This window comes from Taudactylus pleione, unplaced genomic scaffold, assembly GCF_031769625.1.
Source record: "Taudactylus pleione unplaced genomic scaffold, aTauple2 ptg000573l, whole genome shotgun sequence".
Classification (NCBI taxonomy): domain Eukaryota; kingdom Metazoa; phylum Chordata; class Amphibia; order Anura; family Myobatrachidae; genus Taudactylus; species Taudactylus pleione.
Genome location: NW_028284975.1, coordinates 8,415,836 through 8,560,014, shown reverse-complemented (window position 1 = coordinate 8,560,014; position 144,179 = coordinate 8,415,836). Strand labels below are relative to the sequence as shown.

Genomic DNA, 144,179 nt, shown 5'->3' with positions numbered 1-144,179 from the left:
CACATCGAGGATAGATGTATGTGGACGCATCTGTATCTAATTATTTATTATTATTTATTACCAGTTTTTTATATAGCGCACATATATTCTGCAGCGCTTTACAGATAATATTTGGCCATTCACTTAAGTCCCTGCCCCAGTGGAGCTTACAGTCTACATTCCCTACCACCTGCTCACACAACTAACAACACATGAGAATATTTGGCAATTCACTTTAAACCCTGCCCCAGTGGAGCTTACAGTCTACATTCCCTACCACATGCTCACACAACTTACAACACATGAGAATATTTGGCCATTCACTTTAGTCCCTGCCCCAGTGGAGCTTACAGTTCTACATTCCCTACCACATGCTCACACAACTAACAACACATGAGAATATTTGGCCATTCACTTTAATCCCTGCCCCAGTAGAGCTTACAGTCTACATTCCCTAACACATGCTCACACAACTTACAACACATGAGAATATTTGACCATTCACTTTAGTCCCTGCCCCAGTGAAGCTTACAGTCTACATTCCCTACCACATGCTCACACAACTTACAAAACATGAGAATATTTGGCCATTCACTTTAGTCCCTGCCCCAGTGGAGCTTACAGTCTACATTCCCTACCACATGCTCACACAACTAACAACATATGCAATGCAAGGCATGATAATTAGAAACACAGCAAAAGACGAGTCATAAGTACCAAAGAACTAGAGTCTGCCTATCTATCTATCTATCTATCTATCTATCTATCTATCTATCTATCTATCTATCTATCTATCTATCTATCTAACAATCTATATATGGGTAATCTAAAGACGTGTTCACATACACCTAGCTTCCCTGTGCATTAAAAAGCCCTTCTAGTAGAGTTATACCGTGGCACGACACGACAGAACTGAGCATCTTTTCATGCAGCTTTCCCCTTAAAATGTGTCTTATTTGCAAAGCGATACAAAATAGGATGTACAAGCAGCTTATTAAAATATGTGGCATGCCTATGTTCTGTGTGCGACTGGATATATCTACATGCAAAATGCTACGTCACAGTGTCAGTGGCTGTGACACTATAAAGTTGCATTTTGCATGCAGATACAGCCACAGTCACCCACACAGAATAAAGCCATGCCAAACATCATTTTGATCAGGATAAGCTGCTTTTGCGACCTATACGCATCACTTTGCAAATAAAGGCACATTTTAAGGGCAAAAGTCGCATGGAAAGATGCTCTGTGATACTGAGTCGCATGGCGCTCACGCGTTATTTATATCACGTCTAATAGCGCAAGTGTCAGGATCCTGCCTGGGATCGGCTGTTATTTACCGTAGCGCCGGCTTCCCCTCATTAGCGAGAGTAGTGAGACGTCAGGTGCAGCGGTAGGTGACTTGCTGAGTATTCTCCCCGGGGCCCAGGTGACTGTCACACAATCCTCCATATTGAAGTTCCTGCGGCGATGGTCATGGGCGCAGCCATCTTGGCTGAATCACCTGATGGATCCTTATCCAGTGGTAGCTGTGTCAGTTCTCAGCTGACTTGCTTATCCAATGGACAGCTGCCTGGGGGTATAAACAGGACTCCAGGTGAACAGGAAATTGCCTGAGCAACTTTGTTATTCCCAGATGGTTGCTGTTTGCTTCGTCCAGGCTTCACATGCAATCTTCCAGAGACTCTTCCCAGTGGTATTTCCAGTATATGCTCTGTACATCTCCTATGTACTGAGTGCTAGTGATTATTTACAAAGTGCCATATCCTTGTGCAGCAGTGTGATAGTACATCCTTGCCCGTTTGCTATTTACCAGTGTCATATCCTCGAGCATCAGTGTGCAGACATCACGTCATCCAAACTGGTGCTATCACCACTCTCCTTCAGTGACTGCAGCATATCCTCACTTCCTTGCAGTACTAGCTGCACAACCTACTCCTCAGTGGATTCTCTCCCTCTGCTCTGCCTCAGCACCTCTTCAGGAAACATCTCTATTGTGCTTCTCTGTACTAGTGGTACAGAGATTATATTTCCAGTGGGCTAAAGCGGTGTGTCTTTCTCTATTCCCACTCGCATCAGATCCCTGATCTGGGGGCCGCGACCTGCTTGCCGGCTGCAGCTGAAACCCATATCCTTCTTGGAGGGGTCACTGGTTAACACCTCCCGGCAGGTAGTACTCCGCACCCTCGGTCAGGTCTCGCCAACATCCGATGCTTGAGGACGAGAAGACTGAACATCCAGGCCCCTCGCTCCTGACTCCATCATTGACCTGGGACCACAACTTCCAGCCCCTCAGTAGGGGAGTCCAGGACGCTAAACGTGACAGCATGGAGGACAGATATATGTGGACACATCTGTATCTAACGAGCGTCTATCTATCAATGATCGAGCTACCTATCTATCTATGATCTATCTTGAAATATTAGACATTGGAGGCAAGCCTTCTAATCAAAAAATTCACATTTTCCCAACATTAAGCCCAGGTGTTTGAAAAACCACCCCAAAGATTCTTGGTTGGGAAAGGTGAGTGTAATGCTGTTTGGGATTTTGACTAAAAAGCATGATTTATGGAGTAAAACAGGGAGAGTGAACAGCTGAGATATACTGCACCCTGAGATAAACAGAATTACGGTGTATCTGACACTACCAATTCACAGTGTCGCATAAGTAGAAGAGTCCATAGCAAAAAGACATTTTTGTAAGTATCAATGTATAGCAGGAACATATCATCGTACCTCTGCAGGACTAGAAACAGTCTAGCCTGAGAATTATCGGTAATTAATAATCATTAATTACCTGTCATGGGTCTCCTCTTCCGTTGGTTCATCTTTGATCGTTGCCATGAGTAGAAATCTGGAATCAAGGAGACCTCGCAAAAGTCCAGCGATGTAGTTTGCTTAGATGTTGACCTCACATTTTGATTCATGGAAAAGGCCCACCTAGAAAACAAAGATTGAGAGGCGCGATAACATGTTCTTGCTATACACTATACATGCAAATATATCTAAGTTGGGCCTGTCCTTGTTGGCAAGGTGAATTTGCACTATACCTAGCTACCTAACTTTCTATTTCTACACCTATCTATATATGGGCAATCTACAAATGTGTTCACATACACCCAGCCTCCCTGCGCGTTAAACAGCTCTTGTAGATGCGTTACACCGTGGCACGAATCGGTAAAGCAGAGCATCTTTTTGTGAAAACGTTTTCCCATAAACTGCATTTTATACGTAAAGTGATGCAAATAGGACGGACAAGCAGCTTATGCTGATTAAAATGATATGCGGCAAGCCTACAGTATGTTCTGTGTGCGACTGTGGCTATATCTGTATGCAAAATGCTACGTTACAGTGTCAGCGGCTGTGACACTGTAAAGTTGCATATCTCATGCAGATACAGCTCAGTCGCACACAGATTATACAGTAGGCATGCCGTATATCATTTTATTCAATATAACCTGCATTTGCGTCCTATTCGCATCGCTTTGCAAATAAGACACATTTTAATGGAAAAAGTAATCTGGAAAGATGCTCTGTGCTACAGAGTCACATTGTACTCACCCATTATCTTTAACACATCTCAAAGCACATCGAGGATAGATGTATGTGGACGCATCTGTATCTAATTATTTATTATTATTTATTACCAGTTTTTTATATAGCGCACATATATTCTGCAGCGCTTTACAGATAATATTTGGCCATTCACTTAAGTCCCTGCCCCAGTGGAGCTTACAGTCTACATTCCCTACCACCTGCTCACACAACTAACAACACATGAGAATATTTGGCAATTCACTTTAAACCCTGCCCCAGTGGAGCTTACAGTCTACATTCCCTACCACATGCTCACACAACTTACAACACATGAGAATATTTGGCCATTCACTTTAGTCCCTGCCCCAGTGGAGCTTACAGTTCTACATTCCCTACCACATGCTCACACAACTAACAACACATGAGAATATTTGGCCATTCACTTTAATCCCTGCCCCAGTAGAGCTTACAGTCTACATTCCCTAACACATGCTCACACAACTTACAACACATGAGAATATTTGACCATTCACTTTAGTCCCTGCCCCAGTGAAGCTTACAGTCTACATTCCCTACCACATGCTCACACAACTTACAAAACATGAGAATATTTGGCCATTCACTTTAGTCCCTGCCCCAGTGGAGCTTACAGTCTACATTCCCTACCACATGCTCACACAACTAACAACATATGCAATGCAAGGCATGATAATTAGAAACACAGCAAAAGACGAGTCATAAGTACCAAAGAACTAGAGTCTGCCTATCTATCTATCTATCTATCTATCTATCTATCTATCTATCTATCTATCTATCTATCTAACAATCTATATATGGGTAATCTAAAGACGTGTTCACATACACCTAGCTTCCCTGTGCATTAAAAAGCCCTTCTAGTAGAGTTATACCGTGGCACGACACGACAGAACTGAGCATCTTTTCATGCAGCTTTCCCCTTAAAATGTGTCTTATTTGCAAAGCGATACAAAATAGGATGTACAAGCAGCTTATTAAAATATGTGGCATGCCTATGTTCTGTGTGCGACTGGATATATCTACATGCAAAATGCTACGTCACAGTGTCAGTGGCTGTGACACTATAAAGTTGCATTTTGCATGCAGATACAGCCACAGTCACCCACACAGAATAAAGCCATGCCAAACATCATTTTGATCAGGATAAGCTGCTTTTGCGACCTATACGCATCACTTTGCAAATAAAGGCACATTTTAAGGGCAAAAGTCGCATGGAAAGATGCTCTGTGATACTGAGTCGCATGGCGCTCACGCGTTATTTATATCACGTCTAATAGCGCAAGTGTCAGGATCCTGCCTGGGATCGGCTGTTATTTACCGTAGCGCCGGCTTCCCCTCATTAGCGAGAGTAGTGAGACGTCAGGTGCAGCGGTAGGTGACTTGCTGAGTATTCTCCCCGGGGCCCAGGTGACTGTCACACAATCCTCCATATTGAAGTTCCTGCGGCGATGGTCATGGGCGCAGCCATCTTGGCTGAATCACCTGATGGATCCTTATCCAGTGGTAGCTGTGTCAGTTCTCAGCTGACTTGCTTATCCAATGGACAGCTGCCTGGGGGTATAAACAGGACTCCAGGTGAACAGGAAATTGCCTGAGCAACTTTGTTATTCCCAGATGGTTGCTGTTTGCTTCGTCCAGGCTTCACATGCAATCTTCCAGAGACTCTTCCCAGTGGTATTTCCAGTATATGCTCTGTACATCTCCTATGTACTGAGTCCTAGTGATTATTTACAAAGTGCCATATCCTTGTGCAGCAGTGTGATAGTACATCCTTGCCCGTTTGCTATTTACCAGTGTCATATCCTCGAGCATCAGTGTGCAGACATCACGTCATCCAAACTGGTGCTATCACCACTCTCCTTCAGTGACTGCAGCATATCCTCACTTCCTTGCAGTACTAGCTGCACAACCTACTCCTCAGTGGATTCTCTCCCTCTGCTCTGCCTCAGCACCTCTTCAGGAAACATCTCTATTGTGCTTCTCTGTACTAGTGGTACAGAGATTATATTTCCAGTGGGCTAAAGCGGTGTGTCTTTCTCTATTCCCACTCGCATCAGATCCCTGATCTGGGGGCCGCGACCTGCTTGCCGGCTGCAGCTGAAACCCATATCCTTCTTGGAGGGGTCACTGGTTAACACCTCCCGGCAGGTAGTACTCCGCACCCTCGGTCAGGTCTCGCCAACATCCGATGCTTGAGGACGAGAAGACTGAACATCCAGGCCCCTCGCTCCTGACTCCATCATTGACCTGGGACCACAACTTCCAGCCCCTCAGTAGGGGAGTCCAGGACGCTAAACGTGACAGCATGGAGGACAGATATATGTGGACACATCTGTATCTAACGAGCGTCTATCTATCAATGATCGAGCTACCTATCTATCTATGATCTATCTTGAAATATTAGACATTGGAGGCAAACCTTCTAATCAAAAGATTCACATTTTCCCAACATTAAGCCCAGGTGTTTGAAAAACCACCCCAAAGATTCTTGGTTGGGAAAGGTGAGTGTAATGCTGTTTGGGATTTTGACTAAAAAGCATGATTTATGGAGTAAAACAGGGAGAGTGAACAGCTGAGATATACTGCACCCTGAGATAAACAGAATTACAGTGTATCTGACACTACCAAATCACAGTGTTGCATAAGTAGAAGAGTCCATAGCAAATAGACATTTTTGTAAGTATCAATGTATAGCAGGAACATATCATCGTGCCTCTGCAGGACTAGAAACAGTCTAGCCTGAGAATTATCGGTAATTAATAATCATTAATTACCTGTCATGGGTCTCCTCTTCCGTTGGTTCATCTTTGATCGTTGCCATGAGTAGAAATCTGGAATCAAGGAGACCTCGCAAAAGTCCAGCGATGTAGTTTGCTTAGATGTTGACCTCACATTTTGATTCATGGAAAAGGCCCACCTAGAAAACAAAGATTGAGAGGCGCGATAACATGTTCTTGCTATACACTATACATGCAAATATATCTAAGTTGGGCCTGTCCTTGATGGCAAGGATAATTTGCACTATACCTAGCTACCTAACTATCTATTTCTATACCTATCTATATATGGGCAATCTACAGATGTGTTCACATACACCCAGCCTCCCTGCGCGTTAAACAGCCCTTGTAGATGCGTTACACCGTGGCACGAATCGGTACAGCAGAGCATCTTTTTGTGAAAACGTTATCCCATAAACTGCATTTTATACGCAAAGTGATGCAAATAGGACGGACAAGCAGCTTATGCTGAATAAAATGATATGCGGCAAGCCTACAGTATGTTCTATGTGCGACTGTGGCTATATCTGTATGCAAAATGCTACGTTACACTGTCAGCGGCTGTGATACTGTAAAGTTGCATATCGCATGCAGATACAGCTCAGTCGCACACAGATTATACAGTAGGCATTCCGTATATCATTTTATTCAGTATAAGCTGCATTTGCGTCCTATTCGCATCGCTTTGCAAATAAGACACATTTTAATGGAAAAAGTCATCTGGAAAGATGCTCTGTGCTACAGAGTCACAATGTACTCACCCATTATTTTTAACACATCTCAAAGCACATGGAGGATAGATGTATGTGGACGCATCTGTATCTAATTAATTATTATTTATTACCAGTTTTTTATATAGCGCACATAAATTCTGCAGCGCTTTACAGAGAATATTTAGCCATTCACTTTAGTCCCTGCCCCAGTGGAGCTTACAGTCTACATTCCCTACCACATGCTCACACAACTAACAACACATGAGTATATTTGGCCATTCACTTTAGTCCCTGCCCCAGTGGAGCTTACAGTCTACATTCCCTACCACATGCTCACACAACTTACAACACATGAGAATATTAGGCCATTCACTTTAGTCCCTGCCCCAGTGAAGCTTACAGTCTACATTCCCTACCACATGCTCACACAACTAACACACATGAGAATATTTGGCCATTCACTTTAGTCCCTGCCCCAGTGGAGCTTACAGTCTACATTCCCTACCACATGCTCACACAACTTACAAAACATGAGAATATTTGGCCATTCACTTTAGTCCCTGCCCCAGTGGAGCTTACAGTCTACATTCCCTACCACATGCTCACACAACTAACAACACATGCAACGCAAGGCATGGTAATTAGAAACACAGGAAAAGACGAGTCATAAGTACCAAAGAACTAGAGTATGCTTATCTATCTATCTATCTACCTATCTATCTATCTATCTATCTATCTATCTATCTATCTATCTATCTATATAACAATCTATATATATGGGTAATCTAAAGATGTGTTCACATACACCTAGCTTCCCTGTGCATTAAAAAGCCCTTCTAATAGAGTTATACCGTGGCACGACACGACAGAACTGAGCATCTTTTCGTGCAGCTTTCCCCTTAAAATGTGTCTTATTTGCAAAGCGATGCAAAATAGGATGTAGAAGCAGCTTATTAAAATGACATGTGGCATGCCTATGTTCTGTGTGCGACTGGATATATCTACATGCAAAATGCTACGTCACAGTGTCAGTGGCTGTGACACTATAAAGTTGCATTTGGCATGCAGATACAGCCGCAGTCACCCACACAGAATAAAGACATGCCAAACATCATTTTGATCAGGATAAGCTGCTTTTGCGACCTATTCGCATCGCTTTGCAAATAAAGGCACATTTTAAGGGCAAAAGTCGCATGGAAAGATGCTCTGTGATACTGAGTCACATGTCACTCACGCTTTATTTATAACACGTCTAATAGCGCATGTGTCAGGATCCTGCCTGGGATCGGCTGTTACTTACCGCAGCGCCGGCTTCCCCTCATTAGCGAGAGCAGTGAGATGTCAGGTGCAGCGGTAGGTGACTTGCTGAGTATTCTCCCCGGGGCCAAGGTGACTGTCACACAATCCTTCATATTGGAGTTCCTGCGGCGATGGTCATGGGCACAATGTATCTTATTTGCAAACCGATGCAAAATAGGATGTACAAGCAGCTTATTAAAATATGTGGCATGCCTATGTTCTGTGTGCGACTGGATATATCTACATGCAAAATGCTACGTCACAGTGTCAGTGGCTGTGACACTATAAAGTTGCATTTGGCATGCAGATACAGCCGCAGTCACCCACACAGAATAAAGCCATGCCAAACATCATTTTGATCAGGATAAGCTGCTTTTGCGACCTATACGCATCGCTTTGCAAATAAAGGCACATTTTAAGGGCAAAAGTCGCATGGAAAGATGCTCTGTGATACTGAGTCACATGGCGCTCACGCGTTATTTATAACACGTCTAATAGCGCATGTGTCAGGATCCTGCCTGGGATCGGCTGTTATTTACCGTAGCGCCGGCTTCCCTTCATTAGCGAGAGCAGTGAGACGTCAGGTGCAGCGGTAATGACTTGCTGAGTATTCTCCCCGGGGCCCAGGTGACTGTCTCACAATCCTCCATATTGAAGTTCCTGCGGCGATGGTGATGGGCGCAGCCATCTTGGCTGAATCACCTGATGGATCCTTATCCAGTGGTAGCTGTCAGTTCTCAGCTGACTTGCTTATCCAATGGACAGCTGCCTGGGGTTATAAACAGGACTCCAGGTGAACAGGAAATTGCCTGAGCAACTTCGTTATTCCCAGATGGTTGCTGTTTGCTTCGTCCCGGCTTCACATGCAATCTTCCAGAGACTCTTCCCAGTGGTATTTCCAGTATATGCTCTGTACATCTCCTATGTACTGAGTCCTAGTGATTATTTACAAAGTGCCATATCCTTGTGCAGCAGTGTGATAGTACATCCTTGCCCGTTTGCTATTTACCAGTGTCATATCCTCGGGCATCAGTGTACAGACATCACGTCATCCAAACTGGTGCTATCACCACTCTCCTTCAGTGACTGCAGCATATCCTCACTTCCTTCCAGTACTAGCTGCACAACCTACTCCTCAGTGGATTCTCTCCCTCTGCTCTGCCTCAGCACCTCTTCAGGAAACATCTCTATTGTGCTTCTCTGTACTAGTGGTACAGAGATTATATTTCCAGTGGGCCAAAGTGGTGTGTCTTTCTCTATTCCCACTTGCATCAGATCCCTGACCTGGGGGCCGCAACCTGCTTGCTGGGTGCAGCTGAAACCCATATCCTGCTTGGAGGGGTCACTGGTGAACACCTCCAGGGATGTAGGACTCCGCACCCTCGGTCAGGTCTCGCCAACATCCGATGCTTGTGGACGAGAAGACTGAACATCCAGGCCCTTCGCTCCTGACTCCATCATTGACCCGGGACCACAACTTCCAGCCCCTCAGTAGGGGAGTCCAGGACGCTAAACGTGACAGCATGGAGGATAGATATATGTGGACACATCTGTATCTAACTAGCGTCTATCTATCAATGATCGAGCTACCTATCTATCTATGATCTATCTTGAAATATTAGACATTGGAGGCAAACCTTCTAATCAAAAGATTCACATTTTCCCAACATTAAGCCCAGGTGTTTGAAAAACCACCCCAAAGATTCTTGGTTGGGAAATGTGAGTGTAATGCTGTTTGGGATTTTGACTAAAAAGCATGATTTATGGAGTAAAACAGGGAGAGTGAACAGCTGAGATATACTGCACCCTGAGATAAACAGAATTACGGTGTATCTGACACTACCAAATCACAGTGTCGCATAAGTAGAAGAGTCCATAGCAAAAAGACATTTTTGTAAGTATCAATGTATAGCAGGAACATATCATCGTACCTCTGCAGGACTAGAAACAGTCTAGCCTGAGAATTATTGGTAATTAATAATCATTAATTACCTGTCATGGGTCTCCTCTTCCGTTGGTTCATCTTTGATCGTTGCCATGAGTAGAAATCTGGAATCAAGGAGACCTCGCAATAGTCCAGTGATGTAGTTTGCTTAGATGTTGACCTCACATTTTGATTCATGGAAAAGGCCCACCTAGAAAACAAAGATTGAGAGGCGCGATAACATGTTCTTGCTATACACTATACATGCAAATATATCTAAGTTGGGCCTGTCCTTGTTGGCAAGGTGAATTTGCACTATACCTAGCTACCTAACTTTCTATTTCTATACCTATCTATATATGGGCAATCTACAGATGTGTTCACATACACCCAGCCTCCCTGCGCGTTAAACAGCTCTTGTAGATGCGTTACACCGTTGCACAAATCGGTAAAGCAGAGCAACTTTTTGTGAAAACGTTTTCCCATAAACTGCATTTTATACGTAAAGTGATGCAAATAGGACGGACAAGCATCTTATGCTGATTAAAATGATATGCGGCAAGCCTACAGTATGTTCTGTGTGCGACTGTGGCTATATCTGTATGTAAAATGCTACGTTACAGTGTCAGCGGCTGTGACACTGTAAAGTTGCATATCTCATGCAGATACAGCTCAGTCGCACACAGATTATACAGTAGGCATGCCGTATATCATTTTATTCAATATAAACTGCATTTGCGTCCTATTCGCATCGCTTTGCAAATAAGACACATTTTAACGGAAAAAGTAATCTGGAAAGATGCTCTGTGCTACAGAGTCACATTGTACTCACCCATTATCTTTAACACATCTCAAAGCACATGGAGGATAGATGTATGTGGACACATCTGTATCTAATTATTTATTATTATTTATTACCAGTTTTTTATATAGCGCACATATATTCTGCAGCGCTTTACAGATAATATTTGGCCATTCACTTTAGTCCCTGCCTCAGTGGAGCTTACAGTCTACATTCCCTACCACATGCTCACACAACTAACAACACATGAGGATATTTGGCCATTCACTTTAGTCCCTGCCCCAGTGGAGCTTACAGTCTACATTCCCTACCACATGCTCACACAACTTACAACACATGAGAATATTAGGCCATTCACTTTAGTCCCTGCCCCAGTGAAGCTTACAGTCTACATTCCCTACCACATGCTCACACAACTAACACACATGAGAATATTTGGCCATTCACTTTAGTCCCTGCCCCAGTGGAGCTTACAGTCTACATTCCCTACCACATGCTCACACAACTTACAAAACATGAGAATATTTGGCCATTCACTTTAGTCCCTGCCCCAGTGGAGCTTACAGTCTACATTCCCTACCACATGCTCACACAACTAACAACACATGCAACGCAAGGCATGATAATTAGAAACACAGGAAAAGAAGAGTCATAAGTACCAAAGAACTAGAGTCTGCCTATCTATCTATCTACCTATCTATCTATCTATCTATCTATCTATCTATCTATCTATCTATCTATCTATCTATCTATATAACAATCTATATATGGGTAATCTAAAGATGTGTTCACATACACCTAGCTTCCCTGTGCATTAAAAAGCCCTTCTAATAGAGTTATACCGTGGCACGACACGACAGAACTGAGCATCTTTTCGTGCAGCTTTCCCCTTAAAATGTGTCTTATTTGCAAAGCGATGCAAAATAGGATGTAGAAGCAGCTTATTAAAATGACATGTGGCATGCCTATGTTCTGTGTGCGACTGGATATATCTACATGCAAAATGCTACGTCACAGTGTCAGTGGCTGTGACACTATAAAGTTGCATTTGGCATGCAGATACAGCCGCAGTCACCCACACAGAATAAAGACATGCCAAACATCATTTTGATCAGGATAAGCTGCTTTTGCGACCTATTCGCATCGCTTTGCAAATAAAGGCACATTTTAAGGGCAAAAGTCGCATGGAAAGATGCTCTGTGATACTGAGTCACATGTCACTCACGCTTTATTTATAACACGTCTAATAGCGCATGTGTCAGGATCCTGCCTGGGATCGGCTGTTACTTACCGCAGCGCCGGCTTCCCCTCATTAGCGAGAGCAGTGAGATGTCAGGTGCAGCGGTAGGTGACTTGCTGAGTATTCTCCCCGGGGCCAAGGTGACTGTCACACAATCCTTCATATTGGAGTTCCTGCGGCGATGGTCATGGGCACAATGTATCTTATTTGCAAACCGATGCAAAATAGGATGTACAAGCAGCTTATTAAAATATGTGGCATGCCTATGTTCTGTGTGCGACTGGATATATCTACATGCAAAATGCTACGTCACAGTGTCAGTGGCTGTGACACTATAAAGTTGCATTTTGCATGCAGATACAGCCGCAGTCACCCACACAGAATAAAGCCATGCCAAACATCATTTTGATCAGGATAAGCTGCTTTTGCGACCTATACGCATCGCTTTGCAAATAAAGGCACATTTTAAGGGCAAAAGTCGCATGGAAAGATGCTCTGTGATACTGAGTCACATGGCGCTCACGCGTTATTTATAACACGTCTAATAGCGCATGTGTCAGGATCCTGCCTGGGATCGGCTGTTATTTACCGTAGCGCCGGCTTCCCTTCATTAGCGAGAGCAGTGAGACGTCAGGTGCAGCGGTAATGACTTGCTGAGTATTCTCCCCGGGGCCCAGGTGACTGTCACACAATCCTCCATATTGAAGTTCCTGCGGCGATGGTGATGGGCGCAGCCATCTTGGCTGAATCACCTGATGGATCCTTATCCAGTGGTAGCTGTCAGTTCTCAGCTGACTTGCTTATCCAATGGACAGCTGCCTGGGGTTATAAACAGGACTCCAGGTGAACAGGAAATTGCCTGAGCAACTTCGTTATTCCCAGATGGTTGCTGTTTGCTTCGTCCCGGCTTCACATGCAATCTTCCAGAGACTCTTCCCAGTGGTATTTCCAGTATATGCTCTGTACATCTCCTATGTACTGAGTCCTAGTGATTATTTACAAAGTGCCATATCCTTGTGCAGCAGTGTGATAGTACATCCTTGCCCGTTTGCTATTTACCAGTGTCATATCCTCGGGCATCAGTGTACAGACATCACGTCATCCAAACTGGTGCTATCACCACTCTCCTTCAGTGACTGCAGCATATCCTCACTTCCTTCCAGTACTAGCTGCACAACCTACTCCTCAGTGGATTCTCTCCCTCTGCTCTGCCTCAGCACCTCTTCAGGAAACATCTCTATTGTGCTTCTCTGTACTAGTGGTACAGAGATTATATTTCCAGTGGGCCAAAGTGGTGTGTCTTTCTCTATTCCCACTTGCATCAGATCCCTGACCTGGGGGCCGCGACCTGCTTGCTGGGTGCAGCTGAAACCCATATCCTGCTTGGAGGGGTCACTGGTGAACACCTCCAGGGAGGTAGGACTCCGCACCCTCGGTCAGGTCTCGCCAACATTCGATGCTTGTGGACGAGAAGACTGAACATCCAGGCCCCTCGCTCCTGACTCCATCATTGACCCGGGACCACAACTTCCAGCCCCTCAGTAGGGGAGTCCAGGACGCTAAACGTGACAGCATGGAGGATAGATATATGTGGACACATCTGTATCTAACTAGCGTCTATCTATCAATGATCGAGCTACCTATCTATCTATGATCTATCTTGAAATATTAGACATTGGAGGCAAACCTTCTAATCAAAAGATTCACATTTTCCCAACATTAAGCCCAGGTGTTTGAAAAACCACCCCAAAGATTCTTGGTTGGGAAATGTGAGTGTAATGCTGTTTGGGATTTTGACTAAAAAGCATGATTTATGGAGTAAAACAGGGAGAGTGAACATCTGAGATATACTGCACCCTGAGATAAACAGAATTACGGTGTATCTGACACTACCAAATCACAGTGTCGCATAAGTAGAAGAGTCCATAGCAAAAAGACATTTTTGTAAGTATCAATGTATAGCAGGAACATATCATCGTACCTCTGCAGGACTAGAAACAGTCTAGCCTGAGAATTATGGGTAATTAATAATCATTAATTACCTGTCATGGGTCTCCTCTTCCGTTGGTTCATCTTTGATCGTTGCCATGAGTAGAAATCTGGAATCAAGGAGACCTCGCAATAGTCCAGTGATGTAGTTTGCTTAGATGTTGACCTCACATTTTGATTCATGGAAAAGGCCCACCTAGAAAACAAAGATTGAGAGGCGCGATAACATGTTCTTGCTATACACTATACATGCAAATATATCTAAGTTGGGCCTGTCCTTGTTGGCAAGGTGAATTTGCACTATACCTAGCTACCTAACTTTCTATTTCTATACCTATCTATATATGGGCAATCTACAGATGTGTTCACATACACCCAGCCTCCCTGCGCGTTAAACAGCTCTTGTAGATGCGTTACACCGTTGCACGAATCGGTAAAGCAGAGCAACTTTTTGTGAAAACGTTTTCCCATAAACTGCATTTTATACGTAAAGTGATGCAAATAGGATGGACAAGCATCTTATGCTGATTAAAATGATATGCGGCAAGCCTACAGTATGTTCTGTGTGCGACTGTGGCTATATCTGTATGCAAAATGCTACGTTACAGTGTCAGCGGCTGTGACACTGTAAAGTTGCATATCTCATGCAGATACAGCTCAGTCGCACACAGATTATACAGTAGGCATGCCGTATATCATTTTATTCAATATAAACTGCATTTGCGTCCTATTCGCATCGCTTTGCAAATAAGACACATTTTAACGGAAAAAGTAATCTGGAAAGATGCTCTGTGCTACAGAGTCACATTGTACTCACCCATTATCTTTAACACATCTCAAAGCACATGGAGGATAGATGTATGTGGACACATCTGTATCTAATTATTTATTATTATTTATTACCAGTTTTTTATATAGCGCACATATATTCTGCAGCGCTTTACAGATAATATTTGGCCATTCACTTTAGTCCCTGCCCCAGTGGAGCTTACAGTCTACATTCCCTACCACCTGCTCACACAACTAACAACACATGAGAATATTTGGCAATTCACTTTAGTCCCTGCCCCAGTGGAGCTTACAGTCTACATTCCCTACCACATGCTCACACAACTAAAAACACATGAGAATATTTGGCCATTCACTTTAGTCCCTGCCCCAGTGGAGCTTACACTCTACATTCCCTACCACATGCTCACACAACTAGCAACACATGAAAATATTTGGCCATTCACTTTAGTCCCTGCACAGTGGAGCTTACAGTCTACATTCCCTACCACATGCTCACACAACTAACAACACATGAGAATATTTGGCCATTCATTTTAGTCCCTGCACCAGTGGAGCTTACAGTCTACATTCCCTACCACATGCTCACACAACTAACAACACATGCAACGCATCTGTATCTAATTATTTATTATTATTTTTTACCAGTTTTTTATATAGCGCACATATATTCTGCAGCGCTTTACAGAGAATATTTGGCCATTCACTTTAGTCCCTGCCCCACTGGAGCTTACAGTCTACATTCCCTACCACATGCTCACACAACTTACAACACATGAGAATATTTGGCCATTCACTTTAATCCCTGCCACAGTGGAGCTTACAGTCTACATTCTCTACCACATGCTCACACAACTAACCACATATGAGAATATTTGGCCATTCACTTTAGTCCCTGCCCCAGTGGAGCTTACAGTCTACATTCCCTACCACATGCTCACACAACTAACAACACATGAGAATGTTTGGCCTTTCACTTTAGTCCCTGCCCCAGTGGAGCTTACACTCTACATTCCCTACCACATGCTCACACAACTAACAACACATGAAAATATTTGGCCTTTCACTTTAGTCCCTGCACAGTGGAGCTTACAGTCTACATTCCCTACCACATGCTCACACAACTAACAACACATGAGAATATTTGGCCATTCATTTTAGTCCCTGCACCAGTGGAGCTTACAGTCTACATTCCCTACCACATGCTCACACAACTAACAACACATGCAACGCATCTGTATCTAATTATTTATTATTATTTTTTACCAGTTTTTTATATAGCGCACATATATTCTGCAGCGCTTTACAGAGAATATTTGGCCATTCACTTTAGTCCCTGCCCCAGTGGAGCTTACAGTCTACATTCCCTACCACATGCTCACACAACTTACAACACATGAGAATATTTGGCCATTCACTTTAATCCCTGCCCCAGTGGAGTTTACAGTCTACATTCTCTACCACATGCTCACACAACTAACCACATATGAGAATATTTGGCCATTCACTTTAGTCCCTGCCCCAGTGGAGCTTACAGTCTACATTCCCTACCACATGCTCACACAACTAACACATGAGAATGTTTGGCCTTTCACTTTAGTCCCTGCCCCAGTGGAGCTTACAGTCTACATTCCCTACCACATGCTCACACAACTAACAACACATTAGAATATTTGGCCATTCGCTTTAGTCCCTGCCCCAGTGGAGCTTACAGTCTACATTCCCTACCACATGCTCACACAACTAGCAACACATGCAACGCAAGGCATGATAATTAGAAACACAGCAAAAGACGAGTTATAAGTACCAAAGAACTGGAGTCTGCCTATCTATGTATCTATGTATCTATGTATCTATGTATCTATCTATCTATCTATCTATCTATCTATCTATCTATCTATCTCTATAACTATCTATATATGGGTAATCTAAAGATGTGTTCACATACACCTAGCTTCCCTGTGCATTAAAAAGCCCTTCTAATAGAGTTATACCGTTGCACGACACAACAGAACTGAGCATCTTTTCGTGCAGCTTTCCCCTTAAAATGTGTCTTATTTGCAAAGCGATGCAAAATAGGATGTAGAAGCAGCTTATTAAAATGATATGTGGCATGCCTATGTTCTGTGTGCGACTGGATATATCTACATGCAAAATGCTACGTCACAGTGTCAGTGGCTGTGACACTATAAAGTTGCATTTGGCATGCAGATACAGCCGCAGTCACCCACACAGAATAAAGACATGCCAAACATCATTTTGATCAGGATAAGATGCTTTTGCGACCTATTCGCATCGCTTTGCAAATAAAGGCACATTTTAAGGGCAAAAGTCGCATGGAAAGATGCTCTGTGATACTGAGTCACATGGCGCTCACGCGTTATTTATAACACGTCTAATAGCGCATGTGTCAGGATCCTGCCTGGGATCGGCTGTTATTTACCGTAGCGCCGGCTTCCCTTCATTAGCGAGAGCAGTGAGACGTCAGGTGCAGCGGTAATGACTTGCTGAGTATTCTCCCCGGGGCCCAGGTGACTGTCTCACAATCCTCCATATTGAAGTTCCTGCGGCGATGGTGATGGGCGCAGCCATCTTGGCTGAATCACCTGATGGATCCTTATCCAGTGGTAGCTGTCAGTTCTCAGCTGACTTGCTTATCCAATGGACAGCTGCCTGGGGTTATAAACAGGACTCCAGGTGAACAGGAAATTGCCTGAGCAACTTCGTTATTCCCAGATGGTTGCTGTTTGCTTCGTCCCGGCTTCACATGCAATCTTCCAGAGACTCTTCCCAGTGGTATTTCCAGTATATGCTCTGTACATCTCCTATGTACTGAGTCCTAGTGATTATTTACAAAGTGCCATATCCTTGTGCAGCAGTGTGATAGTACATCCTTGCCCGTTTGCTATTTACCAGTGTCATATCCTCGGGCATCAGTGTACAGACATCACGTCATCCAAACTGGTGCTATCACCACTCTCCTTCAGTGACTGCAGCATATCCTCACTTCCTTCCAGTACTAGCTGCACAACCTACTCCTCAGTGGATTCTCTCCCTCTGCTCTGCCTCAGCACCTCTTCAGGAAACATCTCTATTGTGCTTCTCTGTACTAGTGGTACAGAGATTATATTTCCAGTGGGCCAAAGTGGTGTGTCTTTCTCTATTCCCACTTGCATCAGATCCCTGACCTGGGGGCCGCGACCTGCTTGCTGGGTGCAGCTGAAACCCATATCCTGCTTGGAGGGGTCACTGGTGAACACCTCCAGGGAGGTAGGACTCCGCACCCTCGGTCAGGTCTCGCCAACATCCGATGCTTGTGGACGAGAAGACTGAACATCCAGGCCCCTCGCTCCTGACTCCATCATTGACCCGGGACCACAACTTCCAGCCCCTCAGTAGGGGAGTCCAGGACGCTAAACGTGACAGCATGGAGGATAGATATATGTGGACACATCTGTATCTAACGAGCGTCTATCTATCAATGATCGAGCTACCTATCTATCTATGATCTATCTTGAAATATTAGACATTGGAGGCAAACCTTCTAATCAAAAGATTCACATTTTCCCAACATTAAGCCCAGGTGTTTGAAAAACCACCCCAAAGATTCTTGGTTGGGAAATGTGAGTGTAATGCTGTTTGGGATTTTGACTAAAAAGCATGATTTATGGAGTAAAACAGGGAGAGTGAACAGCTGAGATATACTGCACCCTGAGATAAACAGAATTACGGTGTATCTGACACTACCAAATCACAGTGTCGCATAAGTAGAAGAGTCCATAGCAAAAAGACATTTTTGTAAGTATCAATGTATAGCAGGAACATATCATCGTACCTCTGCAGGACTAGAAACAGTCTAGCCTGAGAATTATTGGTAATTAATAATCATTAATTACCTGTCATGGGTCTCCTCTTCCGTTGGTTCATCTTTGATCGTTGCCATGAGTAGAAATCTGGAATCAAGGAGACCTCGCAATAGTCCAGTGATGTAGTTTGCTTAGATGTTGACCTCACATTTTGATTCATGGAAAAGGCCCACCTAGAAAACAAAGATTGAGAGGCGCGATAACATGTTCTTGCTATACACTATACATGCAAATATATCTAAGTTGGGCCTGTCCTTGTTGGCAAGGTGAATTTGCACTATACCTAGCTACCTAACTTTCTATTTCTATACCTATCTATATATGGGCAATCTACAGATGTGTTCACATACACCCAGCCTCCCTGCGCGTTAAACAGCTCTTGTAGATGCGTCACACCGTTGCACAAATCGGTAAAGCAGAGCAACTTTTTGTGAAAACTTTTTCCCATAAACTGCATTTTATACGTAAAGTGATGCAAATAGGACGGACAAGCATCTTATGCTGATTAAAATGATATGCGGCAAGCCTACAGTATGTTCTGTGTGCGACTGTGGCTATATCTGTATGCAAAATGCTACGTTACAGTGTCAGCGGCTGTGACACTGTAAAGTTGCATATCTCATGCAGATACAGCTCAGTCGCACACAGATTATACAGTAGGCATGCCGTATATCATTTTATTCAATATAAACTGCATTTGCGTCCTATTCGCATCGCTTTGCAAATAAGACACATTTTAACGGAAAAAGTAATCTGGAAAGATGCTCTGTGCTACTGAGTCACATTGTACTCACCCATTATCTTTAACACATCTCAAAGCACATGGAGGATAGATGTATGTGGACACATCTGTATCTAATTATTTATTATTATTTATTACCAGTTTTTTATATAGCGCACATATATTCTGCAGCGCTTTACAGATAATATTTGGCCATTCACTTTAGTCCCTGCCCCAGTGGAGCTTACAGTCTACATTCCCTACCACATGCTCACACAACTAACAACACATGAGTATATTTGGCCATTCACTTTAGTCCCTGCCCCAGTGGAGCTTACAGTCTACATTCCCTACCACATGCTCACACAACTTACCACACATGAGAATATTAGGCCATTCACTTTAGTCCCTGCCCCAGTGAAGCTTACAGTCTACATTCCCTACCACATGCTCACACAACTAACACACATGAGAATATTTGGCCATTCACTTTAGTCCCTGCCCCAGTGGAGCTTACAGTCTACATTCCCTACCACATGCTCACACAACTTACAAAACATGAGAATATTTGGCCATTCACTTTAGTCCCTGCCCCAGTGGAGCTTACAGTCTACATTCCCTACCACATGCTCACACAACTAACAACACATGCAACGCAAGGCATGATAATTAGAAACACAGGAAAAGAAGAGTCATAAGTACCAAAGAACTAGAGTCTGCCTATCTATCTATCTATCTATCTATCTATCTATCTACCTATCTATCTATCTATCTATCTATCTATCTATCTATCTATCTATCTATATAACAATCTATATATGGGTAATCTAAAGATGTGTTCACATACACCTAGCTTCCCTGTGCATTAAAAAGCCCTTCTAATAGAGTTATACCGTGGCACAACACGACAGAACTGAGCATCTTTTCGTGCAGCTTTCCCCTTAAAATGTGTCTTATTTGCAAAGCGATGCAAAATAGGATGTAGAAGCAGCTTATTAAAATGACATGTGGCATGCCTATGTTCTGTGTGCGACTGGATATATCTACATGCAAAATGCTACGTCACAGTGTCAGTGGCTGTGACACTATAAAGTTGCATTTGGCATGCAGATACAGCCGCAGTCACCCACACAGAATAAAGACATGCCAAACATCATTTTGATCAGGATAAGCTGCTTTTGCGACCTATTCGCATCGCTTTGCAAATAAAGGCACATTTTAAGGGCAAAAGTCGCATGGAAAGATGTTCTGTGATACTGAGTCACATGTCACTCACGCTTTATTTATAACACGTCTAATAGCGCATGTGTCAGGATCCTGCCTGGGATCGGCTGTTACTTACCGCAGCGCCGGCTTCCCCTCATTAGCGAGAGCAGTGAGATGTCAGGTGCAGCGGTAGGTGACTTGCTGAGTATTCTCCCCGGGGCCAAGGTGACTGTCACACAATCCTTCATATTGGAGTTCCTGCGGCGATGGTCATGGGCACAATGTATCTTATTTGCAAACCGATGCAAAATAGGATGTACAAGCAGCTTATTAAAATATGTGGCATGCCTATGTTCTGTGTGCGACTGGATATATCTACATGCAAAATGCTACGTCACAGTGTCAGTGGCTGTGACACTATAAAGTTGCATTTTGCATGCAGATACAGCCGCAGTCACCCACACAGAATAAAGACATGCCAAACATCATTTTGATCAGGATAAGCTGCTTTTGCGACCTATACGCATCGCTTTGCAAATAAAGGCACATTTTAAGGGCAAAAGTCGCATGGAAAGATGCTCTGTGATACTGAGTCACATGGCGCTCACGCGTTATTTATAACACGTCTAATAGCGCATGTGTCAGGATCCTGCCTGGGATCGGCTGTTATTTACCGTAGCGCCGGCTTCCCTTCATTAGCGAGAGCAGTGAGACGTCAGGTGCAGCGGTAATGACTTGCTGAGTATTCTCCCCGGGGCCCAGGTGACTGTCACACAATCCTCCATATTGAAGTTCCTGCGGCGATGGTGATGGGCGCAGCCATCTTGGCTGAATCACCTGATGGATCCTTATCCAGTGGTAGCTGTCAGTTCTCAGCTGACTTGCTTATCCAATGGACAGCTGCCTGGGGTTATAAACAGGACTCCAGGTGAACAGGAAATTGCCTGAGCAACTTCGTTATTCCCAGATGGTTGCTGTTTGCTTCGTCCCGGCTTCACATGCAATCTTCCAGAGACTCTTCCCAGTGGTATTTCCAGTATATGCTCTGTACATCTCCTATGTACTGAGTCCTAGTGATTATTTACAAAGTGCCATATCCTTGTGCAGCAGTGTGATAGTACATCCTTGCCCGTTTGCTATTTACCAGTGTCATATCCTCGGGCATCAGTGTACAGACATCACGTCATCCAAACTGGTGCTATCACCACTCTCCTTCAGTGACTGCAGCATATCCTCACTTCCTTCCAGTACTAGATGCACAACCTACTCCTCAGTGGATTCTCTCCCTCTGCTCTGCCTCAGCACCTCTTCAGGAAACATCTCTATTGTGCTTCTCTGTACTAGTGGTACAGAGATTATATTTCCAGTGGGCCAAAGTGGTGTGTCTTTCTCTATTCCCACTTGCATCAGATCCCTGACCTGGGGGCCGCGACCTGCTTGCTGGGTGCAGCTGAAACCCATATCCTGCTTGGAGGGGTCACTGGTGAACACCTCCAGGGAGGTAGGACTCCGCACCCTCGGTCAGGTCTCGCCAACATCCGATGCTTGTGGACGAGAAGACTGAACATCCAGGCCCCTCGCTCCTGACTCCATCATTGACCCGGGACCACAACTTCCAGCCCCTCAGTAGGGGAGTCCAGGACGCTAAACGTGACAGCATGGAGGATAGATATATGTGGACACATCTGTATCTAACTAGCGTCTATCTATCAATGATCGAGCTACCTATCTATCTATGATCTATCTTGAAATATTAGACATTGGAGGCAAACCTTCTAATCAAAAGATTCACATTTTCCCAACATTAAGCCCAGGTGTTTGAAAAACCACCCCAAAGATTCTTGGTTGGGAAATGTGAGTGTAATGCTGTTTGGGATTTTGACTAAAAAGCATGATTTATGGAGTAAAACAGGGAGAGTGAACATCTGAGATATACTGCACCCTGAGATAAACAGAATTACGGTGTATCTGACACTACCAAATCACAGTGTCGCATAAGTAGAAGAGTCCATAGCAAAAAGACATTTTTGTAAGTATCAATGTATAGCAGGAACATATCATCGTACCTCTGCAGGACTAGAAACAGTCTAGCCTGAGAATTATGGGTAATTCATAATCATTAATTACCTGTCATGGGTCTCCTCTTCCGTTGGTTCATCTTTGATCGTTGCCATGAGTAGAAATCTGGAATCAAGGAGACCTCGCAATAGTCCAGTGATGTAGTTTGCATAGATGTTGACCTCACATTTTGATTCATGGAAAAGGCCCACCTAGAAAACAAAGATTGAGAGGCGCGATAACATGTTCTTGCTATACACTATACATGCAAATATATCTAAGTTGGGCCTGTCCTTGTTGGCAAGGTGAATTTGCACTATACCTAGCTACCTAACTTTCTATTTCTATACCTATCTATATATGGGCAATCTACAGATGTGTTCACATACACCCAGCCTCCCTGCGCGTTAAACAGCTCTTGTAGATGCGTTACACCGTTGCACGAATCGGTAAAGCAGAGCAACTTTTTGTGAAAACGTTTTCCCATAAACTGCATTTTATACGTAAAGTGATGCAAATAGGATGGACAAGCATCTTATGCTGATTAAAATGATATGCGGCAAGCCTACAGTATGTTCTGTGTGCGACTGTGGCTATATCTGTATGCAAAATGCTACGTTACAGTGTCAGCGGCTGTGACACTGTAAAGTTGCATATCTCATGCAGATACAGCTCAGTCGCACACAGATTATACAGTAGGCATGCCGTATATCATTTTATTCAATATAAACTGCATTTGCGTCCTATTCGCATCGCTTTGCAAATAAGACACATTTTAACGGAAAAAGTAATCTGGAAAGATGCTCTGTGCTACAGAGTCACATTGTACTCACCCATTATCTTTAACACATCTCAAAGCACATGGAGGATAGATGTATGTGGACACATCTGTATCTAATTATTTATTATTATTTATTACCAGTTTTTTATATAGCGCACATATATTCTGCAGCGCTTTACAGATAATATTTGGCCATTCACTTTAGTCCCTGCCCCAGTGGAGCTTACACTCTACATTCCCTACCACATGCTCACACAACTAGCAACACATGAAAATATTTGGCCATTCACTTTAGTCCCTGCACAGTGGAGCTTACAGTCTACATTCCCTACCACATGCTCACACAACTAACAACACATGAGAATATTTGGCCATTCATTTTAGTCCCTGCACCAGTGGAGCTTACAGTCTACATTCCCTACCACATGCTCACACAACTAACAACACATGCAACGCATCTGTATCTAATTATTTATTATTATTTTTTACCAGTTTTTTATATAGCGCACATATATTCTGCAGCGCTTTACAGAGAATATTTGGCCATTCACTTTAGTCCCTGCCCCACTGGAGCTTACAGTCTACATTCCCTACCACATGCTCACACAACTTACAACACATGAGAATATTTGCCCATTCACTTTAATCCCTGCCCCAGTGGAGCTTACAGTCTACATTCTCTACCACATGCTCACACAACTAACCACATATGAGAATATTTGGCCATTCACTTTAGTCCCTGCCCCAGTGGAGCTTACAGTCTACATTCCCTACCACATGCTCACACAACTAACAACACATGAGAATGTTTGGCCTTTCACTTTAGTCCCTGCCCCAGTGGAGCTTACACTCTACATTCCCTACCACATGCTCACACAACTAACAACACATGAAAATATTTGGCCTTTCACTTTAGTCCCTGCACAGTGGAGCTTACAGTCTACATTCCCTACCACATGCTCACACAACTAACAACACATGAGAATATTTGGCCATTCATTTTAGTCCCTGCACCAGTGGAGCTTACAGTCTACATTCCCTACCACATGCTCACACAACTAACAACACATGCAACGCATCTGTATCTAATTATTTATTATTATTTTTTACCAGTTTTTTATATAGCGCACATATATTCTGCAGCGCTTTACAGAGAATATTTGGCCATTCACTTTAGTCCCTGCCCCAGTGGAGCTTACAGTCTACATTCCCTACCACATGCTCACACAACTTACAACACATGAGAATATTTGGCCATTCACTTTAATCCCTGCCCCAGTGGAGTTTACAGTCTACATTCTCTACCACATGCTCACACAACTAACCACATATGAGAATATTTGGCCATTCACTTTAGTCCCTGCCCCAGTGGAGCTTACAGTCTACATTCCCTACCACATGCTCACACAACTAACACATGAGAATGTTTGGCCTTTCACTTTAGTCCCTGCCCCAGTGGAGCTTACACTCTACATTCCCTACCACATGCTCACACAACTAACAACACATTAGAATATTTGGCCATTCGCTTTAGTCCCTGCCCCAGTGGAGCTTACAGTCTACATTCCCTACCACATGCTCACACAACTAGCAACACATGCAACGCAAGGCATGATAATTAGAAACACAGCAAAAGACGAGTTATAAGTACCAAAGAACTGGAGTCTGCCTATCTATGTATCTATGTATCTATGTATCTATCTATCTATCTATCTATCTATCTATCTATCTATCTATCTATCTATCTATCTATCTATCTATCTCTATAACTATCTATATATGGGTAATCTAAAGATGTGTTCACATACACCTAGCTTCCCTGTGCATTAAAAAGCCCTTCTAATAGAGTTATACCGTTGCACGACACAACAGAACTGAGCATCTTTTCGTGCAGCTTTCCCCTTAAAATGTGTCTTATTTGCAAAGCGATGCAAAATAGGATGTAGAAGCAGCTTATTAAAATGATATGTGGCATGCCTATGTTCTGTGTGCGACTGGATATATCTACATGCAAAATGCTACGTCACAGTGTCAGTGGCTGTGACACTATAAAGTTGCATTTGGCATGCAGATACAGCCGCAGTCACCCACACAGAATAAAGACATGCCAAACATCATTTTGATCAGGATAAGATGCTTTTGCGACCTATTCGCATCGCTTTGCAAATAAAGGCACATTTTAAGGGCAAAAGTCGCATGGAAAGATGCTCTGTGATACTGAGTCACATGGCACTCACGTGTTATTTATAACACGTCTAATAGCGCATGTGTCAGGATCCTGCCTGGGATCGGCTGTTACTTACCGCAGCGCAGGCTTCCCCTCATTAGCGAGAGCAGTGAGATGTCAGGTGCAGCGGTAGGTGACTTGCTGAGTATTCTCCCCGGGGCCAAGGTGACTGTCACACAATCCTTCATATTGGAGTTCCTGCGGCGATGGTCATGGGCACAACCATCTTGGCTGAATCACCTGATGGATCCTTATCCAGTGGTAGCTGTGTCAGTTCTCATCTGACTTGCTTATCCAATGGACAGCTGCCTGGGGGTATAAACAGGACTCCAGGTGAACAGGAAATTGCCTGAGCAACTTCGTTATTCCCAGATGGTTGCTGTTTGCTTCGTTCAGGCTTCACATGCAATCTTCCAGAGACTCTTCCCAGTGGTATTTCCAGTATATGCTCTGTACATCTCCTATGTACTGAGTCCTAGTGATTATTTACAAAGTGCCATATCCTTGTACAGCAGTGTGATAGTACATCCTTGCCCGTCTGCTATTTACCAGTGTCATATCCTCGGGCATCAGTGTACAGACATCACGTCATCCAAACTGGTGCTATCACCACTCTCCTTCAGTGACTGCAGCATATCCTCACTTCCTTCCAGTATTAGCTGCACAACCTACTCCTCAGTGGATTCTCTCCCTCTGCTCTGCCTCAGCACCTCTTCAGGAAACATCTCTATTGTGCTTCTCTGTACTAGTGGTACAGAGATTATATTTCCAGTGGGCCAAAGTGGTGTGTCTTTCTCTATTCCCACTCGCATCAGATCCCTGACCTGGGGGCCGCGACCTGCTTGCCGGGTGCAGCTGAAACCAATATCCTGCTTGGAGGGGTCACTGGTGAACACCTCCCGGCAGGTAGGACTCCGCACCCTCGGTCATGTCTCGCCAACATCCGATGCTTGTGGACGAGAAGACTGAACATCCAGGCCCCTCGCTCCTGACTCCATCATTGACCCAGGACCACAACTTCCAGCCCCTCAGTAGGGGAGTCCAGGACGCTAAACGTGACAGCATGGAGGATAGATATATGTGGACACATCTGTATCTAACTAGCGTCTATCTATCAATGATCGAGCTACCTATCTATCTATGATCTATCTTGAAATATTAGACATTGGAGGCAAACCTTCTAATCAAAAGATTCACATTTTCCCAACATTAAGCCCAGGTGTTTGAAAAACCACCCCAAAGATTCTTGGTTGGGAAAGGTGAGTGTAATGCTGTTTGGGATTTTGACTAAAAAGCTGGATTTATGGAGTAAAACAGGGAGAGTGAACAGCTGAGATATACTGCACCCTGAGATAAACAGAATTACGGTGTATCTGATACTACCAAATCACAGTGTCGCATAAGTAGAAGAGTCCATAGCAAATAGACATTTTTGTAAGTATCAATGTATAGCAGGAACATATCATCGTGCCTCTGCAGGTCTAGAAACAGTCTAGCCTGAGAATTATCGGTAATTAATAATCATTAATTACCTGTCATGGGTCTCCTCTTCCGTTGGTTCATCTTTGATCGTTGCCATGGGTAGAAATCTGGAATCAAGGAGACCTCACAAAAGTCCAGCGATGTAGTTTGCTTAGATGTTGACCTCACATTTTGATTCATGGAAAAGGCCCACCTAGAAAACAAAGATTGAGAGGCGCGATAACATGTTCTTACTATACACTATCCATGCAAATATATCTAAGTTGGGCCTGTCCTTGTTGGCAAGGTGAATTTGCACTATACCTAGCTACCTAACTATCTATTTCTATACCTATCTATATATGGGCAATCTACAGATGTGTTCACATACACCCAGCCTTCCTGCGCGTTAAACAGCCCTTGTAGATGCGTTACACCGTGGCACGAATTGGTACAGCAGAGCATCTTTTTGTGAAAACGTTTTCCCATAAACTGCATTTTATATGCAAAGTGATGCAAATAGGACGGACAAGCAGCTTATGCTGATTAAAATTATATGCGGCAAGCCTACAGTATGTTCTGTGTGCGGCTGTGGCTATATCTGTATGCAAAATGCTACGTTACATTGTCAGCGGCTGTGCACTGTAAAGTTGCATATCGCATGCAGATACAGCTCAGTCGCACACAGATTATACAGTAGGCATGCCGTATATCATTTTATTCAGTATAAGCTGCATTTGGGTCCTATGCAAATAAGACACATTTTAATGGAACACATTTTAATGGAAAAAGTAATCTGGAAAGATGCTCTGTGCTACAGTCACATTGTACTCACCCATTATTTTTAACACATCTCAAAGCACATGGAGGATAGATGTATGTGGACACATCTGTATCTAATTATTTATTATTATTTATTACCAGTTTTTCATATAGCGCACATATATTCCGCAGCGCTTTACAGAGAATATTTGGCCATTCACGTTAGTTCCTGCCCCAGTGGAGCTTACAGTCTATATCCCGTGGCTGAGGTACATTGGTTGGCGGGGCCCGATCTGTGGGTATCAGGGTGCAGCTGTTATGGAACCACAAGTATCAGCATAACCTCGAGGCTCACAGTATCTTCTGTAGTGTTACAGGCCCCAGCATACTCCCCAGGTCTATCCGAATTCTATAGGTCTACAAGCCCCAGCATACTCTCCAAATGTTATAGGACTACAATTTCCAGCATGCACTCTAAATGATCTAGTACTACAAGTCCCAGCATGCTCTTCAAATGATATAGGACTACAATTCCCAGCATTCCCCCCAATGAAATAGAACGTCCTAGTCAGCATACTCTCCTCCTCTTTTCCCTCCAGGTGACTCAGAAGCAGCGGGTTTCCAAGGACACGGCCCAGTTGCCCTGCACACATCACTAACAGCTCTGCTGTCATTCAAATAGGCATCAGTCATGAGCCAATCAGAGATCACATGCCAGCAGCCAGTCAGCAGTGGCTTCCGGTCCGAGAGCTCCAATTGGCTCTTGCGCGGCGCCGTATTTGTATGACAGCAATGCTATTTTCAAGCAAGGGCTGCACTGAGTGCAGGGCTGGTGCAGCTGCCTGCTGATGCGGGCGTGGGGGGTCAGGCAGCAGGTGAGGGCTGCTAAAGTGACACAGTTAGATGAGAGGCTGCTGGGGTACTGTGTGGCATAACATCTAAAGGACATGCATCACTGTGTGGCATAAATTGTAAGGGGTATTACTGCATGGCATAATGTGTAAGGGCCAGGCATTGAGGTGTGGCATGTGTTAAGGGCATTAATGAGCGGCACAATGTATAAAAACTGGGCATTGCAGTGTAGCATAATGTGCAAGGGGTATTACTGCATGGCATAATGTGTAAGGGCATTAATGTGTGGCATAATGTGTAAAGGCTTGGCAATAATGTGTGGCATAATGTGTAAGGGGTATTACTGAATGACATAATGTATAATGGCCAGGCATTGCTGTGTGGCATATGTTAAGGGCATTAATGTACAGCACAATGAGTAAAGACTGGGCATTGCAGTGTAGCATAATGTGCAAGGGGTATTACTGCATGGCATAATGTGTAAGGGCATTAATGTGTGGCATAATGTGTAAAGGCTGGGCATTAATGTGTGGCATAAAGTGTAAGGGGTATTACTACGTTGCAAAATGTGTAAAGTCCGGGCATTGCTGTGTGGTATAATGTGTAAAGGGCATTAATGTATGGCATAATGTGGAAAGGACGAGCATTACTGTGTGGCATAATGTGTAAACGGCACTGTGGCATACATGTGTAAATATGGGGCATAATTGTGTGGCATTTGGTGTAAAGGGCATTACTTCATTGCATAAATGTGTAAAAGACATTACTGCGTGGCATAAATGTGTTATAAGGGGCACTACTGTGTGACATAATGTGAATAAAGCCTACTATACAGTGAAAAGCTAAAACAGCCATCCCCACCTGTGAGACGCAGGGACCAGCATGGCATGTATTTACACTGCAGGGATAGCTTGAGGGCATTCCAGCATCTGAGTGAGTGCTACAGTGGTGAAAAGGGGACGCATCTCAAGGACACCCCTTTTTCTAAATTATCACACCTCTTTTTTGGACGTGCGTCAAAGGCCTAACATGAAGACTAGGGCATTGCAGCAGATATCTGGAATATCTGCTGTGGGCTCCTATACATACATCCCAGTAGTTTTTAATATTTACATACCACCTCCAAAAATGGTTGCCTTTTAGGATATTCCACATATATCATTTGATAAATATGTTTCTTATTACCTAATGCCTTATTCATAGGCTAACCATACGATCCCTTTAAAACGCGACACTCATGAATTACAAAGGTTATGTGACTGGCTGACTGCAAGCCTGGATTTCATCTGATTGTAATCAGCCACAGAATGTAATCCATGAGTGTATCGTTTTAAAGGGATGGTATGGTAAGCCTACATATTCACTTTGGGTTATGTGTACAGACAAGTCATATCACCTGTAAGATCATGGAGGCATTAAACATGCATTTAAGGGGCATGTGGGAATATCTGATGCTGTTAGGGGTATCAGTTGGGCATCCTAGGGATATGTGGGGATGTGTGGTGGCATGTGGGTAGGTCTGAGCGGCATATGGGGAGCTCTAAAGCATAAATTATGATGGGACCCAGAAATGGTCAGGTAGTACCCTATTTTATTTAAGTGGTGGGTCCCTGCGTCGTGATTTAGAAAAGTTCGGGAACCACTGATATAGGGTATGCAGTGTGGGGGAGTATTTGCAATAAAGTAAGTTAATTAAAACATTGAAAATAAAAGGAAATGTGATACGATGGGCGTTGTAGTTCTCCAAGATCCGATGAGGCATTATTGCTATATTATGCTGGAAATATTTATAAATGCTGGCAACACCATGAGACTGACTCAGAGATGGTTGGTAATGCAGCCGTGATCGCAGTTACTCTCTTAATAGCGGTTGCAGAAATATGCAAATGTTAATCCCAGCCTTCCCCTTTTTCTCCACAGCATACTCTCCTACCCTCCCGCTTTCCGCGGGAGCCTCCCGACATAAGGTGGGAGCTCACGCTACCCCCAGAAAGCAAAAAGAATCCCCTGGTTTCCCTTCTGCCCTGTAGAAAATCCAGACTGTGCATGTGCAAGTCTGGATGTGAGGGGGGTGGGGCCCGGCTTGGGTACCTCAAACCGCATGACATCATTACAGTATATAGTAATAGGCCACCGCGAGATAGTGGGTAGTGGTGGTCACCTAGCTCAGCACGCAGTTAGCTCCCTGCCAGATCTCAGTGCCAGTGACAAGCGGCAGCAGCAGCGTCTCCTCACACGGAGGCCAGCCCAAGTACTAGCTCTAGTAAAAAATAAATGTAAGTACTGTAGGGACCTCGGAGGATGAGGGCTGGCTAGTCATTGCTGTTCTCTACTGGGTGGCTCTTCCCTCTTACCGTATAGTCTTATTTATGTGGTATTAAAATAGCCAATTACATACACAAGAAACGCCTGTTGTATTGTTAATTGTCTTCAATAACAATCAGCTCAGCAATGACTCTTCTGCTGCAAGAAGGTGTAAAAGAGAGGTCTGTGACAAGGTCATAATGTATCCCATAATATATCCCATTAGGACCTTGTCACAGACCCTCTCTTTTCCACCTTCTTGCAGCAGATGGGCCCTTGGAGGAAGTTACTGTGATATCCTACCTATTTTTTATATATACATATATATATATATATATATATATATATTACCATTTTATTATATTGTACATGCAGCCGTTCCCAACACATACTTGCCGAATTTTACTGAACCTTTTCCAGGAGCAGCCCGGTCATCTCGGCTTCGGGGGCGGGGCCAGGCTACAGCTGCCATTAGGCCCCGCCCCCTTTGCTGGGAAAGCCCGCAATTTGTAGGTCCGCAAGGAGGGGGTGGAGCTAAATGACATGATTCGCATCATTTAGCTTCGCCCCTCCTCGCGGACCCTCAAATCTGTCCTAAAATCTCCCCATCCTGCCCACTAGGAAGTGATCGGAATGCGGGAGATATGACTACTCTTTCAGGGTTGCAGGGGGGTTACCCGAAAAATCGAGAGCCCCCTGTGACTCCCGGGAGAGCAGGCATGTATAGCCCAACAATAACTTCATGCTTATCATGCCCATTGCAATGTGCTCAGCAGTGACTATATTGTTACCAGAATATTCAGCCCCCAGACATTCTCACATACACACTAAGCCCAGCAGGACCCACAACATACAAATTGTGACCAGCAGTAGCTACACATTGTGACCAGCAAGGACACATTTAAACATATAAATACACAAATCTATCACAAAATTGCTCAAATGCAGGACATCAACAGTGTGTCTATCTCAGAATCAGATCCTTTAACACACAGCAGGGATAACCAGAAATGGTTTTCTGTTGATGAGTTCATGCCATCGGTGGTAACCCCTTGATGACCATCCCTATATACTGTGGTATATACTAGTGATTATCTCTTACACTATGACTGTGGTATTTACCACTGACTAAGGGCCTGATTCAGAGATGGCTACAATACCAATGTTTACGCAGCTGAGCGATTATCGGTAATCTGCAAATGCATTTGAGTCGGATTGTTTATGTGTGGTTTCATTTTTGTAGTCGCTTGCGGTGAGGGTTTATACGCAAAGATGGCGGCAACGGAGGGTGGCGACTCAAACGCAGGTGTGTTGTGACTATTTCCAGGACGTGTCTCAGTCTGCGACTGCAATCACATGTGCAGTGAAAATGGCTCCGGCGTCTCAGTTCCCGCGGCCATTCTGCGCGACCAGAAGTCTAATAATCAACTGACCTGTGACTGATGCTGCTACTTTGTACACAGTCACTTGGATTTGCAAAACCGCCAGTGAGTGTCTCAATACAAATCCTGGCGGCTGCAACATTTTCATACTGTCACACAGACTTATGGGCCTGATTAAGAGTTGCACGTAAACCTGATGATTTAATGATAGTTACATGGGCAGGGTCTGTACTGTGCACGTTCCAATTACTGACTGCGACGGCGGTCTCAGTCCACCCTAATGGCGAACATCCCCATGCCGATAATACTGAGATTGCACGATTACGGCATTGTAATCATGCGAACGCTCAGTAATTGTGCACAGATCGTGCACTTTGTATGTCAGAAACGACCAGCGATGCGCACTCCCGCTGGTCGTTTCCGACATCAATCATCAGGTGAACATGCTGACAGATTGGGCATGTTCACAGATGATGGAGGGTGCCTACACTGAACGATCAATTGCTCAGTGTAGGCACAGCACAGACTGTGAAACGACTGAACGATTACAATGTTGTATTCGTGCAGTCGTTTTTTGATCTGCTAGTGGATGTGCTGATTAAGTCATAGCAGCCGTTTAGGGATGGGAAAGGGGCGATGATGCCCGGTCTTCTTGAAAATGGGGCCATTGTCGATCCGGTTTTCCAGGCGTGGTGAGGCCAGGGTCTGCGTCTCTGATGTAGCGTCACTGACCCCCAACAGCATGGGCTGAAGTAAGGGGGGGGCGTCAGAGGCGGTCGTTCCTGAGCCCCTACTAGCAGCGGTGCAGCCTGCACCCGCCGCTAGTGTAGACCGCAGTGAGCGCGGCCACACTACACAGTTCCAAACACACAGCCGCCGGCGGCAGCTGTGTGTTTGTTAGAGCAGCCGATGAGAGTCAGACAGACTCTCATTGGCTGCTGCGTCAACGGAGGGAGCCGGCTGGAGCTCACTCATGAGCTCCGTCTTCCGGCTCCCCCTGCAGCATGTGATGATGGGAGAGACGTCATGACGCTGACGTCTCTCCCATAGTGCAATGGAAGAGCCGGGAATCAGAGCAGGCTGCGGGGGTTGCGTTAGGAGCGGAGATTCAGGCAAATTGTGATTTTTTTTTGTGTGTGTGTGTGTGTTTGTAAAAGGCACTGCATAGGGGTTGGCCGCTAAAGGGGGCACTGCATAGGGTGGCTGCTACAGGGGTCACTGTATAGGGGGGCCGCTTCATGGGGGCTACTAGGGTCAATGCATAGGGAGGACAACTACTGCCCCCACTGTATAGGGGAGGGACTACTACTGGGGGGCAATGCATAGGGGGGGACTACTACTGGGAGCACTATATAAGGGGCACTGCATAGGGAGGGACCACTACTGGGTCTGGGGGCACTGTAGAGGGGGACCACTACTGGGGAGCATTATATAAGCACTGCATAGGGGGACCACTACTGGGGGCACTGCATAAGGGGCATTACTACAGTGGGCACTGCATAGGGGGGACCATTAGTGGGGGGCACTGCATAAGGGGAACTGCTACTGGGGATATTGCATAAGGGGCCACCACAAGTTTGTGTACCAGGGGCCACCACAGACCTTAATCCGGCACTGCCGACGGCGTGAAGACACCAGCCATCCTGAGTAACCTGAGGAGTACTCATATGGCCGATGTCACGCAAGGGATACAACGTCTGCGTCCTTACACGCAGATGCGGATCACAGAAGCCAGCAGGAGGCGTCTACTTACATAAGACACCACCTGCTGCATTAGTATATTATCACACAACTGCAGCATCCAAAGACGCAGCTGCTGTGTGTACTGCGTCCATCTCTGAATCAGGCCTTATGGGGAATATTCATTCAGACACAATATTCAATGACACTCCTGTGGTATGTAACTAAGTACCATTGATTATCTCTCCTACACTATGTGGTATACACAATATAATACTACTGACTGCGGAGGAGGCAGGAGGAGGAGGACTCAGGAGCAGACGGGACCTGTCACGTTAGGTTGCGCCTGCTGCAGCCGTTAGAGTGGGCGTGGTTAACACGATTGGCAGGTTGCAGACTGCGAGCTCATGGTGCTGTCGGTGGGCGGAGTCACTGTGCATAAGCAGCCAGTGATTGGTTTCCGCTCCACACTTGTTCTGCAGATCTGTGTCACGTTGCCAACGCCGCTCAGCCAATAGCGGAGATCGTGAGAGTTAGCGTGTCTGGTGCTGAGAGAAGCCGTCCGTGCATAGGCTTTCTCATCATCACACAGTTATAGCGGAGCACCCTGAGACTGGTGACCTCTCCAGCCTCGGCCAATCCTCCTTATCGCCTGGCTGGCCCGTGGGCCATTCTTTCGTCATGTGCGGGACGGACGCGGATAGCCAGCTGGAGCCTGGTGAGCGGGACGGGGTAACACGGGGTGTGCGGAATGAATAGCGGGGAGCTGGTGATGCGAGGACTTGCAAAGGTTGTGCGTAGTTCTTTATGTAGGTGTTGCCCAGTCCAGTGTAATGGTGGGGGTGGGGGTACCCTGCCTGGAATAATGATATGGGAGTGGGGGGGCTCTGCCTGCAGTAACGATGTGGGAAGGGGAATGTTATGGGATGATGTAGGTTCCTGGTATGAAGTAATGAGATGTAGGCAGGGGCGTAACTAGTGCTTTTTGGACCTCATAGCTACATTTTGAAAGGGCCCCAAATGCTTCTATATAGAGAGACAGTGGTTGTCCTTTCTATGACCCATAGTAGAGAAGAGTCTATCTCACAAAAGGTTGGGAGATATGTGAGTGGTGTATTAATGTACAGTTACAGTAACACTTCAAGCTAAAAATTAAAAATGCTCCCAGCTGATAACCACACTTGGAAAAAGGATGTACCACATTTTAACGTCATTTTAATATTATGTTATTATTACTTTTGTAATATGAATCAAAGTACTGTAAGAACTTTACTGTGTACTGGTGTTGGGCGTCTGTAGTTTGTAATTGTGAAAGATGCCTTTCTCACTCTCCACGTTCACACCCCAGTGAAAGACAAGTAAAAAATAAAATATAATTAGTAATAATTAATTAGATACATTTCTGTCATGACTGTGGGCTTAGGGCATGGGGGTTTTATTATCCTGGTTGCTAAAAGTTACCTAATTCACTAAAGAACATGAAAGGCAATCTCAAACTGTCCCCACCAATTTAAGTCCCCACTGATCCCTACTTATATCTGATTCCTGTCCCTACTGATACCTGATCCCACTGATTCTTGTTCCTACTGATACCTGATCCCACTGATTCTTGTTCCTACTGATAACTGATTCCTGTCCCTACTGATACCTGATCCTAATGATTCCTGTCAACACTGATACCTTTCTTTACTTATATCTGATCCCACTTATACCTTTCCCTATTGATTCCTGTGCCCACTGATACCTGATCCCACCTATTCATGTCCCTACTGATTCCTGTACCCACTGATACCTGATCCCACTTATTCCTGTCCCTACTGATTCCTGTACCGAAAGATGCCTTTCCCCAGCAATAACAGACAGCACAAAATCCTCAGTTACCTTCTCCTTCTACTTGCACACTCGCAGTTCCAAGCCACCGGTAGCCGACACGTAATACACAACAATGCGGCTCCTTTGATCATTATTTTCTGCTGCCTCAGACTGGCAGCCAGCAACGGAGCTGCAGAGTCCGCCCCCATCACCATCACTAACCCAGCCCCAACCAGGAAGCATATGTTGTACTCTGTGCAATGCAATCTCTAACGGCATAGCTGCCCCCCCTAAGCCATAGGTAGTGTCACAGTGTGGTGGTGGCTGAGCTGTTTGTAGCTTGGGAGCCTGTTTGGAAGTGTGGTCGTCACTTAGTCCATCCCAGCAAAGAGAACGAAATTGTCATTCTCCAGCATGACTGAGTGCAGGGGGTGGGCTGGGCCCTGGATGTGGCCCGACCCCCATAGCAGTTGCACCCCCTTCACCCACAGATGTAGGGGTTGCCCAGTCCAGGGTAATGGTGGGTGTCTGGTCCAGGGTAATTGTGTGGGAGAGGGGATGCCCAGTGTAGAGTGACAATTAAGGAGGGTTTCTTCTCTAGAGTAATGGTGTGGGAGAGGGGTGCTCTGCCTGCAGTAATGATATTTAAAGGTAAATGTAGACCAGTTTACAAAATATAAAAAGGAATTAGACCTTGCACCAAATCTGTTCCAAATACAGTCAGGTGCATACATATTGGGACATGGACAGAATTTTCATATTTTGGCCTCTATTCACCACCACAATGGCTTTGAAATGAAACAAACAAGATGTGCTTTAACTGCAGACTTTCAGATTAATTTGAGGGTAATTACATCCAAATCAGGTGAACGGTGTAGGAATTACAACGGTTTCTATATGTGCCTCCCACTTTTTAAGGGGCCAAAAGTAATGGAACTATCAACTCAAAAGCTATTTCATGGACAGGTGTGGGCTATTCCCTCGTTATTTCATTATCAATTAAGCAGGTAAAAGGTCTGGAGTTGATTCTAGGTGTGACATTTGCATTTGGAATCAGTTGCTGTCGACTCTCAATATGAGATCCAAAGAGCTGTCACTATCAGTGAAGCAAGCCATCCTTAGGCTGAAAAATCTAAACAAACCCATCAGAGAGATAGCAAAAACATTAGGTGTGGCCAAATCAACTGTTTGGAACATTCTTAAAAAGAAAGAACGCACCGGAGAGCTCAGCAACACCAAAAGACCCAGAAGACCACGGAAAACAACTGTCGTGGATGACAGAAGAATTATTTCCCTGGTGAAGAAAAACCCCTTCACAACAGTTGGCCAAATCAAGAACACTATCCAGGAGGTAGGTGTATATGTGTCAAAGTCAACAATCAAGACAAGACTTCACAAGAGTGAATATAGAGGGTTCACCACAAGATGTAAACCATTGGTGAGCCACAAAAACAGGAAGACCAGATTAGAGTTTGCCAAACAACATCTAAAAAAGCCATTACAGTTCTGGAACAACATCCTATGGACAGATGAGACAAAGATCAACTTGTACCAGAGTGATGGGAAGACAAGAGTATGGAGAAGGAAAGAAACTGCTCATGATCCAAAACATACCACCTCATCAGTGAAGCATGGTGGTGGTAGTGTCATGGCATGGGTATATATGGCTGCCAATGGAACTGGTTCCCTTGTATTTGTTGATGATGTGACTGCTGACAAAAGCAGCAGAATGAATTCTGAAGTGTTTCGGGCAATATTATATGCTCCTATTCAGTCAAATGCTTCATAACTCTTTGGACGGCGCTTTACAGTGCAGATGGACAGTGACCCGAAGCATACTGCAAAAGCAACCAAAGGCTAAAAAGTGGAATGTTATGCAATGGCCAAGTCAATCCCCTGACCTGAATCCGATTGAGCATACATTTCACTTGATGAAGACAAAACTGAAGGGAAAATGCCCCAAGAACAAGCAGGAACTGAAGACATTTGCAGTAGACGCCTGGCAGAGCATCACCAGGGATGAAACCCAGCGTCTGGTGATGTCTATGCGTTCCAGACTTCAGGCTGTAATTGCCTGCAAAGGATTTGCAACAAAGTATTAAAAAGTGAAAGTTAGATTTAGGATTGTTTAGTTTGTCCCATTACTTTTGGCCCCTTAAAAAGTGGGAGGCACATATAGAAACCGTTGTAACTCCTACACCGTTCACCTGATTTGGATGTAATTACCCTCAAATTAAATCTGAAAGTCTGCAGTTAAAGCACATCCTGTTTGTTTCATTTCAAAGCCATTGTGGTAGTGAATAGAGGCCAAAATATGAAAATTCTGTCAATGACCCAATATTTATGCACTTGACCATGTGTATATATATATATATATATATATATATACACATATATATATTGTGTATATATATGTGCGTTTTATATATATATATATATCACGCACATATATGCACAATATATATATATATACACACATATATATATATATATATATATAGGCCCTCATAAAAACGGGCATCATTCGGGAGGAGGAGGAGAAGTTATGGACGGATGTAGTGTGCTGGGCTACCTGGGTGTATGGAAGCAGCAGCCAAAGCCACGGCTGCTGCTTCCTGTACATAACAGTGATCACTAGTGTGATCGCTGTAGTTCCGGAGCCGCAGTGGGAGGGTGTCCCGCTAGCGGCCCGGACACATAGCTGCGGCGGCTACCAGAGCCGCTGCTGCTGCTCCTTCACACCTAGTGATCACTGTAGTTCCGGAGCCGCAGCTTGAGGGTGCCCCGCTGTCGGCCCGGATTCATAGCAGCAGCGGCGGCTACCGCCGCTACTGCTATTTACTGATGGAGGTGGAGCCGGCTGGCCGATCACTGCTGGCCACAGTGATCGGGTCATAGCAGCAGCTGCGGCTACATGAGCCGCGGCTGCTGCTTCTATGGGATGGGGGTTGCCGACAGTGCCCGATTACTGTGGCCAGCAGTGATCGGGATACGCTGGAGAGGCAGCCACGTTTGAAGAAGGACCAGAAGGTCCCTCTGATGTAGGTGGCTAATATTACTAAACTATAGGAAACAATTACTTAAAATAGACTAGAATAACTATGAACACCTAAACAGCAGAGTGGATTGAATGTTGGCTTTATGGGTAGATATATGTATTTTGTGTGTACATGTGGTAGGGAATATAGATAGGAAGCACCTCTGTGGCAGGGACTGATGTGAATTGCCAAACATTCTCTGTAAAGCGCTGCGGAATATGTGTGCTATATAAATAAGTAATATACATATAACAGAAATTGTGCAGCTAGGGTCACTCAAGCATGGTGATCTCTCATTCTGGTCTCCACAGTCTGTTGGACACGGGCTATGGCCAGAGTGCTGTTCCATGAGCTTGTCATACAGAAGTAATCAATCTACAAGTCTGGGGTGCTATGTACATTATGATGTACGCTATGGCATCACCTTGATGCCCAATGTACTGTATAGCAGTCACTGGCATGCTGTCAGTACATTATGGCAGTCACTGGGATGCTGTCAGTGCTGTATGGTGATCATAAGATACAGTCTTTGCTGTATGGTGGTAACTAGGATGCTGTTTGTGCTGTATTGTCACTCGGATGCTCAATTTAATGTGTGGCAGCCCCTGGAATGATCTCTGGGCCTGATTCACTACTGTTCGCAGCAGCGATTATGCACGCAATCGCCAGATTGTTGCGTCCTGCACATGCGTAGGCATCACAGTGAACTAGCCACTGCGATCGGGACTGCGATTGCAGTGACTACGCAGAACCTTTGCTGAGTGATAGACAGGAAGTGCAGTTTGTGGGTGGTGACGGGAGGTTAGTCGGAGAAACGCAGGTGTGCCAGTGTGTTTGTACGCCATTGCAGGGGCGTGCATACTTTATCCACTACGATGGCCTACGCAGCCTGAGGTCTCATAGCGTGCGTTGAAGTTAGCAATTTCTCTATAAGGTCAGAGCTTGTGCAAGTGTCCGTGAGGCTGCGTGGTACTCGATTGTACCGATGGTTTCGCAGTCTTCATTACAGATGTGTGCTAAGTAAAGTGGGCGTCCTTGTGTAGTGCTGCAAGGGAATAGCGATCGCAATGGATTAGCATACTATCGCAGTTAAACTGCGTGCGTAATTGCAATTGCATATGCAGTTGCGATCCGTAGTGGATCAGGCCCTCTGTACTTTATGGTGGTAACCAAGCTGGTCTCTATAGTGATGGCGGTGAATGAGATGTTCTCTGTACTGTATGATGATCATTGGGATCAGGGGCATAGCAAGACCTATGGGGGGTCCGTAGCAAAATTTCCAAACACTTCCCCCACTATGCAAATTAATTTAGCATTATAAATTAAAAAATATATTTTTTAAAAAATGATATAGTGTCCCTAATCCTAAATGTTTATACTATAACATGGTATATAGAAGGCTATGGTTCACTAATAAACCTGTTAGTGAGGAGAGATGGAGGCAGAGATTGCTGGGCCAGTGACAGCAGATGACCTGCAGCAACACTCATAGGCTGCCTGGGGCCTATAGAAGCCCCATTCTCTGCACATACTGTCTGAGATCTGCTGCAAATTAGAGCAGCTGCGTAGGCATACAGTATATTGGGTGCTGAATCTGTGTCCAGGTCTCCAGTAGGATTGTGTCAATGGTTTGATCTGGAGTTGGATCCTCAAATCATGCCATGTTGTATTTGATGAATAATTTGCTTTATCCATTGTTTATCCATTGTTTCTATATTAAAAACTGCAGATAAAATGGAGGGATGTGTCTGAAAGGGAAAGAATGACAGGCCATAATGTATTATAATGTCCTTACCGGAAGTTGTTATTCAGATTCCTTTGCTGAAGATGTTGCTGTTCAGGACCTTATTGGAAGATATAATCCAAAATGTATATCAGTAGTTGTTATCCAAAGTTGCCTAAATAAAGCAGGAACTACTCAGAGAGTATCAATGTAAGACAAATGTCACCACAAAATGGCTGCCATTAGCTGGGCATCCTTTGCATAGGGCTGTGACCTGCATTGTGACATCACAATGCATTCAGGCAGCAGCTAGAGATGGCTGTAGCTTAGATCAGCTCTGGGCCCAACTGCCCTGCTGCAGCTCTGGTGAGAATAGAAGAGCTTGGGCTCAGGAGATGGCAGTGTAACTCAGTGTAGGGAGAGGGTCAGGCCCCAGAGGCGGCCTGTATCCTGTAGCAGCCGCACTCTCCACACCTACTATAGCTACGCCCATGACTGGGATGCTGTTTGTGCTGTATGGCAGGCACAAAGATACTTTATGAATTGTATAGGTGTCACATTGGCTTTTTGCTAGCACCACTTATGTTTGTGTTGTGGCGCCTACAGTTTACATTTGAATAAGGCCACTCTGAGAATATTTTCCAGGGCAACTTTAAGTTCCCAATTCGCCCCTGACTATAATAATAATAATATCTAGTATGAGAAAAAAGGGGGTGGAAATCGCACAGGACTAATATATAGTACCACACTGAGATCAAAGAATCGCAGTTGGTGACTGTTCCAAAATATTAGAACTAACTTGGTCAATAAAGCTGCCACAAATTGTGGACCAGTAGTTGCGTTGGTGCTCCCCAGAGTCAGTGTAAAGTTTAACAATAGACAGAAAGAGAAGAAGACTCTTGGTTGGGGGCACAACTTTGTAATATTAAATTTAGTTTAAAAATTGACTTTTAATCAATTACTTAATATAATACAGGTTAATACAGATACAAAAACACATAATACACATATAACACGTAAATAACATGTGAAAAAATCACTAATCTGGGATCAAAGCCCAGTTGTAACGTTATGAATGTACAAAATCAATCTGTCAATGCGAAAAAAGGAATCTTAATTAATTAATTAGCCTCATTAGCTTGATAATAATACACACAGCTCCGCAAATAGCAGTATCAGTAGATAATATCATCACCTTAATTTAGGCATATATATAGTATGTTTCTAAATAATGTGCAGATACTGAAACAGCAGATATGTATATGTGCCAGAGATTCAACTCAGTACATAATTCATCACCTTAATTTAGGCATATATATATACAGGTTGAGTCTCCTATATCCAAAATGCTTGGAACCAAGGGTATTTTGGATAACGGAATATTCCGTAATTTGGAATATTTGCATATCATAATGAGATATCTTGGGAATGGGACCCCAATATACACATAGAATTCATGTATGTTTTATATACACCTTATACACACAGCGTGCAGGTCATTTTATACAATAGTTTCAATAATTTTGTGGCTCAAGCAAAGTTTGTGTACAGAAATTAAATTCATTAATGTTTCATATACACCTTATACACACAGCCTGAAGGTAATTTTATACAATAGTTTTAATAATTTGTGCCCTAGACAAAGTTTGTGTACATTGAACCATCAAAAATCAAAGGTTTCATTATCTCAGTCATGACAAAATAATTCCGTATTTCGGAATATTTGGATATGGGAGACTCAACCTGTAGTATGTTACTAAATTTGTACAGATACTGAAACAGCAGATATGTACATGTGCCAGAAAATCATGCATATAACTCCAAAAGTAGATATAAAGGAACTGTGCACAATCACAAGTCGGCTCATTATATAATTAAACACATTTGTTCTGCGATTTTGATAGATATACACTTAGCTCCGCACATAGGTAGCAGTGGTCTTATACACAATCATGAGTCAACTCAATACAATAATTGATCACCTTTGTGAAGCATTCATATAGTATATTGCTAAACGTTATATGAAAATTGAGACAGCAAATACATTAATGTCCCAGATAATAGTACAACACACGTCTCCATAAGTGAGAGAAGTACACTCATAGATTGGCTTATTGTATAATTAAACACATTTAATCTGTGATCATATAAGGTGTTGCTGACCACACTGTGGAAGCTACATCAGTAATAAAATGCATGTGCCGTTTGTGGGCAGTAAATAAACTCAGGTATATGTCATTCACGGATTAATATATACAAAGGTCTCTTAATTCAGACCTGTATATTATTCCGCGGGAGCTGTTAAGTACAAATATATTTATGATGTATTTATATCATACATCACAATACCAGCTGCCGATAGTGAGATTCACTCTGTATCCAATATACCATATGTAATACCAAGTGCCATAGTAAATAGATAGTATATAGCCAGCCTGACTCAAATTATGTGCAAATAGCCAGCCTCTTATGTCCTCCGGAGATCACCTCTAGTAAGGATATAGTACAAAAATCTCAGGTAACAACACAATTGTACGTTCTGCACAGAAAGTATGTAACAGTGTAACGATCGCACTACAAGATACTTAGCTTGTGTTTGTATAATACTGGTCACCCGGCACATACGTTGCTGTTCATTATGTATAGCTGCTCGATGCCGGAGTCTGTGTGTATGTAAAGACGAGGTGCAGATGGGAGCAGAAAAAGCAGCGGGAGTCCTCTCCGCGCGGCTTCACAGGATGGTGCCCGGCTGCTCCATCCACTGGCCTCGTTCTAATTCACAGGATGACGTACGTTTCGCAACAGATAGAGCTTGATCACATCATAGTCATGATTTTCTGGCACATATACATATCAGTTTCAGTATCTACAAATTTAGCAACATACTATATATATATATAAATTAAGGTGATGAATTATGAACTGAGTTGATTCTCTGGCACATATACATATCTCCTGTTTCAGTATCTGTACATTATTTAGAAACATACTATATATATGCCTACATTAAGGTGATTAATTATGTACTGAGTTGATTTGGGACTGTGTATAGATTACTGCTATCTATTTGCGGAGCTGTGTGTATTATTATTAAGCTGATGAGGCTAATTAATTAATTAAGATTCCTTTTTTCGCATTGACAGATTGATTTTGTACATTCAATACGTTACAACTGGGCTTTGATCCCAGATTAGTGATTTTTGTCACATGTTATTTCTCCTTCATCCACTAGGGGACACTGGAGTTCAAGACAGTGGGGTATAGACGGTGGTAGAGTAGAGCCTGGCACTTTAAATAATTCAGAAGTGTGACTGGCTCCTCCCCCTCTATGTCCTATCAGCCCCAGTTTTTAGAATGTGCCCGAGAAAGCCGGTCACACAGGGCTGAGCTCCAGCCCACACTTAGTAATTTTATCTTTATTTTCACTTTATATTATTTCATAGCTTTCACAAAGCATTGAGGACAGGCTGACAGAGTACTGCGTCTGTCAGCCTGCTACATGGAGGCATCAGTAGACCCGCCACCACTAATAAAGAGTGTGTGTCCGGGTCCTGGGCACCCTGGCAGTAGCTCAGGGAGGGACACGCCACAGCTTAATATAGAAGCTGTTTCTGTGCTTCCATATGCCTAGCCGCAGACCTGATGCCAGCAGTGGTAAGTATAATCTCTTCCCCCGACTAGCGGGGGACTGAGATAGATCTGCGACCACTCCGCCTCCATAGAGCTGAACCAAACAGCTTATCAAACTACCAACCTGGGTCCTTATTTTAGAAGGTCCCCGGTTCTATGTCCGGCATAGAAAATTTTCTTCATGCCAAAGTTAACTAGGGGGACGGAGCCACCGCGCAGAGAGTCGCACGTCCCAGTCGAAATCTCCCTCATGAGAAGGACTGTAATAGCAATCCCCGCGCTCTCCGTGCAGGGACATCCCTATCCCGCATCTGTGACAGCGCAGTGCCTTGCCGCAGGTGATATACAGTGTGAGCCAACTGGGAGCGATCTCCCCTCTCTCTGCAAAAGATATCGGCCTCTGTTGCTGCTCCTTACAGAGCAGCCCAATAATAGAGTGGTTGCTGCTATTTCCTATGTGGCTAAAGGACCTCTGTGACGTATCCACCATGTGACCGCTGCAGGAGGCTGGACCGCTCCTGCGTTACCATCAAATAGGGCACAGAGGGGGAATAAATATTTGTGGCGAGCGCAGCGAGCCACCGTGCCCCTAAGTGTAGCGAGCCCGCGAGGGGACACTTTTTGGCCCCCGTTAGCATACCCACCCCTCCCCCTTTTAGGCCAGGTCACGTGGGTGTGACGTCACAGGTCCATCAGCCCTCTATAGTCTAGACCTAACCATAATAGAGTCGGTGACGGAGGCTCTGTTTCTGGAGGTGAAGGGGCGGGGCTTAGCTCCGACGGCCATGCAGGCGCCGGGGAGAGCAGAAACACCCTGTCCTGTTCCCCCTCCTAATTAGTGAGGGATGGAAGTGGCTGCTTTGCCGGACAGTCTATCTCCTCACCCCACCCTGCTGCACAGCAGTGTGCGTGTTGGGGCTCATGTCTGGCAGTACATCCCCTTGGCCGTGCCGCCCGGCTGCTTCCCAGCTCCCCTGCGCACGAGCCGCGCACCCGCCGCTTTCCTACTCCGATGCCCCCCCCCCACGCGGACCGAGAGGAGTCCCCGTTAACAAGACGGGGGTGATATTGGTTTACGCCATTAATGTGACGTTGGGGCCGGGGTTTAGCGGCGACCCGGCCATGTCAGTGTCCGCTCTGTAGCCTCCCGCTGTGTTGGCTGCTCAGGCTTTCAGTTCTCCCCATAGCTATGGAGAGGAATAGGGAGCTCTAAGCACGACTCCCTTCTCCATACCCTTAGTACTCCCAGTAAGAAGAGTTGTATACAGGGAGAGAGCTGGGCCCGCGGGAGGCTCAGTGATGAATGCAGCGCGGACCAGTGCCTGCAAGAACACCCCAGCTTCCCTCTTAAGGGTAGTAGCATCTTCCTGCGTAAACGCAGTTTAGTTTAGTGTACAGATACCTGCTGCACTGCTGGTGATGTCCAGCTATTGCTGCACCCTCACACGGTTGCGCATGCTGAGTGATTCAGGAACACGGGTGCACTATATCTCTGCTTATGCGGTTCTGTTGAGCGAGCAGCTTGTTTCAGCCGGTGCTAGTCAAGTGGAAACACTATCAGGCTTCCCTTTTAAAAGGAAAAGTCTTACACAGCCTCCGACTCAGCGGAGCCCTCCGCAGCTGAAACCGGCTGGGTTCGGATGTTCCGCCCTGCCAAGCACCTTAGCTGCATATTGCTCCTCTCCTGACTAGCAGCGGAGGTGTTATTTACGGGGTTTTGTGACAGGCGGTGCTGCCGCACTGTCACTCTTGTGAAGCAAGACTACGCACGGCTCTCCTATTATCATAGGAGGAGAGACCGTGGTCCCCCTGCTCCAAGAACAGCGCTGTGCAACCATAGCGTTCAGCGGCCTATTCATAGTAAGGCTTTCCTTTAGTTATATAAGGAAAGGGACCTATGTGTGGTGTGTCCTGCACTCCAGCGGTGCCATAGTATTCTGGCTCTCCTCTCCCTCACATGGGGGTGAACTTCCCGAGGGCGCACTCTGTACTGTAGCTAATGGCGCAGCTCTCGGTAATTGTATCCCGCACCAAATGCACTATTACGGCTATAAGCACTGTGTTGACTGGACATGGTCCCGCCATTTGGGCATTTTGCAGTGCTGGGTATACCCCATGTCAGGCTTCTCCTTGGTTCTTTAACAAATTATAGGTTGGTTTTTAAAACCTTCCAACCAGCCTTCTGTGCTTATCTTAAAAGGTATGCATATGTGCATCTATATAGATATATATTTTATGTGCTCCCTTGGCAGCACACACAAGGATAAGCTAGTGACGCACTGCCGGGCCAGTGGTTAGCATTACTGACTCACAACACGGAGGTCGTCTTTTGAATTCCCACTTGGAAAAGTGGGTGTATCTGGAACTAAAATGGCTCACCTGATAGGGCAGTATACCAGTAACAGAAGGGTCCCAGGATCAAAACCAGTCCGGGACGGCACGCTGCTAACCTATCCTGCCTCCTACTATGTAGCAGAATGACATGCGGCACATGAGCAGTCTCCCTGTGTGGAGGTAGCCACGTGTATGTATATTTATTTGTATTTTAAACTAAGCCCTACTTTGAAAATATACATGTCTGGAGTGAATTTTGTCCTGGGGCTCAGTTCCTTCCATGGCTCTAACTATTGCTCATGTTCTATTTAAATAAATAAATAAAAATTATTATCGTCCCTTACTAATCTTGTATGTAGGTGCGTGTATGCATATGTGGATATATATATATATATATATATATATATACACATCGCTTCTTATAAGCAGGGGTAGGATTTATTCTTATCAGTTTTGTATCTGATACCTAGCACTCCTGCTGTGGTAGTTGGTACAAGAGCTCCGCTTTACACTATCACTCCCTAAATGTGTGTGTGTATATATTTATATATATATCTGCATAAGTATATATAGATATGAGGTATGCCTATACTTCCATAATCATTAGGTTACCTATAATTCTACTGATGGGAAGCAGCCTGGGAGTACCAGAAGCTGTAGGCTATATCCACATATATTAAATGGTGGCTCTATAGACAAGTCATGTTCTGCAGCTTACATAGGGATAGTCACAATTCCCTAAGGCATATAGTGTTCCCGCTAGGCTGTTTTAGCGGGGCGCGGCGCCCTGCCCTCCTTCTGGAGGGCAAAAAGCACCCTGCCCTCCAGGAGGAGGGCAAAAAGCGCCTTGCCCTAACAGCCTGCGGGAGCCGTTCTCACCCGCGGGACGCAGTGTCCCACGGGTGGACAAACATGCGGTGATCCGGTCACCGCCGGAGAATAGACGCCGGGCGCATGCGCCCGGCATCTATTCTCCCTTTCTGCAGCGCTTGGGGGCTGCCCGGCATGCCCGTAAGCGCCGGGCACGCCCCCAAGTATGACGAAAAGGGGACATGTCTTATAGACACGCCCCCGTTTCATAACCACGCCCCCTTTTCGGTCACACGCCTTCGGCGCGCGCACAAGATTGCCCTCTCTAGCACCGGCGCCCTGCCTGCCGCCAGAGCTAGAGGGAACACTAGGCATATATATATATATATATATATATATATATATATAGCATGCTGATCTCCTGGTGCAGAAGACTGACAAGTAAACTTACTATGTTGGCATTAACTCTTCTTTTCAAAGAGTTTGCCTTCTCATGCAACTGTGTTTATGAATTTTTCCTAATAATGGGGAAATCCTGTTTTTTAACGCTAACTTGGGTTATCACTACAGATATATCCCTTTTTTCTACTTCAGGATCCATAGGGGGTCCACATATACCTTGGTATAGGTTGGGAACCAAATCCGGGCACCACGCAGTTAAAGCTTTCAGCTCCCAGGATGCACTGGGTCCACTCTCCCTATAACCCCACCCCCATGCCAGAGGCACCTCAGTTTAAGTTGGTGCCCGGCCGGAGTCGGGTCACCGTTATCGCAGGGGGGGCTGATTAGCAGCCCCTAAGCTTTATTTAATTTTTTTTAAGGCAAAGTTTTTATTTTTCTACTTTGGACTCTTCAGAGCGGCAGCGTCGGACTGTCCGTAGGACGTCCAAGCTGCCGCTCCATCACCCCGCCGGCGCTGAGATGCCAGTACAGATCTGGGGATCTCAGCGAGACCCCAAAGTCTGTACTAGCTGGACTCTGCGGGCGCCCACGACTGCTGCCGGATCGACGGGGAGCAGGTAAGGTCGCCGATCACAGCTTGTGGTGATCCGCGCATTGGAAATGCAATCCTGTGCCTCCGGTCTCTGGGGACAGACCGGAGGCGCCGGCAGTGGTGGCGGGCCTCCCATACCCCGTGTGTCCACTAGACCACCAGGGACTTAAAGATCGGCGCGGAAAAGTCGGCGTCCCGGGGGTTAATAGCCGGCCAGGGGAGGAAGCCTTCCCTGTTGTAGCGGCTCCTCCCCTCAGCTCAGCGCGTCTTTCAGTGTCTAAAGTCTGGCGTCGCTGAGCTGCTTCCTCCGCGGGCCGCGCTGCTTCTGAGGTCTCCTGCGGCCATTTTCTCTGATGGTGCAGCAGCAGATCTCCGGAGATGGCCCTTGGTCCAGTCCCCCTGCGTACCTCACCATTAGGTGAGTGTACACAGCGCTATAGCCTTCCCAGACACTGAATCTGGGCAGTTCAATGTAGCGACATAGTGCAGTCTATTATGTCATGCGTATGTATATATATATGTCTGCATTGTATGTGACTTATGCTAGTGCTGACTGTCTGTACTTTATTCTTTCACCTGTCAGTGTATATCTATCCCTTTTCTTTACAATCTGCCCTAATACAGCTGTACTTAGGTTGGTTCTGAGACCTCACATATATATACTTGTTAATATTTGTGAGGTTTGTCACAAACTGTTGCGTGCTGCAGGTTGCCATATTTTAGGTGGAACTGTGTTTTGCATACGCTGAAAATGGGTCCCTGCAGCTAATCTTAGCATCAGTCAGGACCAGTATAGCGCTGCTTGATATTTCCGCCAAGAGGGTTTGTCAGATAGGTCTGACCAGGAGATAGGTGTATACTGCACCCATTTTCGCTATCCTGAAAGTCATGTGCTGCAGGTGTTAGTGCGGAGGATTTGACTCATACAGGGTTATGTATGCGGCGCCATCTGGTGCCAGGCCCCTTCCACAACCCCCTTGGGCGGTTTGTTTCTCGGGATCCTCTCAATTGCGGATCGCCGGGCGGGCCCCATTGTTGTAACTCACTTACTTCACCATACTGCCCTTTTCATCTCAGGGTATCTTGCAGTTTCTTGCACTCTACCCCTGTGACACAGACTATCGCTCCTTGCATGTTTTTCACATGACATGAATTCCCCCTGATGCCACAACAGTCTGTCATTTCCCTTGCAGGGATTACCACAACAGCCACCCTGGGTGGGTGTCGTTTTCTACGAAACGCAATATGGTGTGGTATACGCCATGTGGTTACTACCCAGTTGGCTCTGCCATGAAATGGATGCTGTTTTGGGCTCTTTCCCTCTTACACGGGGGGTAGCCTATTTCAAGTATTATTATCCCTGCTTTGGGGCTGGTAGCAAGTCCATTCTGGTTAGAGAGAATGTCGACCTGTAACTGTATCATACACCCTCAAGTCTAACGTGCCTTCGGGTTCCCTGTTTCTGACTAGCGTGTGGATCGCATGGCGGGACTCTGGCTGTCGCCAGATACGAGGTATCACAACAGCGATTTGGCCTCCTGTCCCAAATTCCCTGAGGGTCATCACGAGCCCCTCCTGGGGTGGATTGGCATGTTACTCGTCTGATTACAGACATTACTATGTCTCCCATTCCTGCGGATCCGTAGGTGGTAACTCTGCCTGAAATCAGTATACTCGCTTTCAAGGGTTGTTACCCATCCTACCATGGCTGTAGCATGGTCGGTTAATACTATTGCATACTGGGCTGATACATTTGTAACGTTTTTTTTCCCCTCCAACACGTCTGGGGTTCAAATGTCTTTGGTCGCTCACATAATATATGCAGTTGTCATATGTGGAAATACCTACATTGGATACCAGTCTCCTAACTTTCAGAGTTCCGGATGCGACTGTATCCACCGAAATACCCTATGGCTGCACTCTGGGAATGCAGAGGTGCAGATACCATCTATGGAGAAGATCTTGTTTGGTCTTGACCTTGACAAGATTGTAGTAACATTGGCAGTATTACTAACAACAAGTTTACCGCCTTCAGCTACTCCCACTACAAGGTCTCAGACTAAATCTGTTAAGTCTTTTGACCCTCAAGGTCAGCCTAAAGGTCAGTCTTTTCTTCGGCTGTCAGTATCCACGAGGGCCGCCATACCTGGTACCGAGCAGATCTGGACATCCAGACGCCCTGCTTCTAAACCGGAGGAGGAACCTCCAGCCTGACACATCAGGTTTTCATCTGGGGGATCCCAGAGTGAGATACCGGTTTTCTCAGTTCACCCAGTGCTGGTGTCAAGTCACCACAATTGCTTGGGTAAGAGTTGAAGTCTCTCACGGGTGCTTCCTCTCATTGATCAGACGGCCTCCTCACATATTTTGCTACACAATTCCTTCAGACCGAACAGGGCCTTACAGGTCCAGAAAGCGATACGGTCCTTGCGTTAAGCAGGGGTAATTATACCAGCCTCGCTATCTCAGCGAGGGACTGGTTATTCTGCTTTCTGGTGCAGAGGTCGTATGGTTCTCATTGGCCTATCCTCTATCGGAAATCCCTGAACCAATTCCTAAAGGTGCCTAGGTTCAGGAGGGTACCCCTACGTTTCATCATCCAAGCTAGGGATCCTGGGGACTTTATGGTGTTGCTGGTTATTCACGTGACTACAGGTACCTGTAGAGCTCTCTCTCTTCAGCGACAGCTCTGGGTTGCTGTGCCACAGCAACTCTTCCAGTATTTAGGTTCTGCCCGTTGGACTGTCCACAGCTCCACCAGGGGTTGTCAGATTTATGGCTTTTACGACGGTCCTCCTGTTCAGGGTATCCGACTGCTCCTGTATCCGGACCTCTTCCTGTTCTTTACAGAATCACCGGAGTTCTTTGAAGCCATTTCCAGTTATCCATTACTTCCCTTCACTAGCAGGAAGGGTTGATCAAATGGGAAAAAAGTCCTCCCTGAATTCCTCACAGGATATGGTTAGTCTGGGAGCCCTGCTGGATTCTCAGAATCGGAGTATCTTTTCTGACATCAGACAAGATCTCCACTCTTTTATCTACGGGTGCGCTGACGTCTCCACAGTTGACGAGTGTCTATACACTCTGTCATGTGGGTTCTGGAATCCAGGGTGTCTACCTTCAAAAGGGTGGTATATACTCAGGTCCATTCCAGGCCTTTGCAAAGACTGACCCTTTCCAGATGGAATTCCATTGGATCACTGTTTAGAGATGTTTTCTCCGGAGATGTGTCTGTCTCTATCTGGGTGGTTATGGCCATCTCATCTAGGTTAGTCCTTACTACAGACGCCAGTCTCTGAGGTGCTATGACCGGTCCGCACTCCTTTCCGGGCTGTTGGACGTTTGTCGCTTCCGCCCTGCCCATTAACTTTAGGCTGTCTTGGGTCCTCACTCTGGCCTAACACAGGCTTCATGGAGAACCTCGAACGGTTCAGTCCAACAGTGTCACGACGGTGGCTTACATTTAGAAGACACTGGTCGTTGGGTGGCAGTGACGGGAGTGTCACGCATTCTGACATAGTCCGAGAGTTTCCTCTCAACCATCTCTGCAGCGTCCATTCCGGGAGTTCTCCATTGGGAAGGAGACTTCCTCAGCCGTCACGACGTGCATTCCGGGTACTGGTCTTTTTTCCTTGAAAAGTTTCAACTCCTAGTGAGCAGAGGGGGCCTCCCAGGGGGGTCCTCATGGCTTTTCTGACTCTATCACACACTACCGGTGTTAGAGTCCAGCTCTTGAGATACTGAAGCAATCTTCGGTGACGCTTTGTCAGTGAAGTGGTCCTTCCACTTGGTGTACCTGTTTCCTCTGGTCTCCCTTCTTCCTCGAGCTCTTTGGAAGTGTTTCAGTCGAGACAGAGATGCTTTACTGCTGGTGGCTCCTGATTGCCCCAGATGTCAGGGGTACTTGGATTTTCATAGTCTCCCCATAGATACTCCATTCCTGATGCTTCACTATCCGGACCTGTTGTCTCAGGGTCCTTGTTTTGCCCTGGACCTGGATCGTTTGTCTTTGACTGTGTCCCGACGGTGGTCCTACGGCTTCCCTGGCTTTGTCATCATTGAGATGATTAGAGCACATAGATCAGCTTTTGTTGGGCCCTACCACAGACTGTGGCAGGCATAATTCTTATGGTATCGTACCTGTCACTACGATCCTCTGGTGTTCAGGATGTCCAGATGTTCTGGCATTCCTTCCAGCTGGCTTGGGTCTCACCCTCCGACTGGCCTTCCTGACAGTGCAGATATCTGCACTGTCAGTATAGTTCGGATGTGGAATTACTCCACTCTGGTATCCAGTTCATCCTTCTGAGTGTTTTCTCGATTATGCCTCCATTTGTCCACCCTAGGGGCTTCTTGGGAGTTAGTAGTGGTTCTTCGTTCCCTCCGGGGACAGTCAATGGAACCACTGGTTGTGATAGCCATTACATGGTCTATTGCTTAGGCTCTCTCTCTCTCTTATGGCATTTATATCCGCCAGGAGAGTGTCGGAATTGGGAGCGTACTCATGTGGCTCCCTCTTCTGGATGGCATCATGTCAGGGTGTGAGTTGCACTCGCCCTGTGTTTCTTCCTAAAGTGGTTTTTAGATTCCATATTATTCTGGAACTTAAGGTACGGCCATTCAGTCTCCAGTTCTCTCGGCTGGTGTGGCCTCATTGACTGTGGTCCGGCCTCTTCGGATTTCTGTGATCCGTTCAAGTTCCTTAGGGAAATCGGACTCCTTATTGGTGGTCTGAGATTTCTGGTTTTCACAGGAAAGGATGGCCGGCCAATAACCAGTTGTTGACTAGATGGCTTCGTATGTCTTCCTCAGGGGCCTACCCATGGGTAGGCCTTTCTGTTGTTGATGCTTGTTTTTCTCGGGTCGTGTACCCCTCGTGGGCGGCTCACAATGGCGCCTCGGCTGTTCTTCCTTACTAGGTGGCCACGTGGTCTTCTATGCACACCTTTTTAAGGTTCTAGGCATTGGTTTCCTTTGCCTCTCAGGATACTTCCTTTTGGGCGACGGATTCTCCTCTCAGCACAGGAGCGTCCCCACCCTTGGTTGAACTGCTTTGGGACATCCCCAAGGTCAACCCTGTGGACCCCCTATGGACCCTGAAGTAGAAAACGAGATATGGTAAGATCTTACCTTTGTTATCTCTTTTTCTACGAAGTCCATAGGGTCCACAGGGCTCTCGTCCTGACGCACCTGGCTTCATATGGGCTGTGTTACTGGTCACCGGTTTCCCGTCTCCTCTGTGAGTATGGTTCTTGAGTGTTCCAGTCTTTTCTCTCTCTTTCTTTCCTCCTCCGGTCTTTGGCTACTTACAAACGGAGGTGTCTCTGGCTTTGGGGTGGGGTTATAGGGAGAGTGGACCCAGTGCATCCTGGGAGCTGAAAGCTTTAACTGCGTGGTGCCCGGATTTGGTTCCTAACCTATACCCCCAAGGTCAACCCTGTGGACCCTATGGACTTCGTAGAAACAGAGATAACAAAGGTAAGTTCTTACCATATCTCTTGTTTTTTTTTTTACTTGGGATTACTAACGCATTCTATGTCTATGTACAAGCTACCATTCTCAGTATCGATCCCGGTACTTCATATTATTGTCATGTCGCATATCTCGATAAAATGAGTCTCTAAAGGGCCCTTAGGTACATTTTCCTATCAGTAAATAAAGTATCCAGATTCTCTACCGTCCTCCGGACTTCATTAGTTAAATTACATGAAGGCCTAGGGCCACCCGCCGATATAGGCTGGGTCAGGCCTGGATTGTATTAGATTGATGGGCGTAATACGTACTTCACCATTATAAGTGTTAATGTAAGGATTCTTACGCTAGCAGACCGTTTTTGGGGTATATGTGTAATCTCTATATGGATACACATCCCTAATGGAACAAGCTCAGGTATAGAGGGCCTGATTCAGAGCCGGGCGCTCTGACCAGAGCGCTCGCTCTGAATCAGGGCCCTCCTCCATGAAAATGGAGCGTCCTCTTGGACGCTCGCATAGCTGTGGGTGACCACTCACAGCATATGCGAGTGTCCATGATGATGGTCGCGATGGTCTTGACCATCGCCACCATCGGACTTGCAACGGAGACCCTGCGGTAGGGTCTCCCTGCCACAAGCCCTGGAGTGATTGTGGCTCTATCAGAGCCAAAATCACTCCTAATGACATCACTAGTGATGTCAGTGGGGCCGGCTCCAGACGGTAGGCCGGGGCCATCACTAGTGATGTCAGTGGGGCCGGCTCCAGACAGTAGGCGTTCCCATGGGAACGCCTCCGTCTGGCAGGCACGCCCACCAAAGGGGGCGTGCTGTCAATCAACATCGACAGCACGCCCCCTTTGGTGCGAGACCCGGAGCGACAGCTTGGCTGTCGCAGTCCGGGTCTCGCGCATGCGCACGACGGAGCTCCCTCCGTCGTGCACATGCGCAGTGGGGGAACATCGACCCGGTTGCGAGCGTCCTTTGCTCGCGAACGGGTCTGAATGACCCCCAGAGTCCTGTTGTATGACCTTGTCTCCACTAACATGTTGCTAGTTTTCTACAGTATTTTCTACTGCAACATCTCCAGACTGAAGTCCGTGCTGTAGAGCATTGGTCTTAGCCCACTGAAGCTACTCTCTATACTTGACGTGGCTGGTTGCTGTGAGATGGAAAAGGTCAGTGACATTCTACATAGCGTCCAGAGGGCTTCTGGTCGCTCACAGGTAAGCAGGCTTACCCCACTAATGCCTTGGAAGAGGCTCCTATTTCATGCAACCTGACATTACATAGCCGTTATTCTCCCTTCCGCACCCTAGCTGCTGTCCTAGCAGCCATTCGCTCTTTTAATCAGTTGGCTCTACTTTTTAAAGCTTTGCTGGTGTGTGGGTGCATTGTTCCAACATTGAGATTAGTGACACTATTCTACTAGAATCTGTTTGGGTTCTGGACTGAAGCGCTTCTATGGGCTATTGCACATCTTTCCATTAAAGTGTGACAGTCACTATGTTCCACGCAGGGGGCCTGGTGGGTTTTCCTATTTGATATCTGTTGCTATTTCATCACATTGACAGGTACCTTCATGGTTGTCCTAGTGCTCTAGCCTTGCTGTATGGGATGCTTCCCTATATTGGTAGCTCTCCCAGGGTGGCTGTTGCATCCGTGCTCTTTAACTGCTAGGGTATCCTGGTTGTTTCAGACTATGTTTGGGCCATCAGTTGGTACTGACTACGCACTTCCGTCATGTTGGAAGAGGTCTGTTGTTTGGGGTTTGTTGCTGTGGTTTCTTTTCAGCTGCAGGGTGTCAGTTGCTGCTTTATCCCTCTGTTCCAGAATGAGTTGTACTGCTGTCTGACCCTCTGAAGGGATTGTAGTTTCAATCCTCTCGAAGCCGCCTCTGCCTCATGCCCAGTGGGTTCTCCTCTCTTTGGAAACGTCTATGGTCTAACCCTTCCTCTGGTTAACAACCTTGTAGTAGTTGGACCTCAAGACTGGTTCAGGGCGACTGTTCGGTCTTGCCTTTTCTCTCCCTGTATACTCTTGTTAGGAGTCTGTGGAACAGGATCAGCTCTGTATCTGTAGATTGGTATCGTTATACTTTATCTATATGAGTTACATATGTCCAGCAGTGCTGGGATTCTGCTGTCTACAACTGTGGCAGCTTACTGTTTCTGAATCTGGTACGGTTTTTCTCGAGATTTGCACTTGGATTACTGCCCTTCTCCTATGGATTCGGGTTGAGGTTCTCTGCTCCCAGTGGTCCGGCTTGGTCTGTTTTCAGCTGAGTTTACAGTGTTCTGATGCTTCTCATCTGCGAATGTTTTCTCGCTAGCTGCTTTATTCCATTCGATTTACGTTGTAAGTTGTGGAATTTCTGTAACTGTTCAGCAAGGAGTTCTGATTGTCTCCTGTGCTCTACGACACTTGATCCTCGGCTCTTGCCTTCCGTTGGGCCTCCGGTTCCGGGAGGTCCCTGTTTCGTTTGGCCGAAGGGCGGCAAGCTCTCCGCGCTTCCCACCCGGGAGGTTGGCTTTGGGACGTCCCCACTGTCTTGAACTCCAGTCTCCCCTAGTGGATGAAGGAGAATACAGGATTTTGGTACTTACCGATAAATCCCTTTCTCCGATTCCACAGGGGACACTGGACGCAGGCCCAGCGCTGCGTACCTGCCATTTTGTTGGGTCCTTCTATGGTTGTGTGACTGCATGTGTTCCCTGCAGTGGGTTCCTCTGTCCTCCTTCAGTCGGTCTTGTTCCGTTCTGTGGACTTTCTCCTTCTCCTGGTCTTCCTATTGTCCTCCGTCTCCTCTCGGGCTCACTTCTTAAACTGGGGCTGATGGGGCATAGAGGGGGAGGAGCCAGTCACACTTCTGAATTATTTAAAGTGCCAGGCTCTACTCTACCACCGTCTATACTACACTGTCTTGAACTCCAGTGTCCCCTGTGGAATCGGAGAAAGGGATTTATCGGTAAGTACTAAAATCCTGTTTTACATGTTATATGTGTATTATGTGTTTTTGTATCTGTATTAACCTGTATTTTATTAAGTAATTGATTAAAAGTTAATTTTCAAACTAAATTTAATATTACAAAGTTGTGCCCCCAACCAAGAGTCTTCTTCTCTTTCTGTCTATTGTTAAACTCTGGGGAGCACCACCAACGCAACTACTGGTCCACAATTTGTGGCAGCTTTATTGACCAAGTTGGTTCTAATATTTTGGAACAGTCACCAACTGCGATTCTTTATATATTAGTCCTGTGCGATTTCCACCCCCTTTTTTCTCATACTGGATATTATTATTATAGTCAGGGACGGATTGGAAACTTAACGTTGCCCTGGAAAATATTCTGAGAGTGGCCTTATTCAAATGTAAACTGTAGGTGCCCCAACACAAACATAAGTGGTGCTAGCAAAAAGCCAATGTGACACCCATACAATTCATGAAGTATCTTTGTGCCTGCCATACAGCACAAACAGCATCCCAGTCCAGGGCGTAGCTATAGTAGGTGTGGAGAGTCCGGCTGCTACAGGACACAGGCCGCCTCTGGGGCCTAACCCTCTCCCTATACTGAGCTACACTGCCATCTCCTGAGCCCCAGCTCTTCTATTCTTACCAGAGTGCTACATGTAGGCCTGTTTGCAGAGTGATTTCCATGTTTTCGCACTGCACATACTCTGAAGCTGAGTGCACACTTGTACAGATAAAACAGTCTTACACATTTTAATTGCAAGTACATTTATGACCAAAGTGGCAGAATTCCTCTTCAATTTAAAATGGTCATCTGTATGGCAAATGTGGGGGTGGGGGCATGAGAACCCCTTCTTAATTTCCCTGCATTTTACCTGTAGTTTAATTGAGCAGATACATGCATTCAGGGCTCCTAGAGTAGTGGACTTAGGGCCCGATTCAGAGCCACACGCAAGCGCTGTGCGCTTGTAAGCAGCCCGATGTTAATGAACTGCGCATGCGCCCCTTCCGGCGTGCACATGCGTGAGCCCTGCTGAGCGACTGAAGTTCAGTCGCTATGGGGCTCGCAACAAGGCTGTCGATGGTGATTAACAGCTCGTCCCGTTTTGTGAGCGGGTATGGGGGGTGGCTGCACAAACGCAGGCGTTCCCTTAGGAATGCCTGGCGTTTGTAGGGTGGACTGACATCACTACAGATGGTAGTAGTGGATTTCCTGCTCTATTAGAGCAGGAAGTCCACTCGGCCTTGTGGCAGCTAGACCCTACCCCAGGGTCTCGTCGCAAGGCCGATGGTCGCGATTATCGCGACTTTCTCCTGGCCACTCGCACAAGCCGTGGGTGGTCTCCCACAGCTTTGCGAGCAGCCGAAGAAAAAAAAACAAACATACGCCCACATTCCCTGCGATCGGCCGCCAGCAGCGAGTGGCTCTGCATCAGGGCCTTAGTATTCAGCCATTATGTTTCTCTAATGCTTGGTACACACTAGACGATATGTCGCCCAAACCGGTGGATCAGAGCAACATATCGGCCAGTGTGTACCCGCTATGTTGCGGACGATGTCAATGATGGGTCCCTTCGCTAACGAAGTTGTACACACTAGAACAGTGGTTCCCAAACTTTTTCAATTCCAGGTACCCTTACGGTCTCCATGATTTTCTACTTCAGGGTCCATAGGGTATCCACAGGATACCTTGGGGTATAGGTGTGACGTCAGTCGCAGGGCACCAAAGAGTTAAGCTTTCAGCCTCCCAGGATGCACTAGGTCCCCCTCCTATACCCCTCCCCCGAGCCAAGGCACCTCAGTTTAGTTTGGTGCCCGGCCGGAGTCGGGTGCACCTGTTGGAGTGGGGGCTAGAAGAGCCCCTGAAGCTTATTCTTCATGCAGCTGTGGCTGCACAACTGGATGAACAGCATGGACAGTCAGTCCTGACGTCCATGCTGTCTTCCCTACACCCCGCCGGTACCAGAACGCCGGTACTGATCCGGGGATGCTGGTGGGCGTCTGGGGTCACAGCTAGCGGTGACCCCAGATGCTCCGGACCATGGCCGGATTCAAGGGGGACAGAGGTAAGCAGCGGGGTCCCGCGGTGGGTCCCCGCTGATCACATGGTCCTAAGTCCCCAGGCAGGGGGCTCCCTGGGGACTGGCTGCAGCGTGGAGCCAGGCGACCAACCTGCGCTTCCACTACCCCCTGGGACAGCGGACCGCAGCAGAGCGGTAGCGCTGCGGCGTCCCAGGGGTTAAATGCATGCCAGGGGAGCGCGCCTTCCCTGTCTCACAGCCGGCGCCTCCCCCGCTGCACACAGCCCTCTCTGCATGCTGCCGACTGGTCCTGTGGCAGCGCTCCTCCCCCAGGCCAGCCTCCTCTCTGCTCCTCGGCGGCCATCTTCTCCAGAACGCATGGTGAACGCTGCTGGAAGCGCTGGAAGGAAGCATCGTGGTCTGGGTCCCCCCGCATACCTCTCCTCCGCTGTGGTCAGGTCTGTGTATGCAGCGCTGTGTCCTACCAGGCCCTGTGTCTGTGTAGTTGAGTGATCAGCGCTGTTAGTGCAGGAATTGTTATTTTTCTGCATTGTATGTGACTGTGCTAGCGCTGCTGCCTGTAATCTTTTCTTCTCTAAACTGTCAGCTTTATTACTGTCCCTGTTCTTTCTGCTAAAGCCCTTGCGGTGCGGTGCTGCAGGGTGGTCTCTCGCCTATTTAATACTTAATTGGTGAGAGAGGTCACATACGTGGTGCCATCATGTCTGAAAGTGATTTTCCCCTCCGGCTACAGTGTACCACGTGCAAAGTACCGTTAGCGGAGGGGGAGGGTAGCGCGGAGGGCCTTTGCCGGCAGTGTTTGTCCATGGCGCGGCCTATTACGGTTACAGCACCGGTACAGGAGCCGCCCTGGGCTTGTTTCGCTCAGGCGTTAACAGCTTTAGTGGGCCAGTTAGCTCCGCAGCCCGCGTTTACTCCGATGGGTTTGTCCCAGCAGTCTGTGGTGTCGTCACCCATGCAGGGGTTCCCACGACAATTGGTGGTACCCCACAGTCTCCCTATTTCCCCGCTCCCGGGTTCTCAGGAGCCAGCGTGGGTTAACTCCCTGACGAGTTCTGTACAGCACTTGTCGGATGTGTTGCAAGGGGAGTCTGTGATGCGGTCTCATAAAAGGCCGGTGGCGTCTCTGTCCGCTCCTTATGAGGATGACGAAGGGACGTCTGATGATGGGAAGATTCTAGATCCTTACGATCAGGAACCTCTCCATACTAAGGACGCTGATGCTAAGTCCAAAGTATATATTCCTGGACTTATTCGGGCGGTCCGCACAGCCTTGGTGATTGAGGACGAAGTTCCCCCAGCGGCTAAATCTAAGTATGCCTTTTTCAAAGATGTGAAGGGCGATGCCACAGTCTTTCCTCTTTCGGGTCAGTTGGTGGACCATTTAGAGGAGGCGTGGAAACAACCTGGCAAAAGATACCAGCCGCAGAGACGCCTGGCGGTGGCTTATCCGTTCGCGGATAATTATTTTGCGAAGTGGGAATCCCCTCCACAGGTGGATTCTCACGTGACCCGTCTTGTCCGTAGTGCCACATTGCCGATGCCATCCATGTCCTCCCTTAAGGATGCTACGGACCGCAAGGTAGAAATCTGCCTGAAGTCCGCTTATTCCCTTGCAGGGGGGGCAGCACGGCCGGCTATGGCCATTTGCTGGGTTGCCAGAGCGATGGAGCGCTGGGCGGATTCATTAGAGGCTTCTTTTGAATCCGACTGTCCGGCCGATCAGGCGGAGTTGATTGGCAATCTCCGTGATTCGGCCACCTACATCAACGAGGCGGCTCTAGACATTAGTACTCTGGTGTCTAGAATTTCTTCAGCAGCGGTAGCTGCTCGTCGCACCTTGTGGCTGCGATCCTGGAAGGCGGACGCAGATTCCAAGAAAGGTCTGGAAGCGTTGTCGTTTACCGGAGAAGTTCTCTTCGGTCCGGATCTGGATAAGATTGTGGCCACGCTGGCGGCAGCCAAATCTGCCTGTCTCCCGTCGGCCGCTGCTCCTTCTGGTTCGGGACCATCGTCCTTTCGGTCATCTAGGGCCCAGGGCAGGCCCAAACCACAGTCGTTTCCTCGACAGGCTGGCCCTAAGAAATCGGTCAAGCCCCGGAAGCAGGCATGGAGTACCAGACGTCCGGCCCCCAAGCCAGATGACAAGCCTGCGGCCTGACGGTCCGGGCCTCCCTTTGGGGGATCCCAGGGTGGGAGGCCGCCTGCTACAGTTCGCCCAGTGTTGGTCGACCACTACGACAGACACTTGGGTTCTGGAGGTGGTTTCCCACGGATACGCCCTCTCCTTCCGGCACAGACCCCCGGCTCGCTTCTTCACCACGGGTCTCCCATCAGACCGGAACAAGGCTACGGAGCTGCGGAAGGTATTGCACACTATGCTCCAGGCTGGAGTTATAGTGCCTGTTCCATTCTCCCAGAGGGGCCAGGGTTTCTATTCAAATCTATTTTTGGTACAGAAACCCAATGGGTCATATCATCCGATTCTCAACCTCAAAGCACTCAACAAGTCTTTGCGGGTCCCGAAGTTTCGGATGGAGACCCTACGGTCCATCATTCTGGCGCTGGAACCTGGGGACTACTTGGTGTCATTGGACATACAGGACGCTTACCTGCATGTCCCTATTCTTTTGCGCCATCAACAGTTCCTCAGGTTTGCAATCCGCAGCGACCACTTCCAGTTTCGGGCGTTACCTTTTGGCCTGGCAACAGCACCACGTGTTTTCACCAAGGTGATGGCGGTCATGGCGGCTTCTCTGCGGCTGCAGGGAGTCCGCATGTTACCGTATTTGGACGACCTGTTATTGGTGGCAGGATCTCCAGAGCTCCTGTTACGCCACTTGGACCTGACCATTGCACTGCTGCAACGGCACGGCTGGCTAATCAACTGGCAGAAGTCCACTCTAATCCCGTCTCGGAGGATTCTGCATCTTGGAGCCTTATTGGACTCGGGACAGCAAAGGATCTTCGTGACGGAGGACAAGATCTCTGCTTTACAGTCAAGGGTGCGCAGTTGCCTGCACAGCCGCCGGGTGTCCTTACACTCGGCGATGAGGTTACTGGGCTCCATGGTGTCGGTGTTCGACATGGTGGAATACGCCCAGTTTCACTCCAGACCTCTGCAGCACCTGATCCTGTCCAAGTGGAACGGGCTGACTCAGTCTCTGAAGTCCCAGACGATTGTGCTCACCCAGGAGGTTCGCCTGTCCCTTACGTGGTGGTTACAGACGACCCACCTCAACAAGGGACGTCCGTTCTGGGTTCCAAATTGGGTCCTGTTGACAACGGACGCCAGTCTTCGGGGCTGGGGAGCAGTTTCGGGTCCACACTTGTTCCAGGGCAGGTGGACGCCGACAGAAGCGGAGCTTCCAATAAATATCTTGGAACTCCGTGCGGTCTTCAATGCTCTCCAGCAGGCACAGCGGTTTCTCCAGGGTCGCCCGGTGCAGGTCCAGTCGGACAACGCTACCACCGTGGCCTACATAAACAGGCAAGGAGGAACTCGCAGTCGGGCGGCTCTCGTAGAGGTCTCTCGGATCCTGGTTTGGGCGGAGCGCAATCTTCCGGCCATATCAGCGGTCTTCATCCCGGGAGTGCTCAATTGGGAGGCGGACTTTCTAAGTCGCCAGGACGTTCATCCGGGGGAATGGTCCCTGCACCCGGTCGTTTTTCAACTACTGGTGGACAGGTGGGGTCTTCCAGAAATCGACCTCATGGCGTCCCGGCACAACAACAAGTTGCCGGTGTACGGGTCTCGCACAAGAGACGAAGGGGCGTCTCTGGTGGATGCTCTGTCCGTCCGGTGGACGTTCCGGTTCGCATACCTGTTCCCTCCGGTCTCCCTTCTTCCACGGGTAATCCGGAAATTCAAACAGGAAGGAGGGACGCTCCTGTTGATAGCTCCCGCGTGGCCCAGACGGCACTGGTTCTCAGACCTTCAGGGTCTGTCCGTGGACAGTCCTCTGCGGTTGCCGCTACGACCGGACCTTCTGTCTCAGGGTCCTTGCCTTCACCCGGACCTGACTCGGCTGTCTTTGACGGCGTGGCTGTTGAGACGGCCATGCTGAGGTCCCGGGGGTTTTCCAGCTCTGTGGTGCGTACCATGTTACGAGCTCGGAAACCGTCTTCCGCGAGGATATACCATCGCGTGTGGCATACGTTCTTCCAGTGGTGTCGACCGAGAGGTTATGCACCGCGGGAGTTTCGTCTGTCTCGGTTTCTCGCCTTCCTGCTAGCGGGACTAGATCATGGGCTTCGCCTTGCTTCTTTGAAGGTACAGGTTTCGGCCCTATCTGTCTGGTTTCACCGTAGGATTGCTACAATCCCGGATGTGCGCACCTTTATGCAGGGTGTTCTCCGCATTCAGCCGCCCTTTGTTCCACCTGTGGCGCCTTGGGATTTGGCTGTGGTCCTGAGGGCTCTCCAAGGACCGCCGTTTGAACCACTGGGCTCAGTGGATCTTAAATGGCTAACAGCTAAGACTGTTTTCCTTCTGGCCATTGCTTCGGCCAGACGTGTTTCTGAGTTAGGGGCTCTTTCTTGTAGACCCCCTTTCTTGGTTTTTTATGGGAACAGGGCAGTACTCCGCACTCGGCCCGAGTTTCTTCCCAAAGTTGTTTCCCAGTTTCATGTTAACGAGGAATTAGTTGTTCCGGCCTTTAACTCACCTGGTCTTTCCGTGGGTGAGGCCTCTTTGGATGTTGTGCGGGCCTTAAGGACTTATGTTGACCGCACTTCTTCGTTTAGGAAGTCGGACGCTTTGTTTGTCCTCTATGGCTTCCGTAAAAAGGGTTGGCCTGCTTCAAAGCAAACTTTGGCAGCCTGGATCCGTATGGCTATTTCTGAAGCTTATCTTCATGAAGTCCTACCGGTCCCTCCTTCTCTGAAGGCTCATTCCACTAGGTCTGTGGGTCCTTCGTGGGCAGCTCGACGTGGTGCCTCGGCAGTTCAGATCTGCAAGGCTGCTACGTGGTCTTCTGTCCATACCTTCGTGAGGTACTACAGGTTTGACACCTTCGCCTCTCAGGATGCTTCCTTCGGGCGGCGGATTCTCCTTTCTGCACAGGAGCGTCCCCACCCTTAAAGGATACTGCTTTGGGACATCCCCAAGGTATCCTGTGGATACCCTATGGACCCTGAAGTAGAAAATATGAGATATGGTAAGAACTTACCCTTGTTATCTCTATTTCTACGAAGTCCATAGGGTTCCACAGGACTCCCGCCCTGTCGCACCTGTGCTGCAGATGGGCTTTGCTCTGGTCACCGGTTTTCCGTCTCCCTCTGGTGAGAATGTGATTCTTGTATGTGTCCAGATCTTTGTTCTCTTCCTTCTCCTCCGGCCTATGGCTTGGTAACTAACTGAGGTGCCTTGGCCCGGGGGCGGGGTATAGGAGGGGGACCTAGTGCATCCTGGGAGGCTGAAAGCTTAACTCTTTGGTGCCCTGCGACTGACGTCACACCTATACCCCAAGGTATCCTGTGGAACCCTATGGACTTCGTAGAAATAGAGATAACAAGGGTAAGTTCTTACCATATCTCATATTTTTTACATACAAATTGGGAATCCCTAGATGCAGATAAAATATAGTTGTGGCAATTGTAATATAATATCTACACAATTGGATTTGTCTGAATCCTAGACAGGATGGCCCCAAATTCCACAGCTTGAGGTGGTAATACATTTGCATTTCACACAAGAGTCTGTGAGAACAAAAGAGGTTTTGTTTTCCTTTGAACACACAACAGGTGGGGGCCTGCTGACAGAGGGCATGTAGAACTACAACCCTCAGCCATCCACACTGCTGGATGTTCACTTCGTGTATGAGAAATTTTGCACTTAAATCTCACCCATTAATAACTAGCGTCCTTATATCAAACCCCGAATACTCACACACTACATATTCGCACACAAGGTTCCATTAGCATCAAATTGTATGATTCAAGTTGGTTAAGTTAGTTTAAATGCTAAGAAATAGAGGTTTTTGATATCTAAGGTATTATACATGATAAGCAAGGTGTGTTTGGTTTCGTTCTGATGCGTACGCTTTTTACAGAATCCCGGTGTTATCGGTGGAGAGATCGCATCATGCAAACTCAAGTTACGGATCGCAGAACGTACAAGCAACAAAATGTTTAGTTGATGGAATGTTACAGGAGGCGTTACCAGAAAGATTCCGGCTGTTAGAGGCAGGGAAAGTCTATTTGAAACAACCTGTTAAATGTGTCGTTACATATGCTTCTCCTCTGGGAACCAATGAGATCAGCAGGACGTTCCCCCTTTGTCCTGTTTCAGTCTGGGGGGGAATAAATACATGTGTCCGAACACTGGTTTGCCAGTTCATGCTGAATTTTGGGTGAACTGAGGATATCTAGTCAGAAGTCTATCTCTGGGTCCAGAGGCGCAGCGTATGTATAACCGTACTTGGGTCTGTATTATTTCCTTTTACGCCTAACTTGTGTATGTATAGATTGCGTGTAACTGACTGTACTTTTACCTGAATAATACTTGTGCGTTGGAAACACAGATTCCACTCCTGTCTTTATTTGCGGTTAAACTGCGTACGCAATTAGCGTTCTGTTTAGAGATTTTAGGCAGGGTTTTGTCTTAGAGGTTCTAGGCAGGTGAATCTTAGAGGTTTATAGGAAGGAATATATTAAAAGGTTTATTGACGAATTCAACACATGGTTGGTTGGTATTGTTGCATACTGGGCTGATGCATTTGTGACATTTTTTCCCCTCCATCACGTCTGGGGTTCAAGTGTCTTTGGTCGCTCACATAATGTATGCAGTTGTCGTATGTGGTTGGATACCAGTCTCCTAACTTTCAGAGTTCCGGCTGTGACTGTATCCACTGTACTACCCTATGGCTGAGCTCTGGGAATGCAGAGGTGCAGATACCATCTATAGGGAAGATCTTGTTTGGTCCTGACCTTGACAAGATTGTAGTAACATTGGTAGTTTTACTAACGACACGTTTACCGCCTTCAGCTACTCCAACTGCGGGGGCCTCAGACTAAACCTGTTACGTCTTTTGGTCCTCAGAGTCAGCCTACCAGCCTGTTTCTTCTTAGGCTGTCGGCCTCTACAAGGGCCGCCATATCCAGTGCCGAGCAGACCTGGACTTCCAGCCGACCCTGCTTCTGAACCTCAGGATAATTCTTCAGCCTGATGGGACAGGTCTACAACTGGAGGATTCCAGAGTAAGCTACTGACTTTCTCAGTGCGCCCACTGCTGGTGTCAAGTTTTCACGGCTGCATAGGTAGGAGTGGTACTCTCTCACGGGTACGCCCTCTCTTTGCTCAGGCGCCCTCTTTACAGACCCGAACAGGGCCTTACATATCCAGAAAGCTATACAGTTTTTGCGGAAAGCAGAGCTATTTAGGCCGTCCCCACTATTTCAACGAGGGACTGGTTGTTCTGCGTTCTTTCTGGTGCAGTGGCTGAATGGCCTATTCTCTGTTTCAATTCCCTGAATCAGTTTCTAAAGGTGCCTGGGCTCAGGAGGACACTCGTATGCTCCATCATCTGATGTTTGGATCCTGGGGACTTCATGGTATCCCTGGATAGGCGGGACACGTGCCTACGGGTACATATAGAGTCCTCTCTTCAGCATGGGCTCAGGTTTGCGGTGCCACAGCAAAACTTGCATTTTTTCCAGGCTCTGCCTTTTGGGACTGTCCTCAGTCCCACAGGGGTTTACCAGCTTTATGGATTTTCTGACGGTTCACCGGTTCAGTATATCCGACTGCTCCAGTATCGGGACGGCCTCCTGCTCTTAGCAGGATGACCGAGGTACTCTACAGCCAGGTCAGAATAATCGTGGCTTCTTCACGGCGCAGATGTTAATCAAAGGGGGATAAAGTCCTACATGCATCCCTCTCAGGGTATTCTTCATCTGGGAGCCCTGCTGGATTCTCAGAAATCTGAGAATTCTTCTGGCATAAGACGGGATCTCCACTCCTTGACTAGGAGTATGCGGATGTCTATCTAGTCGACATATGTCAGTACACTCTGGGATGCGTGGTCAAATATCCAGTGGGTCAGCTTTTGGATGGGTGGAATGGGCTTAGTTCTATTCCAGGCCTTTCCATAATTGACTCCTCTCCAGATGGAACAAGTTTTTTCTGTGGAATCACTGTTCATACGACGATGCTCTCTCTGGAGGCAAGTCGGTCTCTGTCCGGGTGGCTATGGCCATCTCGTCCAGGGTATTCTTTTGCTACGAACAGTGTCTGGTTCACATTCGTTTCAGTGCAGTTGGACGTCTGTCGATTCCGCCCTACCAATTACCTTGTTGGAACTTTAGGCTGTCTTGGGCCTTCCCTGGCATTACACGTATTTCAGGGTAAACCTCAATAGGGTCAGTCTGACAGTGTTACGACAGTGGCTTCCATCTTGGCAACACTGTTCGTTGGGTGAATTGTCTCACATTCTGGCATAGGCCGAGGGTCTCCTCCAGGCCATCTCTGCCCCGTTTAGTCTAGGAGCTCTCCATTGGGAAGCGGGCTTCCTCAGCCGTCACAAGGTGCTTCCCGGGGACTAGTCTCTTCTCCAAGAGAGGTTTCGTCTCCTGGTGAGCAGAGGGGGTCTTCCTGAGGTGATCCTCATGGTCTTCTGACTTTATCACACACTACCGGTGTTACGGTCCAGCACTAGGGGTTTTGAAGCAACCTTCAGTGACTTTGTTGGTGAAGTGGTCCTTCCACTTTGTGTACCTGGGTCCTCTGGTCTCCTTTCTTCCTTGAGGTCTTCGGAAGCTTCTTTGAGACGGAGATGCTTTCCTGCTGGTGGCTCCTGATTGCCCCAGATGTCAGGAGTACCTTGGATTTTTGGAATTTCCCCACCGATACTCCATTCCTGATGCTTCACTATCCAGACCTGTTGTCTCAGGGTCTTTGTGTTGCCCTGGACCTGGATCGTTTGTCTTTGACTGCGTCCCTACGAGGGTCCTACGGCTTCCCTGGCTTTGTCATCAGAGCACATAGATCAGCTATTGCTGGGACCTTCCACAGACTGTGGCAGGCTTAAGTCTTATGGTATCGTACCTGTTGCTACGATCCTCTGGCTTTCAGGATTTCCAGATATTCTGGCATTCCTTCCAGCTGGTTTGGGTCTCACCCTCTGCCTGGCCTTCCTGACAGTGCGGATCTCTACACTGTCAGTATGGTTAAGATGTGGAATTGCTCCACTCTGGTATCCAGTTCATCCTTCAGAGTGTTTTCTGGATTATGCCGCCATTTGTTCCCCCTAGGGGCTCCTTGGGAGTTAGTAGTGGTTCTTCGTTGCCTTCAGGGACAGTCAATGGAACCACTGGGTGTGATAGCCACTACATGGTCTATTGCTTAGGCTCTCTCTCTTATGGCGTTTATATCCGCCAGGTGAGTATCGGAATTGGGAGCGTTCTCAGGTGGCTCCCTCTTCTGGATGGTATTATGTCAGGGTGTGAGTTGCACTCGCCCTGTGTTTCTTCCTAGAGTGGTTTTTAGGTTCCATATTATTCTGGAACTTAGGGTACGGCCATTCAGTCTCCAGTCCTCTCGGCTGGTGTGGCCTCATTGACTGCGGTCCGGCCTCTTTGGATTTCTGTGATCCGTTCAAGTTCCTTAGGGAAATCGGACTCCTTATTTGTGGTCTAAGATTTCTGGTTTTCACAGGAAGGGATGGCCGGCCTATAATCAGATGTTGACTGGATGGCTTCGTATGTCTTCCTCAGGGGCTTACCCATGGGTAGGCCTTTCTGTTGTTGATGTTTGTTTTTTTTGGGCCGTGTACCCCTTGTGGGCGGCTCGCTGTGGCGCCTCGGCTGTTCTGCCTTACTAGGTGGCCACGTGGTCTTCTGTCCACACCTTTTTAAGGTTCTAGGCATTGGTTTTCTTTTGCCTCTCAGGATGCTTCCTTTTGGGCGACGGATTCTCCTCTCAGCACAGGAGCGTCCCCACCCTTGGTTGAACTGCTTTGGGACGTCCCCAAGGTCAACCCTGTGGACCCTGAAGTAGAAAACAAGAGATATGGTAAGAGCTTACCTTTGTTATCTCTGTTTCTACGAAGTCCATAGGGTCCACAGGGCGCCCGCCCTGATGCACCTGGCTTCATTTGGGCTGTGTTACTGGTCACCGGTTTCCCGTCTCCTTTTCTGTGAATATGGTTCTTGAGTGTTCCAGTTTTCTTTCTCTCTCTTTCTTTCTTTCCTCCTCCGGCCTTTGGCTACTTACAAACTGAGGTGCCTCTGGCTGGGAGGCGGGGAGTGGACCCAGTGCATCCTGGGAGCTAAAAGCTTTAACTGCGTGGTGCCCGGATTTGGTTCCCAAACCTATACCCCAAGGTCAACCCTGTGGACCCTATGGACTTCGTAGAAACAGAGATAACAAAGGTAAGTTCTTACCATATCTCTTGTTATAGCAAAAAAAACCCGCACAGCCCATCCCTAACCTATAAACTAATCAAATACACCAAAAGAAAATAGAAACCCCCAAAGCAAACCTCATAACCCCCACCCTGTATAACCTGACCCCAACCTAGGCATACCTGCATCACCCCTAAATACACTTACTCTAAATTAACCACCCCCTAACCAAAGCTAACTAACTAATAAACCCTTCCCCCTCTCCCTAATGCAAGGATATAAACGACCAAAAACATGGCCAGCCCAGCTCCCCCATTTAAATGGAAATTGAGTTCCTCCCAATCAGACATATACGAACAAAGAAAATAAAGTAAATAAAACAGGATATATTAAATCACAATAGTGTAAGAAACAAATGAAATGATATACAAAGCAACAAAACATGGCAAATATATAAGTTCCAAAAGTCTAATCGGGCCAGGCCTTTGCCTCCTGGAGGGAAAAAATGTGATGACAAAATCTGCAACATATCACCCAGGAGTATACACAAAAAAACATTTGCACAAGATATCTCAAAGCTTCATCATGATTGCTGGAACTAGAAAAAGTATTTTTAGTCTTGCTATAGCAGAATCTTGATGACTGGAGACAAATTGGTAGTCAACCTTGGAGCACCGAAGTGGATAACTGATCTTGAACAAGAGGGGAGAGGACGTTGGAGTCGGGGATCAGAGGCTCATCCACATGACAAGTGAGAAATAGATCCATTTGCAACTCTCCAATTTTGTCCACAAGTCTCTGGGTAGAGGCCGTAATAGCCTGAAGGATCTGCTGGAGAGGCGTCGCGATGGTAATGGACAACCAGAGACAAGGAATTCACAGGAGTGAAAAGCGGAGCGGGTGAACAGAGTCCAGGATAAATAGTAACTGGAAAGACACCAGATATACAGACACACCAGGTAAAAGCCAGAGAATATCAGGAGCAAGTGGAAATCACTTAACTTGAAAGTAACCGTCAGCACCAGAGGACGTCCTCACGAATGTGAGACCAGTGGAGAGTCACAGCAGAGGCAGCAGGTATACTGAAGCACCACAAGAGCAGGTAAGTCAGCCAGAGAAGAAGACTGCAGCCCAAGAGCGTCAGAGCAGCAAGAAGACTGGCGCAGCACTCAAGGTGGAGCCCGTCGTCAAGATGGAGCGGCTAGCACACCGCTCACCCCAAACACTGGGACTTACAGATGATAGCCGAAGAGAAGACTGACCACAGGATTCACTCCCAGGACAACAAGGGATGCAGTCAACGATCCGGAGGCGATTCACATGTAAAGGCGCTCAGGGATCAGCCGCAGGAGCCTGGAAAGGAAGCGGGAACACCAGGCAGAAGAGAGGCAGACGACCCGCCCACACAAACAGGAGGAAAATAGCAGGGAGGAATCATACAAACAGCTCACCACAGGATGCCCCACTAATATAGGTACACCAGCGGGGGAACTGCCTGAAGAATAGGATAATCATAGGAGAGCTGACAAAATGCTGCCTACATCATGCTACTCCAGGCCACCAACCATTCCTTTCCCAATCTTTTAGTTAAATCTCCTATTCAGTTACAATGGGAAAATTACCTCGAACTTACTTTTACCCCCAATGTGTGGGAATCCATTCACCTCATTTTCCTTATCAAAATGCACTAACCACACTGAAATGCACATTTGAGCTCTTACGTGACCCCTACTAAACTCCATATGTGACCCCTACTAAACTCCATAGGAAATGGCCCACATGTTCTAAACTCTGTTGATGCCTCTGCCACATAGATGGTACAATTATATTATCATATTATAATCATATTTTCTGGGACTGTCCTGTACTGCATCTCTTTTGGATAGAAGTGTTTCCCCTCAATAAAGATGTGCTGGGTATTACCTCGCTCCTGAGCCTGTCCTAGCCCTGCTGCATTGGTACCCCCTGGCAGTCCCCAAGGTTGATCGATAGGTCCTCGGCCATATTCTTATATCTTCTAGAGCCACCATCATTCAGCATTTGTAGTCCTCCCCTCCCCCCCTCTCCTTCGCTAAGGTTATCACTAAAACTCATTACCATTATGAGATGGAGACCGGGGAGGTTCCGTACTTTATGGCTCCTTCCTCTATGTACATGTATATGGAAATGTTCCCTTAGAGAGAGCAGACCAGACAGTTCAAAGGCAAAGTAAAAATGTTTCCCAGCAACTCATTTATTTCTACATAATTCTTAAAATACATGTTTCTCAAAAAGTATGACATTAAAAGCAGAACTAACTTATTATAATTGAATGAAAAAGGGTACCATTTTTATATATAGCAATAAAATGCTGGAGTACTAGATGGGGCCTTATTTATCGTATCACTATATTTGGTGTGTCCCATTTTTATGTGAGTACAGAAGATTTGTTTATCAAACAGATTAATGATCTATATCACAGGTTCTCAAACTCGGTCCTCAGGACCCAAAACAGTGCATGTTTTACATGTCTCCACACTGAATCAAGTGAAATAATTAGCTCCACCTGTGGACGTTTTAAAATGTGTCAGTGAGTAATGATTACACCTGTGCACCTGCTGGGTGACCTGCAAAACGTGACCTGTGTGGGGTCCTGAGGACCGAGTTTGAGAACCACTGATCTATATAATGGCAGATGTTATACCTGTGTGCAAATATGAGGCAGGTGTTATGTTAAGTTTTGTTTTTTACCTACAGTGTATGAGCCCTTCACAAGCTATGGGGTCAATCCAAATAGGTACGAGTTGTGTGATGCAAGGTGCTGTTTTCTCTGCGAATTCGCATTGCCAATTAATTTTGCAATCCAATTAGCAACTCGTAAACTCGTATATTTCCGTTCACACTTCCCTGAGAGTGAGAGATGGTAGGGAAAATCTTCATTTTAAGGTTAAATATCACCGTGCAGAACCACTTGGACACCCCCACCCCCCTAATGACTAATTAAGAAATTGGATATATCCAATTAGCTTAATTAGTCCAATAATTACATGTAATTTTTTCGGGTTTAAAAAAAATGCCTCAAATTACACCAAAATCAACTATTTTATGCTGTATGCACTCCAAATTTAATTAGAATGTTTATTTTTTAGAAAAATAATTAATTGCCTTTTATAGGTTTTACATTTTTCTAATCACCTCACAGTACCCCAAAAGCATGCTTTTTCCCTTCTTTTTTCTGCATTTTTTGTGTTTTTTTCGTATAAAAATAAACAAAAAAGTTTGCTTTTTATATTTTTTTTTACTTAAAAAAATAATAATGCACAAATCAGCCATATAACACTGTTTAAATACTTCCAATACTATTCTTATGCCCACTAACAGCCTTCTGTATAATTGTGCAAATGAAAATGTCAGTTTTGTGGGGTCCAGGAAGGTCTTCCCACTTTTTCATGCACTTCTCTCACATTGCAGTTGGTTGACAATTCACAAACCCGCACTGTGAGTACCGTGAATAGGTAATGTTAATTGGATTGGAAAATTATCTGGTGTGCCCATTTGTGCAAAGTCTGAGAGTTTCATGAAACAAACTCGCACCTAATTGTATTGACACCTATATACACTTGTCACCATGTTACCTTGAGTAAAGTAAATGTCATCGTGTAAACAATATATTACGAGTATCAACGAGCATTTCAGACACATCTCATTGGAATTTTACCCTCAGCTAAATGGGTGTAAATGAGCGGCAATGGGGTGATCACACATAAGATAAACATTCTGTGGCCATTTCATGGGTGTGTAGATGAAATTGCGGACTATTCAGAGTTGAGAGTACTAAGAGCTCTGTCTGATTTCAGATTGATCTTTAGTGTGCACTGATAGTCATGATGACTACTTCTACAAACGGATGCATCTCAGCAGTATGACCTAAGAGATGCGTAACCTTCATCATTAAATTATTAGCCTATACACACCCAACCAATTACATAAAGAACACTCCTAAACCACACCCTTACCATCTTTTCTAGCCCCTCCCACCCCCTTACCCTTATTAATATTAAGATGCTGTCTGATTCCTCACTGGCCTCATGTTTGTTAGACAGCTGCCTTAAGCTGCTCAATGTTAAAGTTCTACTCACAGAGGGTCTGATTCAGAGCCGGACGCTCTGACAGAGCGCTCGCTCTGAATCAGGGCCGGGCATTTTTTTTTCAGAACGCCCTACTGGCCGCTCGCATAGCTGTGGGTGACCACCCACAGCTATAGCAAGCGGCCAGGAAGATGGTCGCGATGGTCAAGTGGTAGGGTCTCGTTGCCGCAAGCCCCAGAGAGCTTTCGGCTCTAACAGAGCCGAAAGCTCTTCCACTGACATCACTTGTGATGTCAGTGGGGCCGGCCCCAGACGGTAGGCGTTCCCATGGGAACGCCTCCGTCTGGGCAGCCACGCCCCCGGCCCACCCACCAAAGGGGGCGTGCTGTCACTCAACATCGACAGCAAGCCCACTATGGTACGAGACCCGGAGCGACGGAGTCCCCGTCGCTATCCGGGTCTCGCACATGCGCACTGGCCTACCATCAACCCGGTTGCGAGCGCAAAGCGCTTGCGACCGGGTCTGAATCAGGCCCAGAGTTCTCGCCCCCCTCCTCCTTCTCTTTCACAGTTCTCTTTATTCAAAATAAAAATAAAACCACATAAAAACATGAATGTTCATATGCTTTAATTTAATGAAGGCAAAAAATATGCATTAATGGGCAAGATATGCTCTATTTTGTTTTGAAACTCAAGTTTCCAAGTAATAATGTAATCTTTGCACCAAGAGACAGAAGGATACTTTTACCACAAATAGATCACATATGTACAAGTGTTTATGTGGTAACTGCTAATATGTCAACCAATGATTGCTTTGTAGAATTGGCAATGTAGTAAAACATTTAATCTCATTCGTCTTATGTAGGTGCTGGCAGCCTATTTCACAGCAGACCAAATGACTGTATATGACGACCAAATCATACCACATGAGGCACCTTTTCCAGCCGGTAAGCATTATGAAAGGGACTTTTCCTATTTATTAGAGTGCAGTAAAATCCATTTTATTATTTTCTCTTGCTATATTTCCTGGTTTATATTTGTCTTTTATTTTCTCAAAGTACAAAAAAACAAATCTTACCAACTGAGTGACATTAGCACGATTTTCTTAACAAAATGGAGGTTGTATAGGAGAATCCTACTGTGTCTGGGAAGTGGCTACTTGTACCTGATTCATCTTGGATCTGATTCATCTTGGGCCTGATTCATCTTGGATCACACTTGCAAAGACGCACGCAATCGGTTGATTGTTGCGTTCTGTGTATGCATCGCAGGACGCATGCGCAAACTAGCAATTGCAAACAGAATTGCGATTGCAGAGGCTACGCAGACCCGGAGCAGAGGAAGTGCCGTTTGTGGGTGGTGATGGGGGGGGGTGGTTGGTCGAACGCAGGCGTGCCAGTGTGTTGCAGGTGCGTGCATAAATTATACACTGCATGGCCATACGCAGCCATAGCACTGATAGCGTGCGTGGATGTTAGCAATTCCTGAGCAAGGTCAGGGGTTGTGCAAGTGTGCTTATGGGTCCCATGTTACTCGATGTTACTGATTGTTTCGCTATGTTCCCCCTAGTATACGGATGTGAGTAAGGGGAAGTGGGCGTCCTTATGTTAGCTGCGTTCACAATGTGAATGAAAACATTTAAATAGCACCGCTGATATTAGCAACTGTGGTGCGTGCGTATAAGCAGAATTGCGAACTGTAGTGAATCAGGCCCTTAATTTGACTAGAGTAATGGTGGCATTGAGAACTGTAAGGAACTGTTAAGATACATGACCAATTGACAATTCAAAATAAATGTAAGCATATACTGGAATCCAAATTAAGCAGATTGTATTGAAATAGACTCAGAGTCAGTGATCGCAAATCTGCGCTATAGCACATATTTTACCCGAAAATGAGCACCAGGGACTCAGTTTTTCTGAATGGGTGGGTCCCCGGGGACGCGCTCCGCTGGGATTGGCTTCCTGGTAAATTATTGATATCTCCCTGGCCCAGTGGCAGGGAGGATTATTAAAATGGAGGAGGAGCCAGCCCTTTGGCGCTCTTCCTAAATGCAGCAGCTGCAGGACCCGGCCGGCACTTCGCGCTACAGGGACAGGCGGCTTCAGAGTAGTGCGCGGAAGGCAGCCCTGCACCCTGGACAGACGGTCCCGCACGGAAGTTGACCCAAGCACCCTGGCAGCATAGAAGGCTGGCAGACCCGGCACCTGGCATACAGGCAGCAATATGAAGAGCTGTGTAGAAGAAGTTGGTGCACATTCCTGACCTGGAGCAAAGTAAGTGTTTAATAAGCGGGTGGTTGGCGGGAAGGAAAGCGGGCGAGGGTGTCTTTTGGTGCGGGTTTAGCTAATAATGCAAACAGGGTGGGGGCTGAGGGTGCCGCAAAGGCTAACACTGCAATCAATGTGGCAGGCACACACGGGCTACGGAAGGTAGTCCCACAGAACTTTCATTTAGTGTTCATAATCATTCAGCACCTTACCTCCTTCCTACCCCCAGCACTTGCCTGCCCCTAACCCCCTCCTTACCCCCCAGTACTGCTCCAGCTATCTACCCTCATTCCTGCCCTATCCCCAGCACTTGCTGCCCCTAACCCCCTCCTTGCCCCCCCAGTACTGCCTTAGCTAGTCACCCTTGTCCCGATACCCAGCACTGCCTGCCCCGAACCCCCTTTGCTCCGCAGTACTGCTCCAGCTGCTCTCTACCCTTATCCCCTCCCTACCCCCAGCACAGCCTGCCCGTAACCTCCTCCTTGCCCCCCCAGTGCTGTCCCAACTGCTACCTACACGTCCCGGAATGGGTATGAAGTCCCTAACTCTATCCCTCCCCCCCCCCCCCTAGCCCTCCCTTAGTGGTGCCGAACTCCAACCCCAGTAGTGCCTAGACTCCCTAAATCTCCAACCCCCACCCCGGCTAACGCTAAGGGCGCCCCGGACTCACCACGTTCGGGCTGGCGTCCTCTGCATTCCGGCGTCAGGATTAAGATAGGCATCGGTATTTCGACGCCTATCTTAAGTGCCTTCCCGGGATTCTGATGTTGGTATGGAGACCTCATAGCTACATCTCCACTTATCCCCTTTTCCTACCCCAACTTCCACATGCCCTTACACCCCTGTACCCCCTCCCTGCACCAACTGCTCCCTGCCTCAACCCCCATTTCTACCCCAACTGCTGCCTGCCCTTACCCCCCACTACCCCAACTGTTACCTACTCCTAGCACTGTCCCAACTGCTGTCTACACTTACCCACTCCCTACCCTCAGCACTGCCTGTCCTTATCCCCCTCTAGCCCCAGCTTCACCCCAACTGCTTCTTGCAATTAACCCCATCTACCCCAACTGCTATCTGCCCCTAATACCCTCCTTGCCTCCCAGTACTGCCCCAACTGCTCTCTACCCTTAACCCCACCCTACCCCAGCACTTCCTGCCTCTAACCCCCTGCTTTCCCCCCAGTACTGTTCCATTTGCTACCTACACTTATCCCCCCTTCCTATCCCAACTTCCACATGCCCTTACACCCATGTATCCCTCCCTGCACCTACTGCTCCCATCCTCAACCCCATCTCTACCCCAACTGCTGTTGTCCTTACCCCCCTCTACCCCAACTGTTACCCGCTCCTAGCACTGTCCCAACTGCTGTCTGCACTTACTCACTCCCTACCCCCAGCACTGCCTGCCCTTACCCCCCTCTAGCCCCAGCTCCAATCCAACTGCTCCTTGCAATTAATCCCCCTACCCCCAGCACTGCACCTGTTGGCTACATGAGATCAAAGCAATGTACGAGCAATTATAAGCATTCCATAGTGTAAAAAAAGTGTGACTTCACATGGTGTATGTGTAGGCCATGTGGGGTGGTCTGATGCTATATGGGGAGCTCAAAAGCATAATATGTAATGGGACCCAGAAACAGTGGAGTAGGACCCCATTTTTTTAAAGTGAGGGGTCCCTGGGACCCACCATTTCTGTAGCTGTGTGCGATCACTGAGACTGGTAAGATGTGTTATATGGTTACATTTGATTTGAATGTACATTGAATCTTAATTTTGGATTATTCCAATTGATTTTATTCTATTTTGTATAATAGCTCTATTCTCAATACCTGTTACTGGGGGGACACATGTCAGATAGGCAGAGGGCCTGATTCAGACCCGCTCGCAAGTGCTTGAGCGCTCGCAAGCGGTTCGATGGTGGGCTCTGCGGCCACAAGACCCTACCACAAGGGTCTCGTCGCAAGCCCCGATGGTCACGATGGTCACCCACAGCTATGCGAGCGGCCAGGAGGCCGCAAAAAAAAAAATTATTCAGAGCAAACGTTCTTACAGAGTGTCCGGCTCTGAATCAGGCCCTGAGTTCACAAGATAATACAGTAGAGGTCTGGTTACAGTGAAATACTTGTTTAAGCTTTATGGAAGCATAGAATAGTTCTGCAGGTAAGCTATTCCATTGGAAAAAGAGATATGTTTGCATAAAATATTTCCTTCATATTCAGAACTTTGCTGGCGGGGTTGTGGGGAGGAGGGTACCCTGCTTCACATATTCTGGTAGTGCCCAAAATTAGCTCCTATTTGGGCAAAGTTTCATTGATTTATACTCCAGATTACTAATGTTGCCATGCCCGCCTCCCCAACCTACTCTCTCTTACCCAGACTTATTGCTACTGTTTCAAATCCAACACAGAAACTTATTTGGCATATCTTGAATGCAGTTAAATGCCGCATAGCATCTAAATGGAAGTCCCTTCTGCCTCCCTCTGCAACATCTAGCATGGAAGCGATATGGTTCACCTACCAAATTTAATTTATTTCTAGCATAGTTAACAATAAGGCTACTCTCTTCTCTTCCACTTAGTCCCCATGGCTGTCCTTTCATAATGCTCCTCAACCTATGTCTCACGTGTTATAGTCCCAAGACCTCCTGTGAATTATCCCTAGCAGCCTCTTGTTTGTGGTGACTTGATAATTGTTTTCTTGATATCATCTGTATAACTTCTACCCCACCAATTTAAATTTTTTTGGAAAAAAAGATATGTAATTAAGGCTGAATTGTGTACAACTCTGCATAGGCCCCATAATATTAACCAACATCTGAACACAGGCCCTGATTCAGAGCCGGACACTCTGAAAGAGCGCTCGCTCTGAATCAGGGCATTTTTTTTTTTGGTGCGGCCTCCTGGCCGCTCGCATAGCTGTGGGTGACCACCCACAGCTATTGCGAGCGGCCAGGTGATGGTCGCGATGGTCGACATCGCGATCATCTGGGCTTGCGACAAGACCCTTGCGGTAGGGTCTCATTCCCGCAAGCCCCAGTGAGCTTCTGACTCTTAATAGAGCCGGGAGCTCACCATTGACATCACTCATGTTGTCAGTGGGGCCGCCCCCAAACGGCAGGCGTTCCGTTGGGAACGCCTCCATTTGGCCAGCCAACCCCCCTGCCCGCCTCCAAAACGGTGCAAGCTGTCAATCAAAATCGACAGCCGTCCCCTTTTGGTGCGAGACCCGGAGAGACAGAGTGCCCGTCGCTAGCCGGGTCTCGCACATGTGCACGTCGGAACCAGCTTTCCGGCATGCGCAGTGGCCAAACATCGACCCGTTCGCAAGCGCGTAGCACTTGCGAGCGGGTCTGAATCAGGCCTACTGTAAGGTACTTAGGGGGTGATCCAGCTTAGGACGGAATTGCAAACCTGCATGCGGGCAGGCGGGCAGCTTTGCAATTCCGTCATCGCTAACATGCAAATGCAGCAGGAGGTGTATGACACCCCCTTGTCACGCTCCGGACTATTAAAACCAATTTCTTACCTTTCCAGTGCCTGTCCAGAATAGCACAGAGGTCCGCTCACGCTGCACATCGCTCCCGGCTGGTGCTGAGATCTGTCTTTGCTGCTCCAGCCCCGTCCGCTCAGTATCCTGCTCTCCGCAGCCTCTTACTCACAACGTGTTTTCCCAGCATAATGGCACACAGTTTGCACACCAGAGTTCCCTTCTAAACCACAATATGGGCACAACCATGTTGGACTCTGTCACCTGACGCTCTTTCTCCACTCAGAGCACTGCTCCCAGACCAGCTGATTGCAGCATCCAATCCCTAGGGGATCCTCCCCTATAAATTCCATTTCCAGACTGGCCTCTGTTGCCAGTGCAACGTCGCTTCTGGCTGAAATTACAGCTCAGTACTGAGCCCCCAGGTATTCTGTAGCTGAACGGTTCCAGGGCCTGATTCAGCAAGGATCGCAATTGCAAAGCTGCACGCAGGCAGCTTTGCAATTGCGATTCTTGCAATAATGCAAATACAGCAGGAGGTATATGACACCCCGTGCTGCATTTGCGATCCCAACACTGCGACACACAGTCCCTGGGCTGGCCACTCCCAAAAAATGGGTCGGAAACGCCAACCGGCACTGCCTCTGCCTCTGCCTGATTGACATTCAAGGGCATGCGTGCATCTTAGCAGGACCTACTCTGCACACTCGCAGAATGGGTCTTGTGCACGTGCAGATTCCCAATAATCGCGGCCCCAGTCTATTATATCCAATTCCTATATCTTGTAAACAAGTCTCCTATACCACCTTGCACACCAGTCTGGTATTTACCACTGAGACCTGTTCTTACAGCCACCATTGGTTCCAGCTGATACCTCCAACCATCGGTCTCATCCGATGCTTCCAGCATACTCTTTTCAAATAAGGGCCCTCATTCAGAGCCGTTCGCTATTTGTGGTCGCTCGTTTAAAAACAAGGGGTGGCTATTCAAATGATCCGTACGCACATTGCAGTCTGTTCACACCTCTAAGTCTGAACGAGCGAGCAAAACATACGCTCGTTTATTTGTTAAAAACGCCCCCTGGCCGCTCGCATCCTACGTCATGTCCGCTATTTATTAGATTAATCGAGTACATCGACCAGCGTATGAACTGCTCGCTATTCTTGTGGTTGGTGTTTGCTACCACAAATTTGCGAGCAGTTCTGGCTATAAAATAACCCAGTGACGTGGTCACTGACGCTGCTGTTTTAAATATGCACACCCATAAAACGCCCGTTTTGACCTTTAAGCACGCCTGCGTTCGGATCTCCACTCCCCATTTTCAAGCACCTTCCCCTGTTACCACCCACATACGCCTCATTCTGTCACTCAAAATAGCAGGCACTCGCTATATTGCGTACCAACGATTTTCGGCCGCACTGACTGGTTCGCGCATGCGTACTAAAAACCGTACGCATGCGCAGATGTGCAAACATCGCTCGGAACGAGCGTACTGCCGCTAACGAGCGGCTCTGAATGAGGGCCAAGATCCTCAATTCATCAACATCGGTTCCAACCAATCAAGTTCATCAATTCATCAACATCGGACTCGCATAAATTAAGTTCTTCAATTCATCAACATCGGTCCCAACTGATCAAGGTCATCAATTCATTACTATCGGATTCAGATCCATTAAGTTCTTCAAATCATCAACATAGGTCTCAAACCGATCCAGCTCTCAATCCAACATAATCGGTCCCAATCAAATTCTGCTCATTCATTCAGTATTATCATCTCCAGTTCTCATTCCAAACTGCTGTTTAATAAAGACATTCCATTCTTGTTCTCGCCTTCGGGCCCATCATCCTCTGCAGCTCCTCTACCTCCTCACAGCAATACATGAGGAAGTCCTGGCTCAAACCACCCAGGTTTATTCACATCTCCCAAGTCTCCTCTTCAGCCTCTCACACCTGTTCCAGCCCAAACCAACTTTCAGACGTGACACCCCTGCTGCATTTGCGATCCCAGCACTGCGACCAAGGTGGATGCCACTGGGCTGCCTGTCAGCTGAGTAAGCCTCAGCTTACTCAGACTGGCCAGCTTGCCAGGCCAGGAAACTGCGTCCGTGGACGCAGTCTCTGGCCTTGCCACTCCCGGAAAATGGGGCGGACACGCCCCAGTTTCCAGGAACGCCGGCCGTCCCTGCCCCGCACCGCCCCTTAAATGCCTCTGCCTGTCAATCAGGCAGAGGCATAGAAGGGGCTGTGAGCAATCATGCAGGACCTGTTCTGCACACTCACAGAACGGATTCTGCACATGCGCAGATTCCTGATAGTCGTGAATCTACGTTCAGCATTGCACATACGTGCAATGCTGAATCAGCCCCTTAGTGTAGTGTCAATTAAACAGATGTGTTTTTATACACCTAGCAACTATAGAGACGACTGGCGAGGTGCAGTGTTCAGGTTTTTCTTTCAATTTTGCATCTTATTCGCATCACAGATGCAGCAAAACACCTCTCTGCACCAGAGACACTGGGCTGCAAATTTAACTCAGGAATTGGATTCAAACACATACAAAGTCGCAGATGAAGCACAACGGAACTTGGCGTGTGAAAAAGCTGTGACTGCTGCATCGTAGCACTTTGTGTACTGGTCAGACTCATTCACACACAGATGTACAAATGTCGCCCTACAGATTGATCAGTGCAGTCTAACAGAGTATTTTTTTTTCTTTCAGTTGCTTTTATTTATGCAAATAAAATGCACATTTTGAGTGAGAAGTTGCCCGGGACCTGGAACACCAAGGGGGGCTGCTTAGTGCGACTGAAGCCACAATGTATGAAGATATCTGTAGTTATAATTATTTTAATTTATGAAATACTTCATAAAGGAGAAGTGGGAGATCAAAGGGGAAAAGAGGACTTAAATCTTAATGCCATGAACCAACATAGACAGATTTCATGGAGTTAGAGAACACCCAACAGCGGGGCTTGCTCTATCATGGGCTAGTTCAGCTAGTGGTGTCAGTGAACTGGCCATGATAGACCCTAAGAATAACTGTCACTTGGTGGCTTTATTATTATCACAGGGGGAGATGTACTAAGCTCTGGAAAGTGATAAATTGGAGAGAGATGAACTACCAGCCACTCAGCTCCTAACTGCCATCTTAGAGGCTATGGGCCTCATTTTTCAATGAGTTTTAGGGTTCACAACGAGTGATAAAACTTGCTCCCAACTGTAATTTTTCAAACAGATGACAGTTGGGAGCGGATTGGCTGGAGCACCAATTCTCATACGCAACGAGTTATATCATTTGTTGTGAATGATAAAAACATGTTTATAAATGAGGCCAATAGCCTGTAAGATGACAGTTAGAAGCAGAGTGGCTGGTAGTTTTCCTTTCTCCAATTTATCACTTTCCAGAGCTTAGTACATCTGCCCCATAAGCTGACACTGATTAGCTGTTGACTAAAAGTCTAGGGAAGGCTATCAAACTTTCTAAAGAGGACAAGTGGAGAAGTTACCCGTAGCAACCAATCAGCTTCTATCTATCATTTTCAAGTACATTCTATAAAGTGATAGGTAGAATCTGATTGGCTGCTATTGCCAACTTCTCCACTCGTCCTCTATAGAAGGCTTGATACATCTCCCCATTGGAGAGTTAGCCCCCTCTCTCTTCTTAGAGCCAAACTAGATGATTTGATAGCCCACAGGAGATCCAGTCAGGATGCCAGCGGACGGGATGCTGGATGTCAGTATACCGACGCCAAAATCCCGACGCCCGTCAGAATGCTGACACCGGTATCCCGAAGGGATCAAGATACCAACGTTGGCATCCCGATCGTCCGCATCCCAAAGGTAAGTTTTTTTGTTAGGGCTAGGCCGTGGATGGGGGGTTAGGTTTAGGGATCTGCTGGGGTAGGTTAGGGTTAGGCTCTGACCGGGGAGGGTTAGGTTGCAGGGAGAGGGGGTTAGGCACCACCCGGTTAGTTATAGGGTCCAGGAAGGGGGGGTTAGGTTTAGGCACCACCAGGGGGAGGGTAGGGTTAGGCACCACCAGGGGGAGGTTAGGGTTAGGCACCACCAGGGGGAGGCTAGGGTTAGGCATCACCGGGGGGGAGGTTAGGTTTAGGGAGGGTAGATGGGGAGGGTTACCGACCCCTGTCAGGATCTTCAACATCAGGATGCCGCTGTCGTTCTTCTTGACGCCAACATTCCATCCGCCGGTAAATCATATGGATTCCGCTCACACAAGTCCTCTACTACACATTGTGCACCAACGTCTTTTTGAAATTTAGAACTGGAGGAAAATGAAAATAGATAAATGTATGAATGTAGATTTATGTTTGTGTGCCCCGAATAAGAGAAGCACAACAGTGACCAAGTTTATTCCATTGGAGAACTGTTGAATTTCCGTGTGATGATTGAAAGGAAACTGCAGAAGGTCCTTAGAAACTACAACACTAGTGAACTAAAGCAAATAGATTCAATGGTAAGTAACATAGCATAAAACAACAGTTTCCCTGTCATGGTTTGTAGATTTCCTATGTATAGCATAGTACCATGTACATATTAGTACATTGTTATGTTGTATATTTGTATCCTCAAATAAACCCAAAAATGTACAAAAGATAGAGGGCCTGACTCAGGGGTGTATGCAGGGGTGATGTCGCACACAAGCAGCCGATGTTTTATGTCTGTGCATGTGTCTGAGTCACAGCGTCATGCGTCCTGATGGTCAGCGCTTGGAGATACAGAATGAAATTGGATTCAAGTAGAGCACATTTCAATGGTCGTTTCTGGGAGGTGACAGGAGTGTGGCGAGCTAGTCACGGGAGTGTCTCAGACAGCGGCTGCATCTAAAGACGCAGTGGCTCTGACACATGTCATGTGATACCATGTTCAGATAGAGAATCTGCACCTGCCATAGTTTCCATGTTGTAACAGAGATGTAATAGCGCCGCTGCCATTGGGTATCACAGTAGGAAGGTCATCAGTGGCGGAAACACGTGACTGCGCCAATAGACAGCTACAGTCACAACTGCGTGCACCTCTGATTCAGGGCCAGACTGTTTCAAGAACTGCATCTCTTCATTTGGCATATGAGGGTATAATTGGCATCTTTATTCCTGACTACCATTGTACAGTTTTACTATGACTAGAACATCACCCCATACAATTGGCATGGAGTTCATTTGCTATGGCAAACAAGGCAAAGGACTAATCCTTCCTTCTGTGGAGGGGATCCTGTTATCCGTATTGTGACCCTGGCTTTGGCTTATCTATACAATATTTGTAGCCATTTTATATAAAGTGTGCCCAAACCAAACTGGCTGATCACAGAAACACCCACTTCACCGCATGCAATGTTTGGCTGTGCTGAGAGATACATTGGACTGTGGTAGCCATGAGTTTGGTTCCAAAATGTGTTTTCTTCCAACATGCAAAGATACATACTGATAGGTTTATTGGCTACTGACTAAAATGTTATCTAGTGTGTTATTGTGCGTTAGGGAATTTAGACTGTAATCCACAGTGGGACAGGTACCACCACTACTTATGCACTGCTGTACAGTGTTCTCTGTACGGCACTAATAAATAATAATAATAATACTTTGTGAACATTCATTGACCTCATGTTTACATTTCAGAAATGCAGGACTTGATCTTACTGTTCTGTACATAACAGATTTCTACGACTCTGCCAGGGGCGGATTGGGCCACCGGGACAGCGGGAAGGTTCCCGCTGGGCCGGCCCCATCCCCTCCTCTGCCGGGCCGGCTGACACAGACAATTTGCCTGTGCCGGAAGCGGGCAGCCGCACTTCAAAGTTATCATCACGCGGGGGCGGGGCTACACGGGTGGACGCCGACGGACTTGGAATGTCACTGCTGCTGAGGCTCCGGGTAGTAGCAGCAGCATCACAGCAAGAGCAGCCGGGAGGAGCAGGAGCACGACAGCAGGTGAGTAGCTTAGCCAGGAGGAGGGGCACCATGTTCCGTCACACTGCAGCACTAAGATACCATTATTATGTGTAACAGAAGCTAGGGATTTGTCAGACAGAGGGCGGGGGCAGGGCAGCCGGCAGTATACAACCATGAGCTACATAGTATAACAATACTATGAAGCACATGATTATGTACTGACAGCTGCCCTCTGCGCTCTCTGACAAACCCCTGGCTGCAGTTATTACACACAAGGCAATCACACCCTCTCCCCCTGTGCACAGAGCCAGTACAGTAGGCAGCATGGGACGGGGCGTGGACACAAGTATTGGAGGCGGGGCGGGCTCTCGGTGGAAGCTTAACTGCTGTATTATATGAAGATCCAGACTCAGCAGAAGATGGCCACCACCAGGTAGATAGGCGTGTGTGGGGAGGGGGATGCAGAGTAAGGGCACTACCAGGTTGTGTGTGTGTGTGTGGGGGCATGTGTATGCAGAAGATGGCCACCACCAGAGGAAAGAGTGTGTGTTTGTGTAGGAAATGGGGGTATGGGCACTACCAGGTGCTTGTGTGTGGGTGGGGGAGGGTGTATGCTGAAGATGGCCACCACTAGGGGAGATAGAAATTGTGTGTGTAGGGGGGAGGGAATAAGGGCACTACCAGGTGTGTATGTGTGTGTGCAGGGGGGAGTATGAGCACTACCAGATGGGTGTGTGTGTGCAGGGGAGTTTAATTAGAAGATGGCCACTACCAGAGATAAATTGTGTGTGTAGGAGGGGAGAATATGGACACTACCAGGTGTGTGTGGGTGGGGGGAAGGGAACGGGGGGTGTATGTAGAAGATGGCCGCCACCAGGGGTGTGTGTATATGGGGAGGTATGGGCATTGCCAGGTGTGCGTGTGTGTGGGGATCCAGAAGCTGGCCACCACCAGAGGGGAGAGGGAGTGTGTGTGTAGGGGGGGAGGGGTATGGGCACTACCAGATGTCTGTGTGTGTGAGGGGGTGGTGTATGCAGAAGATGGCCACCACCAGGGGAGAGAGAGAGAGTGTGTGTGGGGGGGAGGTATGGCCACTACCCAGTGTGTGGGTTGGAGGGGGGTTATGTATTGCCACCACCAGGGGAGAGAGACTGTGTGTGTGTGTAGGGTGGGTATGGGCACTACCAGGTGTGTGTGGGGGTGTATTCAGAAGATGGCAACAACCAGAGGGGAGAGAGATTGTGTGTGTGTAGGTGGGGGCATTACCAGCTCTGTGTGTGTGTGTGCCCCCCCCCCCCCCCACACACACACACACAGAAGTATATGCAGTAGATGGTCTCCACCAGGGGGGAGTGTGTGTGTGTGTGTTTGTAGGGGGGTATGGACACTACCAGGTGTGTGTGTATGTGTGAAGAGGGGGGGTGAATGCAGAAGATGGCAACCACCAGAAGACATAGAGGGGAATTCAATTAGTAGCGAATACATTCGCCCACAGGACCTGCGAGGCAGCCGCCGCACTTTACGGCAGCAGGATTTCGCTCAAAACTGTTCGCTAACCCATAGGGTAGTGAACAGTTATGAGCAAATCAGGTATTCGGCTGACTCAGCGAAGGGTGCAAGACGGGCTGCTGTTGCCGGCGTTTAAACGCCGTGGCAATGGCAAGTCGCACCCTTCGCCTGCAATTGAACTCCCCTCATAGAGTGCGAGTGTGTGTATCTAAGGGGGGTTATGCAGAATATGGGCACAACCGTGGGGGGGGATGTATGCAGAAGATGGCCACCACCAGGAGAGGGAGAGAGTGTGTGTGTGTAGGGGGAGATATGCAAAATGTGGACACTACCAAGTTCGGGGTGGTGTATACAGAAGATGGCCACCATCTTGTAGGGGGTTATGCATCTGTAGACGTTAAAAGTGGTCGTCTCAGTCTTGCACATTCAGACGAACGGATGTACACCAGGGAAGGGCTCTGTAGCAGCATTAGCATTATGCCGCCTGCAGCAAAAAAGCAAGGAAAGCCACCACTGCATCCAACTCAGAGTATCCCGCCACCTCCCTCTTGACAAACCCCGCCCCCTCAACAGACCCCTCCACCATTAGGGCTGCTTCCAGAAATTCCCCGGGCTCGTTTTCCATCCGAATCCGCCCCTGGACTCTGCCCTTGGAATCATCTGTATAGTAGAAATAAGTGATTTTAATACTTAGGGGGAGATGTACTAAACCTTGGAGAGAGAGAAAATAAACGGATATAAAGTACCAACCAATCAGCTCCTAACTGTCATTTTTCAGTTAGCCTGTGAACTGACAGTTAGGAGCTGATTGGTTGGTACCTTATATCCATTGATTTTGACTCTCTCCCAAGCTTAGTACATCTCCCCTTAAAATGATAATTTTATAAAAACATACATAATGCCAGAGCCGTAATAGGGACATAGGACGCACGGTCAAAAAAAAAGGGGCGTGGCCTCAGGCCTCATGGGGAAGGAGCATGACAAATCTGATTTATCCTGTACGATGATGAAGGGGTACCGATCCTGTTGTTCCACTGTTATCCAGTTGCCATTGCCGAATACAGCGTGATTCCAATGGCTGTGGTGATTATACACAATAATTATGTAGTTTAACTCACTAGGAGCAGGATTTGTCCATTAGAGCAACCGTGCACACGCCTGGAGCCGGCAGTGTAGATCACCGACAGGTTTAGAAAGAGTGCTATTTGTAGTGTATATGTAGCAAATATTAGCAGCAGGGAGATAAGTGTATGTACCCTAAACTCTCCAGCAAGGGTAGTTGAAGTGTTCTGGTAACATCTGGGTCGGGAATTGGCGACTGTGTTCAGTGCTGCCATCAGAAATTGTGGTACAGATAGCACCATGTGTAAGGTGTCTGACTGTCATGTGAGAGGTGAAAGGTTTGAGTCCTGGGTATGACAGTATTTTGAAAAGTATGTCTTAAGAGGATGTGACTGAAGGTGCTTGTGGAGGTGGGCAATTGAAAAGGGAGTCAGCCAGGGAGAAGATAGGGGCGGCCAGGAGATGCCAGGGATAAAAGAAAAGGAAGTTAGAACGATTATAAACAGAAAATTGACAGGCCTGAGCAGCGGTTATCCACTGTATGGGCCTTTGCACAAATCTGAGCTTCTGTAAAGCTGGCCATACACGCTGCAATTATCGGGGCGATCCGCCCAATATCTGCGGATCACCCCGATAATTGTAGCGTGTGTGCGGGCGACCGAGTATTAAATATTGCTTGGTCGGGCATGTCAGATTGTCCAGCATGCCCGTCCGATACAATATTTATGGGGAAAACTGTCGGCAACATCGGGCTGTGTATGCCCAGCCGTGGCCGACAGAGACATTTCCTGTGTTCCTTCCCATGGAAGGAACAGGGAAATGTCTACTCCCCCGGGGGCGGAGCACAGTTGTCGGGCTAATAGACTGTGAGTAATTTCACAGTGTATGCCGCGGACATCTGCGGCTGGCAGGCTGCCAGATAAAATGTCTGTCGGTCTGACAGACATTTTATCTTGCCGTGTATGCCCAGCTTAAGTGTCAATTTTCAACCAGATTAATGTTAGTAGGCTTGCCCGAGATCAACATCATTAACCTTTGATCATGTGAAATATTTTTTTCCTGTTCTTTATTGTGGATGGACCATATATAGAAATTACAGAGCGACCTAAGCAGGTACATCTCCGTGCGTTTCAGTCACCGTCTAGGAACTATCAATACATTTCTAATACACTTTACACACCGCTATTGCGGTTCCGTGAATTTACACTGTGTAACGCAAGTGCAAGTTTTTAGGGATTTTCCGGGGATGCGTAGAGGCAAAAATCACTCAGTTCTGCTCAGAATTAAGCCCTAAGGCTCTGTGGGAGCCTATTTATTTTAACACCCTCTGATATATCATCTCCACTGTGCTCAGTGCATAGTATACAATTGCTCACCACAGTGCAACAAGAATAAACTAGGATGAAAAAGCAACAGATTTAGTAAAAGTTGCAAAAGGGCATGTGGAAGCCATTAAATGAATATTATATCTATAGTATATTACATCTGCAGCACCAACGTATTTAATCGTGTATCTTTCTAGATTATTATTTTAAAATCTGAACTCAATAAAATAGTCTATAATATAAATTATATGTATTAACAAATGAACATTCGTAGAATCTAATTGAAAAAGTTTATAATTTGTTTATCATTTGCAATATCTGTTTATACTTTTTCATAACATCTATGCAGAGAGGTTTCCGTTTTCGATATATGTGTGAAGGACCTTCACATGGAGGACTTCCTCGAGCTTCCAGTGAGAAGAACAAGAAGAAATGTTACCCACAGATTAAGCTTAGAATTCTATATTTATGTCTTCTTTTATTTTATTGCTTTGTATTAGATTTTTGGTAGAAGGTACAGAAGTGACAGAGGGAGGGGTAAGCACACAATGTACAAACAATCATCAGAATCAGTGGCGTAACTACCCTGCACTCAGCTCACCTCAGCTGCATCTCAAGGAGAGAAGTCGCTGATGATCCCTTCTGCAAACTACTTTTTAGTCACAGACACTCTTCAGCCTGTGACTAGGTATCAGTTTGCAGCGCAGGCCGGATCATCAGTGCTGCGGGCCCCTCTCCTCTGATATGTCTCTTACTGAGAGAAGCTGGGAGGAGGCGTGGCTATGATGACATCCCGGACCACAGCCACGCCTCCTCCCAGCTTCGGTGAGGAGAGATGGAGCGGCGCGCCGAGCTCAGGAGGTAGGTAGTTTGAGGCTAGAGGAAGGGCGGGGGGGTGGGCATAGGTAAACCTATGGAGGCCCCATGGAAATTTTGCTGAGCAGTGAGCGAGCTCAGGGAGGACAGAAACCTCCCGTGGAGCAGAAGGGCCATGGAAATTTTGCTATGGGGCCCCCATACCTCTGGTTACACCCCTGATCAGAATAACGTCAAAATATTAACCTGGTCAATAACAGTGATAGCACGTACAGAAGAGTCTATGTCAGAGACTTTTAACCTTTCTCAACTCGCGGCACGCCATACTAGAATGTAAAATTGTAAAGGCACATCATCAGTCCACCACATAGAAAAATACACACATTAGTCCACGGGGGAGGGAGACATTTACTTTGGACCCCGCTGAAGAAAACAATCACATTGAAAAGAAAATTAAAACACATTGGTCCCCACTTAAAAAAAAACCAATCACACTGGCCCCTACAGGAAGCAACATATTACACATTGGCCCCCACTTGTCCATTGCAGAGAAAGGAGCTCCCTGTCCCTCAGCCGCGGAAGTTGGTGCAGCCTGTTACACTCACTGCTCAGAAGTGAGCACTGTGCGGTCAGGATGGCGACGCGGTGTGCATGACCTATGATGTCAGGCTGCCGCATCTCCATTGGTCATGGCACGGGCAGCAGCTGAGCCACCCAGAAGAACCCAGCACTGCCCGAGTCCGAGATTAGGAGCTTCACTTTAGGCATCTCCGGTGCCGCTTCTCCAGTGGCACACTTGAGAACTGCTCGCGGCACATGCCATGGCACAGCAGTTGAAAAACACTGGTCTAGGACCACTTAATTATTATACTAAGCGAGCTCATTTAGCTGAGTTTAAATCTCAACTACAGTTCTCACCAGGATAGAGGTGGAGCCTGCTACATTTTGTAGCAGAAGTAATGGAGTAGGATATTTCCCCGTGTGTGATTTTTTTTGTGGGCAATATTACTTTGCCTTCTACATATTTAGAACTACTCACTAGTCAGGGGGAATTTCTGAAGGGAGCCTAGTGAGGGGTTGGTCAGGACCCTTTTGAAGTTCATAGAACAACTGAAAAAAAGACAGAATTGAAAATATGTTTGGCTACTGCCAGATAATATGACTCTGTCACCACAATGCCTCCAATACTGGGTGGGTAGCATCTTACAAAGGTTAAGAAGGTTAGGGCACCATCTGTGTTGTGCTGGGTTTTAACATGATTGTGGCATTTCGATGTAAGCAGGTGTTATAGAAATGTGTAAGCCATTCATTAACATTTATTATTAAACATAACTCTCCTATTTTATCTTGTAAGATATGAAGATTTACTTAGGAAGATGTACTACGTGGAAATAGCTCCTCTTGAAGGGATTTTGAAAATAGTGAATCAGTGAAAGATGGTAGTGAATGTGGCTTGGCTAAGGCAGTAGAATGTAAATTTGGGTCAAGGGCAGCGGTTATCCAGTGTGATAAAAATGAAAACTGGGGTTAGAGAAGGAGTCCAACAAGAAGCCAGATTAGAGGTCTCCTGAGTTGGAAGCCAACCTCACCTTGAACCTAGACAGAAATAAGTGCTTCAAAGAAACCTTATGCAAGCCAATAAGGAGATAGCAGCATAATGTTTTAAAGTGGGCTATGTGGACTTGATGGAATTAAAGCAGCAAAAGAAATAAATTATTAACTAGGCTGGTTTAGCATCTATTTCTGTTGTTGCTTTTAATTCATTGGTCAAGGCCACCGATCATCGGCGGCTTTTGCAAACCAGGGTTTCATAAATCTAGACCTTAGTCTGCTGTTTTGTGCCTTTGCATGGTTAAAGTAATCCTCGTTCACTTTTTTTATGGTTCACATTAGATTATGCATTATTCCCATTATAATTCAGTGAATAAATAAAATTATACTGAAGTTCTTCAATTAAGCAATAGTGGTTATTATAGTTCCTTTTTTAGCATTTCCTGTTTGTTAGCACACACTTTAGATCTACTGCTAAAAATATATTTTCAAAAATGAAAGTTCACAGTCATCCAGAAATGTTTTGAGAAATAAATTGAATAGATAGATGCCGTTAAAAGAGATTAACAAGAGAAACAGCACTCCGATTCTATGGGATATATTCACTGAAGATCAGGCTTTTAAAGCCACAGATTCCCGGCTGCTTTGAGGGCTGGATTTATAAGGGTAATAGTAATACATGCAATACAAGCCTAATTTTACTTGTATCGCTCTTTTAAAGCCAGCCATCAACGATTAGCAGCTTTAAATATTGATCTTTAGAAAATACACCCCGATACTATTATCCAAATTGTTTTATATTATTTGTATTGTTTTATCTTATTTGTATATATGCCAGCCGTTAAAATATGCATAACTATTTTTGAGCAAAGCAAAATAACAAAAAAAAAATGCATTTCCGGTAAACAAATATGTTAACAATATATTTTTTTCTGTGTATACAATATGTCTTTACCTGTGATATGGTGGATGAACGCTAGTTAACATTTTTTTTTTTTAATCTGCTGTTGGTCAAAACTCTGAGCCTGATTCAGAGCCCTGTAAGCGGCCGCTCGTTCGCTCCGAGCGATGTTCGCACATCTGGGTCGTAATGCGCATGCGCCAACCAGTCAGTGTGGTCGGAAATATTGTGCTCGCAAAATAGCGAGTGCCTACTAATTTGAGTGACAGGATAAGGCATTTGTGGTTGGTACCAGGGGAAGGTGCTTGAAAACGGGGAGTGGAGATCCGAACGCAGGCGTGCCAAACGGTCAAAACGGGCATTTTAAGGGTGTGCATAATTAACAAAGCAGCGTCATCGACCACGTCACTTGGTTGTCTTTTAGCCTGAACAGCTCGCATGATTGCGGTAGGAAAATGCTACCACAAGAATAGCGAGCAATTCATACGCCTTTCGATGTACTCGATTAATCTAATAAATAGCGGAGATGATGTATGATGCGAGCGGCCAAGGGGCGTCTTTACAAAATAGCGAGCGCATGTTTCGGACGCTCGCTCAGACATAGAGGCATCAACAGACCGCAAAGAGCGAGCGCTCAATTTAAATAGCCAGCCCCTTTTTCTGAACGAGCGTCCGCAAATAGCGTCCGGCTCTGAATCAGGCCCTCTATACATACAGTAGTCGTTTCCAGATTGCTGACCACATATTTACTCTTAGTGACTTATTTCCATAGTCAGACTGGTAGTAAATTTAGTATTTGAGATACACGATTACATTTTAAATGGTGTGGTAATAAAAGGAACTAGAAAATCAAACAAGTCATCAATTAATACTGTAATGGACTGTTTTGGTCTGTTACACAGAGAAACTGTACACGTCATACTAAACCTAGTAACGGCTGAGGTGTGGCGTGTGTGTGTGATCATCATCATATAAACCAAAACGTATCTAAAATAAACACACGGAGACAGAAATGGAATTAAAAAAGGTCAGCTATTTACCGTATAAACTCGAGTATAAGCCGAGTTTTTCAGCATATTTTTTTGTGCTGAAAAAGCCCCCCCTCGGCTTATACTCGAGTCATGCCCACATGGTACGCAGCTGAGTAGCGCACCATGCGGGCCGCGGTGCAGACTGTCTCTGTGACACAGCTGCACCGCGTGTGCAGCGCTGACCGGATGGAGTTCGGTCAGCACTACACACTGCCAAATACACAGCCGCCGGCAGCGGCAGCTGTGTGTTTGTTGTAATCAGCAGCCGATGAGAGTCTGTTAGACTCTCATCGGCTGCTGCTGCTCCCACTGCGGGAGCCATCTTCCGGCTCCCGCAGTGGGTAATGGGAGAGATGTCATCATGACGACGTCTCTCCCATAATGCAAAGTGGCCGGAGGAGCCAGTAGCAGCGTCGGGACCAGGAGCGGGGTTTCAGGTGTTTTTTTTTTTTTTATTACATCTCTCTCTACTGGGGAGGCTACTACTGGGGGCAGTACCAGGGGGGGGATTACTGCTGGGGGCACTACCAGGGGGGGATTAATACTAGGGGCACTACCAGGGGGGGATATTGCTAATGGGGCACTACCAGGGGGGGTATTACTACTGGAGGCACTACCAGGGGGGGTATTACTACTGGGGGCACTACCAAAGGGGGAATATTACTACTGGGGGCAGTACCAGGGGGGGATTAATACTGGGGGTACTACCAGGGGGGGATATTGCTACTGGGGGCACTACCGGGGGGGGGTATTACTACTGGGGGCACTACCAGGGGGGGTATTACTACTGGTGGCACTACCAGAGAGGGAATATTACTACTGGGGGCAGTACCAGGGGAGGGGTTACTACCAGTAGCTGCTGCATTTCCCACCCTAGGCTAGTCAATAAGTTTTCCCAGTTTTTTGTGGTAAAATTAGGTACCTCTGCTTATATTCGGGTCGACTTATACTCGAGTATATACGGTATTTATTTATTTAAAGAAACTTTATTTATGTTAATTATTATATTTAAATTATTTGTATGGTGGCTAGAAATGACGGCCCCTACACAGAGCACCCCAACAATGCAAACTAAACAGCCAAACACTGCATTGCGGGCGTTATCCGCTCAATGGATGCAAAAACCCAACACTAAGGTACAAAGCACAAATCTACTTTCACTATACCATCCGTAGATGGCCATACTGCCCCCATAAAGGTGGTACAGTACTTCTCCACAATTACTAGAAGGTGAGTGCACCCAATGCAACAACTGCATCCGGGCTGATGTTAAGCCGTACTTTCACGCCTAGAAAAAGCTAACATTGAACAAAGTACTAGGGAAGGGTGGGCGTGCAAAAGTTCTGCCTGAAGCCTGCCAACGGGGACTTAAATAAAATCTGCAAAAGACCACACCCCTAACTGTAATAGGTTGACTGACGGCATGTGATCACCACCCAAGCCAGCCTCCTGGTTTAAGTCACTCCTGGCTCATCCGAGTCCTCCGTTATTCTTCTGATCAATGCATTACAGGGGCCTGATCACGGTGCTTTACGGATTGTAAAAGAAATTAGCAGAACGCCTAGTTATAAACATGTCCATAAATGTATGTGACATACGCCTGCCAAAACCTGACTCATATGCTGCTGATAATGATGATCACACGTCTTGCAATAGTTGCAACTTTGCATATTCACGCCCTTTTTAATTTTTTAATAAACTCATTTTATGACTATTATTGGCACTATTATGGATACCTCTGCATTAGCACCTTTGCCTGTAATATATATCAAATGAAATGATACATGTATAAAATGATTTTATTTCTTATTGCACTTACCTAATAAAGTAAGGTCATTTACCTGCAGAGACTAGGCAGACAAATGTGCCTAATTGTCTGCCTAGTACATTCCTAAGTGTACACATCCCACATTTTTAAGCTGCCACTGCAAAGCCAAACATTCTGTGCTTACATTTACAGGCGCTTACATCTGACTGGATATTCCCATGGCATACAATACAAACATCATTTCAAAGTCCATCTTTTTACCACTTTAGAATCAGTGGGGTATTTTTGCAACTGGTGGGTTTGGCCCTTTATTAATTTATTAATAGTTACTTATATAGTGCCAACATATTCCATTGCGCTTTTCAATTGCCTTTTCAGACGGGCCAGACTTTAGAATGCAATAGAACACCGGCTCACCATCAATGTTTTTAACTTTACAAGCATAGAAACCCTAGATTTACTAAGTGTTGGTTTTAGAAACCGCCTCAAAACTCAAGTGGGTGCGTTTTTAGAGAGCTATTGAATAAGAACACCATCACACCCTTCATTCCCCAGTTTATTACTTAACACATCCAGGTCCTCCTTCCTCCATGTAGTCAGAGGCGTGGCCATGCTTTGACCAATCAGCACGGCCCTAATAATTTATATGCGAGTGGCTGTAACTGACCTCTCATTCATGTTGGGTTCCAGGAGGGATCAGTCACTATGGGGACGGAGGATGCTCCCAGAGCTATTCATTTGACCGCGCTGTTAGGGCGACTAAATGATTTCTTAAACCCTCCTGAGGGTGCAATGAGAAATCCGACTAAAGTGGCGGCTGTAAGGCTGTTTCTACTTCAGGCTCCATAGGGTATCCACAGGATACCTTGGGGTATAGGTGTGACGTCAGTCATTGGGCACCATAGAGTTAAGCTTTCAGCCTCCCAGGATGCACTAGGGTCCCCCTCCTATACCCCGGCCCCGAGCCAAGGCATCTCAGTTTAGTTCGGTGCCCGGCCGGAGTCGGAGGCACCTGTTAGAGGGGGGCCATGAAGAGCCCCTGAAGTTTTCGTTTTGCAGCTGTGGCTGCACATCTGGAAGTACAGCATGGACAGTCAATTTTGACGTCCATGCTGTCTTCCCTACACCCCCGCCGGTACCAGAACGCCGGTACCTATCCGGGGATGCTGGTAAACATCTGGGGTCACAGCTAGCGGTGACCCCAGATGTTTAGGACCATGGCCGGACTCAAGGGGGGCAGCAAGGTAAGCAGCAGGGTCCCGCGGTGGGTCCCCGCTGATACATGGTCCAGAAGTCCCTAGGCAGGGGGCTCCCTGGGGACTGGCTGCAGCGTGGAGCCAGGTACTAACCTGTGCTTCCACTACCCCCCTGGGACAGCAGGACCGCGGCAGAGCGGTAGCGCTGCGGCGTCCCAGGGGTTAAATGCATGCCAGGGGAGCGCGCCTTCCCTATCTCACAGCCTGCGCCTCCCCCGCTGCACACAGCCCTCTGCAACACGCCAACTGGCCCTTTGGCAGCGCTCCTCCCCCAGGCCAGCCTCCTCTCTGCTCCTCGGCGGCCATCTTCAGACCGCATGGTGAACGCTGCTGGAAGTCTGGACGGAGGCATCGTGGTCTGGGTCCCCCCGCATACCTCTCCTCCGCTGTGGTCAGGTCTGTGTATGCAACGCTGTGTCCTACCAGACTCTGTGTCTGTGTAGTTGATTTATCAGCGCTGTTAGTGCAGGAATTGAGTTTCTTTGCATTGTATGTGACTGTGCTAGCGCTGCTGCCTGTACTTTCCTTTCTGACTGTCAGCCTTATTACTGTCCCTGTTCTTTCTGCTAAAGCCCGTGCGGTGCTGCAGGGTGGTCTCTCGCCTTTTTAAAAATTGGTGAGAGGGGTCACATACTTTCTACCATCATGTCTGAAAGTGACTTTCCTCTCCAGCTGCAGTGTACTACGTGTAAAGTACCTTTAGCGGAGGGGGAGGGTAGCGCGGAGGGCCTATGCCGGCAGTGTTTGTTGTTGGCGCAGCCTATTACGGTTACAGCACCGGTACAGGAGCCGCCCTGGGCTTGTTTCGCTCAGGCGCTTACAACCTTAGTGGGCCAGTTAGCTCCGCAACCCGCGTTTACGCAGATGGGTTTGTCCCAGCAATCAGTGGTGTCGTCACCCATGCAGGGTTTCCCAAGACAATTGGTGCTACCCCGCAGTCTCCCTATTTCCCCTCTCCCGGTTTCTCAGGAGCCGGCGTGGGTTAACTCCCTGACGAGTTCTGTACAGCACTTGTCGGATGTGTTGCAAGGGGAGTCTGTGATGCGGCCACATAAACGGCCGGTGGCGTCTCTGTCGGCTCCTTATGAGGATGACGGGGAGATTCTGGATATTTCCGATCAGGAACCTCTCCGTACTAAGGAAGCGGACGCTAGGTCCAAGGTGTATATTCCTGGACTTATTCGGGCAGTCCGCACAGCCTTGGTGATTGAGGACGAAGTTCCCCAAGCGGCTAAATCCAAAAATGCCTTTTTTAAGGATGTGAAGGGTGACGCCACAGTGTTTCCTCTTTTGGGTCAGTTGGTGGACCATTTAGAGGAGGCGTGGAAACAGCCTGGCAAGCGATACCAGCCGCAGAGGCGTCTGGCGGTGGCTTATCCGTTCGCGGATAATTATTTTGCTAAGTGGGAATCCCCTCCACAGGTGGATTCTCATGTGACACGTCTTGTCCGTAGTGCCACATTACCAATGCCATCCATGTCCTCCCTTAAGGATGCTACGGACCGCAAGGTGGAGATCTGCCTGAAGTCCGCTTATTCACTTGAGGGGGGGGGCAGCGCGGCCGGCTATGGCCATTTGCTGGGTTGCCAGAGCTATGGAGCTCTGGGCGGATGCGTTGGAGGCGTCCTTCGATTCCGGCTGAGCAGGCGGAGTTGATTGGTAATCTCCGTGATTTGGCCACTTATATCAACGAGGCGGCCTTAGACATTAGTACCCTGGCATCTCTAATTTCTTCGGCAGCGGTTGGCTGCTCGTCGCACCTTGTGGTTGCGATCCTGGAAGGCGGACGCTGATTCCAAAAAGGGTTTGGAGGCGTTGCCCTTTAACGGAGAAGTTCTCTTCGGTCCAGATCTGGACAAGATTGTAGCCACACTGGCGGCAGCTAAATCGGCATGTCGGCCGCTGTCCCTTCTGGTTCAGGACCATCGTCCTTTTGGTCTTATAGGGCCCAGGGCAGGTCCAAACCACAGTCTTTTCCCCGACAGGCTTGCCCCAAGAAATCGGCCAAGCCCCGGAAGCAGGCCTGGAGTACCAGACGTCCGGCACCTAAGCCAGATGACAAGCCTGCGGCCTGACGGTCCGGGCCTCCCTTTGGGGGATCCCAAAGTGGGAGGCCGCCTGCTGCAGTTTGCCCGGTGTTGGTTGGTCACCACGACAGACACTTGGGTTCTCAAGGTGGTCTCCGACGGGTATGCCCTCTCCTTCCAGCACAGACCCCCGGCTCGATTTTTCACCACGGGTCTACCATCAGACCGGAACAAGGCCACGGAGCTGCGGAAGGTCTTGCACACTATGCTCCAGGCTGGAGTTATAGTGCCTGTTCCATTCTCCCAGAGGGGCCAGGGTTTCTATTCCAATCTCTTTTTGGTGCAGAAACCCAATGGGTCGTATCATTCGATTCTCAACCTCAAGGCTCTCAACAAGTCTTTGCGGGTGCCGAAGTTTCGGATGGAGACCCTACGGTCCATCATTCTGGCGCTGGAACCTGGGGACTACATGGTGTCATTGGACATACAGGACGCTTACCTGCATGTCCCTATTCTTTTGCGCCATCAACAGTTCCTCAGGTTTGCAATCCGCAGCGACCACTTTTAGTTTCGGGCGTTGGCTTTTTGGCCTGGCGACAGCATCGCGTGTGTTCACCAAGGTGATGGCGGTCGTGGCGGCTTCTCTGCGGCTGCAGGGAGTCCGCATGTTGCCTTACTTGGACGACCTTCTCTTAGTGGCAGTATCGCCGGAGCTCCTTCTGCGTCACCTGGACCTGACCATTGCCCTAGTGCACTGGCACGGCTGGTTGATAAACTGGCAGAAGTCCACTCTAATCCCGTCTCAGCGGATTCTGCACCTCGGATCCTTATTGGACTCGGGACAGCAAAGGATCTTTGTGACGGGGGAAAAGATCTCTGCCTTACAGTCGAGGGTGCGCAGTTGTCTGCACAGCCGCCGGGTGTCTCTACACTCGGCGATGAGGTTACTGGGCTCCATGGTGTCGGTGTTCCACATGGTGGAATATGCCCAGTTTCGCTCCAGACCTCTGCGGCCCCTGATCCTGTCCAAATGGAACGGACTGCCTCAGTCTCTAAAATCCCAGACGATAGTGCTCACCCCGGAGGTTCGCCTGTCCCTTGCCTGGTGGTTGCAGACGACCCATCTCAACAAGGGACGTCCGTTCTGGGTACCAAATTGGGTCCTGTTGACAACGGATGCCAGTCTTCGGGACTGGGGAGCAGTTTCGGGTCCACACTTGTTCCAGGGCAGGTGGACTCCGACAGAAGCAGAGCTTCCAATAAACATCTTGGAACTCCGAGCGGTTTTCAATGCTCTCCAGCAGGCACATCGGGTTCTCCAGGGTCGCCCAGTGCAGGTCCAGTCAGACAACGCTACCACCATGGCCTACATAAACCGGCAAGGAGGAACCCGAAGTCGGGCGGCTCTCGTAGAGCGCAATCTTCCGGCTATATCAGCTGTCTTCATCCCGGGAGTGCTAAATTGGGAGGCGGACTTTCTCAGTAGCCAGGACATTCATCCGGGGGAATGGTCCCTGCACCCGGACTTTTTTCAACTGCTGGTGGACAAGTGGGGTCTTCCAGAGATCAACCTCATGGCGTCCCGGCACAACAACAAGTTGCCGTTGTACGGATCTCGCACAAGAGACGAAAAGGCGTCTCTGGTGGATGCTCTGTCCGTCCGGTGGACGTTCCGGTTCGCTTACCTGTTTCCTCCGGTTTCCCTTCTTCCACGGGTAATCCGGAAATTCAAACAGGAAGGAGGGACGCTCCTGTTGATAGCTCCCGCGTGGCCCAGACGGCACTGGTTCTCAGACCTTCAGGGTCTGTCCGTGGACAGTCCTCTGCGGTTGCCGCTACGACCGGACCTTCTGTCGCAGGGTTCTTGTCTTCACCCGGACCCGACTCGGCTGTCTTTGACGGCGTGGCTGTTGAGACAGCCATGTCAAGGTCCAGGGGGTTTTCCAGCTCTGTAGTGCGTACCATGTTAAGAGCTCGGAAACCGTCTTCCGCGAGGATATACCATCGCGTGTGGCATACGTTCTTCCAGTGGTGTCAACCGAGAGGTTATGCACTGCGGGAGTTTCGTCTGTCTCGGATACTCGGCTTCCTACAAGCGGGACTAGACCATGGGCTTCGCCTTGCTTCTTTGAAGGTACAGGTTTCGGCCCTGTCTGTCTGGTTTCACCGTAGGATTGCTACAATCCCTGATGTGCGCACCTTTATGCAGGGCGTTCTGCGAATTCAGCCGCCTTTTGTTCCACCTGTTGCGCCTTGGGACTTGACTGTGGTCCTGAGGGCTCTCCAAGGACCGCCGTTTGAACCACTGGGCTCAGTGGATCTTAAATGGCTAACAGCTAAGATTGTTTTCCTTCTGGCCATAGCTTCGGCCAGACGTGTTTCTGATTTAGGGGCTCTTTCTTGTAGACCCCCTTTCTTGATTTTTCATGGGAACAGGGCAGTGTTACGCACTCGTCCTGAATTTCTTCCCAAAGTTGTTTCCCAGTTTCATGTTAACGAGGAAATAGTTGTACCGGCTTTTAACTCACCTGGCCTTTCAGTGGGTGAGGCCACTTTGGATGTTGTGCTGGCCTTGAGGACTTAATGTTGACCGCACTTCTTCGTTTAGGAAGTCGGACGCCTTGTTTGTCCTCTATTGGTTCCGTAAAAAGGGTTGGCCTGCTTCAAAGCAAACTTTGGCAGCCTGGATCCGTGTGTGACTCTGTTAATGTGTGACTGTATGTGTATATTAGTGTGTGACTGTGTATTAATGTGTGACCAGTGCTCGAAGTGTGCTGGTATGCAACGGTATGACATACCGGCACTTCAACTTCAAGCACTAAACTTTTTTTTTTTTTCCAATTTTCAAGGAGAAGCTTTTTGCTGAGTGAGTCTCACTCACGATCTGGACCCCTGCGTGTGCCGCCGGCGGCTACCCTGACACTGCTGTCAGTGTCAGTCACAGGACAGTCACAGTTATGTTGATGATCCCTGCAGAGTCCCGCTGCCCACCCACCACCAGTGTACAGTATATGTTTCTTCTCTGCCTGCACCTCCCTTCCACACACAGCTGCACTTCAGTCTCCACTGCCCATACCCCCCTCCCACGATCACCTCTCCACCCCTGCCCATACCCCCCTCACGATCAACAGCCATACATTCAATCTTCCCTGTGGCTGCCAACACACTCCTCCGCGATCACTCCCCACCCCCAGGCACAGCTGCGCATTCCATCATCCCTGTGGCTGCCCGCACACTCCCCCGCAATTACTCCCCCCAGGCACAGCCGCACATTATCATCCCTGCGACTGCCCGCACACTCCCCCGCTATCACACCCCCCCAGGCACAGCCACACATTTCATCATCCCTGCGACTGCCCGCACACTCCCCCCGCTATCACTCCCCCCCCCAGGCACAGCCGCACATTTTGTCATCACTGCGACTGCCCGCACACTCCCCCACTATCACTCCCTCCCCCATGCAGAGCCGCACATTCAATCTTCCCTGCGGCTGCCAACACACTCCTCCGCGATCACTCCCCACCCCCAGGCACAGCTGCGCAATCCATCATCCCTGTGGCTGGCCACACACTCCCCCATGATCACTTACCCCCAGGCACAGCTGCACATTTAATCTTCCCTGCGGCTGCCCACACACTCCCCCGCGATCATCCCCCTCAGCCGCACAGTTTCCCCTGCCTACAGCTGGACTTTGGGCCTGATTCTATTAGCCGGAAGCTCACTGGGGCTTGTGGCAGACGAAACCCTACCACAAGGGTCTCGTCGCAAGCCCAATGGTCGGGACCATTGCGACCATCACCTGGCCGCTCGCAAGAAGGCCGGTAAAAAAAAAAAACCCTTCAGACCTGTACCTCTATCCCGAGATTATAACCTCCACCCCTTCACAATCACCTTCCCCACAGCCACACATTCAGTCCCCTCTACCCGCACCAACCCCTCCTGCGATCACCCCTCAAACATCTGGACATCACACACTCAGACACCAGCAGTACCCCTCACATACGCAGACACCAGCAGTACCCCTCACATACGCAGACACCAGCAGTACCCCTCACATACGCAGACACCAGCAGCACCCCACACAGACATCGGCAGCACCCCACACACACGCAGACACTGGTAGGACCCCACACACATACATAGACACCGGCAGCACCCCACACACACGCAGACACCAGCAGCACCCCTCACACACGCAGACAACGGCAGCACTCCACACACACGCAGACACCAGCAACACCCCACACAGACACCAGAAGAAGCCCCCCACACACACAGAAACCAGCAGCACAACCCTACATAGACACCAGCAGCACCCCACACAAACACAGACACCTTCAGAGATGACGTGTGCTGGTGGGCAGCTCTTCCTGTGCGATTGGGCGTACGCTGGCCGCTTGCTAAGACATGGTGGGCGTGCTTATGCCTTAGCGAGCGATCGCTTTCCGTGGCGTCACTTTGACAAATTTGCATACGCTGGGGGCGAGCGATCGCATCTAGCGAGAGACTCTGTATGAGGTCCTTTGTCTCCTTTCCCTGAACCTCCATCCCGAGGTTATCCCCTCCACCCCTTCACAATCACCTGCCACACATTCAGTCCCCTCTGCCCGCACCCACCCCTCCTGCAATCACCCCTCAAGCAGCTGGACATCACACACTCAGACACCGGCAACACCCCTCACATACGCAGACACCAGTAGCACCCCTCACACATGCAGACACCGGCAGCACCCCTCACACACGCGGACACCGGCAGCACCCCACACACATACAGACACCAGCAGCACCCTGGCAGAGCTCCTGTTTTCTTTATCTGAATTAATGATTTGCTGATGTCACTATTTCTAAAATAAACCATCTCTTTTTACCTTTTGAAGAAACAATATTTAACCACCCTCAACACAACATGAGGGGCGTGACAATGTATCAAGAGGGGTAAAGCCCCCTTATGATACATTCACACGCCCCTCATGACACATGGCCACTCCCATTTTTTGGGTGCGCCTTCGACGCACACAGTGATCCTCCATACCCCCACTCCAAAATTCCCACTTCGACCACTGTGTGTGACTGTATGTGTATATTAGTGTATGACTGTGCATTAATGTGTGACTGTATGTATATTAGTGTGTGACTGTATGTGTGTATAAGTGTGTGACAGTGTATTAATGTGTGACTATATGTGTGTATATTAGTGTGGGACTATGGGGGTCATTCAGACCCGGTCGCAAGCATCGATGTGCTCGCAACCGGGTCAATGGGTAGCCCTGCGCTCACTTGATCGACAGCTCGCCCCTTTTTGTAAGCAAGCCGTGGGGGTGGTTTCCAAAACTGAGGCATTCCTTAATGAATGCCTACTGTTTTGTGGGTGCCCGCACTGACATCATCATGATGCCAGTGGGGAGCTTCCTGTTCCATCAGAGGAGAAAGCTCCCTGGGGCTGCGAGTGCCCAGACCCAACCTTAGGGTCTGGTCGCAAGCCCAGATGGTCGCTAGCTAAGCTGTGGGTGGTAACCCACAGCTTAGCTTGCGACCAGAAGGCCGCACAAAAACAAAAGAAGCGCCCGCCCTCATTCAGAGAGAGCGATCGCTTCTTGCGACCGCCTCTGAATGAGGTCCTATGTGTGTATATTAGTGTGTGACTGTATTAATGTGTAACTATGTCTCTGTGTGTCCCACAGATCAGGAGCACAGGTCCGAGGACGCACCAACACCAGCAGCAAAGCCTGAGAGCCGGACGGGAGGAGGCAGATTCCTGCAGAAGGAGCAGGTATGTGCACACATACCATTCACACACACTGGCCCTCATTTAGAGCCACTCGCAAAATGCGAGGGGGGTCCCTAGAATATTTCCCGAAAATTCCCGTTTTTTTTTTAACCTGTAAAAAAAATTTGTAAAAATTTACAAAAAAGGGGGGGTCCACGACTGGTGCTGGTCTTAAATATAGGGGGTACCCCACGTCTTTTTTGCCCCCAATATTTAAAACCAGCACTAGTCCCTGCAGCCTGGTGTTGGTTTCTAAAATACGGTGGAATCCTACACATTTTGTTCCCCGTATTTTTAGAAACCACTACTGGCTGGCAAGCCTGGGGCTGGTTTGGCTTTTGGGGGGGACCTTATCTAATTTTTTTTGTAAAATCAGTGGACCCCCCCTTTTTTGTAAATTTTTACAAATTTTTTTTACAGCTTAAAAAAAACGGGAATTTTCGGGAAATATTCTAGGAACCCCCCTAAAGATGTGTAGACATGGGGGATCACTATGGGTACCCCCATTTTTTACTACTGAAGGAAGTCAGGGTTTGTAATAGCCGCGGCTGGTGCATAAATGCGGCTTTGAATAAGGTGATGCAGAAGAGCATTTAGAAGTTTTTTGGGGGCAAAACAACTACGGGCATCAAATTTGGGGCACTTAAAAATGGAGTTCAGCATATTTTAAAGTTGCTAAAGTGACTTAAAAAAAACATGAAAAACCCACCTGCCGCAAACACCTGCAACAAAAAAAATACTTGGGGCATACTTGGCGACCCCCCGAGAGTAAAGTTCGCTATTTTTTAAGTTTGTACCCCAACTTTTTTTTTTTCACCCCCTTTTTCAAAGTAAATTTTTGGGGTGCCCTTAATTTTTGATTTACATTTTTTTGACACAGATTACCTTTGGGGGACTGTCTGTAGGCTGCACGGGGGTTCCCGAAATGTTGCACCCCAAAACCCCAATTCTGCACTTTTTAACGCCTGCCATTCATAGGCGATACTTTACCGCCTATTACATTGCATTGACTTAACGCCTAGGCGGAAAGTCTTTCAAATTGAATACGGAGGAAAACTTAAACAGTCGATAATGATGTCATAGGCGGTAAATTACCGCGAATCCGGACTTAACGCCTCAAATTGAATACGGGCCATACTGGCAAGTGTGAAGCAAAAATAACCTTCAGTTAGTTTGTGCACAAACAAGGACAATTTTGCCTACCCTTCTGTTGCATGCAAGAGATTGTCTAAAGAGAAGTCAATGTTTGCAAATGGTGCCCGGGATAATTACTGTGGTTGCAGGTATCAATTCTCCTAGCAGTGCTGCAATTGGACTGTACCAAGTGACAAAGTTAATGTCTCCTGTCTTTTATCTGTCCTTAATGAACTCAGTTGTAGATACTTGAATAAATGGCTGCTCTTTATTCCTGACTCCCTCCAAAAGTCTCACAGATGCATTCGTCCACCACAACAACGAATGAGAAGATTGTGGGCACTGAGTGGGATGTGTGTGCCACATAACTGTTCAGACCTCAGTTGCATAGACTGCATGTGTATATTCCAATGAGCACACAATTCTGTGAATTAGCAGCTCCACCATTTTGTGAGTGACAGCAATCTCACTCTGTGAGAGTGCTGAATCTGCAGTTAACCACATGGTGTTATGGCATTCCATATCTGTATTATGCAAGGAACACGTCCATTAAGGCGTCAGCCTTAATGATCATAATTTCATTGCTTTTTGGAGTTTGAGTGGTAGAAATTCAATAGGTTTTGTGAAATTTCAGATCATGTCCAAGAAGCCTTAATGGGACATGTGAAACCGTAAGGTTTTTTGTCTATGGAATATATACTGTATATATATTTATATTAGGGATGTGCAGGCTCGGATAGGTTCGAGTTTGCACGTGGAGTTCGGATTTTTCCCTCCAAAAAAACGGAACTCAGAACGAGGCAAAACGTCATCTTACATGGACGAACATCATCATTCCTGGACAAAAGACCAGGAATGATGATGTTCGTCCATGTAAGATGACGTTTTGCCTCGTTCTGAGTTCCGTTTTTTTGGAGGGAAAAATCCGAACTCCACGTGCAAACTCGAGCCTATCCGAGCCTGCACATCCCTAATTTATATATGTATTCCTATCTATATAAAGGGGCATTCGTGAGGTAATAGTTTAAAATCTGTAACTTTCTCAATGATCTAAACCCCAAAAGCCTGGAACAATAGCTACCTAATAAGACAGACCCCACGTCTAAATTCGCCCCCGAACATGAGTTATGAATTCCCCCCAAAAAAACATGGACTACAGCAGAAAAGTAGTCCTAATTGAGAATGTCAGAAAAAAGTGACTGTTGGAGCTTTAGATTACTGCCTAATCCTAATTTTTTATGTTTTTGCCCTGAAATTTGGCATGCAGCACCGAGCGACAGTTCTACCTGCCCAGGCCAAATTTCAGCTCTGTACCTACAATAGCTTTTGAAGTGTAGCCCCTTAAACACCATACCCCCCCCCCTTCCCTCCAGAATTATCTATGGAGAAATCCCTTTTTTTAGATGCAGCCTTAATATAAGGGCACGACTGTGCCCTTATAATATATATAAGCTTAACAAAAGTCAGCGGCACTCAGGGTCTTGTGAAGGTCAAAAATGTGTATTCAAAATGTCACAGCATGTACCAATGTTTCGGGGCCCGTAGCCCCTTTGTCAAGGTGTGAGCAACAAGTGAAAAGGTGACGTTCTTACCTTATAAAGGATAAGAGGGAGAAGCCCGCTCCTGAAGGAGGACGTCCCCAGCACCGCCAAGTTTATGACGCCCCGGAGAACTTCCGGTATGGCCAGAAGATGACTTCATCGACACCGAGTTGTCCGGGACGCTCAGTCACCCAGGCAACCAAAGCTTAAACATCATCTTTGCAGAAGGCACCAGGGCATACGTATTTGACTTAGAGAAGTGCCGGACCTTATATTCTTGTGCGTGGGTATATATATATATATGAAGTCCAGCCAGTGGGCACGTGACTAAACGTGTTGAGGTGGTTCTGTGATGACCTACACCCTTTGCTAATTTATATAGGCTGGAGTAAGCAAATTGGACTTCCCCCAACTTTGTTAGTCAAATTAAATATTGTTGCTCTCAATATATATAGATATATATTTCCATATATACAGTCAGGTGCAAAAATATTGGGACATTGACAGAATTTTCATATTTTGGCCTCTATTCACCACCACAATGGCTTTGAAATGAAACAAACAAGATGTGCTTTAACTGCAGACTTTCAGATTTAATTTGAGGGTAATTACATCCAAATTAGGTGAACGATGTAGGAATTACAACGGTTTCTATATGTGCATCCCACTTTAAGGGGCCAAAAGTAATGGGACTATCAACTCAAAAGCTATTTCATGGACAGGTAGGGGCTATTCCCTCTTTATTTCATTATCAATTAAGCAGGTAAAAGGTCTGGAGTTGATTCTAGGTGTGACATTTGCATTTGGAATCAGTTGCTGTCGACTCTTAATATGAGATCCAAAGAGCTGTCACTATCAGTGAAGCAAGCCATCATTAGGCTGAAAAATCAAAACAAACCCATCAGAGAGATAGCAAAAACATTAGGTGTGGCCAAATCAACTGTTTGGAACATTCTTAAAAAGAAAGAACGCATCGGAGAGCTCAGCACCAACACTACGCAGCACCTTGGGAAAGTGTTTGGAATTGTGAGGGCCGCTTTTAAAGGGTATGTTAGTCGCTTGTGCATTGCGTAGTGCACTGCGTGGGAGTGGCGCACAGTAGCAGGCGCGTACGCAGATTACTATAAATAGCAATGCCAGATTTTTAAACATTTGCAGTCATGGATTCTGAGGAGGCCACTGAGGACTGCATGCTTGATATACATGAATTTCTGGACGAATTTGGTTTTGGAGTTGCTTCAGAAATTGAAGTAGTGGATATACTTCCAGATGAGGCTGAAAAAAGTGTGCCTGATCCCACACCAGATGATCCTCCTCCAGCACCTACAAACACAACACTATATTGGTAGTCATAATTTGAAGAACTACCATTCATTTATCCATATTGGCAGTTTTATACTGAAGCACTTTGTATTTATTTATTTTTTTACTTATTAATTGATGACTATATTGGTAGTCACTACCTGGAGACCTATCAGTCATTTATATCGGCAGTTATATTCTGAAGCACTTTGTATTTATTTTTCATTCGTGTGAATAAAATATCTGGTTTTAATTCACTTTTTTGACATCTTGTGGGTCTCCTTGGCACCACTGCTTTCTTAAAGTTTTATATGGATTATTGAGTTGTGGGGATGTGGTGTCCCTTATGAGAAAGGAGGGCTGCCTTGACACCTAATAAATTGCGCACCTGTTTAAGAATATATTTGCTTTCCTTCCAGCGTGGGAAATGTATGCATGCTGTTACAGTGAGGGCCTGGTTCTGTATGCTCCCAAACTAGACCACCGGGGCCTTATCGCCTGGCGCTGGGGACAAGCTTCAGACACATTCTATTGCTGGGAGGCCAGCGTTCCCAATTGGTTGAGCAGCATAGGGGAGGTAAGCTCTCATCCCGGCAACCCCTCCCCCGACTCAGACGAGCAACAAAGGCAGGAGGGGGCTTAAAAAGAGATCTTACACCAGATGGGGGCACCAATGGGCGAGGCAAAGGACCTTTACAAAAGACCTCTCTGTCCGAGGAAAACCTAGTGGTTAATATCTCCACATATGAATTATCATCTATTGAAACTCAGGTTTTGGCTAAGTGAATATCATTTGTCCCGATATGCCGCTTTGAAGAATTGAATTGGAAAATTGAGCATAATTGATTACACCGTCAGCTCAAACTCAAAGAATATTTTGCAAAAATACCCCTTAATCCATACTTAACTCCCCCTTTACCACATGCTCTGGCAAGACTCCAGCCTAAATCCTCCTTTGAACCACAGTCTTTTAATGCTTCCATTCACACATTTGCTCGTATGTTAAACCAGGAGTTTAACGAAGAGATTGCTAAAGCACCCCCTATTAGGAACAATATGAGTCGAGCAGAACGTGCAGCACTCCAAAGGCTAGCTAATAACAATGAATTGATCTTTAGACCAGCGGATAAGGGTGGAGCCCTGGTGGTGCAGAATTTGTCAGATTATAAAGCTGAGATCGAGAGACTCCCTCCCCAGCTCAAACTCCTAACCCAGTCCAGACCTTCTCCTCTGGCCAACATCCTTCCAATCCTCCTCCTCACCGGGCTCAAATTGGGCGGCCTTCTCCAGCCCAGGATCCACAAGTCTAAACATTGTGGTTTTGGATGCCGAAGCAGTGACTGAAGGTACATAATGAAGTATTTACAAGTTTTAAACATTCTATAAAAGTGTAGATACTTACTCTGGGCCTGATTCAGAGCCGGACGCTCTGACAGAGCGCTTGCTCTGAATCCGGGCCAGCCTTCTCATGCCCTTATATTAAGGCTGAATCGAAAAAAACTGAATTCTCCCATAGAGAACTCCCGAGGCGGGGGGGCATGGTGCTTAAGGGACTTCACGTCAAAACCTATGGGAGAACTGTCGCTTGGTGCTGCATGCACCAGGGCAAAAACATAAAATATGGGGATTTGGGAATAATCTAAGGTTCCAACTGTCAGTTTTTTCTGACACTCTCAATTAGGCCCACTTTCTGCTGTTTTCTATGGGGGATATTTGGGAAGGCATAACTCAGGGTAGGGGGTAAATTCAGACTTGGGGTTTGTTTTATTAGGTAGCTATTGTTCCAGTGTAGGTGCTTTTGGGGTTCACGTAAATTAGAAAGTTACAGTTTTTAAACTATTACCTCACAAATGCGCCATTATACAGATAGGAAGCTTCAATTTGTTGCGCAGCCTCAGCTGGTGCCTTCAGCAGGTGTACTCACTGTAGCTTCACTTGGGTGCACCAAAATGGCTGGCCAGTGCAGGCAGTAGAGGTGGTGGGACTCGGGGGAAGGAAGCGGGCAGCTGGGACCTGGGAAAGGTAGCAGGCGTTAGCGACGGTGGTTCGGGCGGCAGTGCAGGCGGTGGTGGCGCAGGCTTCAGGATCCGGGGGAGGTAGAAGCAGCCAGATGCAGGCTCGGATCAGGAAGATCCATGATGGGATCAGTGAGATCCGTCTGTGCTTCTGTATTTAAAAAAAATGAAAACCTATGTAAAAAAATAAAAACGGCTTACACCCCCCCCCCCAAAAAAAAAGAACAAATAGCATCGGGCTTTGGAGTCCCAGTACCGGTTCTACTAAAAACAAACAAGGTCCCCTGTAGTAAGCGCAACCAGCCTGGTCTCTGAGCCGGTCCTGGTTCTGGAAATACAGGGGAAAAAATGCGTATGGTTCCCCTGTATTTACCAGAACCAGCACCGGACCCTTTCTAGTGGGTGGGTAATTCCACAGCCAGGGGAGCCCTTTCACCGGGTCCCCCAGCCGAAGAATCACCCCTGACCGCTAGTCAACCCAAACTGGTGATCCCTGGGGGCTGGTGACTCCCCCAATAAAGGGGTATCCTCTGCAGGGCACCCCAGGCTGATAGCCCCTGGCTTGTGGGTGCCGGGTTGATTGTGTATAGTGTGGTGCATTTGATGATAGTAAAAATATTGTCTTTTGCTGTGGAACTGCAGGACACAGCAAGCCTCCCCCGCATGTTGGTACTTGGAGAACCACAAGTACCAACATGCAGAGCATTACTGGCCCGCTGGTACCTGTAGTTCCACAACAAAAGAAATTTCTTCAGGATCCATAGGGTCAACAGGAACTACTTTGTGGAATATGTGGTTTGGAGGATACCAGGCACCAAACAGTCAATGCTTTCCGGTCCCAGGATGCACTGGGTCCTCCCCCATATATACCTCCCCATCGGCCACAGGTCCTCAGTTTTGACGTTTGGTGCGGCAGGAGACAAACCATTATAACAGACGGGACTGAGGTAGTCCCAAGTTTTGTTTTAAGTTTTGTTTTTTTTATTCTCCATGAGTTTAGCAGCAGGGCATCTTATAAGATGCCTGTGCTGCGACTCAAATCTACCCCCGCCGGCGCCGCAATGCCAGTAATCTGTGTGGTCTGGTGATTTCGGCAGGGTCACGGTGGAGCTTGCTAGCTACGATGCCGCGACCTGGACTGCAACCAGAGGACACGGGGAAGTCAGGTAAGAGCAAGGTGGTCCTTGCTTCCAGCGTGGGAAATGTATGCATGCTGTTACAGTGAGGGCCTGGTTCTGTATGCTCCCAAACTAGACCACCGGGGCCTTATCGCCTGGCGCTGGGGACGAGCTTCAGACACATTCTATTGCTGGGAGGCCAGCGTTCCCAATTGGTTGAGCAGCATAGGGGAGGTAAGCTCTCATCCCGGCAACCCCTCCCCCGACTCAGACGCCAGGCTATGGAAAAATCAAATCAATCACCTCTGTTAGGGTTTTGAGTAGTTGATTCAGAGCCCATTGCAACTAAAGGTTGTATCTGCATTGTATGTGACTTTGTGCTAGTGCTGCTGTGTTTTATTGTCAGCTATTTCTATCACTGTTGTTTTTCCTCATCCCTCTGTCCACGTGTTGGGGTTGGTTTTCTGTAAAGTTTCACTTTCACTAATGTTAGTGAATTCAAAAAGGACTAAAGTCACGTTTGCATTACTTTGTACCTTTGCACCTTATATGTCTAAGGCCAAAAGGAAACATGAGGCTTCGGCCCCGGTGCTAGTATCATGTAAATCCTGTCAAGCAGTCATGTCACCTCAGGATTTCATACAGGATGGTTTGTGTTTTTCATATTATAAGATTCCACCACACCAACCTAGTGTACCAGCTCCTGCGCAAGAGCCACCGTGGGTGTCCTCTTTTTTGCAGGTTCTAATGCATTTAGTGGACCATTTGATGGCACCTAAACTGCCTCCTACTATGGGATTTCCACAGCAGCTGCAACCTGCTATGTGTGTACCCCCTATACATCCATCTTGGGTGGATGCTTATGCTCATTCTTCACAGAGTATGGTTCAACAGTCTGCCACTCTACAACATAGACAAGCGGATAGACTGGTAACCACTAATGTTCTGGGATGGAAGAGGTCATCCCATCATTCCGCCCAGCCTTTAGACTCAGATGCATCATCTGATGAATTGTATGTTGCACATGGTACCTCCTCGGAATCTGTATCTGAGGAGGAGGATTGTCATGCCTCTGTGGATGTCCCCTATCTGGTCAGAGCTACCAAGCTGGACGACAAACCTTCAGCCTGATAGGGCGGGCCTCCCCCTGGGGAACCTCAGGATGGGGGGCCGACTTCTTCAGTTTTGTGACACTTGGCATCAGACAACAACAGATGCCTGGGTCAGAGAAGTGGTCTCTCAAGGATATGCACCTTCCGGCGACATACACCCCAGGACTTTTTTTGCACAAATCCTCCATCAAACTCTGTCAAGGCCCTGGCCCCCCAGGAAGCCATTCAGACTTTGCTAGATTCAGGGGTTATCATTCCAGTTACCTTGGCTCAACAGGGAAGCAGATATTAATCAAATCTGTTCTTGATTCAGAAACCGAATGGGTCTCATCACCCCAATCCTGAATCTAAAGCATCTCAACAAATTTATTCATGTACCCAAATTCTGTATGGAAACCCTACGGTCAATTGTACTGGCAATGGAACCTGGGGATTTTATGGTTTCCCTAGACATACAGGATGCATAGCTGCATGTGCCTATAGCACTATCCCATCATAGGTTTCTATGATTTACTGTTTGTCAGCAACATTAACAATTTCAGGCTCTACCCTTTGGTCTGTCCTCAGCTCCTCGGGTGTTTACCAAGATAATGGCAGTCATGATGGCTCATCTCAGATGACAAGGGGTCAGAATACTACCATACTTGGACGACCTCCTAATATTGGCACAATCTCAGGATGTTTTACATCATTATCTCCAGCTGACAGTGGCCTGCCTAAATGAGCATGGCTGGATTGTCAATTGGAAAAGTCATCACTTTATACAACTCAGCGGATGATACATCTGGAAGTGCTCCTGGATTCTCAGGCGCAGAGGATCTTTTTGCCAGTAAAAAAAGGTTTCAGCTCTCTCTACATTTGTTGATGCACAAATTGCTCCACAATCAAAAAATATCAGTCCACTCAGCAATGCAGGTCCTGGGGTCCATGGTTTTCACAATTGACATGGTGGAACACGCCTAGTTCCACTCCAGGCCCTTGCAGCTATTGTTTCTGTCTCGTTGGAGTGGTCAATATCAGTGGATAAAGTCTTAGATGATCCTTCTCTCCCCAGAGGTTCAGCTCTCCCTTGCCTGGTGGCTTCCGACGGCTCATCTAAACAAAGGTCACCCTCTGTGGAAGCCAAGGTGGGTCCTCCTCACCACAGACGCCAGTCTTCGAGGATGGAGCATGGCAACAAGTTATCGGACTTTCCAGGGAAGGTTACCATCTAAGGAAAATCACCTGCCCATAAATATCTTGGAACTCCGGGCAGTATACAGGGTGCTGGTTCTAGCATGAGGCCTCCAGGGCAGGCCTGTCCAGATCCAGTCCGACAATGCGACTGCGGTAGCCTACCTCAACCATCAGAAAGGCACGCGAAGTCGGGCAGCCATGCGGGAAGTGGCAAACATTCTGACTTGGGCAGAATGTCATCTACCAGCAACTTCAGCAATATTCATCCCAGGAGTCCACAACTGGGAAGAAGGCTTATTGAATGGGCTCTCCACCCGGAGGTCTTCCAGATCCTATTGGACAAGTGGGGACTACCAAATGTGGATCCCATGGCCTCACAACACAATTACAAGGTCCCCAGGTATGGGTCCAGGACAAGAGACCCCTCAGCTGCCTTTTTGGATGCGTTATCAGTTAGGTGGTATTTCAGGTTGGCTTACATGTTTCCTCCATTCCCTCTTCTACCAAGAATTCTCAGAAAATTCAAACAAGAGGGCGGGAGGGTGATTCTAATAGCTCCGGCATGGTCCAGGCGCCATTGGTTCACCGACCTGATGTGTCTCTCCATAGATACTTCGCTCACACTTCCTCTACGGCCGGATCTGCTAGTGCAGGGTCCCTGCCTACATCCGGACCTACTTTGTCTGTCTTTGACAGCTTGGCTTTTGAGTCTTCCATTTTAAGAGCCAAAGGGTTTACCAACTCTTCGAATCATATGATGCTTGCGGCGAGAAAGCCTTCCTCTGCCCGCATCTATTACAGAAGTTGGCATACCTTTTTTCTATGGTGTTCCCATAGAAAAGTTGATCCTAAGGTTTTTAGGATCCCTCGAGTTCTGGCTTTTCTCCAGGCTGGATTAGACCTTGGTCTCCCTCTGCCTGGCCACACCGGCTTCTGCGCTGTCAGTTTGGATTCAGCATAGAATTGCTTCCTTGCCGGATGATAGAACGTTTTTGCAAGGTGTTCTCCATCTGCAACCACTTTTTGTTCCTCCGGTGGCACTGTGGGATTTGTCTTTGGTTCTCAGGGTGTTACAGGCACCCCCTCAGTGGACCTCAAGTGCTTGACAGCAAAGACACTTTTTCTCCTTGCTATCGCCTCAACTCGCAGAGTCTCTGATTTGGCAGCACTTTCGTGTCACCCCCCACATTTGATCTTCCACTAGGATATATCTGTCTTACATACGCGGGCAGGCTACCTTCCAAAAGTGGTATCCCGTTTTTATATAAATGAAGAAATTGTTGTACCAGCTTTCAAGTCTTCAGGCCTTTCTGCTGGTAAAGCTTCATTGCATGTAGTTCGAGCCCTTTGCATCCATGTGGATCATACCAACTACATCAGGAAATCAGATGCACTTTTTGTTTTGTATGGCTTTCACAAACGTGGTTGGCCAGCTATCAAGCAGACTCTGGCTCGGTGGCTGTGTATGACTATTTCTCAAGTTTGTATGCAGGCTGATCTCCCTGTTCTCAGCAGGGTGACAGCACAATCAACTCGGTCTGTGGGACCTTCTTGGGCAGTTAGACATGGTGCCTCAGCTGAACAGCTGTGCAAGGCAGCCACTTGGTCTTCCACCCATACCTTTATAAAATTCTATGCAGTTGATACTTTTGCCTCCCAGGATGCTTCCTTTGGGGGGCAGATCCTCCTGTCGGCTCAGGAGCGTGCCCACCCTTAAGGGAAATGTTTTAGGATATCCCCAAGGTAGTTCCTGTGGACCCTGTGGATCCTGAAGAAGAAAATAAGAGTTATGGTAGATTTACCTTTGATAACTCTTTTTCTTTGAGGTCCATAGGGTCCACAGGGCATCCTCCCTGATGCACCTGGCTTCAGTGGGATCTGCTCTTTCTTGTCACTGATTCCCTCTTTTTTGTATGAGTGTTTCTAGTGTAATCTGTACTTCCTTTTCCACTTTAATTCTCCTTCCAATGGGCTTGTTTACAAACTGAGGACCTCTGGCCAGAGGCAGGGTATATGTGGGAGAGGATCCAGTGCATCCTGGGATCAGAAAACGTAGACTGTTTGGTGCCTGGTTTCCTCCAAACCACATACAGTATCCCCCAAGATAGTTCCTGTGGAACCTATGGACTTCGAAGAAAAAGTTATCAAAGCTAAGTCTACCATAACTCTTATTATTAAAATAAAGACAAGACACATACACCATTGAAAGTAAACTTTTATTAAAACATACATGCACACACACATGTACACACTATCTCACATAGATGAGTACATAGATACATAGATGAGTATCTCACATACTCATCTATGTATCCCTGAAGCCAATCACGTCCACTTGTCCAAAGAGATAACCCATAGGGTACCCATAATTAAAAATCCATACTCGCCTCCTCCTATGCGTGGATCAGGTCCTCTTCGTTCCATGTAGGCATCCTCGGGATTGGCAAAAAAAGAAGTACACAGACCAGTGGACTTTAGTACTGTCCTCTAAGGACAGGCCGTCATTTGTGCAGTACTGTCCTCTAAGGACAGTACTACCTGAATGACGACTTTGCAGCGGGATTTCACTATAGAAATCCCATTGCGGAGTGCTCTTTGGCTGAGAGAGGTGAGCATTCCACCTCTCAGCCAATGAGCAGACCTCACTATTGCCTTCAATGGTGAGAACCGCAAAAGTAACTTAAGGTTGCTTCCGTGCTCATTTCAAAAATGGCGCTGTAGCAACATTTTTTTTTTTTAAAAGATGGCCCCTGCAAGTCAATCACTGTTCGTGCTGCCACCGCCTTGCCCCCTCGACTGGCTTATATAAGCCAGCATGAGGCAACGGCATGGCAGTCCAATGACAAGGAGGCAACAGTGAAGAGCTGCCGAAGAAAGAAGATGCCCCCTGGTGAAGACACCGTGGAAGTCCAGGTGGAGGCGACAGCCATGTAAAAGGGGTACTATAGGTACCAGCTGGGCCTTAATGCCTCGCTTGTTGGTACATGTGGTTCTCCAAGTACAAGCATGCAGGGGAGACTTTCTGGGACCTGTAGTCCTACTACAAAGGACAATATTTTAACTCTTTACTTGCACCACATTTTTACACAAATCACCCAGGCACCCACCACTCCAAGGGTGCAGAGAATAGCCCTGGCTATCAACCTATGCCTGGGGTGCCCTGGAGAGGGGGACCCTTTTATTGTGGGGGTCCCCAGGGATCCCCGGCCTGGGATGACTAGCAGTCAGGGTTTATGCTTCGGCCAGGGGACCCGGTGAAAGGGCTACCCTGGCTGTGGCATTAGCCCTCCGCATGAAAAAGTCTGGTGCTGGTTCTGGATAATACAGGGGGAACCTACACATTTTTTTCCCCTATATTTCCAGGACCAGCTCAGAGCCCAGTGCTGGTTGCGCTAAAAACGGGGGACACCTGAGTCGTTTGTCCCCCATATTTTGACAACCAGGATTGGTTTTGAAAAGGCCAGTGCTAGTTGTGCTTGATACTTGAGCACAACCAGGACTGGGTATCCAAAGCCCGGTGCTGGTTGATCATTGGGTGTGAGGGGAGCATGCCGTTTTTAAAAAAAAAATAACACTTTTATTCTTTTTTTTTCTTTTAACAGATGCATGGACGGTTCTCACTGATCCGTCCCTGCATCTGTGTTTATGTTATTAAAGACAGATTCATATACAGTATCGCGGATCTAACTGATCCATGCGTGCATCTGTCTTTATTTTTTTACAGACAGAAGCATGTGTAGATTCTATATCGTTTATCGTTCACCTTGTACACACCGAACAATATCGTCAACGAAATTGGGCTCAAGGTACGGATGACAAAAGATTTCATCAACGACCCGCGGGACCATGCATCGTTGGTCATTCACCACATACACACTGGAAGATATCGGCCATGATGAACGATAACGATATCATCATTCATATTGGCCGACAAATCATCTAGTGTGTACGTGGTTTAAGTTCGGTGGCTCGCGTACAATATTTGTTTTTTTGCCAAGACCAGGGATGCCTACTTTGGACTGAAGAGGATGTGATCCAGGCATAGGAGAAGATGACTATGGATATATTTTTACAGGTACAGTAACCTATGGATTCTATTGGAGAAGAGGACCGGTGGGCTACAGGGATACAGAGGTGAGTATGTGAGATAGTGTGTGTGTACATATGTGAGTGCATGTATGTGTTAATAAAGTTTTACCTTTTACGGTGTGTGTATTCTGTGTTTTTTTATTATTGCTTTTGCTGTGGAACTATAGGTAACAGCAGGTCCGTAATGCCCCGTATGCTAGTACTTGTGCTTCTCCAAGTGCCAGCATGTGGGGGAGGCTTGCTGGGACTTGTATTTCCACAGCAAAAGACAATATTTGTACTACTATCAATTGCACCACACTACATAATCAACCTGGCACCCACCACTCCAGGAGTGTCGGGGATAGTCCCGGGCTATCAGCCTAGGCCTGAGGTGCCCTGGAGAGGGGGACTCCTTTATTGGTGTGGTCTCCACTTCCACAGGGATCCCCAGCCTTGACTGACTAGAGGTCCCCTAGCAGTGGCTATATTCCCCCAGTAGAAAAAGTTTGGCGCTGGTTATGGAAATTACAGGGGAACCATACTCATTTTTTTCCCCTATATTTCCAGTGCTGGAAGTGCTAAAAGAGGACCCCTATGTCGTTTGTCCCTTGTATTTTCACAACCAGGACCGGCTGTGAAAATCCCGGGGCATTTTGTGCCTTAGGGAGGAGACACGCCATATTTTTAAGAAAAAATTTCATTGGTTTTAATTTTTTTTAACACAGATCTCACTGACCCGTCCATGCATCTGTCTCTAATTGATTTTTTTTTTCAGATGCATGCCGTACGGATCGCAGTGATCTGTGCATGCATCTCTGAATTCTTTTTTTCAGACAGATGCCTGTATCACGGATCTCATTGATCTGTGCCTGCAGTCAGCTATCTTTAGATCTTCAATATATGGTGGTAGCTGCTCAATCACTTCAGTAATATCACTCGGGTGCATGTAAGTGAAGGGTTATTCTATTCGAGACACAGCAAAAAGTATTCCCCCAGCACTCAGAATGAAATCAGCTACATGGTGTTGGATAATTCAGAGATCTCAGTTGCATATATTTGCATAAATCATAAATATGGCTAAGCCTCCAGGCCACGTCACTGCTTCTCTGATACTGGATGTCCCTAATATTTGGTCAAAGTCTGGGGTGCAGAACCCCAAAAATCCGGCGAAAGCAAGCCACTCCAGGGAAGCACACCAGTGAAAGACTAAAGTGTTAATAAGAATAAAGCAAAAACTATGTGTTAATAGGTGATACATAGGTGAAAGGTGTAATTGAAAGCTAAGGAAAAAAATCTCTCTCTCATATATATATATATATAGAAAAAAATATAATTTGAAGGTGTTAAAGTACTAAATGATGTGTTAAACGGTGCCACCCCAGAGCAGCCCATCCACGCCAACCCCAGGGGGCACCACACCCCAAACTCATCCCCAAAACTGATAACTATATCCATTTTGGGTCATATCATTGCCCAATATAAGGCCACGTGATAATGGCACATAGAAATATACCTGAATTGAGAGCCAGCTTACCTTGGAGTCAACCCTAAGTCCTCCTAATGGCATTACAAGAACCAGCATGCCCTCCAAACACTCATCCCATCTATGCCTCTCAGGACAGTAATATATGTTGGTAGCTGCTCAATCACTTCAGGAATATTGCTCAGGTGCATGTAAGGGAAAGGTTTGGAGGGCATGCTGGTTCCACGTGGGCCCAGTCAATGGGCGGCCGCTACATGTAAAGCGGATGCTGATTGGCTAGCGGCCCGTGAGAAATAACAGATGATTTTGGTCATCTGTCATTTCGCGAGGTGTAAGTATATGTAACAGCATATACTTACACATGTTCGGCATGGTTCGGGTAAGTAGTTTTTTTGTTTTAACATGACCCTGGATGCTACGGAGAGCAGCGCCAGGATTTAGGTGAGTATACGATCTTTTTTGCAGGGCCATGCACACGGATTTCTACTTGGGGACAAGTGGACCAGCCAGCTGGTACAGGTAAGTATGTGTGATTGAGGTATGTGTGTATTAAACTTGTACTAAATACGGTGTTTATGTTGTGTCTTTATTTAACTATTTATATTACAGTGGAGGTATGGGTGCCGGCTGCCTGCTGGCACTTGTAGATCCACAAGTGCCAAAGGGCAGGCATGCTGGCACCTGTAGTTCCACTGTAAAATACAATAGTTTTCTTATATTTTATACATTATTACCCCCATACCCACCGCTACAGGGGTGACGCTTCAGACAAAGCCTGGGGTGTTCGGGAGAGGGGGGGACCCCTTCTTGGGGTTCCCACCTCCCCTGAGATCCCCGGCTTGGCCTGTCCGACTTTGGGTGAGAATGCTTTGGCCCTGTAGACCCGGTAATAGGGTCTCCTGACTGTGGCATTACACCCTGGTCATTATGGGTCCGGTGCTGGTTTAAAATATAGGGGAACCCCTACGCAATTTTTTCCCCCTATATTTAAAACCAGGACAGGCCCTGCAGCCTGGTGCTGGTTCCTAAATTACAGTGGATCCCTGGTCATTTTATTCCCTGTAATTTTAGGTACCAGGACAGGCTAACAAGTCCGGGGCTGGTTATGTTTTTTTTTTGGGGGGGTGTCATTTTTAAAAGAAAATTAACCCAATTTTAACTATTTACAGTAAGAAAGATACACAAATCACAATGATTTGTGTATGTTTCTGCCAAACTCGCAGCTCAGGAGGTTGAGAGATGGAAAAGTGATTTTGACAGTTTTCTCCAATCTCACCCGAGCTTGTCATCCCGATTCTAGGTAAATTTGAGAGATGTTTCTTTTAGGTGATAACTTGACCCAATGGTGATTTAAGTCCAGTTGGCAATCTCTCCCGATTTGGACGAAATCGATCGAGACATCTCATCCAAGAGGGACATTAGTAAATTTGCATGCAGGAAAAAAAGGACTTAATCACCCGAGATTGTCATCTTGAGCAATCTCGATTGTTAGTAAATTTATCCCTAATACTTTTCAGAAAACGCAAGTAGCCATAGAGATCATTGTGCCTTATAACCAATGCAGGGAAATTATACTAATGGTCCCATTTGATGGAAATATCTGTTTTGTTTTTAATATAACAGGTACATAATGGGTGTAGGGTGCAATCAGGGAGATTGCTAGACTCTTCAGGGAGTCAGGAAGATTACTACTATTTCAGGGAGTCTCCCTAACAATCAGGGAGAGTTGGCAAGTATGATTAAAATGAAACTAAAATTAAGTTATTTTACAGTACGAATGCTGTACTAACACGTTAAAGTGCTTCATTGCCAAATAGGTTTAAATACTGTTGGTCGGTCATCTATTTAATATTTAATAATTAGCACTGCTCCAAAAACAAATGAGCATTTACATTTTTCTCTCTGTTGACATCAAAAGTGCTTCTATTTATCTTGAAACTTATGTGAATCTAAATTGGCCCAATTATATTGTAAATATTTCCCATCAGTGACTAATCTCACATGTAAATGGGGATGTGTATGTTATATTCACAAATGAACTGTTAGATTTAATTTAGAATACATTATCATAATTAAAAATACAAATTACTACTGTGAAATTTTACCAGCTACAGTACAATGCAACATACATGGGTTTGCGTCTAAAGAGGAAGGAAGGTAATTCACTACAACATTATTATAGAGATGTGCCGTTCGGTTTTGCTGAAAATCAAACACACTTGAAATTTGGGGTTCTGAGTCAAATCAAGTCCTAACTTAGGCCCTCATTCAGAGCCGTACGCTCTGAGCAGAGCGCACGCTCTGAATGAGGGCCGCCCTCCATAATTATGGAGCGTCCTCCTGGACGCTCGTATAGCTGTGGGTCACCACCCACAGCCTATACGAGCGTGCAGTTTGATGGCTGCGATGGTCTTGACCATCGCCACTGCGAGCCGGAGCCTGCGGTTGAGTTTCTCAACCGCAAGCCCCGGAGTGATTTTGGCTCTATCAGAGCCAAAATCACTCCCACTGACATCGACAGCACGCCCCCTTTGATCAGACACAACGAGCGAAGGAAAGTCCTTCGCTCGTCGCGTCTGGCGCATGTGCACGACGGAGCTCCCGCCGTCGTGCGCATGCGCAGTGCACAACATCGACCCACTTGCAAGTGGACAGCCGCTTGCGAGTGGGTCTGAATCAGGCCCTTAGATCACTTTGAGGTTCCAAGTAGAACTCCCGACTCATGTCTGCTAAAGAAATCCAAAACAGAAAAGAACTAAAATACTTGATTGTGCTTTTGCCAAAATAATAACCATAACATAACATTTGAGTTCAGTCATTGCTTGATTTTTAAACATGCTCATAGGTGGTGGTCAAGTTGAGTACCCCTTGAATTTTGCATTATTCAAGGGGTACTCAACATGGGAAAGTTAGTTTTAGTGAATATATTAAAAACTCTCAAGGGTTCAACACAGATACATGAAATACAGACAGTACTGTTGCCCTCTTATGCTTATAATTGGGCAACAAGGTGACAGTGGTTAACATTGTTGTCTTGCAGCACTGGGGTCCTGGGTTCAAATCTCACCAATGATCTATCTGTGTGCAGTTTGTATGTTCTACATGTGGGTTTTCTCTGGGGGCTTCGGTTAACTCCACAAAGTACTAAAACATACTTGTAGGTTAATTGGTTTCTAAAAAAAAATAAATACATCCTAGTGTGTGCGCATTACGGAATTTAGACTATAAGCTCCATTTAGACAGGAACTGATATGAGTGATTATTGTCAAAGTGTACAATAGAATAGAGATGTGCACCGGACCATTTTTGCTGGTTTTGGTTCTAATTCATCACTGTTTTGATTTTGCCAAACTGCCGTGACTGGTTTGGTTATGCATTTTTTTCCAAAAATTGGCAAAAAAACTAGAATCACATAATTTTAGCCTTTTTTGTTCTTAGAGTATTATTTACCTCTATAACATTAATTTCCACTAATTTTCAGTTAATTTTGACCACCTCACAGCTCACAATATTGTTTCAATATTCAATTTTGCGACTGGGTGAGAGTTGTCATACTTGCTTCCCTTTGAAAAGGATTGTTTCACAGTCAACTGTTATTTGAAACTAGTCTTCTTGGTACCCCTTCTATACTGAAGATCCAGCAGCAGCAGGCCTAGTGCTGAAGGATTCTTCTGATGATTCCTGGATAGGGAAGGAGTCACCTAACCTTAACTAATGGATGCATGACTACCTCTGATCATTGCTGTGGATATTGAGGATGAAGGTGTTGGCAGTAGAGATTGCAGGTGCTAGGATCTAGTTGAACTTCAAAGAAGGTAGCTAGCTGATGCTGGACTGCTTGCTGTTATTTTTATTGAACCAGATACTGATGTTGTTAAAAACTTTTAATGAGTTTGCTGTAAATGATGTAACAGGGAGGAGGTTCCTAGATGGTTAAGTAGTGCTTATCGTGGTTTTACAAATGCTACAGATGGCTTGACAATTGTTGTCAAGATTTGGGCAAAAATAATTCCACACATAAGAGGTGCATTTTTTGGTCCTATGCCCAGGCATGACAATGGCCTTCCTTTTATTCATGGCCAAGAACTGCTTAAACTGGTGCCTGACTTACACAAACAACATCCTCATCCTCAACATCCTCATTAGTGCTGGTGTCAGCTCCACAAATATCCCCCTCATCCTCTTGCTTTTCCTCTGTGGCATGTCATCAGTTTCTATGTCATCAGCTCTATTTGTGCTGCTCATCCCCACATTTGCAGAGGGAGCAGGAATGGTGGACTGTGGCTTCTCTGCAAGTACAACAGTATCAGAAAGGTCAGGCTGACACTTCAAACTTGTGGACACACTTAGGACCTTATTCAGAGTCGGTCAAAGCGGCCGCACGGTCGTACGGGAAAAGGGGTCGGATATGCAAATGATTCTCTCGCAAGTTGCGTTCCTGAGTTCGGATCGGTAGCTGGCCGACCAAGGGGAGGATTCGGCCGGAAGACAAAAAATACGCCGCCTTCTCGTACGCCTTACACGTCATCTCCGGGCATATAAGGATTGATCGAGACCATCGGGAACCATCGGAACTGGTCGTAGAGCTTAAGGTTGACCATACCCTCTCTTAAGCGCTACGATCATGTCAGTGTAAAAACCTCCCATGTCACATGTGCCATGACGCTACTTTGTTAATTATGCACTCCCATAGACCGTGTGCACTCCCATAAAACGCCGTTCGCATAATTTGGCACGCCTGCGTTCAGATATCCACTCCCCCGCTTTCAAGCACCTTCCCCTGTTACCACCCACAAACGTCTCAATCTGTCACTCAAACTACCAACCTGGCTGTGTTCAAGGAGAGAGAAATTTCTGATCATAGCGGCTAGTTTGCGCACGCGCATTGCGAACTTTACACATGCGCAGTTTAGCGAACATCGGTGGCGTACAACCGTGCGGCCACTTCCACCGACTCTGAATGAGGCCCATAGACTCTCCTCAGGGATTTGTGACATTTATGTGTCTAAACCACAGTTTGTTCTACTGCCTTAGTGGTTTTCATTTTTTTACACCTCCTCTACACCCTGAGTGACAAGGTCTTGCATCGTCATGAGAGGTGGAGGAAGATGCCTCACTAACACTTGCAGAACCACCACTCATAAATAAAGGCCACGGTCTCAGTCTTTCCTTGCCACTGTGTGTGGTGAATGACATGTTGGCAATTTTACGTTTTTCTGTACTACACTTTCCCTTTATTAGAGGTGTTTTTTTTCTTTATTACTGTACATTGTTTTTTTATTTTAGATGCCCTGAGTTAGACCCTCTATGCCCTGATCACTGTGTGGTTTATATATGCACGTGCACAAAACAGGACGTACAATTATATTTTTTGATGGCGCAGCTGTACTCATGCGTAGACTGAAACCACAGGGCTTATATACACACTTGAGCAAAATAAAGCACACCAAACAGCACAAAAAAACAATTATTGAATTTTATTTTTTTGATGTCACAGGTGCAAGTCTATTCAAACAGCGTGGAGTGGAGTCACAGGTAGTGGGTGAACACAGCAGCAGCCACTGGACACAAGGACTAGAGTGGACACAGCAGAGCGGCAGTCACTGGAGGTAGAGAGGATGAACACAGCACAGCAGCCACATTAGCCCAGATTGGAGTCAGTGTAAAATGGCACCCGAATCACGATTTGGAATCTGAGCAAGGTTGAATACCCGAGCCGCTGCTCGGATTCACTTGGATTGGGAAAGTTCGGGTTGCTCAGTTTTCAGAAAACTGAGCCTGCACATTTCTAGTATGAAGCAATAGTAAACAATATTTAATTTGTACCTTGAAGGTGGAAACTTCTGCTGGTGGGCTTTGTCTGTGACTGCGTCAGTCTAGATCTCCGGAGTCCTGTGGCCCTGGAGCAGTGCATATTAGTGATGGCCATCGAAGGCTGTACCATCGGTAGTTGATAGTTTTTAACAATTGAGTAAGAGCCAGCGATGGTTTAGTCATCGATGGTTGAGGACTGAGTTTTCTTAACATCGGTTAGCACCATTGATGGTGTGGCATATATGTCTTGGTTTATAAATATCTTTACATCAGAATGTGATAGAACACAATATGCTAGATTCCAGTTTTGCCCAGATCCCTTTGCTGCCATATCCCCTCCCCCCTTTTTTTACAACTTCTCTCAGTTTGTATGCTGCATGGCACTTTATCAGTTCTTACTCTGAATGTATGGGTAATAATTATGTGTGTGTTGTTAATCTGTATGTATGGATAATTGCACAGTACAACTTTTATTGTTCTATATGCTAAGTACAATTCTCTGGGTGTGTTCTTACTCTGGTTTGTATTATAACTACTTAATATAATTTATCTTGTTCCGAGTGCTGTATGCAGGGCTGCCATCAGAAATTGTGGGGCCCGGTACTGACAAAGTAGACAGGGAGGGGATGGATTTGTATATGTAAATAAGCCGTAACTACATAAAATATGTTGAAAAGGCTAGACCCACATAAAAAAAGCCAGGAAAGTCTGACTGGACTTGGGGGGGGGGGGGGGGGTAATAGGCTCAAGGCTGAGAGGGGGGGCAGGACAATGACGGCTGGCAGGACTAGGGGGGAGACACACAGGGCTAGGGGGGCTGTCTGGACTGGGGAGTGGGGCATGGCAGGGAATGCTGTCTAGACTAAGAGAGGGACAGGGAAGGCTGGCTGAACTAGCTGGGGAGGCTCAGTGTAGAGAGTGGAGGACAGGGTAGCCCATCAGCCTCGTTCTCACTCCATCCCCAACATGTCTCTGCCTCTTTCTCCCCATCCCCAGCGTGTGTCCCAGCCCCAGCGTGTCTCTGCCTCATTTTCCCTCCATTTTAGCGTTCTCTGCCTTGTTCTTCCCCCAGCGTGTCAGCCTCTCCCTCTCTCCCCCAGCGTGTGTCAGCCCCTATCACCCCCTGCATGTGTGTCAGCCTCTTTCTCCCCCCCCCAAACCACCATCACTACTGACTTACCTTATTTGCATCTTCCTCTTTGGCTCCTCTCGATCCCTCCCAGCCCCTTGTTATGACACAGCGCATGTGACGTCATGACGTCACACGTGCTGTGTCATAACAAGGGGCTGGGCCGGGTATCTGTCTTGTAGGAGCCGGAGTGGCCAAAGCAGGCCCGCTCTGGCTCCAACCATTTAATTAATGGGGAGTCGGGACCAGGTTGGCGGGCAGTGGCGCTAGTTCCGCCCCTGACCCTATGGTTGCAGGTGCAGCACCGCAGCCAGCCTGGCCCCCCTCTGTCTCTGCTCTCTCCGGGCCCAGGACTCGAGGCATGGCAATCCCCCCCTGATGGCGGACCTGGCTGAATGTGCTCTTTACTGTATGTATGAGAACTACTTAGTAGTAGAGATGAGCGGGTCCAGTTCTCTGGGATCCGAACCCACCCGACTTTTGGTGATCCGTGGGGATACGAAACACAGCTCGGGTCTACCTGCCTGCCCCGGATCCCTAATCCGGCTGTTTTAGAAAGTCCCATTAAATTCAATGGGCTTAACGCTTATTGGCTGAGAGCCATCTGTCACAGCTCACAGCCAATCAGCGTTAATTCCATTGAATCTAATGGGCACAGGAAGATAGGAAGATGCCACCCATCCCCCTTGCCCAACACCGCCGACACCCCCCACTGGTGGTACCCCACGCTGCCGACACTGCTGACACGCTTAATTGAGGACACCAACGGCACCCATGCACTGCCGACACTGCCAAGAGCCCCACACTGAGGATAATGCTGGCACCACCGCTCTGCCAACACCGCTGGCACCCTGCATTGAGGACACTGCCAGCACCCCTGCACTGCTGCCTCTATGAGGACTCTGTCAGCAACTCCACACTGCCGGCACTCCCACACTGAGGACACCACCTGCACTGCTGACACTGTCAGCACACGTGCACTGAGGACACCACTGGAACCCCCACTTTGCCAACATAACCAGCACCCTGCACTGAGGACACTGCTGCCCCAAGTACTGAGGATGCCGTCAGCAACCCCACACTGCCGACACCCCACGCTGCCACTCCCACACCAAGGGCACCCCTGCACTGCTGACACTGTCAGCACCCCATGCACTGAGGATACTGCTAGCGCCCCTGCTGTGTCGGCACACTGCACTGAGGACACTGCCAGCACCGCCACTCTGCCAGCACCCCCGCATTGAGGACACCATTGGTACTCTTGCATTGAGGACACCGCCAGCACCCCACACTGCCGACACTGCTGTCACAGTAAGTGCACTATTGGTGTGTCCAACCCACACTGTATAACACACTGTATCCGAACCACACTGTATCCGACCTGCACTGTAACCTGCACTGTATTTAACCCACTCTGTATCCCGCACTATATCAGACCCACACTTTGGACTCAATTCAGACCCGCTCGCTAGATGCGTTTGCTCACTAGATGCGTATGCAAATTCAGCTAACTAACAGCAAGGCAGGCAATCGCACGGCAAGGGATTAGCACGCCCACTATGTTGTAGCATGCGATCGCATTGAGTATGCTGATGCCCACCAGCCTGTCTTAAGACGCCCACTTGCGCACGTCACCACCAGGAAGTGTATGCAACCATGGATAACATCGAGTACCATCAGATTCAAACGCAGCATTTGTGGTTGACCATACTCTACTGCAATCACTGCCAGCGCTTCAGTGTAAAATGTAAAATTCAGCCAAGTGACGTGTACTATGTTGCTGCCTCTTAATTATGCACGCCTCTGAAACGGTGTTAAAATGCTCAGGCCAGCCTGCGTTCGCACCTCGGCTCCCCCTTTGCTAGCGGCGAGCCCCTGTCACCACCCACAAATGGCTTCTTCTGTCACTCATTCAGCCGGGCTGTCTATGCGCAGCGAGCGAATGAATCTCGATCTCTCGAACTGGTTTGCGCATGCACATTTTGCAAACATCGGCTGGCTGCATGCGAAGGCATCCTAGCAAGCAGGTCTCAATCAGGCCCTGTATCCTACACTGTATCCGTCCTGCACTGTAACCGACTCACACTGTACCCTGCACTGTATCCAACCTGCACTGTATTCAACCCACACTGTATAACACACTGTGGGCCTGATTCAGCAAGAAATGCAAGTTAGAGAACACACGCATGCGAGCAATGTTTTCACACTGCGCATGCATATGCATCGCACTGCACGTGCGCAAACTAGCCAGTGCAATCGGGTAAAGGTATGCAGACTACATGCAATGTGTAAGCAGGCCCTTACAATATTGATTGACAGAAAGTGGCATTTGTGGGTGCTGACGGGGTGGCCGGGCGAATGCAGGCATGTCTGTGCATTGGGACGCCATTATAGGGGCATACATAATTAAGGCAGTGCAGCGGCATACACAGCCAGACTACTCGATGTGCGCAGGAAGTGGCCAAAATCCTGCGCAAGATTAAGTCAACCTCTTTTGTGCATATGGTTCCGATGGTTCTCAATGTTACCAATGTTTCCGCTGTCTTGAGTAAAGGGACGTGGGCATGATTGTGTAGTGCTGGACGTCTACATTTTATGCTGCAGTTGCCGTGCGTATGCATTGATTAGCATATATTCACAGTGGCCGAGTGTGTTTGTGCGTGCGTACACTTGCGTTCCTTGCTGAATCAGGCCCTGTATCCGGCCTGCACTGTATGTAACCTGCACTGTATCCCACACTATATTAGACCTGCACTGTATCCCACACTGTATCTGACCTGCACTGTGTTGCACTGTGGACCTGATTCAGCTTTGGTAATAGAGTGAGAAAGAGCACCAAACTGTGAACCAGGACAAACCATGTTGCAATGCAAGGGGTGAAAATACATACATTTTATTTTGCATGTAGGGTAATGTCACTACCAGCCAGCCGATTCTCCAGATACCTATATCTGAGAATCGCCACCAGTGACTTATGGTTACCTGAGCACGTGCGGTTAGTCTGACACGGTACTGCCACCACCAATGAAGTTCACGGGAGTCGTTATGTTCTCCCCTCAAATATCAATTTGCACACTCACTTACATATAGGTACGTAGCTTTGACCTCGCAGGCTCGTGAATTCGACAAGAACACGAAGAATACACTGGATTAAGAATGTTTAATCTGAAAAATATTTCCAAGGTTGTTGGTTACAAAAAAGGGTAATACAAATATGGACAATACAAATATATCACAAATAAGTTTCAGAAAATAAAAGAAATTAAAATGATAGAAAACCCACAGTCTTTACACTTCTTAGACTCTGTTGTGAAGGAGACAGGAGCATTGGCTCCAGGCCAGTCGTCAGGACTCTCCTTAGGCACAAGAACACTTATCATTGAGGGAGAAGCACAGTTATACCCTCTCAGCTGTATTAGCCCCCACTCTTGGGATTTTTAACTCTTTTTTGCTGTACACTGGACATTAAGAAATCGGACACACCTTTCCACATAATTGTCTATAGGAGGTAGGGGGTCTTGAAACAGGGTAGATGGGGATTTAGAAACCAGTCACATAGCATACATCCCTGCCCTCATCCGTCCTAAAAGGATTTATACCCTATGACCTGGCTTGACTGAGTCTGATCAGCTGTAAATGAAGGATCCATCTCCTCCCCAAACTTTATGGCCTGTGGAGATCAGAGATGGTTATCTTGAATTCTGGTTTTAGAAGGACAGAATTGTTCCTTCTTCCCAAGTCTGTATTAGCACATGTCAAATAGAGGACACACAAACCAAATCACACTTGAAGACATTATATATATATATACACACACACGCTTGAAATCATTTCTGATGATTAAACGCCACACCTCACCCTGAAGATGGACACAGGAGAGACAGTGATCCACCTATCACATTCTCCTGTGGCCCCCCCGCAGCGCCCGTGTGCCCTCTTTAGCAGCAGCTACTAAATCCACCAAGGGGTCAGGTTTCGGATCATTTTCATTTAGGCAACAAATGGCTATTACACAAGTTTCCATGTGATGGCAAGCTCTGAGAAAATTACTGTGGTACACAGTCTGCCTCTTCTGCCCATCCCCTTGTGCCAACACATAATTGATATCTTGGAGATGTGGTACTAGTAGCTGGGGAGTCTGTAGCTTGGTTAGCTGCATAGGGCTCAGCACCAGGCCCTTTTGGCCCAACACAAATGTGCCCTCCCTCGTGCAGCAGTCATACCAGAGCTTCTGTTTTACCTGTGCAGCATTCAGGTTCTGCGCCATTCCTGTAACTCCTCCCTGAACTTCACCATGTACGACACCACTGAGGTTTCAGGGGGAATCAATTTAACTTCTAACTCTTTCCTAACCAAACCTTAGAGGCCGCACACCCTGCGCCCGTATAGGAGTCCAGAGGATGAGAAGTCAGTGGGTTCCTGTGGCACCTAGTGGTATGCAAAGAGGAGAAGCGGCAGGAACCCCTAATGGTCTCTTCCCTGAGACTCCACAAAAGTCCTAAGTATTTGGTTTAGGGTACTAAAGTGGGGACCAGACCCTTGGGAGTACTTGGCAGTACCTAACATAGACACAACCTTCTCATCAACCTTAGGGGTAGACCATGCAGCCATAGCCTCTACCATGTCTGGTTGTGGGTGGAAGATACCTGCGCTTACTCTGTGCCTTGAGTACGGCACCTCACTCATGCCTTCTGGGCAGTCAAGAGCCTCCAGCTCATCCAAACTTGTCTGAATCACTGCTGGTTCAGGTAGGGAGTACTTCCCTTTATCACTCTGCCCTGGCTCCATCTACTTACACAGTATCTGGGAGTGATCATTGTCAATCTCTAGCTCCCTGAGACCTGCAACAGAAGAGGGAAGTTTTGCAAACTCAATATCAGTCATTGGAGACAAAGGACAATCAGGCACCACGTGCCAAATGTAATAGGATGAGAGTTTCCAAAATGTGAGGGAAACTCACATTTTTAAACTCAGCTAATGTAATAAAGTCCCAGAACATTCAAATTTGCATGTTTTTCTGACTCAAAAATCTCTCAAGATTTAAACTGTCATCCAGGTGTTTCCTGTATTGAAAATACAATTTGATCAATGTATTCGTGTGAGAGTTTTACTGCTAAACTCTCACATTTTCTAAACTCTCACCCTATTACATTTGGCCCCACATTTTTAAAAAGTTGGTCACCAGCCTGCATTTCTAATTCAAGGGGTAGGATGCTTAACAGTGCCAGCTGTGACTCTGACACACCCTCCACCCTCACAGGATCATCTAATGCATTGCTATCCAGCATTCCAGTCAGGTCCTTATCCAACAGCCCAGTGGGGGTGTATGGCTTATGACTGGGTTAGTGGTGTGTGACAGGATCACAGGCTTAGCAGCAGGGGGTTTGAGGCTAATACTTAAAATCATATGCTTTGACACTGATCTCTGGACCATCAGTTGCCATACAGACGGGGGTAGACTCTAGGACATCACTGATCCTACCAGGTTCCTCTTGAAAACTTCCAGTCTTCCTAGATCTGCTGGAATGTGGGTCTGTGTGTGAGTGGGGAGACTTTGGAAACACATTGTTACTGTCCTCTGTTACTGCTAGCAGACCACTGCTTATTCCTTCAGGGATTACTGCACAGCTCCTCTGTGCTGCTTCCTCCCTGGTACTTATTATTATGTCAGACACATGTTTATACATTTCGTTACCATCAATCCCTGGTGCTTGTAACTTTGTCAGATCATTTGCACCAGGGACTGGAGTAATTCCACCAGTACCATATACAGTGGGACACTCGGCTATGCCAGTATATGCACCTTGTTGCACAACCCTGACACTTCTCTCCCAAAATATGTAATTTTCCTCAAAAATTAGATCTGGTTTATCTTCCTGGTATTCCTGGCTGATTCTATCATGTTTCCCTTCCTGATCTGCTTGGCTAACTCTTGCTGTTACAGATTCCAGGCTAGGGTCAGTTTCCTGATAGCATCCCTCTGGAATACCTGGTCATTGTGAGGAGCTAGGACAGCAGCTGCCCAGCCCTTTATAAATTCAGTGTCACTGTCTGAGACTGAACTGTGTACAGGGAGGGAGGGGGGATGAGGGGGATTAACCTCTATATTTGAAGGGAGATTAATATCTAGTGACACACTCTCCCCAAGTGCAGGGGTTAATTCACAGTTACTCTGGGTTGCTGCTCCCTGGGTCATTACTGCTAATACAGGGTTTGTATTGTTACCTACAGTATTCACTTCAGCCCTTGATGATGGTACATTTGCAATATCCTCTGGTAACAGTACATTACACAGGTTTTCGTTTGGATACACAGTTAGACCCATTTCTGACTGATCAGACTCCACCCTGTGGAACTGCATAGGGTTATCACTGATAAAATCACATTCATTTGTACTCGTGCTGGGTCAATCAGAAGGGGTCACCTGGGGAAAAACTGGGTTAGATAGTACCTTTGCATCATTTTATTTATTTATTAACAGTTTCTTATATATCGCAGCATATTCCGTTGTGCTTTACAATTGTAAACATTAATAGAACAAAACTTGGTAATAACAGACAGATATATAGGTAGGAAGGCCCTGCTCGCAAGCTTACAATCTATATTGCAACATCACTCTCAGTTATATATGTAGTATGCATTTTCCCCAAATCACATCCCAACAGGACTGTAGCACGTAAATTGTCCAGCACCCCAACATCCCGGATACCTCTCCCAACTCCCCAGTCAAGATACACTCGAGCCATAGGCACCTCTGGGTGCACCCCACCCAGCAATAGTCTTCCCAGGAATAATATTCCCGGGGCCCACTAGTGCTGGGTGGATGAGTGTCAGGTCTGAGCCAGAGTCTAAGAGCCCAAGTGCAACTTGGTATACTACCTGGACTGCTTATAGATTGTCCCAGGAGTGTCCTTGGGGCCCTTCCACACAGAGGATGGCTGGCACAGGTTTAGCTGCCAGGCCACTCACAGGAGAGGGTGTTGCTTTTTTATTCTTGGGGCAATGGACACTGATGTGCTCCATCTCAATGCAAGTTGAACACTTGCGGCCAGTTGCCAAAACAGGTTTTCCACCCCCCACCCCCCCAAAAAAAGGTGCGGTAACAGCTGGTTTTGCAGGCTACTGCGGGGGTGATCCTCCAGGTCATCTCTCCATGCTGCTTGTCCTGGTGTCCCCCAGCTCTTCACCACAGAAGCCCGAGTGCTGGTGTACTTGTCTGCCAGGCTGGCAGCCTCCTGAGATGTTTTGGGATCCCGATCCAGGAACCACTCTTTGACCTCTTCTGGACACAGTGCGAGGAACTGTTCCTGGAGAATGATGTATTTTAGTTGGTCAAAGTCCATCACACGCAATCTATCAACCCACCGATGCAAGAGGGTAGACAATTGCGTTAACAGTCCCTCATAGGTATCAGAGGGACTGTGCTTTGAGTCTATGAAGTTTTGTCGGTAAGCCTCGGGTGATGTTGAAATGCTGTAACAAGGCTTTCTCTGCAAAAGCTTCCAAAGCTTTTCCTCTCAGCCCAGGGGTTAAATAACTTGCCCATTCACTGGGGTCCAGTGCAAACTGTCGGCAAGTTTTTTCAAACCCCCTCAGGAATGTATCAAGGTCACCGTCTTTCTCCAACACAGGGAATTGGTCGTGCATGGGGCTTTTCGCTACCTGGGTCAAAGGTGGCATTCTGGCAGTGGAGTCTGGCCAGATCCAGCTGGAACTCACTTTCAGCCTGGTGCTCTGCAGCCTCAGCCTCTCGGTCTGCCCTACACTCAGCCGACTCTTGGTCTGCCTTTCGCAGAGTAGTGGCAGGCTCCACGTCCTTCATATGCCAGGCAGCAGTTTGAAGGTAACTCTCTAGTGCAGACTCATTTGAGCCAGCAGAGGTGTCCAACCCCCGCTGGGCATCCATTGTAAGGTCCAGTCCAGGCTGAGCCTCTGCAGCAGGGTTGTTCGTTGTCTGGCTACCTTCAGCACAAGGTTCTGATCAGCCTCCCTGAGTGCTTGGGCCAGTCGATCTTTGTTCCGGCCAGTCAAGGCAATGTTCCTCTACATACACATGACCACAAGGTCATCCCTTTTCAGTTTCAGGTAATCCGTGGTCATTCAGGACCTCACACATTTTGCCAAATAAAAATAGAAAAGAAAAACAAGGGGGAAGGAAACAGAAACTATTTGCTATGTATGTCCATTTAAAATATAAAACTTGAGTGTAATTATCTGGTGAATTTATGATGTAGTATCTCTCAAGAATCACACACCATTATTTCACTTAAGTTCTTGTACTAAAAACAAAAGTTATCATCCCACTGCTTGCCACCAATTTGTCACGACCAATTGGCCGATTCTCCAGATACCTCAATCTGAGAATTGCCACCAGTGACTTATGGTTACCTTAGCACATGCGATTAGTCTAACACGGTACTGCCACCACCAACAAAGTTCACAGGAGTCATTAGGTTCTCCCCTCAAATATCAATTTGCACACTCACTTACATATACAGTAGGTACGTAGCTTTGACCTCACAGGCTTGGGAATTTGACAAGAACACAGAATACGCTGGATTAAGAATGTTTAATCTAAAAAATATTTCCAAGGTTGTTGGTTACAGAAAAAGGTAATACAAATATGGACAATACAAATATATCACAAATAAGTTTCAGAAAATAAAAGGAATTAAAATGATAGAAAACCCAGAGTCTTTACACTTCTTAGACTCTGTTGTGAAGGAGACAGGAGCATTGGGTCCAGGCCAGTCGTCAGGACTCTCCTTAGGCACAAGAACACTTATCATTGAGGGAGATGCACAGTTATACCCTCTCAGCTGTATTAGCCCCCACCCTTGGGATTTTTAACTCTTTTTTGCTGTACACTGGACATTAAGAAATCGGACACACCTTTCCACATAATTGTCTATAGGAGGTAGGGGGTTTTGAAACAGGGTGGATGGGGATTTAGAAACCAGTCACATAGCATACATCCCTGCCCTCATCCATCCTAAAAGGATTTATTACTTGTGACCTGGCTTGACTGAGTCTGACCATCTGAAAATGAATGATCCAACCCCTCCCCAAGCTTTTTGGCTTGTGGAGATCAGAGATGGTTATCTCAAATTCTGGTTTTAGAAAGTCAGAATTGTCCCATCTTCCCAAGTCTGTATTAGCACAGGTCAAAAACAAATCACATTTGAAGACAATATTACACATATATATATATATATACACTTCCTATACATTGTGCCCGCATGGCACGCCTCCAAATAACATCAGGCTAGGGGTAAAGCCCAGCACTCCGTCACTGGCTGGGCTTCCCCCAGCCCTCTCCTATCAGTGAATGGTTGCCACGTGCATGCGCGCAGCATCCATTCACTCTCTGGGGGTCTGGCACCACCGCACAGCTGTGGCGGTGGGGGTCCCCAGTCTTCCAATTTGACCATCCACGGCCACTTCGGTCCATGGGTGGAACAGCAGGACAGTATTGTCCCACTGAAATCGGGATGTTGAGGAGGGGTGCCGCCCTCTACGGGTGGCGCCCCTGTGCGACACACTGGTCGAACACCCTTAGAGCCGGCCCTGTATGGAGGATTACTTAGTGCAACTTTTCTTGTTATCTACATTGTGTGTAAATCTCTATGCATGTTATTTGATCTGTATGTATTGGATAACTAAAGTACAACGGGATGCGGTCATAATCCCAACCACTGGGATTCCGGCATTCAGAATGCTGATGCCAGAATCCCGACAATTATCAGAACAACTGCCGGGATCCGAAGGTAAGTACTGGGGTTAGGGGGAGGGTTAAGGTTAGGCTTCAGGGAAGTAGGGTTTGGTTTAGGCACTAAGGGAATAGTGTAAGTTTAGGCTGCTGGGAGGGTTAGTGTAAGGAGTTAGGTTAGGTTTACTCACCTGGAGGCTTCGGGATTGTAACCTGGTTGGGATGCCGGCATCGGGATTCTGACCGCTAGCATCCCATACCCATCCCAGTACAACTTCCTTGCTCTGTATGTTGTGTTTTATTAATCAGGCTGTATGGATAACTGCACAATATAAGTTATTATTTTCTATATATGGAATTCTATGTGCATGCTCTTAATCTGAAGGTATGGGCAACTGTTTAGTACAACAATTTATATTATATATGCTGCAGGAATTTCAAGAGGGATTTACAGAACTATGCAAAGAGGATTCCAGTTTCTTAGATTCATTCTGAAAGAGGAAGGTGTTGGGCTTTCATGCTCACAAGAAACAGAGGGGATGATTTAGAAGGAAGCACCCACAACTCTGTTAGCAGGCGCCCATCTGCAACTTGCCACTACAAACTCCCAGTACTTTTATCAACATGCCCACAAAACTCTCATGACCCACCCATAAAATGGACCATCTCCATGCATTCCCTAGGTCACCACCTTGTCAATGCCTAGGAATGGCTACAAAATTTTCAGTACACTTCTCCGTTTGTGCACACGTCTCCGTTTGTGCATCTGAAATCACAATAGCGACTCAGACAGGAAGCCCTTTACAGTCCCAAAGGGCTGTATTTGATGGACAATAGTTTAGGCATTTTAATAGAGGACATATGTTCCTCTCTATGATATGGTTTAGAGGGCCCCACAGGGTGGCGGGCCTTGGTTCATGGAATCAGGCATTTGCAGCAAGCAGTGCTCTGCAACCTCTAGTACAGCAATAACAGTTGGCTGGCATTTCCCCTGGGAGAATGGCGAGAAAGTCTCTACCTGTGTTGTTATTTATATAGAGTATGGGTTATATAAGCAAATGTAATTGAAAAATTGTATAAGACTGCATAACCAAACATATTAATTGAATACCACAACATTACCTAAACCATTCATGCAGGTCACCAAAAGGAATGGAGGGTGAGAATTAAGAACCCAGAACTCTCTGGGGGCATCGGCTTGCAAGGGAGGCCTAACCAGTGCCTCATATGGTGTGTCCATGCATCCCTTGCATTACTTTTTCAAACAACACCTGATTATAGTAGGCCATGGCCCGACTTGGCCAAGCCTTGCATACAGTTCATTATATATTGCTTTTAGAGGAAGAATCTCAGCAAAAGCTTAAACCCTTATCCTAGGACTCAACTAAAGTAGCAAAAATTAATAACAGTTGCTAAATGCAGTAATAGTGTTGACATACTAGGCACCCAGTAGCAAAAAAATTAAATTAAATTTTCATAATGGAAAAAACTTTTTTCTACTAAAACAAACAAAAATACATGTATTTATAAAGAGAAACCATTATAAATCTATGAGGGTGGTTCAATAAATAAGGTACAAAGACCTCTCATTGTGTAAATTTATTTAAATCATACATATATGTAAAATCAATTGTATGGCCTTGGTCCACATCTCTATCTTGGCATAGAAGAAATCAGTGTCAATCGTCTGAAGCCAGGACATGAAGGCTTGCTGAACTTCACATTCGGTTGCAAATTGCAGTACTTGTCAACCAAGTGCTTCTTCTATGGTCCAAAGAGATGGAAATCACTTGGTTCTAGGTGAGGGATGTAGGGTGGATGGTCCAGTTCCTCGCAATGGTGGCACTGTAAAAACTTTTGTGCACAGTTGGCTTGGCATTATCGTGCAGCAATAGCATGCCTGTTTGCAAAAACCCAGGTCATTTTCGACTAATTTTCCTCCTCAAGAAGAAAGCCCTTGTGGTCCCAAAACACTGGTGCCATGACATTCTTTGCTGATGGAGTTGTTTTGAATTTATTTAAAGTGGTGACAATGCGTATTTCTATGTCATGGATGTTTGCTTTGTCTCTTGTGTCACATGATGCACCCACATTTCATAAAACAACAGGAAGGCCACCAAGCGATGGACCAGTATCAGTCTCTAAATCTCTTGAAATGAAAAAATTAACATTGGATTATCTGTTTTAGTCTTAAAAAAGGGAGATATGTTAAATAGATGGAAATGTGCCTTGAAAGGTTTCTTTGATCTTCTGTTTCAATGGAGACCAATTTAGCTGTTTTCAAGTTCTGTGGACTTAAACCTCCAAACAAAATGCAGAAAAAGGTGTTTCTCATAGTGGTTAAAAGTATAACAATTTAATGGTGTACTCAATACAATATTAGCAGGGTTACTTCATATTGCTAGGGTCCTTTTGAGAAATGTACACATATGAATTAGAAGCAATGGCAAATGCACCTAGGCACATCACCTCATCTCCACATCGTCACAGGATCTCCAGAGTTCATAGAATGGGAAATCTCCTTCATCAACATGTTTTGGATGACAGTCCTTTTTCTAAGTGTATAGGAGGACTGCCCAAGAAGCCATATTTATACCTCTAATTGGTCATGTGACTTGCTCGTTATCCCTCACCTATCAAATAGGAACCAGGATATTATCTAGTCACTACCGATGTAACCTCTTTGTACACTATTGTCAAACATCAAAAAGGTTTAAAAGGTGTCAGATTTTTCACTAACAATATCACTAACTTGAATGCCTCTGTCCTCTCGAATCAGACATTCAATGCAGCACCAGTTGTGTGGATGTGCTTGGCTGGCTGGATCGCTGCTCATCTTGATCATCTGTCCTGCTGTTATCAAAGGCAGTGCACCAAACCCAAACCTGTTTCCATGACATGATGTGAACGCTCTTTAAACACCTGTCAAAAGCTTTGAGGGTTTCCACTGCTCTCCCTTCTGAATGGTAGTATAGTTTTAGTATCAGCAAAAATAAAAGTGGAACAATGGAAATGGACAAGCAGCAGACATCTGGAACAATTCTGAACTTTGCCCTAGACCTTTGGGTTGTACCTGGACTCTGTTTCACTTTGTTGGACCTTGGCTCTATCTGTTTCTCTGGACTTCGCCTGGACTCTCTCTGTTCTTTTGAACTGGGCTTGGACTTTCACTAGACTCCTGAACTGGACTTTGACCCCTGTGATGCCCATGGCAGGACAGGATTAAATTGCAGATGGGTCCTCATACACCTAGCCTCAAAATGCCATGTGAAGTGAGATTACTTTTTCACCTAAAAATTCACTTTAGTCAAAATGCACGGCTTCTATATCTGTGTGTGACTTAATTTGTATACGAAACACAGTGGAATGTGGCATGGAAAAAAGCTGCGGCCACTTCATCGTAGTGCTTTGTATACAGATATATATTTGTTGCATATCAATTGAATCAGTGCAGTCTCATGGTGCATCACATCGCATAGTGACTAAGACCAATTTTGGGGAAAGAATACAGCACTAGTAGAGTCGCACAGGACCTGGCGCCAAGAGGGGCTATTTGGCATGACTGCAGAAAAAGGACACATCTGTACTATCTAATGGCAGTTTCACTTGTTAGTTTGATAATTATATATAGATATAGTATGTACTGTAGCGTGTGTGGTAGATTATTTGAAGTATTAGCTTCATTGGTACAGAGAATGGTGCTAATGATTATACATCATCCAGGGGCGTAACTAGGTATTTGAAGGCCTCATAGCAAAAGTTTGTAAGGGCCTCTATGTACTGTACCACCAAATGGTGAAAAATTTATATAACACATGTAAATTTGACAAGGAAGATTAACCCCACTATACTCTGGGCCCCATAGCAGCTGCACCTATGGTAGTTACGCCGATCACATTATCTGTAAGGTGCTGTGTAATATATTGGCTTGTCACTATATATAATGGTTAATAAAGAAATAAATGTACCGTATATACTCGAGTATAAGCTGACTTTTTCAGCACATTTTTTGTGCTGAAAAAGTACCCCCTCGGCTTATACTCGAGTGAAGTGTAGCGCTGACCGGACGGAGTTCGGTCAGCGCTACACACTGCCAAACACACAGTCGCCGGAGCCGGCAGCTGCGTGTTTGGTGTAATCAGCAGCCGCTGAGAGTCTGTCAGACTCTCAGCGGCTGCTGCTGCTCCCACTGCGGGAGCCATCTTCCGGGTCCCGCAGTGGGTAATGGGAGAGACGTCGTCATGACGACGTCTCTCCCATGCAAAGTGGCCGGAGGAGCGGATAGCGGTGGGACCAGGAGCGGGAGTTTCAGGTAAGTAATTATTTTTTTTTATTCTTATCACATCTCTCTCTACTGGGGGGGACTACAGGGGACACTACCAGGGGGCGATTACTACAGGGGGCACTACCAGGGGGCGATTACTACAAGGGGCACTAAAAGGGAGGATTACCACTGGGGGAACTACCAGGGGGGGATTACTACAGGGGGCACTATAAGGGGTGATTACCACTGGGGGTACTACCAGGGGGGGATTACTACTGGGGGCACTAAAAGGGGGGGGATTACCACTGGAGGCACTGAAAGGGGGGATTACTACTGGGTGCACTACCAGGAGGGATTACTGCTGGGGGCACTGAAAGGGGGGATTACCACTGGAGGCACTGAAAGGGGGGATTACCACTGGGTGCACTACCAGGAGGGATTACTACTGGGGGCACAACCAGGGGGAATTACTACTGGGGGCACTACCAGCTGCTGCCATTTCCCACACTAGGCTTATACTCGAGTCAATAAGTTTTCCCAGTTTTTTGGGGTAAAAGTAGGTACCTCGCCTTATATTCGGGTCGGCTTATACTCGAGTATATACTGTAATGTTTGTCATGTGAAAAGGTTTTATGCTATGTTGATAAAACTACTGCTTCAGAAAAATGCTATTTATTTTATATAATGAGAGATATATCCTTCTCTGATATTATACTAATTGTTATTAATTCCATTATTATTTCCAGATACTGTTATTGTGCGTGCAAGGATAAATAATTGTCTTCTTTTCATATATGCTTATGGGATACAACGTATTCTGTTCATTAATAGACATTGAAAGATATTTCCTTTGATAATACAGTAGTCTCTGGAAACTTTCTAATTGTTAAGAATTGTAGAACAGATTCATTTTATTTATTCATAGTCTGAGCTAAAGTACATTCGTAATTTAAATGTTACATGCAAAATTGTGTTTTTGTGGCTTACTAACGGAGAGTACATGTGTCTGTCCGTGACATCTGTTGTCATTGCCATTTATATATACTGTATATAAATATTTCTATCAGCAATAAGAGAAAAAATTTAAACACTACATCGAAACAAGTATATACAGTGTATTGATACATAATGTACAAAATCTTAATTCTTTATATAATATAATATAAATAATACTGGAAATAAAGTTCAAGTTGTGATATTAAAATGGAAATCAGTAGAAGAAACATGAATGTTGATATTTATTGCATACCACAACTTAAGATACTGGTTCTCCCTTGTTTGGTTAGACTTAAAGTAGATTACATTTGTAGACATAAAGGTAGTAATATTCCTGGGTTCTGCAAAACTCTCTGAATCATAAGTAATGATGCCTAAACTTTTCAAGCACAATGGAATGTAATGTCACTATACTGTATCAGTAAATGTTAATAAATATTAAAAAGTTTAACATTAACAGGTATTGGTCAACATACTATGGAACAAAATACATTTGTTTTTGATCTTGGTGTTATTTTATAACTGCTAAACTGTTAAATCAAGTTTGAACTTGAAGTTCAAAGCTTGCAGCTTCCAGTGTAGACATTAAAATAAACTATAAAATATAGGAATTTGGCCATGTTTGAGTATATTCCAAAATATTGGAGCTTAATTTACTAAGTATTTATTTTGTGTAATTGCTACTAGTTTTAAAGAATAGTATGCAATGTAGTCATTTCAGCTTGAATATGTTCGAAGTAGCTAGAACATGGTTAAAACAAATTGTGTTCCACAAATTTAAATTGTTTAGTTAATCTAGAGATTGATAATTTATCATAAATGTTCAGACTTTTTTATTTACAATAAGGGGACAAAGGCCTCTGAGCATAAGCAGTCCTTGGTAATAAGTAGCAATGAGCGCAGACCCCTGTGTTTTGGTTCTAAAACATAGTCATGTTTTGGTTTTGCTTTCAGCAAAACCACCCTCAATTCAATGGTTTTGGATTTCTTTAAAAATTGATAAAAACAACTAAAATCATGTCATTTGCACCTGTTTTTGTTCCTGCAGTATTATTAACATCAATAACATTAGTTTTCAGTCAGTTTTGATCACTTCACATCTCATGATATTGTTTACACCATTATTGGCCAAAGGCTGCAGCAGGCTGGCTAGTAAACTAAGCAAGAGAGCAGCAGCACAAACACATTGCAGTTTAAAGGACTATAGAACATCTATGAAACATAGTGGCACAGCAGTGGCAGATGGATGGCAGTTTAAAAAACTGTATGACCCTAAAGAATGTTTTCACTAATCAAGGTCTAATATTAAAAGCCTAGTAGAAAATATAATATATTACTAACACAGTTCTCGAAACAGCAAATAGCAGGCCTCAAGCCAGTACAGGTAATTGAGTAAAGTCTTCTAGAAAACTAGATAACCATCAACCTTAAACAAAACAGCAAATCACAGGCCGGAGTCCAGTACAGGTGATTGGAGGTGGAGTGTTTAATGGAAGGTAAGGCATTGAATACTATAAGGAAAAGTAAATCTGAAACATGGAACAAATTATTAAAAACAAGCTTCCAAATGTGAGTTTTTGAATGCAAACAGCAAATCACAGGCCTCAAGACAATACAGGTGTCCTGATTGAGTTTTCAAATACTTCAATCAGCAAATCACAGGCCCAAATTAAGTACAGGTACATGGTAATGGAGTAACAGGCTAGTAGTCTTTACACCAATACAGCAAGGTGGGAAAAGACCATAATGAAAACTGGGGTACAATGAATTTATCGAGATGTGGTCAATATCCCAACTGTGGGGATTCTGGTTCTCAGAATGCTGGTGTTGGAATCCTCACACTTGTCAGAATCCTGGCACGGGCATACCAACTGCTGGAATCCCGAAGGTAAGTAGTGGGGTTGGGGGGAGGGATAGGCAGTAGGGGGAGGGTTAGGTTTATGGTGTGTGGAAGGGGAGGTTAGGTTCAAGCACCAGGGAGGAAGGGTTAGGGTAGGGAGAAGGGGAGGTTTAGAATACTGACTGACAAGTGTTGGCATTCTAACCCTGTTGGGTTGCTGAGATTGGGATTCTGACCAGTGGGATCCAGAGTGCTGGTATCCTGTACCCATTCCTCTCATCCACTCTTGTTGTATATTAAAAAGGACATGCACTGTTTAACAAACCAAGCACTTCAGCAACATCGACTGCCACTTTTCGTCCGACTGAGGGCTTGTTCACCTCATGTGTCTCACACACGAGGTGAACAAGCCCTCAGTCGGGCGAAACGCTTGTCCTCACCACAACAGGAGAACTAGTCAGTCAGTGCACGGACTGAACTTTGAGCCCCAAGTTCAATGGGAATGGTATATGCATTGGGGCATTGTATGTGATTGATGGACACTTATGTCCAAGCAGCATATCAGATAATATATATAGCAGCTTTTTATGCACATAGCTACAGAGACCTTGGGTCCAAATGAATATTGTTGGTGTATAACAGGCACTTTGTCACACTGATTTGCAATTTAGTCTAAGGAGACACAGTGAAAATAATATGCACAGTGTGTTTATGCAATCTATTGTGTTATAGCTGTGTGTGGTAAACTCTTAGGATCATTGTATCCTGCAAGTAGCCCTATATCTGGGATCGCATATTCTCAATGGTTAGCATGCTATTTTTATTAATTCTTATCTATGTGTGATAATAATACACAATTGCTCAAACAGAATGAGTCATGCAATATACTCTGTGTTATTTATAACTTATATGAACCTTTAATGAGCAGCATGTTATCCTTTTTATTCGTTTGTGTGTGATAATAGCAATTAACCATTGTAAATCCCAGGAAGTGGTGGCTTTACTACTAGCCAAATTATGTTTACCTTTTGATATTAGTGACAAAGAATGAGCTATACAATATACTCTGTGCTATTTAACAGCTGAGATGAATATACCATGATTTAACCTCTATCTGGAGAGGATTTATTTAAACCTATGTCACAAAAAAAATGTTTTGAGCATACTGAGATATATCTCTTGTTAAG

The 144,179-nt window shown here is 46.6% G+C and overlaps 1 long non-coding RNA gene across 1 annotated transcript; it reads left to right on the top strand.

Annotated features, from left to right (window-relative positions):
* Nucleotides 1-34,894: 34,894 nt before the first annotated feature.
* Nucleotides 34,895-125,550, top strand: LOC148481595 (uncharacterized). Its single transcript, XR_015871899.1, has 4 exons — nucleotides 34,895-35,100; nucleotides 74,480-74,561; nucleotides 104,203-104,291; nucleotides 124,738-125,550. It is a non-coding gene; the product is annotated as an uncharacterized LOC148481595 (long non-coding RNA).
* The last annotated feature ends 18,629 nt before the right edge of the window (nucleotides 125,551-144,179 follow it).